The sequence below is a fragment of the Erpetoichthys calabaricus genome, chromosome 11 (assembly GCF_900747795.2).
Source record: "Erpetoichthys calabaricus chromosome 11, fErpCal1.3, whole genome shotgun sequence".
Taxonomy (NCBI): Eukaryota; Metazoa; Chordata; class Cladistia; order Polypteriformes; family Polypteridae; genus Erpetoichthys; species Erpetoichthys calabaricus.
The window spans coordinates 137,385,456-137,529,634 of NC_041404.2; the positions used below are offsets into that span (position 1 = coordinate 137,385,456).

General features: G+C 43.6%; 2 protein-coding genes across 13 annotated transcripts in view; one reads left to right on the top strand and one right to left on the bottom strand.

Annotated features, from left to right (window-relative positions):
• Positions 1-799: 799 nt before the first annotated feature.
• On the bottom strand, positions 800-108,544 carry tmc5 (transmembrane channel like 5). Of its 12 annotated transcripts, none has more exons than XM_051933937.1 (25): positions 106,784-106,994; positions 79,473-79,624; positions 78,812-78,975; positions 76,364-76,459; positions 64,648-64,773; positions 62,874-62,976; positions 62,553-62,631; positions 62,088-62,339; positions 56,920-57,089; positions 56,670-56,811; positions 51,277-51,432; positions 48,765-48,931; positions 46,102-46,180; positions 41,198-41,295; positions 40,485-40,580; positions 28,690-28,765; positions 28,460-28,593; positions 28,173-28,343; positions 24,616-24,694; positions 23,247-23,351; positions 16,053-16,292; positions 15,189-15,250; positions 9,122-9,299; positions 4,638-4,677; positions 800-1,283 (listed from the first exon to the last, which is right to left on the bottom strand). In XM_051933937.1, the coding sequence occupies exons 2-25, from the start codon at positions 79,544-79,546 to the stop codon at positions 1,177-1,179; spliced, it is 2,994 nt and encodes a 997-aa protein (XP_051789897.1). In that variant the 5' UTR covers positions 79,547-79,624; positions 106,784-106,994; the 3' UTR covers positions 800-1,176. The 12 variants fall into 12 exon arrangements, with proteins under 12 accessions (XP_051789897.1, XP_051789896.1, XP_051789898.1 ...); XM_051933936.1 differs by lacking the exons at positions 15,189-15,250; positions 106,784-106,994 and adding exons at positions 15,011-15,107; positions 108,387-108,544 and having other exon boundaries at positions 801-1,283; positions 9,122-9,361; positions 16,150-16,292; XM_051933938.1 differs by lacking the exon at positions 15,189-15,250 and adding an exon at positions 15,011-15,107 and having other exon boundaries at positions 801-1,283; positions 9,122-9,361; positions 16,150-16,289.
• Positions 108,545-123,193: 14,649 nt separating this feature from the next.
• The window catches only part of nomo (nodal modulator), a 152,360-nt gene continuing 131,374 nt past the window's right edge, over positions 123,194-144,179 (top strand). The window contains 2 exon segments of the mRNA XM_051934327.1: positions 123,194-123,344; positions 139,029-139,290. Coding sequence (XP_051790287.1) covers positions 123,329-123,344; positions 139,029-139,290 — 278 coding nt within the window. The 5' untranslated portion in view covers positions 123,194-123,328.

Genomic DNA, 144,179 nt, shown 5'->3' on the forward strand with positions numbered 1-144,179 from the left:
AGTACTAAATAAGGGACTAAAAGTAAAAAAAAAAAAAATCTTGTAAGCCTATTCTGTTGTCCAATGTTATACACAACTTTCCTGCACCCATTTGGGTCACATGAATGAGGTTAATGCCTGATAACATCAGCTGCCTCATTAAACTTAGCAGGAGACAATCCTGTTCAAATGATAAGAGCACTTTTGGGCTTCATTTTTGGCTTGCTTGGATAGGCTTCAGCTCCCCTGAGACCCTGCACTCTGGATAAAGCAGGTTTGGAAATGGATGGATGGATTTGGGATACTGCAGGCTTCATTCACACGAACAGCTGTTTGGATACCCTGGAAGGCAGGTGGTCTCCTTTGCTGACTGTCCAGGGTTTATGAGCAGGCACCTCATTGTGACTGAAATGGTTTCAGGGTGTTAGTCCAGACACACACGGCCCACTTTTTGTTTAAGACAAACATAGGACATGATGGTTGGGGACATCAGGCAGTAAATAATATTGAGTCCTGTGTTTGGATTTATATTTAACTCCTGACCTGGACATCTTCTGAGAGATGTTTGCATGGTTTCATCCCATCTGTGTGAGTTCCATGATGTTCTCTACCCACAGTAGAGAGACATGAGAGACCCTGACTGGGTGTTTCTTGGGTGAACGTGGCCAGTTCCCATAAAGTGTGCCTGTAAGCTCAGATCTTCCAGAGTCAAATAGTCAGACTTATCTTTTTTATTTAGTAATAACAGTTCACTGCTAGAGATTTAAAAAAGTAAAACATTTTCCTGCTTGAGGTGAATGAAGGCAATGCATCAGTTCCTGCTCTTATGGAATCAGATTCAAATTTATGTTAAAGTCAGCAATGAAGATATTACATTATATAAAACATAATTTTAAACAGTGTCTAAACCTGTTTTCATGACATTTGTGTTCTTTTTAAATATATTTAAATATACATTATGGAGGGCCATTCTGCTCAAAATGGAAGAACTAGTGCATGACATTCAAAGTGAAATGTTCTTTTCAAGCCTCGTGGGATAACACATAGTGGTGAACTCGGAGTCATTCAAAGATGGTCGCATAAAGTACGTGCTGATCGCTGAGAAGGTCCGTCCTGAGAGGACGTGGGAGGTCCAGTAAGGACATCCTTCCTGAAGATCAATCAGTCAGGTCCTTCCATCTTCACGAGGCTCCCTTCTCAGTAGCGTCCTTCCTCCTCCTCATCCTCGGCCTGGCGTCGTGCCCACAAAGCTTGTGCCAGTGCATCAGAGACGGGGAGTGTGCCGCCTTCCATGGAGGAGTCATCTGTAGAGAAGAAAAACAAGTTGATAACTGATGGGCTTTTCTGCTGCGCCGCCATGCCAGCATCTGAATAATGTTGAAGGTGCCTGCTAGAATTCAAGGGGGTGCACAAGTTAGGATTTGCACTGTGGATGCCGTGACGGCACACACACACTCGCCCATTCACATCTCTCTATATATAAAATCCAACGTCTGTCTGTCTGTATGTCCGTCCACTTTTCACGAGAGAACTACTTAACGGATTTAGATCGGGTTTTTTTCTGTAATATCCTTGAACGTTCTCTCGTCGTGTTAAGTATCGGAGTTCGCTTGCGGTGCTAATTTATTTGAGAGAGACGGAGCAGGCCGAAGGGGAGGGTGAGGCGGGACCTCATGAGTAGGGAGCTGGGCGGGGCCATCCTCACTCACGCGCCAGCCTCCGTTTGAGTCGTTGTACCTCTCGCCACGTGTTGGAGCGCACCTAGCGATACCGGTTTGTTCAACAGACACGATCATCTAGAGATTGTTAAAGAGTAACGTTTGACGTCTTTGAGAGAGAGATCACAGCTACGTGTGTTTTAGAAGGTACCTGCTGATTGCTTTAGATTTCATGGCCACATGCTTTTCTGTCCATGTGGGGGACGCTGTCCCATCAGAGCTTAAAACGATCAGATACAGTGCCAACGTTTTGACGTACCCACCTTCTGCTTGGCCAACCTTTTACATTTTTGGTAAAGAGATCGCAGCTACATTCTCGCCCCTGATAGCAAAACCAAAAATATTGTATAACAAGAGGCCCTTGGATATGAAAGCTATCAACAGAAATTCTTCTCTATACCAATTATTACTTTTTTATTTTTGTATCGATTTTTAAAGTTTGTCCTGTTTCACAACTACGCAGATGCAGCCGCAGGGGACAGCTAGTCTAATATATATGAAGACCTTCAAGAATCCAAAGGGCTACAGCAAAGTGGAAGATGGCAATGTGTTCAGCTTGAATGTATCGCTCTATTATATAAAAAAATCTTGGGACGAGACGAGACTTTCTCAGAGTGACACTTTCACGTCCTGCGGGACAAAGAGTAGATGACAAAGTAGAACGTCGTAAAGACACGTGCAGAGCAGGTTATTGATAACTGAAGTACAAAAATTTGAAAGGCTCCAAAAAATGATGGTAAAGATCACATTAGCGCAAACAAATGGAAATTATTACTCGCGAAAAAGGGATCGAATATATTGTGTGGACTTTAAACTTTAGGTCGGAGACTTGTAGATCGTCTAATTCGTGTTGCCATCAGGGAAAAGTTGTGTTTCTACTAATGAAGAGGCGTATCCACGAGAATTAAAAGATTTGTGTGCACAGATGCGATGTTTGCTCTGAGGATGTTGATGGAGAAGTTTAAAGAAGGCCGGAAGGAGTTGCATTGCGTCTTTGTGGACCTGAGAAAGAGTATGACAGGGTGACTAGAGAGGAGCTGTGGTATTGTATGAGGAAGTCGGGAGTGGCAGAGAAGTACGTAAGAGTGGCACAGGATATGTATGAGTGGAGTGTGACCGTGATGAGGTCTGCGGTAGGAGTGACGAAGGGGGGATTACATCAGGGATCGGCTCTGAGCCCTTTCTTATTGTCAATGGTGATGGACAGGCTGACAGACGAGATTAGACAGGAGTCCTCGTGGACTGTGATGTTTGCTGATGACATTGTGATCTGCAGGTTGAGGAGACCCTGGAGAGGTGGAGATATGAGAGGAGAGGAATGAAGGACAGTAGGACCACCAAGACAGAACACATGTGTGAATGAGAGGGAGGTCAGTGGAATGGTGAGGATGAGGGGAGTAGAGTTGGCGAAGGTGGATGAGTTTAAATACTTGAGATCAACAGTACAGAGTAATGGGGATTGTGGAAGAGAAGTGAAGAAGAGAGTGCAGGCAGAGTGGAGTGGGTGGAGAAGAGTGTCAGGAGTGATTTGTGACAGACGGGTATCAGCAAGAGTGACAGGGAAGGTCTACAGGACGGTAGTGAGACCAGCTATGTTATATGGGCTGGTGACAGTGGCACAGGAGACAGAGCTGGAGGTGGCACAGTTAAAGAAGTTAAGATTGGCATTGGGGGTGACGAGGATGGAGAGGATTATAAATGAGGACATTAGAGGGTCAGCTCAAGTTGAACGGTTAGGAGATAAAGTCAGAGAGGCAAGATTGTGTTGGTATGGACATGTACAGAGGAGAGATGAGGGGTATATTGGGAGAAGGGTGCTAAGGATAGAGCTGATGGGTAAGGGGAAAAGAGGAAGGGCTGAGAGAAGATTTATGGATGTGGTGAGAGAGGACATGCAGGTGATGGGTTTAACAGAACAAGATGACGAGTACAGAAAGATATGGAAGAAGATGATCCGCTGTGGCAACCCCTAACGGGAGCAGCTGAAAGAAGAAGAAGAAGTTGTTTGGTGAAAGTGAAATCCACACACGTCATCACGTTTGGGTCACAGAGCTGCACAGGAGATTTTAGAGACAGAAACGTTATTCAGACACTTCAAACACACAGAAGTCTCCTTAAGGAGTGAATTGAGCTCCATGTGTTTAAGTGGGGGTTTCGGAGGAGCGACCGCGTCTCCTTGGGGTGTCTTTAGCCCCCCTCTTCACAACACGAGCAGCAGAGACACAAAGTGGGTGGCGTGTAGCGCAGACCGGGTGTTTGGGGGGTTTGTTGAGCGAAGCGAGCAGGGGGCAAAGCCACCTAGTCTTGTAAATTTATAGCAGCTGCCAAAACTCTAATTAATGGTACAACCGAAAAATGTAAATCATATACAAATTTATTTAACCAATGATACAACACTTCATAAATCAATTCTCAGTCCTTGGCTATTCAATTCAAAGCATGCGCCTCAGAGGAGAACCCACCGGGCGCATCAGGGGCATGTTGTAGCACCTGGGTTCAAAGGGTTAATGGGCCTGATAATTTTGGATTCATTTCTACTATAACGTCACATACGCTTGTTATTTTAATAAATCCTCTTCATTTTTCGTCATTAAATACAGGGATGGCATTAGGATGGTTTCTATTTTGTTTTATCTGCACACTGCCATAACAGGGCCAGGCTTGAGTATCCCGCTATTAGTGGTTTAGACCTGGGAGCCATTTGACTTTCTCGGGCAGTTCGTTTACAAACCCTGTTGACATGGACAGCGCGAGCAGAATGTAAAATATAATCGGTGGGTACTGGATGTAAATTACTTGACAACAGGAATGTCATTCAAAATGGCCTTGCTATCCATGTGCACCAGTGAGCTGTCAAAGTGTTTTCACCAGGTTTAGTCTCATCATTACGTGTGACTGTTAAGGCTGTTTATGGCATATCCTCTTCTGTGTAAAACTCACCATCCACGGGATAATCCGGAGGAATGTAATTTGGCGGGGCCTGTGAACAGAAGAAGAAAGAAAGGAAATCAGATGGATGATCACAGATTATGCAGTCATTGCTGACTATCAGCAGAGATCTAAACATGAACATGCCATGTCATCTCCAAATCATTAAATGAGGTATCACACCCAAAGCCTGACTAGGTTACATATGGCACTGCCCATACTATGTGAGTACCAATGAAGAGGGCTGATGCTTAAGATATAAAATACACTTTAAGACCACATCTGGGATGACGTTTCAAGGTTTGTCCTCCACATTAAGAGAAGAACATAAAATGGTGACATGAGGATGGACTTTTGATTATGTTACTGGTAAAGCATGAGATTATTAGTCAGAAGAGAATGTTACTTGTTACCACACATGTACCAGAGAATAGAAAAGATCTTGTATGCTTGTTCTACTGAGAGATTAGAATCAAAATAAACCAAACGCTTGGGTCCATCACGAGTAAGCTGTAAATATGCAAGGACAAAAAAAAAAAACAACTTTGGCTTAATCCAAGGGCCACAGTCAAGAGCAGAGTTGGTTGACATTTCAATGCCTAAACACCATTAGTCAAAGAGAGGCCTGCACATGAGAGGAGTTAGGCCTTACACTACAACGTCCTGCTGGACCAAGTGGCACATCAAGGAAGCACAAGACTGGCATTCATTCAGGGAGTCTCTGTGTTACTCCATCATTCCATCCAAAGACCAAACTGGACCAGAGACCAACCAGCTCAGGAAGAAGAAGAGCCATCTGGCAGTCTCCTAGCAAGAAGAGCTGCTATCTATCTATTATATAGTGCCTTTCACTTCTATCTATCTATCTATCTATTATATAGTGCCTTTCATTTCTATCTATCATTATTTAGTGCCGTTCATTTCTATCTATCTATCTATTATATAGTGCCTTTCATTTCTATCTATTATATAGTGCCTTTCATTATTATATAGTGCCTTTCATTTCTATCTATTATATAGTGCCTTTCATTTCTATCTATCTATCTATTATATAATGTCTTTCATTTCTATCTTTCTGTCTATCTATCTATCATTATTTAGTGCCATTCATTTCTATCTATCTATCTATTATATAGTGCCTTTCATTTCTATCTATCTATCTATCTATCTATCTATCTATCTATCTATCTATCTATCTATCTATCTATCTATCTATCTATCTATCATTATTTAGTGCCTTTCATTTCTATCTATATCTATCTATTATATAGTGCCTTTCATTTCTATCTATCTATCTATCATTATTTAGTACTGTTCATTTCTATCTATCTATTATATAGTGCCTTTCATTTCTATCTATCTATCTATCTATCTATCTATCTATCTATCTATCTATCTATCTATCTATCTATCTATCTATCTATCTATCATTATTTAGTGCCTTTCATTTCTATCTATATCTATCTATTATATAGTGCCTTTCATTTCTATCTATCTATCTATCTATCTATCTATCTATCTATCTATCTATCTATCTATCTATCTATCTATCTATCTATCTATCTATCTATCTATCTATCTATTATATAGTGCCTTTCATTTCTATCTATCTATCTATCTATCTATTATATAGTGCCTTTCACATCTATATATATCTATCTATCTATCTATTACATAGTGCCTTTTGTATGTATCTAGGGGAAGGACTTTTAAATAATTGCTTGGTGTGATTTGCTTTCAGCGCAGTGGCAGCGCTGCTGCCTTACAGTTAGGAGACTTGGGTTCGCTTCCCGGGTCCTCCCTGTGTGGTGTTTGTATGTTCTCCCCGTGTCTGCGTGGGTTTCCTCCCACAGTCCAAATACATGCAGGTTAGGTGGACTGGCGATTCTAAATTGTCCCTGGTGTGTGCTTGGTATGTAGGTGTGTGTGTGTGTGCCCTGCGGTGGGCTGGCACCCTGCCCAGGGTTTGTTTCCTGCCTTGTGCCCTGTGTTGGCTGGGATTGGCTCCAGTGGACCCCCGTGACCCTGTAGTTAGGATATAGCAGGTTGGATAATGGATGGATGGATGGAAGGATTTGCTTTCATATTTTACATAAAATATTAAGCCATACATATTTGTAGTGATAAAGCATGTATTAAGGAAAAAAACTTCATAGTCATAAGAAAAACTTTTCTTGTAACCTCCCATATGCTCGAGAATAGCTAAGATCTTTCTATGCCTGATCTACTCAGAGAATCCCAGGTCAGGTTGAGTTTAAACTAAGAATCTGGGATCTCTACATGCATATTAATCACAGGCTGTGAGTCTGCAAGGACCAAAGATATGTTTGCTATCGTCCAGGGCTAAAAGCGAAACACTTAGTTGGTTGAAGATTCCAAGAACTCAAGTCATGCCAAGCCAGCTCTGGTCAAAGGGCACAAGGCCAGGACATGAGAGGGGACTCAGCCCCTACACCATAATGTCCAACTGGTCCAAGAGACGCACAGGAGGAGCACAAGAATGGCATAAATTCAGAGTTATAGAGAAGTCCAATGTCACCTCCATTCAGAGAGCAGTTTATCAGAATCTGGGATCTCTACATGCATATTATTCACAGGCTGTGAGTCTGCGAGGACAAAGGACATGTTTGCCATTGTCCAGATGTATAATTGAATTGTCCACTACAGTATAGCATTGCCTGAGGTTGTAGATGTAAGAGAAAGTGGGGCGTATTTAGCCACAGCAGCACTCAACCCCGATGGTAGTGTTGTGCATGAACGAGTCCTTCATTGAACAAACTCATTTTTCTAAGAACGGTGAACTTAACGTAACGTATTTGCAAGTGAAGAACTTGAACGTGAGCTGGTTCAGCTTCATGTGACATTCTGGATCTGGTTTAAGTCCAGATTAAACGTTTTGCCTTAACCTGTCATGTAGGGGTGGAGCCGAATCTGAATACGGTATTCAGATAAGCACAAAAAGTGGATTTTTATGAATATTTATTTTGTATGAATTTTTTTGCTATTTATTTATATTTGGAAAAAAATAACGTCAAATCTAATCGGCGCTGTCCATGTCTGCCTACCTGTGCTTAAGTTGCACCCCTGCTGACACGAGCATGCGGTGAAGCTCTGCTTTCGCTTTTAGGAAAACGTTGGACTTCATGAGGCCACTTTATATTTTTCCCTGTTGGACATGCAATATGTGATGCAAATTTTGACCGGCAGCATAATCAGTTAGTTCACCTACACGCTGGCTCCAAAGTCACCATTTGTGTCACACGGTTGGAAATAGGGCAGTAAATTATATGTATACTGGCATCTATTTAATTTCTTTTTTGATTGGGAGGATATTAGCATATACTGTATAGTTATACATGTTTGTTGCTGGGTGTAACTCAATAAAGTGTATTTAAATAAAAAAGTTTTCATAATTATTGTATTTTATTCATGAACACTGTAATAGCTGAATATAAGGCATGCAAAATTGAAAAAAGTCAACTCATGGGTCATTTACTCTCACTCTGAATTAGTTCAAAATTGAAATTGCGAACTAAGAATGTGAATTTATTCATTTTCAAATTGTGTGAACTGAACTTTGAGTGAGTTCTTGTGAGGTGTGAACTTGCACAACACTGCCCAATGGTCACCAAGAGGAGGACAAGAATGGCATAAATTCAGAGGCACCTCCAATCAGACATGTTTGCTATCGTCCAGGGCTATAAACAAAACACTTAGCTGGTTGAAGATTCCAAGAACACAAGTCACGCCAAGCCAGCTCTGGTCAAAGGGCACAAGGCCCGAACGTGAGAGGGGACACAGCCCCCACACTACAATGTCCCACTGATCCAAGAGACGCACCGGAGGAGCACAAGGATGGCATAAATTCAGAGTTATAGAGAAGCTCAATGTCACCTCCAATCAGACATCAGTTTACCTGAAAATCAACCTGCCTGTTGAGCTCAGAGTCCTAGCAAGGAGAGCTGCTATCCATCCAGGCTGCACTGGTAGTTTCTTGCACTCATTTTACTTTACCTCTGTTTTAGGCACATTAGGAACCTTAAGTTAATGAATGTTAAGTGTAATCCCTCTCACGCTGGAGGTTATAGATGGCGTATTTAGCTCTGGCAGTGACCATAAGTGGTGCAGCAGATTGCAGGCTCATCTTTGTAACGGGCTGCTGAATGTGAACATGTGAGGACTGGAGAGGTGATCTGGGACATGCTACACTCTACTCCTTCAAGTCTTTGTAAAGTAAAAATAGGTTCACCCGAGCACAATACAATGATAAAACTTTGGATGAAAAATTGGAATTCTCAGTCATTCTGAGCACACATTTCTGGACAGGTAAGCCGCACATGTCAGACTCTCCTAACTAAGTGCTGACGGAAGGGACAAACACTGTGATTCAGTAATGGCTGATTCTTCCACCTCTCCTTTCTTGAAAGTACTTTTTCATATTATGACAGAAGACCAAAAGACCCCAGCCACACTTGTGTGTCCCACCTGCCATTTACCTGCTGAAAACCTGGCGCTCCAGGCCAGGGCTGCTGTTGAGGCTCCTGCAATACATTTGGAAGGACGTATTCTCGTTCAGCGTCTCTAGCACTCTGCCTCTCCCCTGAAAAACTGGTGGGCTGTCTCCTGTTACTCGTCTCCTGTAGACTTGGTGCTCTTCTTAACTGAACAGGGAAGGTGCCCTCAAATGGAGTCCCGTTCTGATTGGAGCCTCTCACCTCTCTATCCTGGATGTCCTGCTGAAATTAAGGTTTTCTTGTTAATCCGAGCTGGCACTGTTCATTATCCATTTAGCCTGAAGAAGAAGAGCTTACCTGAACATCAGCATCTCCAAATATTTATATCTAATTAGGATAACTCCTAGTGTCCTCTGAAATGGGGGTGCCTGGGCTTTGAAAGTGGATCAGCCCTGGCCTGTGTTCCTCAGTGTTAATTCCTATAACATGTCAATCCTCTGTCTTATTCTACCACCAAAACCAACAGAGAGCAAAAAGCAAGGAAAAGGGAGTCGTATTTCTGCTACTACTTAACTATACCCACAATTAGACTAGGACACAAATCCATATCCTTAAACTCTTTGTCTGCACAATAGCAGCTGTCCTCTAGAAGAGACACTAAGCAGCACCAAAATATTGAAGGAAAGGTTTGTGAAGAGCAAGGACAGTCAGAATCCAGGTTGTATTTGGAATGATTTACCACACTCATTACTTTGTTTCAGTCTTGCGTATATTTAGGAACTTCAAATAATAAAATATTAATCCATAATGCATGAATAAAAGTGCAAACCTTCTCTCCTGCTTGTTTTGGTTTGTAACCTGGTGTTGAGTGCAGGTATGAGGGCTATAGTGGGGATCTGGGACATCTGATCACGTCTATGCAATAAAGAGACCAAAAGTGACAACAGGGACCCCTAGAGCCCTTCCATGATAAAGCTCTATGTATCTATTTTATAGTGCCTTTCACATCTATCTATCTATCTATCTATCTATCTATCTATCTATCTATCTATCTATCTATCTATCTATCTATCTATCTATCTATCTATCTATCTATCTATCTATCTATCTATCTATCTATCATATAGTGCCTTTCACATCTATCTATCTATCTATCTATCTATCTATCTATCTATCTATCTATCTATCTATCTATCTATCTATCTATCTATCTATCTATCTATCTATCTATCTATTACCACACATGTGCATGGGAGGCAGCTAAAGGGCTTGAATGAGGGTAATTCTGAGCCAGACCGGAATATGGCAGAGTGCACTGCATCTTTTTTCACTTTTCTGTAGGCCGTTCATGGGAAATTCCTCCTGGCCCTGATGACATCAATTCTGGTTCCGACCCCTTTGATGTCACTTCCGGGTCCGAGCCTATGGATGAAGACCTTCCTGGTTCCAGCCCCTCTGATGTCATTTCCGGGCCTGAGCCTATGGATGAAGACACTTCTGTTTCTGGCCTCTTTGAGGTCACTTCCTACACTGGCCTTTAAAAGCCGCCACCTTTCCCCTATCCCCTATGTTCTGTTTTGGACTCTGATTTGTGCACATCAGTGCTATCACTTTATTCAATTTTGCTGCCAGGAAATGATATACGGGTGGCTGCCCCACACCTTTCTATGGCTCTTTGTCGAGTTTGTGACTCTATCTATCTATCTATCTATCTATCTATCTATCTATCTATCTATCTATCTATCTATCTATCTATCTATCTATCTATCTATCTATCTATCTATCTATCTAATTCTTTCAAACGAAAAATGCAACATCTGTCCTCAAAGCTGCAGCGCCTTCATTTGGGGAACATCCAAAACCTCGCGTCAGAGCTGGAGACGCAATGGAAGGCGTGTAGGCAACTTGACAGCATACGCTACACTGAGCAGATTGAAAATTGTCTGTCAGACTTTGATAGACAGTTTCAAGACTCAGCTTTACTTGACCCAATCGCTACATTTAAGAGCTGTCCATTTAGGGAAGATGTTGAGGGGGATTCACCCGCATCAAAAATTGCAACACTGTTTCACCTAAAACTCCTCTACAGTGGAGGATGAGATTCTGACACTACAGGATGACATTCAGCTGAAGTCTGGGGCTCTTGGACAGTTTTGGAACTTACTGACAGAGGAAAAGTTCCCAAACATGAGGAAATGTGCTGCCTCCTTGACTGCATTATTCGGCTCTACTTATTTATCCGAGTCAGCCTTTTCCCACATGAAGATAATTAAAACCAAATACTGTAGTGACCATAAATGTATTGAATTGTTATTGTGCCATAAGGGTTATTCAGTTATGCAAGGTATAACAACATATATCTTATGTATAAAGTATACTCAGTATATATATATATATATATTGTGGCAGGTGGCCGGGTGTGGTCCGCAGCCGCCTGCCTATTTAAGGAGCCGCCTCCCTACAATCAAGGCTGGAGTCGGGTGAGGAGGTGGACGAGGTCAGAGGAGGCGGCAAGGAGAGGCCCTGAGTGTTTGTGAAGAGAAAGAGAGACGGCCTGTGAAGAGCCAGGATTATGAGAGACTGTGGGGGTTTGTTAGTGTGGTGCACATAAGACTTGTATATATTAGTTGTAAAATAAACGTGTGGTGATGGATTTAAATGTGTCTGCCTGCCTGTGTCCGGGACGCTTATTTCACAATATATAAAATGAAACCTCGGTTCACGACCGTAATTCGTTCCAAAACTCTGGTCGTAAACCGATTTGGTCGTGAACCGAAGCAATTTCCCCCATAGGATTGAATGTAAATACAATTAATCCGTTCCAGACCGTACGAACTGTATGTAAATATATATTTTTTTAGTTTTTAAGCACAAATATAGTTAATTATACCATAGTTTACTATTACGCTGTGCATTTTAAATGTAAAAACATTGAATAACACTGAGAAAACCTTGAACAACAGAAAACTTAACACTGCAATAGTTCACGCTACAGTGCTAGGAACCGCTCGCTAAAAACACTTTTTTTTAATGAGTTTTAAGCACAGGGAAAAAAAAAGAACATTTTAAAAATCCGTAATTTAATAAACCACAAAGAAAAGTAACATTGCAACAATGCACGCTACGAACCAATTGCTGTAAACAGAACTGAAAACAAAGACAAGCCTTCTCTACCTTATGTGTCCAGTCCTCCCTCTCTCGCTCGCTCTCTCTTTTGTGAGCCTGGAGCGCCTGTGTGTGTGTGTGTGTGTGTGTGTGTGTGAGCCTCTCTCTCACACGCGCTCCTCTGTGTGTCGCCTCTCTCTCGCGCACCTGTGTGTGTGTGTCACGCTCTCTCTCTCTTTTGCTCGCTCGCTCGCTGCACAGGAAATGCACAGGGAGAGACTGAACACGTACAAACCGAAAGAGAAACTGGCTCGTTCGTATACCGAGTGTGTGGTCGTAAACCGATTTGTACGTGTACCGAGACGTTCATCAACCGAGGTTCCACTGTATATATATATATATATATATATATATATATATAGCATTTTTAATGTAGGTAGATCATTTCGACCTGGTCATTTTAAAAGTAGCCTGCAAGCTGTAAAAGTGTGGGCACCCCTGATCTAGAGGAAGGACTTTGAAATAATTGCTTGGTGTGATTTGCTTTCATACATATATATATATATTTTTACATTTTACATTTAATATTAATACTGTACATATTTGTAGTGATAAAGCATGTATTAAGGAAAAAAACTTCATAAGTCATAAGAAAAACTTTTCTTCCATATGCTCAAGAATAGGTAAGATCTCCATGTGCCTGTTCTACTCAGAGAATCCCAGGTCAGGTCGAGTTTAAACTAAGAATCTGGGATCTCTACATGCATATTAATCACAGGTTGTGAGTCTGCAAGGACCAAAGACATGTTTGCTATCGTCCAGGGCTATAAACAAAACACTTAGCTGTTTGAAGATTCCAAGAACACAAGTCACGCCAAGCCAGCTCTGGTCAAAGGGCACAAGGCCCGAACGTGAAAGGGGATGCGGCCCCACACACTGCAACATCCCACTGATCCAAGAGACGCACCGGAGGAGCACAAGAATGACATAAATTCAGAGTTATAGAGAAGCTCAATGTCACCTCCAATCAGAGAGCAGTTTACCTGAAAATCAACCTGCCTGTTGAGCTACGACTCCTAGCAAGGAGAGCTGCTATCCATCCAGGCTGCACTGGTAGTTTCTTGCACTCATTTTACTTTACCTGTTTTAGGCACATTAGGAACCTTAAGTTAATGAATGTTAAGTGTAATCCCTCTCACGCTGGAGGTTATAGATGGCGTATTTAGCCACAGTAGCACTCAGGTCTGGCGGTCACCAAAAGTGGAGCAGCAGATTGCAGGCTCATCTTTGTAACGGGCTGGTGAATGTGAACATGTGAGGGCTGTAGTGTGGACACACTACACTCTACTCCTTCAAGTCTTTGTAAAGTAAAAATAGGTTCACCTTATCACTCTACAATGATGAAACCTTGGATGAAAAATTGGAATTCTCAGTCATTCTGACCACATATTTCTGGACATGTGGCCAACAGCTAAGCCGCACATGTAAGACTCTCCTAACTAAGTGCTGAAGGAAGGGACAAACACTTGTGATTCAGTAATGGCTGATTCTTCCACCTCTCCTTTCTTGAAAGTACTTTTTCATATTATGGCAGAAGACCAAAAGATCCCAGCCACACTTGCATGTCCCACCTGCCATTTACCTGCTGAAAACCTGACACCTCAGGCCACTGCTGCTGTTGAGGCTCCTGCAACATATTTGGAAGGACATATTCCTGTTCAGCATCTCTAGCACTCCGTCTCTCCCCTGAAATACTGGCGGGCTGTCTCATGTTGCTCATCTCCCGTAGACTTGGTGCTCTTCCTAACTGAAAAGTGGAGGTGCCCTCAGATGGAGTCCTACTCTGACTGGAGCCTCTCACTTCTCTATCCTGGATGTCCTGCTGAAATTAAGGTTTTCTTGTTAATCTGAGCTGGCACTGTTCATTACCCACTTAGCCTGAAGAAGAAGAGCTTACCTGAACATCAGCATCTCCAAATATTTATATCTAATTAGGATAACTTCTAGTGTCCTCTGAAATGGGGGTGCCTGGGCTTTGAAAGTGGATCAGCCCTAGCCTGTGTTCCAAAGTGTCATGTCCTATAACATGTCAATCCTCTGGCATTCATTCAGGGAGTCTCTGTCTTAATCCATCATTCTATCTAAAGACCATGCTGGACCAGAGACCAATCTGTTTACTAAGACAAAGAGCCATCTGGCCGTCTAGACATATGGGATGCCTGGACTCCAAGAAAGAAGAGCTGCTATCTATCCAGGTTGTCTTATTCTACCATCAAAACCAACAGAGAACAAGGGCAAAAAGCAAGGAAAAGGGAGTCGTATTTCTGCTACTACACAATTATACCGGCAACTAGACTAAGACGCAAATTAATAACCTAAACTCTTTGTGTGCACAACAGCCGCTGTCCTCTAGAAGAGACACTAAGCAGCACCAAAATATTGAAGGAAAAGGTGCGTTTTTAAATAGATGGCTAAACACGAGGAAACTGAGTACGGTTCAGATAGGCAAAGGGAGATCATTCCACTACGCTCTACTCCTTCAAGTCTATGTAAAGTACAAATGGGTTCACCTTATCACTCTACAAAGATGAAACAATTAGACAATTGGAATTCTCAGTCATTCTGACCACACATTTCTGGACATGTGGCCAACAGGTAAGCCGCACATGTAAGACTCTCCTAACTAAGTGCTGAAGGAAGGGACAAACACTTGTGATTCAGTAATGGCTGATTCTTCCACCTCTCCTTTCTTCAAAATGCTGTTTCATATCATGGCAGAAGACCAAAAGATCCCAGCCACACTTGTGTGTCCCACCTGCCATTTACCTGCTGAAAACCTGACGCCCCAGGCCAGGGCTGCTGTTGAGGCTCCTCCAATATATCTGGAAGGACATATTCATGTTCAGCGTCTCTAGCACTCCGCCTCTCCCCTGAAAAACTGGCTGGCTGTCTCCTGCTACTCATCTCCTGTAGACTTTGAGATCTTCCTAACCGAAAAGTGGAGGTGCCCTCAGATGGAGTCCTGCTCTGACTGGAGCCTCTCACCTCTCTATCCTGGATGTCCTGCTGAAATTAAGGTTTTCTTGTTAATCTGAGCTGGCACTGTTCATTATCTTAGGCATAATGGATACCTGGACTCCTAGCAAGAAGAGCTGCTATCTATCCAGGTTGTATTTGGAATGATTTGCCACACTCATTACTTTGCTTTGGTCTTAGGCACATTTCGGAAATTAGGGTTATAGAACATGAATATATAATGCATGAATAAAAGTGCAAACCTTCTCTCCTGTTTGTTTTGGTTTATAACCTGGTGTTGAGTGCAAGTATGAGGGATATAGTGGGGATTTGGGACATCCTGTTCATGTTTATGCAATAAGGAGTCCAAATATGAGAATAGGGACCCCTAGAGCCCTTCCATGATAAAACTCTAACACACATTTTAGTTTACCTCTGTTTTAGGAACATTAGGAACCATTAAGTTAATGAATGTTAAGTGTAAACCTTCTCTCGCTGGAGGTTATAGATGGCATATTTAGCCACAGTAACACTCAGCTCTGGTGGTCACCAAAAGTGGTGCAGCAGATTGCAGGCTCATCTTTGTAACGGGCTGGTGAATGTGAAGATGTGAGGGCTGGAGAGGTGATCTGGGACACACTACACTCTACTCCTTCAAGTCTCTGTAAAGTAAAAATGGGTTCACTTGAGCACATGTAAGACTCTCCTACCTTAATGCTGAAGAAAGGGACAGACGCTTGTGGTTGAGTTTTGGTTGATTCTTCCACCTCTCCTTTCTTCAAAATGCTTTTTCATATTATGACAGAAGACCAAAAGATCCCAGCCACACTTGCGTGTCCCACCTGCCATTTACCTGCTGAGAACCTGACGCCCCAGGCCAGGGCTGCTGTTGAGGCTCCTCCAATATATCTGGAAGGACATATTCATGTTCAGAGTCTCTAGCACTCCACCTCTCCCCTGAAAAACTGGCGGGCTGTCTCCTGTTACTCGTCTCCTGTAGACTTTGAGATCTTCCTAACTGAAAAGTGGAGGTACCCTTAGACGGAGTCCTGCTCTGACTGGAGCCTCTCACCTCTCTATCCTGGATGTCCTGCTGAAATTAAGGTTTTCTTGTTAATCCGAGCTAGCACTGTTCATTACCCACTTAGCCTGAAGAAGAAGAGCTTACCTGAACATCAGCGTCTCCAAATATTTATATCTAATTAGGATAACTTCTAGTGTCCTCTGAAATTGGGGTGCCTGGGCTTTGAAAGTGGATCAGCCCTGGCCTGTGTTCCTCAGTGTCATGTCCTATAACATGTCAATCCTCTGGCATTCATTCAGGGAGTCTCTGTCTTAATCCATCATTCTATCCAAAGACCATGCTGGACCAGAGACCAATCTGTGTACTAAGACAAAGAGCCATCTGGCCGTCTAGACATATGGGATGCCTGGACTCCAAGAAAGAAGAGCTGCTATCTATCCAGGTTGTCTTATTCTACCATCAAAACCAACAGAGAAGAAGGGCAAAAAGCAAGGAAAAGGGAGTCGTATTTCTGCTACTACATAATTACACCTGCAACAACACTAAGACACAAATCCATAACCTAAACTCTTTGTCTGCACAACAGCAGCTGTCCTCTAGAAGAGACACTAAGCAGCAGCAAAATATTAAATGAAAAGCAGAGTTTTCAAAAGATGGCTAAACACGAGGAAACTGAATGCAGTTCAGATAGTGTGAGAGTTGGCCGGCAGCTTATCCCGACCAATACATTCAGGCCGCTAGATGGAGTCCTCCCTGCACCATGGAGGTGCCCCGGATTCCCACAGGGCATCATGGAAAATGGAGTTCGGCTTCACAACCCTGCTGGATACTGTGGGTGCTGCCAGGCGATGCTGCAGGGAAACATAGGGATTTCTATTTTCCCCATAGCCTGGAAGTACTCCCAAGTCACGGGGACGGAAGAACTGAAGTACTTCCGGGCTGAAGAAAAATAAGAGTTTTCATCTGACCCGGAAGTGCTATTGGATCACGTGGACTGAAGGACAGGAGCGCTTCCGGTTCAAGGATTCTTTAAAGGACTGTGGGAAACCCAGTAAGCTGAGCCGGAGTTGGGAGGAAGGGTGACGGAGCTGCTCGGTGGAGAGGAGGATTTATTGTGATTTTTGTAGTGATTATTGATTATTATTGAGTATTGTGGAGGTGCTTTGTGCATACTGTTGAAGAAATTAAATTCATTTCTGATACTTTTGCCTGGTGTCTGGACGTGTTGTCTACGGGTTTGGAGGAGCGACAGCGCCCTCTAGCGTCACAATAGGCAAAGGGAGATCATTCTACAGGTTTGGACCAAGAAATAGAGAAGCATTGTCCAGTCCTGGCAGGTTTGTCAAGAGTAGGGACAGTCAGCATGAACATGAACATGCCATGTCATCCCAAAATCATTAAATTAGGCATCACCCCCAAAGCCTGACTGGGTTACATAAATACTGTCCATACTATGTGAATATAAGTGAAGAGGGCTGATGCTTAAGATATAAGATACACTTTAAGACCACATCTGGAATGATGTGTGAAGGTTTGTTCTCCACATTACAAGAAGAACATAAAATGGTGACATGAGGATGGACTTTTGATTACGTTACCGGTAACGCATGTGTTTATTAGTTAACCCTTTCAGGGCTGATGTTGAACTTCAGGGGTAGAGGACAGTAATCAGCTGTAAACTACAACAAAACTTGTGGTTACGTTATAATTTGACTTTCCTTTGCTAGAAGGAACGTTAGCTTTGTTGATCTGACCTCAGTTCCCTATGCATGCATGAGTAGTGAAAAGCAAACAGCTTCTAAAATAGCATTGACATGTACCGAGAAACCAAAGAGAATTCGCAAAGCAACGTAGTCCGTGGACAACGTTTTCCCTGTTATTGCTGAATCGGAGTCTGACTTGTCGACCTCCAAGATTGATGCAAGTGATTTGGAGATGGAGGTCAAAAACAAAAGTGAGGGACCAGCATCAGTTGATCGGTTTTCAGTTGCCTATAGCAACGTTCGCCCAGGACGACAACCACTTATGATGACAAGCGGTACAAACCAGATTGCTTCATGCTGAGACTGGCACCGCCACCCACCTGCTGCACAAAGACAGCCAGCCACTCCTGCTGCCCATCGAACCGCCCCCTCACAGCCAACAGCAGCCATAGTAGGCAGCAACAGTCATTTCATGTTGATTTATATGTGTTGTGATGTGAAATTTTGCATATTAAGTTGATAAATATTTTGCATTTATTTGTAACTTATAACACTAATGTCTGTCATTGATAAGAACAGGAATGGTCTGAAGGTTAATTAGGGCTGAGTTTGTAAATTACGACAGGGTTGGGGGAAGCGCCTCAAACCAGTCTGGCCAGTGATTCTCTGCAGGACTCGCTCAGTTAACCTCCACAGGAAAGCCAGACTGCCTAGCTGGCAAACATCAGCTCAACAGATGGTTTTGGGGGAGCAGGTGTGACGGTATTCTGTGCCCCATTGGTCTGAAGAATGGCTGTTTGGGATTGGCTTGTATCAAAAGCCATTAAGTACCACGACACCCTATTGGCTGTAGGGGTTGAACGGGGAATCTATAAATTTGCATGCTTTACCTTCCTCTCTCTCTCTCTCTCTCTCTCATACCAACTGATGCCCGCCTAAGGTAAAGTCATCCCTGATGGAGGATCGCAGGAATCATGGGAAAGAGGGGTCCTTTCATCGGATTGGCTGGCCCAGCGCTGTTTCAGCCGTGGAATGGTCAAATGGGGGAGGCAGCATGATGGATGAGGTCTCCAGGACTCTAAACAAATCCAAATCTTATTATGTGATATCGTCTACTGCTAAATTCTGCTCCGTACTTCTAAAAGCAGACCCCCGTGACCCTGTGTTCGGATTCAGCGGGTTGGAAAATGGATGGATGGATGGATGGATTTGTTCTGTTCCGTGTATTGTATTGTATTGTATTGACCCCACTTCTTTTTGACACCCACTGCATGCCCAGCCTACCTGGTAAGGGGTCTCTCTTTGAACTGCCTTTCCCGAGGTTTCTTCCATTTTTTCCCTACAAAGGTTTTGCTGTTTTCTTAGAGAGTCAATGCTGGGGGGCTGTCAAGAGGCAGGGTCTGTTAAAGCCCATCTTGTGTGATTTGGGGCTATACAAAAATAAATTGTATTGTATTGTATGAAGGAGCATCTCACACACCATGAACTGAAAAGGACAACACAATGGAGAGCACAGCTCGGCAGCCATATTGAGACAGGCATGCGGCCTGTTCTGAAGAAAGCTGACCACAAATGAGGTCTTAACTAGAGACATTTAAAGTAACTGACAAGTCGGTGTGCCGCCTGAAACTACACATCAGCATTTATCAGGTTGTATGGTTGCCAATAATTACATGTACTTTGCTTATTGTTATTATTTATGAATATTATCAATAATACATTATTAACTCCTGCCTGTCTTTTACTACACCTAATTGTCTGAGGTTATAAATGTAGAAGGGAAGGTGGGGAGAAGTTATATGGTACAATACTGTAGCAGTGCTACACTCCCAGCAGTCCCCGCAGTGGCTCTGATTGGTCATCTACTGAGGGTGCAGGGGCTGTTGGGTACAAGGAGGCCAGCGCGACATTTAAAAGAGGGCCAGTAATACCAAAAGAAAAAAAGTGTTTGGTGTTTTGTGTCTGGAGTTTCCCGTCTGTTGGCCTTCCGTTCAGATACCTGTGGATTCTTGTTTTGTCCTGGAGATCGTCTCTTGTTTTGGGTAATGGTCTGTCTGGTGTCTTCCTTCACAAGAGGGCTGTCTGAGGGTTTGTTGTTATCCTGTGAAGAAAGGAGTGCTTCTGATCCCATTCACCCGTCTTCATCTCATCAGGAAATACCAGTAGGACTACCTTTACATTTCCATTCAACGTGCTGATCTCTGGATTATCTCCCTCAGTTGCCGTTTTCCATTGACTTTACAGTGTGTGGTTTTTGTTAGTGGTTTGTTATTGTCGAATTCGTGTTTATTGTACATCGCTGAAAGGGAACAGGGGTGGGATCATTTAGCGTGTACTGTAGTTATATTTCGTGTCTTAGTGTTTAATCCATCCATCCATTCATTTTCCAACCCGCTGAATCCGAACACAGGGTCACGGGGGTCTGCTGGAGCCAATCCCAGCCAACACAGGGCACAAGGCAGGAACCAATCCCAGGCAGGGTGCCAACCCACCGCAGTAGTGTTTAATACATTCTTTAATTGTTTCATTTTTTGTCTCTGTGAGTGTGTGCGGCTCGGGCCAAAGCTGGGTGCGTCCCTGGAATCTCCACCAAAAAAATAAATAAATCACAGTCTCTTCAACGCTGTGAATCTTAGTGGCAACGGACCGTTACAATACCTTATAAACAGTGGTAAGTCTGTGAGATTTGAGGCATTCTGACAAAGGCTACATATTAATAATACAAAAGGGGAATGTAGAGTCATATATTACTCTACCAAGACAAAACAATATGTGAAAACATTGCTTTGTGTGTTTTTATAAAAAACTAAAAATATTCAGCCCTGAAAGAGTTAAAAGAGAACGTTACTCGTTATCGTCCACATACCGGAGAATAGATAAGATCAAGCACATGCATTCTGGAGGAGCTGGGGAGGTTAGATGGCAGTTGAAGGAAGCCCCACCAGGAGAAAGTCACAGTAGTCCAACCGACTGAGAACTGGGGTCTGAGCTCGGAGTTGTCCGGCATAATTAGTGAGGACTCTGAATTTTAAAATGACAGGATATTGAATGAATGAAAGTGAGGAGTCCAGAGTCATGCCAAGATTCCTGACGGTGTAATTCAGTTAGACACCAATCTTCTCAGCCATTACCACCTGATTGTCCAGAGCAGAGACATTACCAGCTTTTTTGGTGAGCTTGTCCAACTTATTAACATCGCCAACTGTAATTACAGAACCCCAGAACATCACAGTGCAGAATGTGGCACATGCCATGACAGTCTGGTAGAACATTTCCCCTTGGGATTAATAAAGTACCTATCTATCTATCTATCTATCTATCTATCTATCTATCTATCTATCTATCTATCTATCTATCTATCTATCTATCTATCTATCTATCTATCTATCTGTCTGTCTGTCTGTCTGTCTGTCTGTCTGTCTGTCTGTCTGTCTGTCTGTCTGTCTGTCTGTCTGTCTGTCTATAATAAACAATTAAATCATCACATTGAAGGTCCAGAGGCTCTTCAAACAGTAAAGCTAGCGCTGGGTTCATTTTAGTTTAACCCTGATATTCTGAATATGCATTTAATTATCATTATCATTCATGGTGGCTCTGAAATCCGTACTAACCCCTACTCTCCCTGCTGTTCTTTTTCCGGTTTTCTGTGGTGGCTATCTGTGCCACCACCACCTGATGAAAACACCGTGATGTCCCTACGCTGATGTATTGAAGCCCAGAGGTCCACATGACCGTCATCATCTAATCCAGCGTTTCTCAACCCTTAAGTATTTGTGACCCGAGTTTTCATAACAGTTTTAATTGCGCCACCCCCTAACATTTTTTTGAAAGGAGCCCACTAATACCAATTTGTTCTTTTTTAATTAATGATATATCATAGATGCATATTTTATTATACCTACTTAACTTTTATCGACATTTATCTAACTCTATATTTATTTTTCTAGTATCAGAATGTAGTTTAAGTTAATTTGGTTTGGTTTCAATAGAAGTATTTGTCATATTTTCGATTCTTGTTTTCTTTTTTTCACATCTTTGCGCCCCCCTTTTTGTTACTTCATGCCCCCCTAGAGGGGCCCGCCCCACAGTTTGAGAACCACTGATCTAATTCTTCCACGTGAAGCCTGTAAACCATGAGAACTGATTGAGATCATTGATGTTAGGTAGAATGCCTAGAGGGGGCTGGCCAGGTGGTCTCGTGGCCTTGGAGCCCCTGCAGATTTTGGTTTTTTTTTTCTCCTGCTGTCTGGAGTTTTTTTTTTTTTTTTTTCTGTCCTCCTTACTTTTATTTAATGTTAACTAGTGTTACCTAATTTTATTTCTGTATTTTGTGTTTTTCTTCATCCCTGTAAAGCACTTTGAGCGACATCTTTGTATGAAAATGTGCTATAGAAATAAATGGTTCTTTCATGCAGACAGAAAATATGAGACGGGGGCCAGGGGGAGATTGACGTCAAGGAGTCAGAAGATCGAGGCCGAGTTTCAGGAACCGGAAATCAATAAGCTCTTTCATCCGTGCCAAGCTGTGAACTCAGAATCAAAGTCTTAACCCAGGAGAATCATTTGTTAAAGAAAAGAAAACAACAACTACCTAAAGGTCAGACACTTGTGTGAGCCACCTTTTATATGGTGACTTTACACGCTGTACACCCCCTGGTGCATTCTGGGAAACCACTACCATGAAAACATAATGCTAATGCACAGAAAACGGTGGCACCCATAATAAAACAAAATGGCACTGCATAATACCAATAAACAATTTGAACTTTCTTTCAAGAAGCTTCTTGGAAAAAATAAATTCAAAAATTTTTTTCTTGGGACAAAAAAACCACTCCAATAGATGTATAGATTTTGGAAAATGTATCAAAAAAATGAAAGGAAATGCCAATTCTTGACAGCCTCGGTGTTTAGTTAGTGTATGTCGGCCTCTCGTCTACAGTATGCATGCCACGTCCACTCACTCCCATGGATCTAGGCAAAATGACAAGAAAATGTCACTAGGTGGTGGCAACAGGACACAGAGGTTCACATCGAGTAGCCTGAAACAGAGATGAGGCGTCTTTCTTCATGTTAATATCAAAGGAGTGGCCTGTCCTCCTCTTACAAATCCTGTAAGGACCCGCTCTTAAAACTGGGGACAAAAAGAAGGCCAGCAGGTCATTTTGCTTGTGGAGACAATGGCTCCCTAAAAATGGAGTGACTGGCATATCGCTGGCTCGCCAGTTACTTCATCTCCTATCAAAGATGTCTACAGCTTTCTTTCAAAGCTCCACTGTGATGAAGAAAAACGTCAGTCAAACTAGAAAAGGTCTCAACTAACCTTTGAACCCATGGCCTCCAGACTCGGGTCCTGATATAAAGATGACATTGATTGACTTTGAAGCTTTTTTAACTTTTCAAGCAGGAAGGCCTTGTCTTTCCCCTCCTGCCAAACAGAACCAAACAAAAATCTGAAACTTCAGTAATAATATTAATACTAATAATAATAATATTAAAACCTGCATCTGCTTTGAGACTCATTGAGAACATTTCTTCCATAAGACACTGAAGCTACACACCAAATTAGACGTCTCACTGACTACGTTCACATTACAGGCTGAAGTGACTCCGATCTGATTTTTCTGCTATAATGTGACTCACACCTGATGACCTCAGGGCTGTGTGGACACAGATATCCGGTCTTTTCAAATCAGATGTGAGTCACTTTCTTTCATATGTGGTCCTAGACTAGATACTTATCTGATTTGCAGTCGTGTGACATGAATGAGAACAGTCAGATCAGAATTTGTGTGCACTTTGGTGTTTGCTGATGACAGCAGTGCTGCAGTGCAACAATGGTGGAGAGTCCCAGCTGTAATTACAGTCGCGGCCCCACCATTGCTGGCTCTTTTGTCGTACCTGCACATCTCCTGGTGCGGCAGTGCCAGCAACAGTTGCAAAACCAGCAAAAGTAAGCCTTCTGGATTTTGTTCGCCATCTCCACCATTCCATGCAAAATGGATGAACCATTTGCCTTCTTCCAGAGCAAAATGAGATGCATCCGCTAACTACTATCACGTCTATTATGTCGGTTTTTAATACCCGTTTCATTGGAAGTGGGAAGTCAGCGTTTCCAAATATTTGGTTGAAGTAAACACTTCTGTCTGATTTGTGCCTCATTAACACAGTCGTTCACACAGCGCTATCCAACTTCTATCTGTGGACATGTCGTCATGATGTTTGGAGGTGCAAAACTCATGTAATGTGTTGTTATCAACTGTTATTTATTCCGACGGAGCAAATGCAACAAAGGATTTTCTGCATTCGTCCGTATTGGTTTGCCGAATATCTTGCTGGAATGCAGTGCATTTGGGGGTGCCGTCATTCTCGGCTCCGACATCCGACTTTCAAGGCAAGCAGAATGCAGCAAAATACCAAGAATTGTCTGACAGATATGCCATTTTTTTTTTGATGTTGGTGACGCAGACAAGTCGTGCACAATTGCATTGATGACTTGAAGGACAGAGCCATTCACGTTACAGTTGGGATACAGCGGGTCACTTGTAGTTGGGAATGTAAAAATGCAAATCTGATCTGAACAAAAAAAATGGGAACAGTGCAATGAGGCCTGTAATGTAAACGTAGCCTTATGGACACCCATCACCATCATCCGACCGGGTGAAAAGCATGCAGTAAAACACACAACTCACGTTAGCAATGTGATCCCGCAAAATGGCAATCAGCTTTTTCCGTCCCACCACAATCTGGTAGTAGACATAGATCAGAATCCTAGTGGGAGCGTAGGAAACATGGAGGACAGAGAAAGAGAAAAACAGACAACAAGGCAGTGAGAACAAGTGAGATGTTCTGCAATGGAAATCAGAACACAATATGGGTGTCTGCTTATCAGTGGATTTAGAAAAGGGTTGAGACCCCTTCACTGTCTACTAAATCTGATAAATATGACATTTTTGCTTATCGATCTACCCTCAATAACATACAGTCTTATGAAAAAGTTTGGGAACCCCTCTTAATTCTTTGGATTGTTTCTCATTGGCTAAGCTTTCAAAGTATCAACTTCCTTTTAATATCTGACATGCCTTATGGTGACAGTAGGATTTCAGCAGTGACATTAAGTTTATTGGATTAACAGAAAATATACAATATGCATCATAACAAAATTAGACAGGTGCATAAATGTGGGCATCCAACAGAGATATGACATCAATACTTAGTTGAGCTTCCTTTTGTCCTCTAGACGCTGTCCTCCTATAGCCTCTGATGAGTGTCTGATTCTGGATGGAGGTCTTGTTGGCCATTCTTCTTACAAAATCTCTCCGGTTCAGTTCAATTTGATGGACAGCCTGCTTCAAATCATCCCATAGATTTTCAATGATATTCAAGTCAGGGGACTGTGACGGCCATTCCAGAACATTGTACTTCTCCCTCTGCATGAATGCCTTTGTAGATTTCCAACTGTGTTTTGGGTCATTGTCTTGTTGGAATATCCAACCCCTGCGTAACTTCAACTTTGTGACTGATGCTTGAACATTATCTTGAAGAATTTGCTGATATTGGGTTGAAATCATCTGACCCTCAACTTTAACAAGGGCCCCAGTCCCTGAACTAGCCACACAGCCCCACACCATGATGGGACCTCCACCAAATGTGACAGTAGGTAGCAGGTGTTTTTCTTGGCATGCGGTGTTCTTCTTCCGCCATGCAAAGCGCTTTTTGTTCTGACCAAATAACTCAATTTGTGTCTCATCAGTCCAAAGCACTTTGTTCCCAAATGAATCTGGCTTGTCTAAATGAGTATTGGCATACAACAAGCGACTCTGTTTGTGGTGCGAGTGCAGAAAGGGCTTCTTTCTCATCACCCTGCCATACAGATGTGCACTGAATTGTAGAACGATGTACAGATACACCATCTGCACTGAGATGTTCTTGCAGGTCTTTGGAGGTGATCTGTGGGTTGTCTGTCACCATTCTCACAATCCTGCTCATATGCCACTCCAGTATTTTTCTTGGCCTGCCAGACCTGCTGGTTTAACAGCAACTGTGCCTGTGGCCTTCCATTTCCTGATTCCATTCCTTACAGTTACAGAAACTGACAGTTTAAACCTCTGAGATAGCTTTTTGTAGCCTTCCCCTAAACCAGGAGACTCAACAATCTTTGTTTTCAGATCTTTGGAGAGTTGCTTTGAGGATCCCATGCTGTCCCTCTTCAGAGGAGAGTCAAAGGGAAGGAAGCACAACTTGTAATTGACCACCTTAAATCCCTTTATATCTTATGATGGACACACCTGTCTATGAAGTTCAAGGCTTAACGAGCTCATCAACCAATCAGCATTGAGCAGTGACAGGCATTCAAATCAGCACAATGACAAGGGGACCCACATTTGTGCACAGCAAGTTTCCCAGAGGTGTCTTATTGGATTGAGGTCAGGTGAGTGAGCAGTGGGGGGGTGCAGTCAATGGTATCAATTCCTTCATCCTCTCACCACATGAGGACGGACATTGTTGGGCACCAGGAGGAACCAGCATAGGGTCTGACAATGGGGCCAAGGATTTCATCCCGATACCTAATGGCAGCTAAGGTGCCCACCATTGTCTAGCCTGTAGAGGTCTGTGCGTCTGTCCCTCCATGGATATGCCTCCCTCCCCGGACCATCACTGACCCACCACCAAACCGGTCATGTTGAACGATGTCACAGGCAGCATAACGTTCTCCACGGCTTCTCTGGACCCTTTCATGTCTGTCACGTTTGCTCAGGGTGACCCTGCTCTCATCTGTGAAAAGCACAGGGCGCCAATTCTGGTATTCTATGGCAAATGCCAATCGGGCTCCACGGTGCCCACTAGAGGACATAGTCGGGCCCTCAGGCCACCCTCATGAAGTCTGTTTCTGATTGTTTGGTCAGAGACATTCACACCAGTGGCCTACCTGCCTACCTACCACCTGCTCATCCTGTTCCTCTTTGCCCAAAGGAGCAGATACCGGTGGGTCCTGCTGATGGGTTAAGGACCTTCTACGAGGGGCCCTGTCCAGCTCTCCTGGAGTAACTGCCTGTCTGTCTCCTAGAATCTCCTCCATGCCCTTGAGACTGTGCTGGGAGACACAGCAAACCATCTGGCAATGCCACATATTGATGTGCCTGCCATCCTGGAGAAGTTGGACTACCTGCGCCACCTCTGTAGGGTCCAGGTATCGCCCACCTCATGCTACCAGTAGTGACGCTGACCGTAGCCAAATGTGAAATGAGTGACAAAACAGATGAGGAGGGAAAAATGTCAGTGGCCCCCCTCCACCTGTTAAACCATTCATTCCTGTTTTGGGGGTCGTCTCATTGTTGCCCCCCCCCCCCCCTCCAGTGCACCAAAGCAGCTGAAACTGATGAACAAGCCCCTCTGCTACTTCACTGAGCAGATCAACAGCCCAGAGGTGTCACTGATGTGATGCTATACTCTCATTCAAAAGTTTTCCTTTCATTTTTTTGAGCAGTAGATATATATATATATATATATAATTATAAAAAACAAACAACAAACCCCCAAGGATGTCCACAGGGCATGCTGGACCTTGTGAGGGCTGTCAGTGGGGAGCTGAAGGGATTCACAATGCGTACTTTTTGGGACTTCTGGTTGACCTGGAAGTGCTTCCATCAGGCTGTGCCATAGCACCAGAAGTACTAACAAGTCTGGCATAAAAGAAGCCGCTCGACCTCATCCAGGTTAGTTGGGAGTTGGGTGGAAGTGGCAAAAAACTCACCTGGGTGGTGTGGAAATGAAAGATGAGAGAAGAATTGTGTTCTGGTTGGTTGATGCCTTATTTAAGGCCTTTGTGCAAAGTATTTTGTAAAAGTGAACCTTTTATTACACTAGGACTTGTGTCTGTGAAGTTGTGTCTTGGGTTTGGGGTGCTACAACATATTTTGTAAAATAGCCTATACGTGTCATATTCGAACAGTGAAACACCAAATTTATGAGATTCATCTACTTGAAAAGACTACCAAAATTTTGAGATTCATCTATTTTTAAAGATGACTTCAGTGTCCAGTGCTGTTTCCTGCTTTGCACCCAGTGCTGCTGGGATAAGCCCCTCGCCCCTGCAGTGTGGAATCAGATTAGATGAGTCAAAGAATGTAACATCAAGTTGACTCATCAAGTGACTGCACGCCACAAAACAGCGACAGCCAGAGACGATCGAATTGACTAAGCGATTCACCCAGAAACCTCAACAGTCGATGCGTCTGCCAGTACTTACAAGACAAGGAGTGTGAGGATAAAAAAGAAGAGGACACTCTGAATGAGGTTGTTGTAGATCCACACAACCCACTGGGACCCAGGCAGTGTGATCGAATCGATCCAGTTAGCGATCACATCAAAGGGAACGTTGAGCCCTCTGAACGGCCCACAGCTACTGGAAGGCGTAATCCTGGAAAGAAGAGGAAGGTGGCGATGCTAAGCAGTAAAGTCAAAACTAAAACAAAATAAAGAATAAATCCCCACACTTTCAGACAGAAGACAGTTAGCTGGGACTTTTGAACCAACCTCCAAAAGATGACTGCAATAGTAATCAGCACTCCAACATAGGATGGGAAGAAAAGGATGAGGATGAAAATGGTCATCATTTGGGCAGCACGCCATGACCGCTGGGGTGGATGACAGTTCTGCATCAGACTAAACTGTGGGGAGAAGCAGAAAAGATAAAGGACTTGTAATGAAAGGGTGAAGCTGGCAAATCTGCACAAGTTGATGGCGCTTTGAGACCTCCTGCTCACCTTTTTCACGTAGAACATCAGGAAGAGCTTGATGATCTGGATGAGTGGCAACAGAGGCGAGAAGTAAATTCCAATCCTGTAAAGAAATTAGCATCACTTGTCACAATATATTCATTGTCCATCCAGTCGGTTGCCAGCCATATTGTTCATCATCCTTACACTAGTTGTAGAAATGCTCAGGTTCAGAGGACTTGTGGACTAATAAATCTGACCCCATGAGCTTGGAAGGACACCGCAGGGAGGGTGTCCTCCTTAAGGGCTGTTTGTACAAGGTGTGGTGAGGAGCAGACACATCACCAGCACATCATCAGCTCCTTATGGTAGACACCACCCAAACCAAAACCTTTCCCATCTTCTTCAAATCTCCATGAAGATATTTTGCACATCTTGTCAGGTACGTTATGTAGAGCTGGGATGAGACAGAGAAAAAGTCCCCAAACTTAGAGAAAGGACAGTAGGACTCGGTTTTGTCTTGATGGAGCTCTCTATAACTCTCCTTTCCCCTTTTTGTATTATTAATGTGTAACCTTTGTCAGAATGCCAGAGATCTCACAGACTTACCACTGTTCATAAGGTATTGTACCATATAACTTCTCCCCACCTTCCCTTCTACATCTACCAGTAAACACCTGATTCTCTAAAGAATTGCAAATGCAAGAATGGCAATCAGTTTCTATTCCCTCCGATATTTGGAGGAATGACAAATGATGGAGGGTGGGAGCGTCCTGGTAAAGTTTTCATTGAATTAAATCCATATATTTGTACTAAAATTAATCAACTTATTAAAACAAAAATTGAATTTGAATTGTTACATCATTTAAGTCCAAAATGTCTTTGAGTTGTTGCACTTATAAATAAAAACAATATTGGAGTGGATAGGTTTAAATGAAGTAAATTGGAAACAAAACATTCATAAAATGGTAAATCCAAAATAGTTAATCAAATATCTCTTTATAAACAACATTTAGAGTAAAGATGGTTTGCTGTCCTTGAATTAGTTCTCCCTGGTATGGAGTAGTTTACTTTTTTTTACCTTTACTTTAACGTCACACGAACGCCGAACTCTTGAAAAGGCAACATAAAGTTGTCCATGTGCAAATACAGGCTCAGATAGGTAAATGCCTACTTTGTCCATGGTTTGTCCTTGGGTACAACTCTTACTTTTAATACTGAATTACCGTCATGTGATTCAAATATGCCACACTGACTGCTGGCACAGTGGATTAGAGCAAGTTTAGTTTCCAGGTTGTGTTGTTTGGGCGCATCTATGCAGTCTCGTACAGGTTGTGTTGTTTGGGCGCCACCTACCGACTCTGGGAAGCCGCAGGGTTTGACTCTGGGGCGCTGAGGCGCTCTGGCGCATGCACCTCGGTGCGTCCTGCGTTCGCCGTCCGTGCATATATTAAACTGTCCTTTAGTAATATAGATAAACTCAGTCAATTAGGTGTAGTAAAAGACAAGCAGGAGTTAACTTACACTTCAAATAATGGATTATTGATCATATTCATAAATAATAACAATAAGCAAAATACAAGTGAACACTGGCAACCGTACAACCTGATAAATGCTGATGTGGTGTTTCAGGCGGCACACAGACTTGTTAGTTACTTTAAATGTCTCTCGTTAAGTTGTCATTTTTGGTCGGCTTTCTTCAGAACAGGCCGCAATGCGCGTCTCAATAAAAAAAAAATAGATATGTCAGGACGCTATTCGTAGACTTTAGCTCCGCCTTCAACACAATCATCCCTCCAAAGCTGGTTGTAAAACTGAGCAGGTTGGGCCTGAACACCACCCGCTGCAATTGGATCCTGGACTTCTTGACAGAGAGGCCCCAGTCAGTTCATCTCCAGCAACATCATACTGAGCACTGGAGCGCCGCAGGGCTGTGTGCTTAGTCCACTGCTCTTCACCTTGCTGACTCACGACTGCACAGCCACGCACAACACCAACCACATCATCAAGTCTGCGAATGATACGATGGTGCTGCTTAGAATTCCAAGAGCTAAACTTAAAAGAAGTGGTGAGATGGGCGGCCTTCTGCTGTTAGGCACCTAAAATCTGGAACTGCCTGCCAATAGGATTTCGCCAGGCTGATACAGTGGAGCACTTTAAAAAACTGCTAAAAACACATTACTTTAACATGGCTTTCTCATAACTTCATTTTAATTTAATCCTGATGCTCTGGATATTCAATTAATTATCATTACTATTCATGGTGGCTCCAAAATCCGTACTAAGCCCTACTTACTCTTCTGTTCTTTTTCCGGTTTTCTGGGGTTTTCTGGGGGTGATCTGCGCCACCACCACCTGATCAAAGCACCGTGATGTTCCCACATTGATGGATTAAAGGCCAGAAGTCCACATGACCGTCATCATCAAGTCCTTTCATGAAAACCCTGAATACAATGAGGACTGATCATTTATGTTAGGTGGAATGCCTAGAGGGGGCCTCGGGTCTCGTGGCCTCGGACCCTTTCAGATTTTATTTTTTTTCTCCAGCTGTCTGGAGTTTTTTTTTTGTTTTTTCTGTCCTCCCTGGCCATTGGACCTTACTCTTATTCTATGTTAATTAATGTTCTCTTATTTTAATTCTTACTTTGTCTTTTTTCTCTTTCTTCATCATGTAAAGCACTTTGAGCTACATTATTTGTATGAAAATATGCTATAGAAATAAATGTTGTTGTCGTTGTTGCTGGGACTGATAAGCAGGGATGATGAAACAGCATACAGAGATGAGGTGAAACGGCTGTCCGCATGATGTGAAGACAACAAAGTATCTCTCAATGTCGACAAGACAAAAGAGATAACGGTGAACTTCAGAAAATCACATCCTGCCCACATCCCACTCAGCATCAACGGTTTAGATGTGGTGACTGTTAGGAGTACCAAGTTCCTCGGTGTGCACATAACTGAGGAACTTACACGGACACATAACATCTCATCACTAATCAAGAAAACCCAGCAGAGACCACACTTCCTGAGGCGGCTGAAGCGAGCAAGTCTTCTCCCTTCCATCCTCGCCATACCATGTTCTACAGAGGCACCATTGAGAGTGTCCTGACCAGCTGCATCACTGTCTGGTATGGCAACTGCAACATATCCGACCGCAAGCGCCTGCAAAGGATAGTGAAGACAGCAGAGAACCTTATTGGGGTGCCTCTTCCTTCACTACAGGAGATATTTAACAAACACAGTGTCCGCAAGGCCTGCAGCATTGTGCGGGACACCTTACACCCCTCACGTGGACTTGTCAAGAGAAGGTACTGCAGCATCAAAGCAGATCTGCCAGGCTGCAGGAGAGTTTTTACCCCGAAGCTGTCAGACTCCTTAACACCAGGCTGCCCCCCGGGATCTTCCACACGGCCTCAACCACCTCGAAAAACAGAACTTTTATACATGTGAGCCACTGACCTGTAAAGACGAGTGTGTAGGTAGAGAAGAACTGAACATCTCATACTGACCTTTAAGGATTTGGACACTCTTGATATCCTTCTGCTGTGAAACATTCTGACCTGTCATTGTCTACACATGTCTTAAACAACTATTACTAATAATTTTATTTATTATCTTACATATCTATTGACTATATTTATGTATCCAGATTGCAAATACCATACATTGCATTAATGTTCATATTGCTAACTACATGTCAATATGGCTGCTACTTCTTTGTCTTGTCTTTGCACAATGTCTTCTCTTGCTTGGTTTTTAATTTTAAATTTTAATTCTATTTTGAATTTATTATTTGCATGTCATGTTGTTACACTGTGGACCCTGAGCTTCGCAATTTCGTCTCTCTGTATACTTGCATATGGTTGAGATGACAATAAAGTTCACTTTGAAATGCTTTGAAATATGGCTGCCAAGTTGTGCTTCTCAATGTGGTCTTTTTCAGTCCATGGTGTGTGAGATGCTCCTTCATCAGTTGGTGTGGTGTTGCGGGTCCACAGCTCCCATCAGGAAGGCCAGTTTTAAATAAATAATCACCGCACTTGTGGCTTAGCGAGGGGGTGTGGTTGTGTGGCTGAAGCGGGTCCTGGGGAATTTGTGATGTGGGTGTGCACAGGTGAGAAGCGGTCCACATTCGTAATTGTTCCCGGGAGCCGCTGATTGCCACAGGTGAATCACGTCCCCGTTATAAAGAGTAGCACGAGGCGGCTAGTGGGGGTCAAAAAAAAAAAAGAGAAGAAAAAGGAAGAGAAAGAAAAGAGATGGGCGGCACGGTGGCGCTGCTGCCTCGCAGTTGGGAGACCTGGGGACCTGGGTTCGCTTCCCAAGTCCTCCCTGCGTGGAGTTTGCATGTTCTCCCCGTGTCTGCGTGGGTTTCCTCCGGGCGCTCCGGTTTCCTCCCACAGTCCAAAGACATGCTGGTTAGGTGGATTGGCAATTCTAAATTGTCCCTAGTGTGTGGGTGTGTTTGTGTGTGTCCTGCAGTGGGTTGGCACCCTGCCCGGGATTGGTTCCTGCCTTGTACCCTGTGTTGGCTGGGATTGGCTCCAGCAGACCCCCGTGACCCTGTGTTCGGATTCAGCGGGATGGAAAATGGATGGATGGAAGAAAAGAGACGGAGGTTGCAGGAAGCAGTATGGAGAGAGAACCGGTGTGAGCGCGAGAGCGAGAACAAGTGTGTGCTCGCAGGCAGGCAGCAGGACAGTGAGCCCTAGCAGTGGTGTTTGGCCAACACTCGGTGGGGCAGAAGGAAGCGGTCGCTCCAGCTGAGCGAACAAGGAGCTGGAGTGACCGGGGATGAAGGACGGCTGGCTGCGTAAGGCCGAGATGGCAGCGGGAGTCGTGGAGTTTTGGGAAGGTGAGCCTCAGCGTGAGCGACCTGGCCGTTGAGGAACCCAAGTCTCGGTCCGGTAAGGTAGCCGTATGGAGCCAGGGAACGGAAGGCAACCAGACAGTAGTAAGGTCAGCTGCTGAGAGGGCGACTCTCCTGTTGAGAAGCCTGTATGGGTGAAGATAAAGGAAGACACCGGGTTTTGGATTTTAAAGGGTCTGCTTCCAGCTTTGTTTTAACCTCATTTTAATGGATTGTTGTTTTTCTATTTATTGGATTTTTTAACCTCCACTCTGCACCTGTTTTATGGATTGTTTATTTAATGACTTTTTGAGGCACTGCACTTTATTTATTTGGACACTTGTTTTGTTGATTTTAATAGAAGCACTTTGCACTATTACACCATTCCCTTGCTCCATCATTATGCCTCACTGCCGAGCTCATCGGTAACATTACTGACGGTGTCGGGTTCAAGAGCTCCCTGAAGCTGCATAGGAGCATGGAGCGAACCCGCATCGTCACATTTGGTATGAGAGAGAGAGAGGGAGGGGTAAAGCAAGCAAATGTCCAAACCCTACAGCCAATAGGGCGTCACGGTACTTAATGGCTTCAGGCAACTTTAGACCAATGGGGCACACAATAACTTTCACACCTGCTCCCCCAAAAAAACATTTGTTGAACTGATGTTTGCCAGCTAGGCAGTCTGGCTTTCCTGTGGGGGTTGACTGAGCGAGACCTGCAGAGAATCACTGGCCAAACTGGTTTGAGGCGCTTCCCTCAACCCTGTCGTAAAATTACAAAGAGACTCAGACCTAAAAGGGGGTGGGGGGGTACTTAAACATACAAATAAAGACATACAAAATATTTATCAACTTATGTGCAAAATTTCACACCACAACAAACTCTAAAACAACAGATAGCCCCGGCAGATGGCACTGATGTTTCATGAACTGGGACACCAACTGGGTGTGCATCCTCAGCCACAGTTGATGAAAACTCTCATTTGTGCTGACAGTGGCTGGAAATCTCAAAAATCTCCCACACATCAACAACGGAGAGGAGGGATGAGCGTCCAAGGTTTGTGGAACACATCTGGTTTCCTGATGGTCAAGCCGGGGTTCCTTCCATGGCTCAGGTTGGAAGTTCTTCTTTTTGTCTTCTTTGTGCTCTTATCGCTCATTGATTTTTTTTTTTATAATATTGTTATGTGTTTTAACTATTTGTCTAATCGTGTGTTTAATCTCATTTTTCATTTATTTTGTTTATTCAGTTTCTATTTGTGAGAAAATATATTCTGTCATACTCCATGAATTTTTGTGGGTGGATCCCCAAGAGGCAGGGCCACCTGTCCATCATAGTTAAGGCTCCGTCTCCAGCCCTATAAAGGCTGCTGGGAACTGAAGACCAGTGTGGTTCATTTGAACTTAATCTGCCGTTTGGTGAGGTGGTTAGCATTTTGTTTCTCTCCCTTGCTGGATTTCCTGAATTTTTGCTTCTGTCTATGGTTTTTGATTTCTGGATTTGTATTGTTTGCTGTGAGATTGTGCTGTAGGCAAATCCTTTTACCTCCTCGTTGAATAGCTTTGAGTATTTTGTTATTTTCGATCATTTGTTTATAAAGGTTATTTGTGGACTTGTCTTGTCTCCGGCCGGAGATTTCACAGTTCGCCTTCTGAGGTTTTTTTTTAAAACTCTTTGCTGTTGTTTTGAATTTAAAAGCCTGACCTCCATTCTGAGGCCTAGTCAGGCCTGAAGCCTCCAGTTTTCCTGGTGTCAGACCTGCCTTGTGGTGAGATTTATTTTGTGAACCTCACCCTGTTTGTTCACCTGACAGTGAAACCCTGATGGAGATGTTTGAAATTGGGTGGTCTCACAGGTAGTTGCATATCCCCTCATTTTCCCTACAGCCTGTGAGGCTCTTGGCCCATCATGGCTTATTGGAGGATTGGACAGATAGACAGATAGATGCAGATGTCAGTCCCTCAATGCCATGTTCTGACAGTCCCTCATTCCAACCGTGTTGACTAAGTCTCCCCACCCTCTCACCCCACTGGAACTGCTCTTCTAATATTTCAACACTATAATGATGGCAGCTCAGAACAAAACCAAGTGTTGGGTGGGAATGTTTAAGCTGACCTCTGGGCTCTGCTGTTTAAATTTTGCAAGAATTTGCCGTGACTTAACTCCACAAATATGTAACACGATAAGGTCTGCAAATATGAAACGCAATCAACAGTAAATGAGCTAAAGATTTAGTGTGCCAGCCACAAAAACACAGACTAACAGCTGGCTTTACAAATAAGACCAGAAGTGAAGAAGCAAGGAGTCATTATAGATATCAGACATTAAACACAAATCACATTGTATCGACCTTTCATTTGAGAGACATCACATCATCTCTCATATCAGAGCAAAACACAGAGAGGTTAAAACACACTTCTGACTTTGGACATCTGGATTACAGTAATACTCAACAATGATGTAACCCGGCTGAAATGAGCAACGAGAAAAGAAAGTCTGAGCATATCCGGTCAGCCTTTATCACATTAGAGGACTTTTCCAGCCATCTTCAGTCGTTGCTTTCACATCTCTTGATTATAATAAAAAAATCTTGGGTCGAGACGTGATCTTCTCGGAAAGACACTTTGACGTCCCACGAGAGTAGACTTTGCAACCTTTGGATGAGAGACCCGTGAGACGGTGACTTTTGCACGTCACGCCCTACTTACAAACAATTTAAAGCAAGATCACGGACATCTAACCTCGCAGTTGTTGGAATGCTTTTGGCAGACACAATTCATGTGCTCCCAGCTCTTAAAAATTTTATACGTTCAAGATGGCACGTCAACGACTAAGCGAAAAGACACAAAAGCGTTGGAGAGAAAAGAATGCACAAAAGAACAATAATAATCTACAGTATGTGCAAATTCAGAAAAGAAGGAAAGTAATAATCAGCCAAGAAGGAAAGTAATAATCAGCCCGGACCAAGTGGAATTGAAAACCATGTAGGTCCAATCGGGGTCAGAAATAAAAGACTTCATAAAGATGTTCAAAAACGTTGCCGCAAGATTATGAAAACAGTGGGATTCGAAAGCCTCAAAATAAACGTGGGTGCGATACACATGAAGAGCAAGTTAAAGAATATGAAAGTACTAAAATTTGAAAGTATCAAAAAAAAAAGAAGATAAAGATCGCATTAAATAGATAGATAGATAGATAGATAGATAGATAGATAGATAGATAGATAGATAGATAGATAGATAGATAGATAGATAGATAGATAGATAGATTATTGACAGGAGTCTGCTCAGCGCCCGTCGCTCTGCCACGGATGTCAAACTGTCCAGCTCCGTGCCTACAATAGAGCCTGCCTTCCTCACCAGTTTGTCCAGGCGTGAGGCTTCCCTCTTCTTTATGCTGCCTCCCCAGCACACCACCGCGTAGAAGAAGGCGCTCGCCACAACCGTCTGATAGAACATCTGCAGCATTTTATTGCAGATGTTGAAGGACGCCAGCCTTCTAAGGAAGTATAGTCGGCTCTGTCCTCTCTTGCACAGAGCATCAGTATTGGCAGTCCAGTCCAGTTTATCATCCAGCTGCACTTCCAGGTATTTATAGGTCTGCACCCTCTGCACACAGTCACCTCTGATGATCACGGGGTCCATGAGGGGCCTGGTCCTCCTAAAATCCACCACCAGCTCCTTGGTTTTGCTGGTGTTCAGGTGTAGGTGGTTTGAGTCGCACCATTTAACAAAGTCCTTGATTAGGTTCCTATACTCCTCCTCCTGCCCACTCCTGATGCAGCCCACAATAGCAGTGTCGTCAGTGAACTTTTGCACGTGTCAGGACTCCGAGTTGTATTGGAAGTCCGATGTATATCGGCTGAACAGGAACAGAGAAAGTACAGTCCCCTGTGGCGCTCCTGTGTTGCTGACCACAATGTCAGATCTGCAGTTCCCGAGATGCACATACTGAAGTCTGTCTGTGAGGCATTAGCACAAACAAACGTAAATTACACTCGGTGAAACAACGGAACAGCAAAAAGAGATCAAATATATGGACATAGGTGATATGTCAGAAGTATGTAGATATAGTAAGGCATTAAAGTTTAAGTCGCAGACTTGTAGATCGTCTAATTCGTGTTGCCATCAGGGTAAAGTAGTGTTGCCTCCCAATGAAGAGGCGTATCCATGAGAATTCAAAGATTTGTTATTTTGTGAGAGTGAAATCCACAAACATTACAGGCAAAATATCCGAGTCAACAGTAAAGTTTTCGCGATCGCATCATTCAATGCTCAAAACATAGATTTACACAATAATGGACCATACGCTATGAGAATCTGTGGTCCCGCAACAATTAAAGCAACGAGAAGTTTAATATCAAAGAAACCACAATTTGGTCAGGTGTATATTTATGATCATGGAGAAGCAATGCAACATTGAATCAAAAGAGTATGTAACAATTCCCATGAAAATAACAATCTCTTTAAATTGTATGTCTGGTTAACCAAACCCGGAGGTGGGCAAGCGAAGCGAGCAGGGGGCACAGCCCCCTAGTCTATATAATCTTCGTCAGTGGGAGGCAGTCTGCAGCATGCTGCCATGAAGCTGGTCATCTAATGTGACTTACCCAACGACTGAGACCCCCTAGTCTGCGACTGGCTAGAATAAAATCAAACAGGTTTTGTCCAGAGGGGTCGGCCTTTTGTACACAGAAGTCAGGAGCCAATGAGCATCCAGCCGGCAATACAACACATAGAGTGTGGAGACGAGGAATAAGAAGCACGTGGGGTTTAAACCTCAGAAACAGAGGAGACACCCGTCTGTCTGATGTCTCGTGTTTTATTTACTAAAGCGGAATGGAAAAAAGAAAAGAAGGGACGAGACCGCGGCTGAACACACCACAGCAATTAAACCTTCACACAACACAACGTCGGCTCCGTCAGGCTGCATGGGGGCCGTGGACCTCACAAACAGAAGGGAAGCGTCAGTCTGGTGTCTCGCATTTTACATACCATAAGAGAATAAAAAATAAATGAATAAATAAAGGGGCTGTGGCTTCTAATCCCACTACTGGCCCGGTGTGACCCTGTGTGAGCAGGTCACCTCACCTGCCTAGGCTCCAATTGGCAAACCAAAAGAAATGGAACCAGTTGTATCATAAATCATCATTAATCGCCTTGGATAAAGGCATCAGCCAAATACGTAAATGTTAAAGCACCAACTACACCATGCAGCGCGCTACTGACTGTCAGAAAAGGGGGCTGGATGATTGGCGGTCAGTAAATGTGAGATGGGCTTTGATTATTGCTCATGTAATTTGATGCGGTGCAGGGACTGCGATCAGCAAATCTGATATACACCCGACAAAAAGTCGTGTAATGTCACATCATGAGCTTTAGTTTCATCATACTGGCTGCCTGAGTTCTTTATGATTAATTTTAAAATACCTTTAATTACATGTCAGGGGTTCTCAAAGTCAGTCCTGGGGCCCCACTGTGGCTTCACGTTTTTGCGTCAACCAGATTCATAATCAGTGACAACAACTGCTCACAATTAATTAGCTGGTATTTTTATTCTCTTCTATTATTCTACATTAGGGTTAGGGTTTTTAGAACACTGTACAATGGACACTTTTTTTGGTTTTGCTTTGACTGTTTTTTTAATAAAAGCACCTGGGCACATTATCCACCATCCTCTGGCATCATCTCAGAATTGTCCTCATTTGTCAGCTCATCTCGGTCATAACTATTGTAAAGGACAGCCGGGTCCCATGCCTGGCAGGGACGCCCCTACTGTATCTGTTCCGGGGGAGCAGCCATGGACACTTCAATACCTCCCCCGGGACGCTTGGTGGCAGCCTCCATGGCGGACGATGATTCCCCAACCTGGCGCATGGCTCCATGGGAGATGGAGTCCTCCACAGCCTGGCTGAGGGCTCGGATGGCCACTAGGGGGAGCTGCATGGAGTCTGCAGCCCGGCTGGTCGAATCTTCAGCCCCACCCGGTAATGCAATTAGGACCAGGTGGTGAAGCACCTGGAACGCTTCCGGGTGGGGTATAAAAAAGGCCAGCCACCACCACTCGAGAAGCCAGGGTTGGGAGGAGGAGGACTACGCTTAAGGAGGACTGGTGGGAGAGTAGAGAAGGAATTGTTGGTGTGGAAAAGAGTGCTTATGGGACTGTGTATTGCCTGTGGGTCACGGGGAAGACGTGTGCCCACGGGTGAAGAAGAAAATAAAAGTCCTTGTGTTTTATACATGCCTCTGTGTCGTTCTGTGCCGGGTCAGGCGCCTATATAGCGCCTTTTCTACACTATCCACGGTGTTGGTTCAGCAGACTCCCATGTGGGAAGAGGAAGTCTGTAGGGGACTGGCATCATCACAAACTGCAACTTCATTTTTTCCATGTTGTACATTTCATTAGAAAGCAATTATTTCATAGTGGCCATCATGTTAGTCACTTGGCCGGTGCATAATGGCGACTGCTGTGAGTTTTATGAACACCTGAGTCTGATAAGAGCTCTTGTGTATCCTGACACATTTTGGGATGATGTCAGAGACAATATCTCGAGGAAGGAGCCCATTGAAGGATTGGGGGGGAGACCCAATCAAAGAACATCACAGGAGGGAGAGGCCTTCACAAAGCCCACCATACATAAAGACCATCCAGTACAACTCACGAAGCTGACACTTCAACACCTGTCATGAATCACTTCCCATCACCAACTTCCATTGGACTTATCACTGGCTTGGGCAGCTGAGATTATTCATATTCAGCATTGAGTCCCACCCATCACCAGGCAAATGGCGAGTAATGAATGCCCATATGGAAACAACAAGGGTTAGGGTGAACTATGGACAAGAAACTCTATTGTCAGAATAGCTGCTTTCACGCCGTGGGGCCAATCAAGAAACATTTTTAAAAGATTAGAATATCTTGATGTGAACACGGCCTCAATTGATGACTAGCCCAGCGTCCAGTAAATAAGCCATAAGAGGTCAAAATCAATTACCAGGCCAGCGTCTGTGCATAAATCAGGTCCAGAACGTTGCGGGCGATATCAAACTCTGGAACTCCTAGTCTTGGGAAGAACCTTGTTCCAATGACTCTAAGGATGGAGATCAAGAAAAGAAGAGGAACTGTGAGAGATGACAAAAATGAGTTCAGCTAAGGCAGGTTTAAAAAATACGAGAACATCAAGAAGTCAGCATCATGAGGACAGCCACCACCATCACACCTGGCCCAGTTAAACCATTTTTGGGAATGGCCAAACATTCTAAGTACATTTTTTTCCCAAAGAAGTGTAAATTTGATAGTATGCAACAAGAATTCCAATCATAGCCAGCTTTGGATGTGCGACTGCTAAGCGTGCATCACAGGCTGAATGTGTAAGAATGCAAACCAGGAGAACAACTGGCACAATACCTAAACACTTTAAAATGAATTGATAAATATAAAAGAATTGGGGAGTAATGGAGGGGCTAATAGACCGGGTCCATTTATGGCACTGAACACCGGATGAAGAACAAGGTGGTCAACTTTACAAGCACAATAAAGGAAAATGCAGCTTTTGAATGCTTCTAATAGCATAAGAGAGTATTCACCATCTTCACCTGTGAGGAAGATTCATTCTCTGTTTGCAGTAATTTGAGTTTGTGACAACAAAATAACAAAAAAAGATGACATTTTGGTATCTCCAGCAGAAGAAATAATGGTTAGACTTACTTGTGCAGAAACTCTCCGAAGAAGCAAGCAAACAGGCAGAAAAAGAAATCGATGACAACAAGTCTATAGATATCTCCGCCAACAAACGTCTCCCAGCACTGCAAAGAGAATTGAACATCAGTGAGTCGTTAAGACAACAGCTGATATGTCAAGTTTCTAAAACATTTGTCTCTTTCTTTGATCTTTTTCAGATGATCAGGGGCAACAAATGTAAGGTAGAAACACAACTCTAAGAATCGGCCTACCAGTATGTGCATGGATTGGGAGAATAGGAAGAACACGCCAACTCCATACTCGGGCACGGCTCAAACTACCGTTGTGTAATCAGACAGGTAGGGGCCAGCCTTCAATATATGACAGTCCATCAAAAACTTTACCCAGGGATACACCAGCATTCACTAATTCGGTAAATGAATAATATGGAGGTGCCAGACAAACATGCATGTCTCTGGAATGTAAATGGAAAAAAACACACATAAAAATGTGAGGAGAATGTCAGAAAATCACTGAAATTGGGAAACAAATGGGAATTGAACCCTGGTCTCCGGAGCTGTAAGCACCTGTATGCCACTCCGTTAAAGATTAGATACAACTACTACCATTGATCACAATATTCTTAGAAATCACCTTAGTCGATGGGTGGGTCTCTCTGGCAGTGTCTTAAATTGGTTTGAGTCTTACTTGACAGGTAGAAAATTCTTTGTTAGTTGTGGTAATTTAACTTCAAAGACTCCTGATATTCTATGTGGTGGTCCACAAGGATCTCTCCTGGGTCTGCTGCTCTTTGCGATCTCCATGCTTCCATGAGGTCAGATTATCTCTAGGCTTACTTAACGTGAGCTACCACAGCTCTGCTGATGACACACATCTGTATTTATCAACAGCTCCTGATGACCCCGACTCTCTTGTTTCACTGACCCCCAGTGTCTTACCTGTGTTTCTGAATGGATGAGTATTGTATATACTTGCGTATAAGTCATGTCTTGAAACAAGAAAAATCAATCATAAAATCAGACCCCGACTTATACGCCCGTTTTTTTTTTACATCTTCTTGTCTCCTCCAATCTCTCATCAGTTTCTCAGATGCATCGAATTTTGTTGCAGCAGTGCAGTTACCAATTTCTTTCGCTACTTCAAAGATGTTTACTTTAAAACCAGCTTCATATTTTCTTCTGACTAAACGCTCCATCGTAGATAAGGGATGCTCTTATGATAAAGGAGTATGAGGGTGTGAGACACAAAAAGCAGAAAACAGTGCAAACGTCGCTTCGGGATAGTTCGGGTATTACCGTGTGGTCACGTAGGCACAATAGAGACAGACAGAGAGGTTAGGAGCACACGCTGATACAGCGCATTGCCGCACCCACATAGATAAAAAAGGCTGTGCGCTCCGTGGTTACTCTTTCAGGTGGGCGGGCATTAGCATATCGTAATCTCTTGGACCAATAGCGTGAGTTTTCCACATTCGACTAATATGACCGACATTATAAAATACCAGAAATTATACGCTAAAATCAAGTCCTGACTTATCTGCAGGAGAACTTATTCACGAGTATATACGGTGTAGAAGAAGAATGTTCTCCTCAGCACCATGTATTTTGTGTGTTTAGTAAATTAGAATTTTTATAATAACTATTTTGTAACTTGCCAGTGAGAGAAGCTTGGCTTATGAACTAACAAAAATATGTTATTCCAGGGTTCAGGAGAAATAGTGTCCACATGAATAAAATCTAAGCTGTTTCTTGTTTTCCCTTTCTCAGAGTGAATGTTTCAGGGACAAGGTCACAAGGCTGCAGAAAAGTACATGTAGTTTATGCAAAGGCGTCTCTCCTGTGCTTAGCTTTGAGAACACAGATAATGCTTAGCTCAACAGACATATTGTTTAACTCTACTTAGATGATAAGGATGTTTTTCTGTCTTATTAATCATGAGATGCTGAAGTATAAAAACCCCCTCCTGGCTTTTGATCAGGGTTCAAATTGAGCTTTGCGGCAATAAGTTATGCTCTTTTGAATCTCTACTTACTGTGACTCCGAATGAATAAAAAAGAGAATTGAGAAATATTATCTGCCTGCTTTCAGTGTGCCTTTTTCGTCCACAACGGTAATCATTTCTTCAAACTAAATAAGGAGAAATCAGAAATCTTAGTGATTGGCAAAAATAGATATAATGAGGGTATTAGAAATAAACTTGATCCATTCCTTACACTCCAAATCGTAACCTTAGATGTTCACATGAGTGTTTGCTTATCATTCCAAACGGTAAACTTAAAAGAAGTGGTGAGGCGGCCTTCTGCTGTTATGCACCTAAAATCTGGAATAGGTGACCGATAGAAATTCGCCAGGCTAATATGATGGTGCATTTTAAAAAACTGCTTAAAACACATTATTTTAACATGGCTTTCTCAGAGCTTCATTTTAGTGTAACCCTGATATTCTGTATATGCATTGAATGATAATTTTTATCATGGCTCCACAATCCATACTAACCCCTACTTGTTCTTTTTCCGGTTCTCTGTGGTGGGGAGCTGTGCCACCACCACCTGATCTATGCACCGTGCAGTTCCTACATTGATGGATCGAAGGCCAGAGGTCCATCAAATTCTTCCACGTGAAGCCTAAAGACCATGAGGACTGATTGAGATGATTAGAATGCCTATTGGGGGACTGGGTGGGTGGTCATTGATGGATTGAAAGCCAGAGGTCCACATGACCACCATCATCTTATTCTTCCACAGGGAGCCTGAAAACCATGAGGACAGATGGAGATCATTGATGTTAGGGAGGCTGGATGGTCTCATGGCCTTGGAACCCCTGCAGATTTTTTTTTTTTTTTTTAGCCAGCCCACTGGAGTTTTTTGTGTTTTTTCTGTCCTCCTGGCCATTGGGCCTTACTTTATTTATTCTTTGTTAATTAGTATTGCCTAATTTCATTTTTTTTTTCTCTTGTCTTTCTTCATCTTTTTAAAGCACTTTGAGCTACATCATTTGTATGAAAACATGCTCTAGAAATAAAAATAAATGTTGTTACTGCTACTGAAATCAAGAACTGATCATCTCTTCTCTTTAGTACAAGGTATGTAAAACCTGACCGCCATGTTGGGTCAGACAGAGGCTTTCAAGTTCAGGACTCCTGTAGCCTGCAGGTTTGTTGTCTCAACCGACTCCGTCTTATTGTTGGACTGCTACCTAATTAAGTAAGTTATTATTCCACAGTGACGGAGTAAGCGTCTAATTTAGTTTAGGGTTTGTTTACCTAGCGCTTTTAGGGTTTTCATGTTCACGATGATTCTGTATCCCCTTTAATGGATGCTCTGGCTATTTAAGCTGTGGTTCACTAATTAACCCAGCGATGGACTGGTGCCTTGTTCCTGCCGTGCTCCCCTCTGCTATCTGGGGTAGGCCCTAACACGACCCTGCTCTGGACTAAGAAGGTTAGACTAGTGGTTCTCAAACTGTGGGGCGGGCTCCCCTAGGGGGGGCGCGAAGATGTGAAAAAAAGAAAACAAGAATCAAAAGTATGAAAAATACATCTATTGAAACCAAAACAAATTAACTTAAACTACATTTTGATACTAGAAAAATAAATATAGAGTTAGTGTTAGGGTTAGGTTAGGGTAGAGTATAATAAAATATGCATCTATGATATATCATTACTTAAAAAAGAACAAATTGGTATTAGTGGGCTCCTTCCAAAAAAACCTTAGGGGGGTGCGATTAAAACTGTTATGAAAACTTAGATTGCAAATACTTAAAGGTTGAGAAACGCTGGGTCAGACAATACTGGGATACAATTAAAGAAGCAGCCTCCATGTGAAAAGGTGAATTCACAGGAAAATTACCTAAGGGAGTTAAAAAAAAATAGAAATATCCCAAAATGTATTTTAAATTGATTTATCTTATAACCTGCGGTGGGCTGGTACCCTGCCCGAGGTTTGTTTCTTGCCTTGCGCCATGTGTTGGCTGGGATTGGCTCCAGCAGACCCCCGTGACCCTGTAGGTAGGATATAGCGGGTTGGGTAATGGATGGATGGATTATCTTATAACAAACCCCTTATAAAGACAAAAAAAACATTAAAAAGTGAAAAAAATTAAAAAGTGTCCAAATTCGAGCCTCCCCTAAATAAGCAGTCAGGTAAAGCCAAGTGGGCACCGCTCTGGACTATCACAAATTAAAGGGGTTTAAGAAAGCATGGAGACCCTTTCACTGTCTGCACCCTTTATTGTGTTGCAAATTTTATTTGAAATTGAGATTTGCACCCATCAACCTACACTTAATAACCCATAATGATGGAAAGTTTTGTAAATTTATTTACAAAATAGCCCAAAAGGGGCTCTAACAGGAACAAACACACAGAGATTACTTGTCTCCAACATGTTACAACTGTGACAAGAGTCCTGGGGTGACACTTGGTGACACTGCCATTTTGAACAAGTTATTCTTCTCAGTCCTGGATTGGGGTCTAGAAGTGGACGTGTGATTGCCGATGACAGACCCATAACCCCCATTTCTGACCTGGGTGGTCTTCCTCTTGTGTTCTCATCACTCCTCGAGCACTGAGGTGCACTGACGAGTCCTCACAGTGGGATTAGGTGGCCAGCTGATCCAGGACAGTTGTAATGTGGGGCTAACAGAAGTTGCGTCCCTTTAGTACAATTTACTAATTCAAAAAGCAGGCGTGTGAATATGTCTGGGTGAATATCTTAGATAGTGTGTGTCGTGTCCAAAACTGATTTCTGTTTATGATGAAAGCATTGTTGTGTTCTCAGTTTATTACACAGCACTTGTAATTGTGTCAATTGTGCTGGACTTCATGGTGGATGTGTCGGATAAAGTGAATTTAACTAAAGTGAAGTGAATACTGACGAGAGCACACACACACGCACACACACTACAGTACTCACTGGTATTCCACAGTTCACCACTTTGTCCAGCCAATAGTAACAAAGCACCCCTATGATAGACATCTTCAGAATGACATTTCTAGGAAGAAAAAAATAAATAAAAGGATGCAAAATTGAGTTAAGTTCAGACAGCAAGTCAGGAAGAATCTAAGATATTTATTATATAATAAAACACTAAGGTCTGCGTGTCCAGTCCCTCCCTCTGAGCAATCTGATTGGTCAGCTTTGGCAGCACATATCCAACGAGGAAGTGCGAGTGGGAGACGCACGAGGAGGAGAAACAGCGTAGTAGTCGCCTTCAAAGACAGCAGGTATAAAAGCGGACAGGAGGCACTTTTATATTTTTTGGGAAAATAAGCATGACAAGCAGTCCTATTTCAAATGTTTGCCACCAGAAAAGATGGAAAAGACTAAACAACTGTGGCACCCAAATCCAAATTTCACTAATAAAGGGGGCCAAGTCCCAACAGTGCCTCTTAGGGATACGTCACTAATAAAGTGCAGGCTGGGTTATTACATAAAATTTCCTCAGAGGAAAACGTTGGGGACAACACATTGCCTGTGGTCTGTGGATTTGTATACCGGACCAGCACAGAGACACACATTCAACTTTGTCCCGTCACATCATTTCCTAACCTGCTTATTCCAGACCAGGGTTGTGGGTTGGGGGCTGAAGCCAATCCCAGCCAGCAAAAGGCGCAAGGCAGGAACAAACCTGGGACAGGGTGCCAGTCAATCGCCGAGCGAACACACACCAAACACCCATGCAAGTCAGTTGACCACTGGTAGTCCACCTAACCTGCTTGTCTTTGGACAGTTGGAGGAAATGAGAAAGAAGGGAGAACCCCAGACGCAAACCCAGATGTCCTTACTGCAAGGCAGCAGCGTCACCATTGAGCCACCATGCCACCATGCCGTATATTAGGTAAAATCTTCTTCTTCTTTCGGCTGCTCCCGTTAGGGGTCGCCACAGCAGATAATCTTGTTCCATATCGCCCTGTCTGCTCCATCTTGCTCTGTCACACCCATCACCTGCATGTCCTCTCTCACCACATCCATAAACCTCCTCTTAGGCCTTTCTCTTCTCCTCTTCTCTGGCAGCTCTACCCTTAGTACCCTTCTCCCAGTATACCCAGCATCTCTCCTCTGCACATGTCCAAACCAACGTCATCTCACCTCTCTGACTTTGTCTCCCAACCATCCAACTTGAGCTGACCCTCTAATGTCCTCATTTCTAATCCTGTCCATCCTCGTCATACCCAATGCAAATCTTAGCATCTTTAACTCTGCCACCTCCAGCTCTGTCTCCTGTGCCACCGTCTCCAGGCCATATAACACAGCTGGTCTCACTACCGTCCTGTAGACCTTCACTGTCACTCTTGCTGATACCCGTCTGTCACCAATCACCCCTGACACTCTTCTCCACTTTGCCTGCACTCTCTTCTTCACTTCTCTTCCACAATCTCCATTACTCTGCACTATTGATCCCAAGTATTTAAACTCATCCACCTTCGCCAACTCTACTCCCCTCATCCTCACCATTCCACTGACCTCCCTCTCATTCACACACATGTATTCTGTCTTGGTGGTCCTACTGACCTTCATTCCTGTCCTCTCTAGAGCAGATCTCCACGTCTCCAGGGTCTCCTCCACCTGCTCCCTACTCATCACAGTCCCCGGGGACTCCTGTCTAAACTCATCTGTCAACCTGTCCATCACCATTGCAAATAAGAAAGGGCTCAGAGCCGATCCCTGATGTAATCCCACCTCCGTCACTCCCACCACAGACCTCACCACAGTCACACTTCCCTCGTACATATCCTGTACAACTCTTACGTACTTCTCTGCCACTCCCGACTTCCTCATACAATACCACAGATCCTCTCAGTCACCCTGTCATTTGCTTTCTCCAGGTCCACAAAGATGCAATGCAACTCCTTCTGACCTTCTCTAACCTTCTCCATCAACATCCTCAGAGCAAACATCTCATCTGTGGTGCTCTTTCTTGGCATGAAACCACACTGCTGCTCACTAATCATCACCTCACTTCTTAACTGAGCCTCCACTACTCTTTCTCATAACTTCATGCTGTGGCTCATCCGTTTTATCCCCTTGTAGTTACTACAGTTCTGCACATCCCCCTTATTCTTAAATATCGGCACCAGTCCACATCTTCTCCACTTCTCAGGCATCATCTCACTTTCTAAGATTCCATTAAACAATCTGGTTGAAGAAGTACTGGTGGCAGTCATTGTTGACCCGGGGCTCGACCGATCCGGTATGGAAATTTGTATTGTTGTCTACATATTGATTTGGCAAAATTTTACACCGGATGCCCTTCTTGACGTTGCCCTCCCCATTTGGGGCCGACATGAAGAACCACACTGGTTTGTGCGTCCCCTGTGGCAGGGTTATGTATATTAGATAAAATAGAAAGGTACAATGAACATGATGTAGTGTTGATGATATACAGTATAGTGTGATCGACAGGACAGCTTTGGAAACAAATATAAAAGTAGGAACTGGTCGGTGAGAGGATTACCAACAGTCACGTCACTTACACTCCGTACTTTGGAGAGTTTTAAAGAGCTCTGGACTGGCATTATACGAGATGAAAGTGAATGGGCACAAGAGAGACAAAAGCAAAGCAGAGTAGGACCCACCTCAGAATGAGTGTGTAGAGCTCGTGCCGTGGGAAGGTGAAGAACTCGATGTTCCTTAGCAAGCTGTACAGCAGGGGCACAATGAGATTGATGAGGGACACGACGATTGGCAGGAGTAGAGTGGAGGCCTCTTTGGTCAGATCACTTCTGTTGTTCCACGGGGAAGACTGTGAAATGAAGGAAGATGAACAGGAATGTCAGCTTTCATTGATCGTCACACTACAAAGTGTGCAGGACCGGTGACAATGACAGCCAATCAGGGAGGGGTAAAGTCTGGCGGCTCTTGATGTCTGCTGCATCAGCTGGTGAGTGCGCAGTGACATTAAAGTACACATTTTAGTCAAATAAAACTGTATAATAATAATAATAATAATAACAGTAGTATTCTTTTGCATCCACTGTAGATTTTGTTTCTGTTTTAATCTTTTTTGTGTTTGACCACCAAACGTCGTATCCAATGTTCATCTGTAATCAGAGATACAATATAGGTGTAATGGAGATTGATATCAAATCATACTGTATAGGTTAACCATCTTCTTCATCAATGTCTAACAATTTCTAATTTTAAAATGTTTAACCTGGCAGGGAAGCTGGAGGAGCCAGTTGTTGCTTGGGCACATTTATGTATGGAATTCAAATGAAATGCAATTGGCAATTGGACCCTTACCTAGAAGGGAGGCCAGAATGGTGGAAGGATCAGGGGAGTTCGCCTGTTCAGTAGGTGTATACAGTCACCCGATACACTAGAGGGCAGCATCCATGTGTCACTGCTCCCATTTTACAGGCCACGGGGGGCAGGCTGGGAATTGTAGTCCCATGGGACAGCCATGCTTAGTGTCGTGGATGCCACCAGGGGGACCAACCAGGATTGACCATTTGGGTTTGGCTTTTAAAGGGGCCCAATGCCTCACGTTCGCAGAGCCGGAGAACGGGAGGCAGCGGACAACAGTTGTGTGGAGGAAGAGGAGCTGGGAGGAAGACAAGAAAGATGACAGTTACATCGTCCCTGTATATACAGTGCTGTGTAAGGTATCTGAACGAAATAAAAATCATTACTTTTGAACCTATGGCTGTACGTGGCAGTTGTGTCCGTGATTTGGGGCTCAGAGACGCCCCCCATCTTTCACAGTGTTCATTATGTTGAAATGCAGAACATATGCAGGTGGAACATTTGATTTTGGGACAGTTTTATTGTGCCATCATCAAAGACACATCAACCAAACCATCCATTGCTTTTCACTACGGCTTAAAACGCAACACAAAAGCGCAGTGCATTTTAATTCATTGCACGTGTCACGCATGGGCATCAAAGGATCTCCTTATGGGCTCTGTCGAGGTATGTAATAACCCGCTGGGATGAGAGAGGACGCCGTTGCTAACATCATCATTTCCTTCTTTCCCCTAAGTGCCCATAAACTGCCCAGTCGAGGGTACTTGACTCCACCCCTTCCATAAAAGCCCCGGCTTCCCAGATGGAGGCATCATTTTGGCAAAAGCGAACTGTCAGATAGAACTTCTGTCCCCCAACTTGTGGCTTGAAGCCAAATACTTTATTTTAGTTGCCTTTTGTAGCCCGAAAAACTCCAATTTTTCCTTTTTGCACTTTCTATCACTCCTGCACCTCACCATCAAGGGGACAGCAGCTGATAAAGGCAGACTAGAAATTGCAGTCCCTTGCGGTTCATTGAAATGTGCTTTGGCAATGGTGGTTTGTCTTTCCTGTGATTATTAGGCTCTTTATTTTTTGTGGATTTCTTGGTTTTGTTAACTCTTTGCTAATGTTTACTGGATTGACATTTTGGGACTTGTTCACTTTAGGATTGCCTTTCTGGAAAATCCTTTTTGCCTTCTTTTTTGTTCTTTTGAGCTTTTTGTAGTATTTTCTACATCTTGTAATTAAATTTAATTTTGGATGGGTGGCTGCGGTGGGTTGGCACCCTGCCCAGGATTGGTTCCTGCCTTGTGCCCTGTGTTGGCTGGGATTGGCTCCAGCAGACCCCCGTGACCCTGTGTTCGGATTCAGCGGGTTGGAAAATGGATGGATGGATGGATGGATGGATAGATGGTCTTGCAGCCTTGCAGATTTTTTTTTTCTCCAGCCCTCTGGAGTTTTTTTGGTTTTGTTTTTTCTGTCCTCCCAGCCATTGGTCCTTACTTTATTCTTTGTTACTTACCATTGCCTAATCTTATTTTTGTTTCATAGAAACTTTTGTTTCTTCACTTTGAGCGACACCATTTGTATGAAAATGTGTTGTTGTTGTCACTTTACATGAATCGCATCTTGCTGTTCTTATGTGTTTCTTAATCACAACAAAAACAAAATGGTATTGTAGTAAAATTAAAATATAACAATATTAAAATGAACAAAACTTAAAGAAATAACTATTTCAGTTCTCTATGATTTAAAAACTGTAGTAAATATGGTCAGACAACACAGAAAAAAATTCTAACACTCAGAAAAAAAAATGTTTGGACCAAGTCTGGACCATAAGAGCTTCACGGTCTCACTTACATTGACGTTATAAAGGCACAGGAAGTAGACAGCAGCACTGCAACCAATGGCCAACCCGCTAGAGACAAACCAGGCCAGCAGGTGGCGCCCAAAGCGCTTGATCCGCTCGTCGAAGGTCATGCAGAGTTTCTGCTGCAGGTGTTCAGAGAGCAACTCCTGGAGGCAGAAGAAGAGAAACACAAAGACACACAACGCATCCATCAGAACAAATACAAGACCTCAAGGACATTATTTCTAGATAGATAGATAGATAGATAGATAGATAGATAGATAGATAGATAGATAGATAGATAGATAGATAGATAGATAGATAGATAGATAGATAGATAGATAGATAGATAGATAGATAGATAGATAGATAGATAGATTATTGACAGGAGTCTGCTCAGCGCCCGTCGCTCTGCCATGGATGTCAAACTGTCCAGCTCCGTGCCTACAATAGAGCCTGCCTTCCTCACCAGTTTGTCCAGGCGTGAGGTGTCCCTCTTCTTTATGCTGCCTCCCCAGCACACCACTGCGTAGAAGAGGGCGCTCGCCACAACTGTCTGATAGAACATCTGCAGCATCTTATTGCAGATGTTGAAGGACGCCAGCCTTCTAAGGTAGTATAACCGGCTCTGTCCTTTCTTGCACAGCGTATCAGTATTGGCAGTCCAGTCTAATTTATCATCCAGCTGCACTCCCAGGTATTTATAGGTCTGCACCATCTGCACACAGTCACCTTTGATGATCACTGGGTCTATGAGGGGTCTGGGCCTCCTAAAATCTACCACCAGCTCCTTGGTTTTGCTGGTGTTCAGTTGTAGGTGGTTTGAATTGCACCATTTAACAAAGTCATTGATTAGGTCCCTATACTCCTCCTCCAGCCCATTCCTGATGCAGCCCACGATAGCAGTGTCATCACATGGCAGACTACACATGACTACTGCAATGCGGTGTTCACTGGATGTTCAAACTGTTCTTTATTCAGCCTCCAGTTAATCCAAAATACTGCTGCAAGAATTATTACAAGAACAAGAAAATATGAATACATAACTCCAGTTCTTAAATCCTCACACTGGCTCCCGGTTAAGTTTAGGGCCGATTTCAAAATCCTCCTTTTAACATATAAAGCATTAAATGGCCGAGGTCTGGCTTACTTGTCTGAAATCATCATGACTTACAAACCTGAACGCACATTAAGATCTCAAAATGCCGGTCCGCTTATGATTCCAAGAATTAATAAAATAACGGTGGGAGGTCAAGCTTTTAGTTACAGGGGGCCCCTAAACTGTGGAGTGGTCTGCCTGCTACTGTAAGAGATGCCCCTTCGGTCTCAGCTTTCAAGACTCACTACTTCAGTTTAGCACACCCTGACTAGAGCTGCTGATGAACTATACAGACTGCATCTCTGTTGTTAGTCATTAGCACTAAAACATAAGTAACATGATAGTTCTAATTTGTTACTAACCCTCACCTATTCTGTTTGTCTTCTCGGTACTCAAATGTGGCACTTTATGCCACGGCCCACTTGCTAATGTGAATTTCCCATTGGGATTAATAAAGTATCTATCTATCTATCTATCTATCTATCTATCTATCTATCTATCTATCTATCTATCTATCTATCTATCTATCTATCTATCTATCTATCTATCTATCTATCTATCTATCTATCTATCTATCTATCTATCTATCTATCTATCTATCTATCTATCTATCTATCTATCTATCTAAGTTGTTTTGCCTGCCTAATGTAAAGTCATCCCTGATGGAGGATCACAGGAATCGTGGGAAAGAGGGGTCCTTTCATCGGATTAGCACTATTTCAGCTGTGGAATGGCCAAATAGGAGGCAGCTTGATGAATGAGGTCTCCAGGATTCTACACAAATCCAAATCATATTATGGGATATCATCTACTGTTAAATTCTACTCTGTACTTCTAAAATTTTTATTTTTATACTGTATTGAGGATTTGTTCTGTTCTGTGTATTGTATTGTATTGGTGCTCCTCCTTTTTGACACCCACTGCACACCCAACCTATCTGGTAAGGGGTCTCTCTTTGAACTACCTTTCCGGAGGTTTCTTCCATTTTTTTCCCTAAAAGGGGTTTTTTGGGAGTTTTTTCTTGTCTTCTTAGACAGTCAAGGCTGGGGGCTGTCAAGAGGCACGGCCTGTTAAAGCCCATTGCAGCACTTCGTTTGTGATTTTGGGCTACACAAAAATAAATTGTATTGTATTGTATTGCATGTAGTGACAGAGGCTTCTTAGGACTGGCACAAGGTGACTTTATGCAGAAGATGGGACAGGAGCCCAGGGCAGAGTTTCATATGTGGCAGGCCTGGGAAAGCTGGCATAACTGATGGAAGTTGTCCCTTTGTGTGATGTTGGCAAATTAAGTTCATTAAATCAGTCCCACCAAAGTCTGTTTGGTGCCCTGGGGTTCCTTGATGTGTTGATTGATATTCATAATCATTTTAGGTTTATCCCTTAAAATGTGACTGTTGAAAAAATGAATTACAAAATTAACTTGAAGAAGAGAGAAACAATGAGAAGGAGAAGTGAGAGAAAAGCATGATGTGGTAGCTTCATCTCAGCTTAAGAAAACTAAAGTGGGCCAGGCTGTCCAGGGTTCAGTCAGGGTTTACCCCCAGGCTCAAGTGGCTTTTCTTTATCTTGTTGCTGTTTTTTTATGTGGAGCCACCGGGGTCAAGACCACCTAATGATGAAGCTGGGGAACTGCTATGAGCTGTACTTAAAACAATGGCTTTGGCACTGAGGTGGCGTACGACTTTTTAATTTTGCGTTTTCCTGTCATGTAGGGGTGGAGCCGAATCTGAATATGGTATTGGGATAAGCACAAATAGTGGATTTTTTAGAAATATTGGGGGGCTCTGCCCCCTGCTCGCTTCACTTGCCAACCCCCGGGCGGGCACTACACGGTAGTCACTTCACAGTTGTGCCACTCGCGTATGGGGATGCGGATGTACAATTTAAACAGATTGTTATTTTCATGGGACTTGTTACTTATGCATAATAGAACTAACTATTTTACATTACAGCAAGTAATTAACCACAGTAAAAAATAGTAAAACGTAATAAATTGAAAGAAAATTATGTTTCATGTTGTGTTAGAGATTTTCATTGCGTTATACATTTTCGTTCTGTTTGGCTTTGAAATTAACACACAAATACTTTTTAAACTTACACTTTTACTGTAAAACTTCAGTAAAAACAATTTTTTGAATGAACTTTTCTTTAAAATCGCATTGAATTTTGATTCCGTGTTTGGACTTTCATCGTGACAACGCAACGTATAACTGCCCGCGAGTGAATTTCGTTTCTTTCTCTCTAATAAATAAACCAGCTTTTTCGAATGTTTGTCTCTGTGATTTGTTAATTGTCTTTGTAAAAGCTATTCTAACGGGAAACTGTAAATGTTTTAATACGAATGGCATATCAAGATCTCCTTTGGTGTCTTATGTTAGATGGACTATATTACCTTTCTTGTCGCCTGTAATTGTTCGACCGATTTGGAATACAACTAATCTTGTCCTACTGCACAGCCTGCCACTCAGACATCAATTACACAATTACATCACGATACGTCCTTCTTTACGCAGTAATTCATGCGGAGGAAGACCAGACGCTGTTAACAGTTGTAGATATTCTACGTGATATTGTAAGTTTATGTTTTCATCTTCCACACCATCACCACCAGCTGTTTCAGCAGAGTCTATAGACACGCATTTAACCAATTTGCTGTGTCACTGATCGACAATTTTCCCATTAATTTGTTTGACTTCTTCATTCCTCGGTGCTAGGATTCCCTGTGTACTCATTTTTTCTGTTGATAACCCTTTGGGATAAAGTCTTCAATAAGATCTGGACATGTCTTCTTTTATTGGGAACGTAAAGTGAGGAAAATGTAAAAATTTTTAAGAGCTGAGAGCGCAGGAACTGTGTCTGAGAAAAGCATTCACACGAATGAGAGGCGAGAGGACCACGGGCGTGGGCCGTGAACTGGAAATGGTGGAGAGGAGGGCGGGACTTGAACTAATCTCTTGGTAATAGTCTTGTCTTGTCTCAAGAGTTTCTTTTATAATAGAAAGAATTATTTCGTACAAATTTTTTTTGCCATTTATTTGTATTCGGAAAAAATAACATCAAATCAAATCGTCGCTGTCCGTGTCTGCCTGCTTGTGCTTAAGCTGCTGCCCCGCTGACACAAGCATGTGGTGAAGCTCCGCTTTTGCTTTTTGGAAAACGTTGTACTTCACGAGGCCACTTTATATTTTTCCCCATTGGATACGCAAATATGTGACGCAAATTTTGACCGGCAGCATAATCGGTTAGTTCACCTACACGCTGGTCACCATTTGTGTCACACGGTTGGAAATAGAGCGGTAATTTATTTGTATATTTCCATCCATCCATCCATCCATTTTCCAACCCGCTGAATCCGAACACAGGGTCACGGGGGTCTGCTGGAGCCAATCCCAGCCAACACAGGGCACAAGGCAGGAAACAATCCTGGGCAGGGTGCCAACCCACCGCAGGACACACACAAACACACCCACACACCAAGCACACACTAGGGCCAATTTAGAATTGCCAATCCACCTAACCTGCATGTCTTTGGACTGTGGGAGGAAACCAGAGCGCCCAGAGGAAACCCACACAGACACGGGGAGAACATGCAAACTCCACGCAGGGAGGACCTGGGAAGCGAACCCAGGTCCCCAGGTCTCCCAACTGCGAGGCTGCAGCGCTACCCACTGCGCCACCGTGCCGCCCTATATGTATATTTGCATCTACTTAATTTTTTGTTTTGACTGGGAGGATATTAGCATATATGGTTATACATGTTCGTTGCTGGGTATAACTCAATAAAGTGAATTTAAATTAAAAAAGTCTTCATAATTATTGTATTTTATTCAAGAACACTGTAATAGCCGAACATAAGGCATGTAAATTGAAAAAACTAATCTCATGGGTCATTTATTCTCACTCCTTAAAAAATACAAAATGAACTGAACTTGAACTGAAATTGTGAACTATGAAGGTGAATGTATTTATTTTTAATGTGTGAATTGAACTTTGAGGGAGTCCTTGTGAGGCGTGAACTTGCACAACACTGCATGAGTTGCTGGGAGAGCCGAGCTATTAGCCAAACAAACGAGCAACAAATGGACTGACTGGTCTCCTCTGGCTGGAGGACGCCCTGGAACGCGCCAAATGGAGGAGACATTGCAGACAAGCGGACCCTGCAATCGCGTGGGACTAATGCTAGAAATAAGGAGGTCTTCTCTAGCTGGTCAAATGCCATATGAGGAGCCTGTCTTCAGATAAAATGAGGTTTTATAGCACTGGTTTGTGGATATTTCTAGAAAAAAGAAAGCCATTTCTTACCTTGAGCTGGGTGCTCAGATTCTTTTGTCGACTTCGGACAGCCTTGTCATTGCTGACCCTGAAGTCCCAGCTGAACAGGAGACGTCCGGACCTGCTCAGCTCGCTGGCGGACATGAAATTCTTATGAAACGAACTGGCAGCGCTGTAAAAAAAAAAAAAAAAACAGAAGCAGAAGGAGAGGAGACATCAAAAGAGAGTTGAGACCACCCTGGCCAACGAGGAGAGATATCTACAATCCAGGGGGGCTCACCTGTACACCAGACTGAGGCAGCAGAGCACGAAATAGACGGAGATGGTGAAGAAGTAGGCCAGCTGCATGTCATAGGGGAGCAGGCTGCCAGTGGAGTTACTGGAGCTTCCACCAGTCACAGACTTGTTGGTGTAAAAACCGTAGAACAGGACTGACTGTGTGAAATAACCCTAAGGAGAGACAAGCTTTGGGTGTTAACTCTTGGTGGGCTGAATATTTTCTTCCAAAAATCACAGTTTTTTTGAAAAGCACACCAAGCAACGGCTTCACACATAAATCAACAAAAAACATCTGTTGCTTTACGCGTTCGCCGTCTCTCGTGGCTGTCTTCACGTGGCGCCAACAGCAGCAGTCACAGTGCCAGGAGGTCTGGTTTGTACCCCTTGTCATTGTAAGTGGCAGTCCTCCCAGACAAACCTCTTCAACACCACAATCAGCTGAGGATCAATCAGCTAATGCCGGTACCTGACCTTCACTTACGATCACCGGTATCAACATCAAGGTCTGACAAGTCCGAGTCCAATTCGGCGATAATATGCAAAAACGTCGTCCATGGAGTATATTTTGCTTTACACATTCGCTTTGATCCCTCACCAGACGTCGACGCCATTTTCGCCGTTGTTTGCTCCTCGCTACTCACGCAAGCACAGGGAATCTCGGTCAAACCAACGTAGCTAGTATTCCTTCTAGCAAACAGAGTGAGGTGAGGTTTGTCACTGTTTACAGTTGATTACCACCGTCAGCCCCTGCTGTTGATAAAAGTTGACATCCGCCCTGAAAGATTTAAGTAAACCAGGCAGAAAGTCCACAAGTGTCCTTCACCTCTCTAGAAACGTCATGGTGGGCACAATAGACCAAGATAAGTTCATGTGTCCATTCTTCAGAGGTCCCTCACTTCAAACTCCAATTAAAACTCTAGCTCTTCAGGATGTCCCCAGTCCTCCAGGGCTCTTCTCAAACTGCCGTCTTTTACTTCTCACTAACGCCGTTGTTTGTTTTCACATCTTCATGTCTGAGCTTGAGAAGAGTTGGGGTTTGGAGAGCACCATAGATGAACTGGAATAATCGAATTCCACCTCACCAAAGAATTCCCGAGGAGCACCGGAGTGAAGGTATTATGAAGCTACTGTACGTCCTGAGGTGGTGGGCAGGTAGCCTCAGAACATGGAAAGGATACCTTTGGTATTTTTTTCAAGTCAAAATTATCCCTTTGCAATCCTGGTATATACTCAAGTGGCGGAGCTACATTTCTGGAATTATGGGGGGCTCTTCGCAACCAGCAATGAGATCTGGGCATCCACTGCTATCTTCTATAATCGACCCGTCTCAAGTTGGTCATGATAGACCTGTGTGTCTCTTCTCTACTTTCTATCCAAAACTCTGGAACGTGCCATCTTTATAACCAAGGCTCTTCCTGCTTGACCCCCGTCAGTCAGGACCCTTCATGGAGATGGCTCTACTCAGCATTGACGATACCCTATGGCAGACTGGAGTTACCAACATCCCATCTGTGCTCATCCTGCTAGATTTCTCCTCTGCCTTTGACATGGTCAACCACTTGATCCTCCTTGCCCACCCTCTCTGACCTTGGCATCACTAGGACTGCCATCAGGTGGTTTAAGTCCTAATTCATGGGCAGATCCTACTGTGTGTCCTGGCATGGAGAGATGTCAAGGGTGCACCAGGTGAGCACAGGGGTACTACCATCCAACCCTAGGGTTTCACTTATAAGTGCTATGCTGATGATACACAGCCGTACATGTCATTTCCGCCAGAGGGCCACACGGTACCAACTAGAATCTCTAAATCCCACTCCATGCAAGCACCATGCAAGCATGGGAGTGCCTCAAGGATCAGTGCTGGGACCTTCTCCTTTTCTCTATACTACACCTCACTAGGCCCCATTGTCACTCATATCAGTGCTATGCTGATGACACCAAGCTGTGCATGTCATTCCCTCCAGAGGACCACATGGTATCAGCTAGAATCTCTACATTCTATGCTCTGTCCCATAAAAGTGTAGATGTCAAGAGTGCACCATTCAAGCATGGGGGTGCCCCGAGGATCAGTGCTGGGCCCTCTCTCCTTTTCTCTATACTACACCTCACTAGGCCCCATCATCCTGTTCCATAGTCACTCATTTCAGTGTTATGCTGATGACACAGAGCTGTACCTGAGCTCCAAAGGACCATGTGCTATCAGCTGGAATCTCAGCACGTCTCAGTGATATTGCAACTTGGTTGAAGGAACACCATCTCCAGCTCAACGTGGCCAAGATGGACCATCTGGGTATCCCAGCTCACCCTGTCTCCATTCAGCTTGACTCTGTGTCACTAACACCTGCCAAGTCAGTACACAACCATGACTGATGACCAGCTGTCCTTCAAGGACCAGATTTACTTTGTACAAAATCTGTAAGATCCACCTGTTTCTGATACAGCACAACTCCCGGTCCAGGCTTTTCTTTTGTCATGTCTGAAAAACGGCAGTTGTCTGCTGGCAGGAGAACTGTGTTGTGTCACCAAGCTGCTGCAGATGATTCTGGTATTCAGCCAGCATGTCACTCCTCATTTCAGTATACTGGCTTCCTATAGTGGCACGTATTAAGTTCAAATTCTCGATACTTGCCTACAGAGTGGTCAATGGGTCTGTAGCTACATATATGGAGACACTTGTGAGGTCCTCTGTTCCTTCTCAAACGCTTGGTCATAACACCTCTGCGTGCTTATAAAAACGTAACCCTCCCCTGTTCTCTTTCTCTTGTTGGTACTCAAATGTGCCACTTGGTGCCACTGCCCACCTGCCAAGTTGTTCTGCCTGCCTAAGGTAAAGTCATCTCTGATGGAGGATCACAGGAATCATCGGGTAGAGGGGTCCTTTCATAGGATTGGCTGGTTCAGCTGTGGAATGGCCAATAGGGGGAGGGAGCTTGATGGCTGAGGTCTCCAGGACTCTGAACAAATTCAAATCATATTATGGGATATCTTCTCCTGTTGAATTCTGCTCTGTTCTTGTAATATTTCTATTGTTCTATTATATTGTATTGAGGATGACTTGTGTTCTGTTCAGTGTATTGCATTGTGCTGACCCCCTTTTTTTTTTTTGACACCCACTGCACGCCCAGCCCACCTGATAAGGGGTCTCGCCTCTCTTTGAACTGCCTTTGCTAAGGTTTCTTTCATTTTTTCCCTACAAGGGTCTTTTCTTGTCTTCTTCGAGAGTCAAGGCTGGTGGGCTGTCAAAAGGCAGGGCCTGCTAAAGCCCATTACGGCACTTCTTGTATGATTTTGGGCTACTATACAAAAATAAATGGTATTGTATTGTATAAAATCCCTGTCCAGACTCTCTTCATGTGCAGCTTCTGGCTGGTGGAGCAAACTGCCCACCTCCATTCGAAACTCTGACTCTCTCAATGCGTTCAAGAAGCTTTGTTTGGTGAGTTTCTGTCTAACTGATACTGACTGTTGGCTTTTGTAACTCTGGGTAGCTTTTATTTTCTTCTGAGCCCTTCACTTGTCATGGTCAATTGTCCCCTTTGTCCTATTGCAACTGTCCCCAAACAGGCCCCAGAGAGATGTTACTCAATCATGTTGACCTCTATTTGTATGTCGCTTTGGATAAAAGCGTCTGTCAAAGCCAATAAATGTAAACTGTAAAAGTACCATGGGGTACACGTCCCACCGGAGGTTCTTGCTCGCTGATGTCTTCTCTCTTTTGTCTCTGCCCTCATTTCTTTTCTGCCTTCTCTTCACATCAGCTTTCCCCTAACTGTCCTCCATACCCATTCCCTCATTTGAGCTCTTTTGCCAGGAGCCACAACTCAGTCCAGCTTCTTCCCCATCTTTTACTCCGTCTATAGAGAGTTTATTTCAATAAAAATTCTTGTGTTAGAAAAGTGATAGAATAAAACGGAGGTGAAAACCAGCAGTTAATATACACTGTAAAAAAAAAAGTTAAATTTACAGTAAAAAAAATGGCAACTGTGGTTTCCAGAATTTTACTGTAAGAAAAGGCGATAAAACTTTTAGGTCTACAGTACATTTTAAAAAAAAAAAAAGTTATATTTACAGTAAAAAACTGGCAGCTGTGGTTGCCAGAATTTTACTGTGTTAGAAAAGTGACAGAATAAAACATGTGAATGGAGGAAAAAAACAGCAGTTAATATCCACTGTAAAAAAAAAATGTTAAATTTACGGTAAAAAAATGGCAGCTGTGGTTGCCAGAATTTTACAGTAAAAAAGAAGGCAACAATATTTTTAGGTCTACAGTACAGTTAAAAAAAAGTTATATTTACGGCGATAAACTGGCAGCTGTGTTTGCCAGAATTTTACCGTAAAAAATAAGGGGACAATACTTTTAGGTCTTCATTATAACTTTGTAGTAAATAACTGTCCAATTGAAGTGAACGTTTAATCGTTACCTGAAATCCTTGCACTGTAATAAATATGCCAATCAATAAACCCTTAGAAAATATTGCCAGGATCAAATACCAGTACACAGTTTGCATCAGCAGAGTAACAACAACCAACAGCAAATAAACACGTATCATTTAATTACATATAGTGAAAAGAATTCAATGTTTCAGGAAGTTACGTCATATTGTCTGGTGGAGAAGTAAAGTTTCCTTTTGTGGTGTTTGGTGCCCCACCAGTGTGCCAGCTTATCAAACAGAACCCACCAGAAATCAGCGTCCATCATCTCAAAGCACCTTCAGCACGCAGGGATTAAGAAGTCTGCTAACTTTATTAAGTTGAAGGTAGGCGGGTCACCAGGAACAATACGGGGAAAGGGGGCGTCCTTATGCAAATAGCGTAAATTCGGTGTTACTGAAGCAGCGCTTTACCGTTTTACATTTTACAGTTCATCTTCGCTATTTAACAGTTTTATACTTTACTTTAACATTAACAACGATTTTTTTAGTGTAACTGTAATATATCAGTAAATGGTATGTAGCATATTTTGAAGGTTGAAAAATATCGATATTTTGTAAAAAATAATGAAATTTATTGTTTAAGACGTACAGGCCATTTTCAGTAGAACATAAGGTAACTTTCTTTTTTTTCTGAAAAGGCATTAAATTTGCACCATTTATAGTATTTTTACTGTTAAATTTACGGGCATTCTTACAGTGTACATGAATATCTCGCTGTCGATCAGTAAAGGCTCACCTCTCCGGTCAGGAGCTCCAGCCCTTTAAAGGTCCCGTTGTTCACAGTGTCGCGATCAAACAGTTGAGGCACCGTGATGAAGCCGAAGTTCACCAGAAAGGAGAAAATGCTGAACATGAGCAGCCACTTGATGAACAGAAAGTAGGAGAGGATGCTGCTGCCGAACTTCCCTCCGATGTCCTTCAGGCCTCCCTGCCAGAGCTGCAGCGTGTGGTAAGCATTTGTCACAAATGTGCTGCATCGTCTGTGGAACTGTGGGAAGAAGAAAAGAGCAGGACGTCAGGCATCAAAAGAGCAAGTGTTTCTGCCGCTGTTGACGTCTTTTGGAAAGGTGCGCATGTTCAGAACCCGAGTGTCTGTGAGGTTGTGTCAGGGGTTTGGGGTGCTGCAGTGCCACCTACTGGTCACAATATCAACACTCCGGATGGATCTGGAAGTCGGCTGTCGCTCGTGGAGGTCACTTACCAGGTAAAAGTTGTCCCTGCAGTCCATGTACCAGTTTATGCGGCCTTTCTTTGACGTTTTCTCCAGCAGCACTCGCTTCCTGACAACAACAACAACAACATAAAGATCAGGTGTGTAAGGGTGGCGGTTGGGGGGGGGGGGGGGGGTGCATTCTTCATCCACAGAGACACATTTAAGGAGGGTCTCTAAACTGTAAAAGCAACACTAAAGAGGAACTGCAACGGGAAATAAACATGAATGAACCCTGACGAGTCGCCTCTGAGACATTCATTTACATTTAAGAGGGTCGCAGTCGTCACTTCGGTGAATCAGCTGACTTACCGGATTTGTTTCTTTTCATGAAGACTCACGGGGAGCTGACGGATGGCTCGAACCCGATCATAGAACGACATGGCCACCAGTTCTATAATAAGCTGTTGCTCTTCTGCTCAAAAGAATGAATTCAGTTGGGTTAGGAAATGTTGGACAAACAACTTAGTTTTTATCTGACGCCCTTCACTGAGTGCTGGTGCAGGGCAACGTCAACCACTGGAGAGCGGACACTAAATACTAAATAGAGAACTGGCACAGAGAGAGAGAGAGACAGATGTTAAAACACACAAGGAACGAGCAACTGATTACACAGAAATGGAAACCAACAATGACTGTCCATTATGGCCATTAAGGACAATGGGAGAGGTGAAAAAGTCAGCCAACTGACCACCTGCCCACTCTGGTTATTGAGATATCCATGATAGATAGATAGATAGATAGATAGATAGATAGATAGATAGATAGATAGATAGATAGATAGATAGATAGATAGATAGAAAGGAACTATATAATAAATAGATAGATGTGAAAGGCACTATACAACAGATATAGATAGATAGATAGATAGATAGATAGATAGATAGATAGATAGATAGATAGATAGATAGATAGATAGATAGATAGATAGATAGAAAGGAACTATATAATAGATAGATAGATAGATGGATAGATAGACGTGAAAGGCACTATACAACAGATAGATAGATAGATAGATAGATAGATAGATAGATAGATAGATAGATAGATAGATAGATAGATAGATAGATAGATAGATAGATAGAAAGGAACTATATAATAGATAGATAGATGTGAAAGGCACTATACAACAGATATAGATAGATAGATAGATAGATAGATAGATAGATAGATAGATAGATAGATAGATAGCAATGAAAGGCACTATATTATAGATAGATAGATAGATAGATAGATAGATAGATAGATAGATAGATAGATAGCAATGAAAGGCACTATATAATAGATAGATAGATAGATAGATAGATAGATAGATAAATAGATAGATAGCAATGAAATGCACTATATAATAGATAGATAGATAGATAGATAGATAGATAGATAGATAGATAGATAGATAGGGAGGACCCGGGAAACGAACCCACAATCTCCTTACTGCAAAGCCTCAACAGCCCCCCAAAATGTTTCAGTGTTGCGCTGATTTGCTTTGGGGTTTGGGGGAGTCCACCGCCGATGCCCACTGTGCTTCATGATAAGACCCCCCCCCCCCCATACTGTGCTGGATGAGACAGCGGGTTTGAAAAGACCCCACACCCGCCCCAATTCCCCAGCCGTGTCCCTTCATGAGTTCCCGTCTGAGGGGCCGCTGCCTTTGTGGTACGTGTCATGCCAGTGATGAAGATGTTCAGTAAGTTAAAGAAGAGCCGCACAGGCACAGGGAAAATCAAACATTTTATGAGTGGAATAGAAAAGCTTTGTGAATGTCCTAAGACGTGTACTGCCATTCCCAGAGCTCATTCTGAAATACTAAAATTTGTTTGCTTTTACGGATTTAACTTTAAAGTAGTTGAAGACGCCCTGAGACCTGCTGCCCATTAGCTAGTGTCCCCGCTGGGGCCTGGCTCAGTGCTTAGGGCCTTCAAAGTGGGTACAGCGAACCCCATTGAGGTGCCATTCTAATCGTCTACAGCTTTTGGACAAAAGCCACCGCTTGTCTGTAGAGATGTGGCAGTTTGGTGTGTTTAGTATTTCAGATGCTTTGTTTCGGCTCCACCTGGTAAATAAAAATGTTAGAAGAAAATGTCACCCTGTGCCGTCTTGTCCTGAGTGTCCTCAGCAGTGAGCCTCAGCCAGCCAAGTGCAGATGAACTCAAAGCGCCCCGGAAAAAGAGGCTGGAATTGCGCATTCGTAGTTGCCGTAAAATGCTGCTCCCTAGGAGATAAACGAGAAAACGGCGTTACATCTCAGCTATAGATAAGATAAACAGATATGAAAGGCACTATAAAATAGATTTATTGATATTTTATATGGCATTTTACAGAAAGCTCTTTAAATAAATACATACGTAAATAGACTGATATCTATCTGTATCTATATTTATATATATATATATTGTGGTGGACGGATGGAGCCCTTACCCGGCCAGGACACCCTGAGAGTATTTCCAGGACAGTTTCTCCTTCAGACCCACAGAGGGCAACCCCCTTGGTTTCCAGCAGGGCCACAGGTGGTGAACACGGGAGCTCAACCCTGCTGGGGCCTGTGGCCATCACCACCAGGGGGCGCATGGATGTGTTCAGGTGTGGCGGAAGTGTTTCCAGAAGAAGCTCGTTGGGCACTTGGACTCTTTTAAAAAGGGTCAGAAGTGAATGGCCACAGTCAGGAGGAAAAGGACAAAGTCGGAGGAGGAGTGAAGATGAAAGGACTGGCGGCGAGAGGGACAGAGTTGTGTTGGTGATTTGTGCTGACCTTTAAATAAACTGTGTGATGTATGGCAGTTGGTGTCCTGCCTCATTATGTTGGGGTTAGGAGGGCTGTATATATATATATATACATGTCTATATATTGTGATGGATGGCTGGGGTCCTTGCCCCACCGGGAGGCCTGGAGAAGCAGGGAACCGGGAGAGGGGCAATTCCTTCCCCAGGCCGCAAGAGGGTGGCCATCCTGGATGATGTGGAATTGATGGAGCTGGAAGGATCAACCCTGTGGGGATCCGTGGCCACCGCCAGGGGGACGCCTGAAGGACTATGGAGCCTTGGACTGCAGCGGTTCCGCCACACCAGGAAGCGGGCACACCCGGAGTGCTTCCAGGGGGCAGTATAAAAGGGGCCGCTTTCCTCACTCCTTTCAGGGAGCCGGAGTCGGGTGGAAGAGGATGGAGCTGGCGAGTGGAGGAGCAGAGGCAGCAGAAGACTTGGGAAAACAGAAAGGAAGAACTGAGCCGTTATTGTGGGTTAAAAGCAACAGTTTAAGGTCTGCGGGTAACAAAATTAAAGCAGATGACAGAAATAAAAGTGAACACTCTGATAGTGGATAAAGGTAACCTGATGAAAACGTCTATACATGGAGAAGTGGATAAAAAGAGCTGGAAGGCAAATCCTAAAGGCCAGTGACAGACAGATAGCTAGATGAAAGTCACTATTTAATAGAGAGAGAGATGGATGTGAAAGGCGCTATATAATAGATAGGTAGACAGCGTAGTTGGCAGGATTAGATAGATAGATAGATAGATAGATAGATAGATAGATAGATAGATAGATAGATAGATGGCGGCACAGTGGCGCAGTGGGTAGCACTGCTGCCTTGCAGTAAGGAGACCCGTCTGGGTTCGCTTCCCAGGTCCTCCCTGCGTGGAGTCTGCATGTTCTCCCCGTGTCTGTGTGGGTTTCCTCCCACAGTCCAAAGACATGCAGGTTAGGTACATTGGCGATTCAAAATTGGCCCTAGTGTGTGCTTGGTGTGTGGGTGTGTCCTGCGGTGGGTTGGCGCCCTGCCTGGGATTGGTTCCCTGCCTTGCGCCCAGTGTTGGCTGGGATTGGCTCCAGCAGACCCCGTGACCCTGTGTTCGGATTCAGCGGGGTTGGAAAATGGATGGATCTATAACTACATACATACTGTAAATAGATAAATAAATATATACTGTATAAATATCTATTATCACACACATGCAAACTCCGAGTCAGACCGGGATGTGGCAGAGTGCACTGACTTTTTTTCTCCCTTTCCTGCAGACCATTCACGGGAGATTCCACCTGGCCCTGATAACGTCACTTCCGGGTCTGAGCCTATGGAGGAAGACCTTGTCGGCTCCGGCCCCTTTGACATCACGTCCGGGCTCGAACCTATGGCTGATGACCCTTACGATCCCGACCCCTTTGACGTCACTTCCTGTCTTCCTCTTTAAAAGCCTCCACCTTCCGCCTATTACCTCAGTTCTGTTTTGGACTCCTGTATCTGCACATCAGTGCCATCATTTATTTTGCAATTTGCAGCCAGGAAACCAATTATATGGGTGGCTGCCCCAAACCTAGCTATGGCTCTGTGTGGAGTTTGTGACACTATACACACACACACACACACACCAGAAAAACTAAAATGCTTGCACATTCAAAAGAAAGAAAAGTTCAGACTCATGAGTCCGTGTCCCTGTGACGCACTCTACAGGTGTATTACTGTTGGTATGAAGGACCCCCAGTCGCGTATCTCAACACACTTTCTGCTGAATGATTCCATGTCTGAGAGTCCTCAGTGTCAGTGTGTCACAGAGAGAGGATGTGCAGCGTTGTTCATAATGGCACTCAGTTTTCTCTTCATTCTCTCCTCATCTATGAGCGCCAGCTTGTTGACCTGAAGTGATGTCACCAGCCCATCTCGCCACACACTGGCCATCACAGAGTTGTAGAAGACGTGAAGGAGGTCACTTCCCACATTCAAGGATCACAGCCTCCTTAGGAGGAAGACTCTACTCTGACCTTTCTTCTCCAGTCCAAACTGTGACCCCCAAGTTCTTGTAGCAGTGGACCACCTCCACACCCACTCCCTGAGTGGTGACGGGACACAGAGGCTCTTTGGTGTGGTAGTGATGTTGAGTTGCAGACGATTCTCAAAGTTCTCCCCCTGACTCCTCTCCTTTGTCTCATCCCCCCTTTCCAATAGCACACCCCTCATTTGGGATTTTCTGCAAGTGACGTGACCTGCTGAAGACCTGCTGATCTTATATATACATGGGGTCACCAGGGTGGGCCCTTTCACGTTGTCGCGTCTCCTTCTACAATGGAAGACTTGAAGCAAGATGGTCTGACAGAGACGGAGGTGCAGGACGGAGCAGGATGGAGCAGGCTGGTCAAACACATCGACCCCATGCAGATGACGAGCAACAGACAGCAAGAAAAGCTGATCACCAATGATTTGTGCAAAATGGCAAACAAAGATATAAAAATGTACTACAGGGTGGAGGCCATTAACGTTATCTGGACAGCTCGATAGATGGACTAATAAGAGCTGATGTGAACAGGGGCACTTATGCTGATAAAATGCCCTTAATGTGCAAAAAAAACAACCCGTCGACTTTGGCACGCAGGAACTTGAGGGCGTTTTTTAATGGCACCTGATAATCTTGAACTGTGCGGTGTGAGTCAGCGACATTAAGGTGCTACCGTGTGTTATCATTAAAAAATGGGTGACTTCACGTCATAAGCAGAAATGTGCCGAGGAACACAAGAAAATAAGCAGAAGGTGTAAGCGTAGCTGAGTCCAAACTAAAGCTGAGGCCCACTGAGTGCCAGCCTGTGCCTTTGCTGATCCAGTCCTGCAGATAAAGGGTCAGACGCTTCAGTTCATGTGTACATCAAACACCGGACTGTGATGTCAGCTTATGGTTGACAAAGCCTTCCTATATCTCAGAATGCCCGTCACCTTACACTCCTCAGATCTTCAAATGAGGGTCTGCTTAGAATTCCAAGAAGTGGTGAGGCGGGCGACCTTCTGCTGTGGGGCACCTCAAATCAGGAATAGCTGACTGATATAGAACTTCGCCAGGCTGATACGGCAGAGCACTTTAAAAAAACCCAATATTTTAACATGGCTTTCTTATCGCTTCATTTTAGTGTAACCCTGACATTCTGTATACGCACTAACCCCGACTCTCTCTGCTGTTCTTTTTCCATTTTTCTGTGGTGCCAATCTGCGCCCCCACCACCTGATTAGGGCACCATGCATTGAGGGATCGAAGGCCAGAGGTCCATCAAATTCTTCCACGTGAAGCCTAAAAACCGTGAGGACTGACTTAGATGATTAGAATGCCTAGAGGAACTCAGAACCCCTGCAGATTTTTGTTTTTTCGGTCCTTACTTTATTCTTTGTTAATTAGTATTGCCTAATTTTATATTTTTCTTTTTCTTTCTTCATCTTGTAAAGCTCCTTGAGCTCCAGCATTTGTATGAAAACCTGCTCTAGAAATAAATGTTGTCGTCGTTGTCGTTGTTGTTGGTGCCAGACAGACCAGTCTGAGTTTTTCTGTAACTGCCGTCCAAAGACGTTCATGCACAACTGTCTCTTAGAGTTGACTCGCCATAGTTCGAAAAGCAAAAAAGGCCCTGCAAACGGCTTATAGATGGCAGACGTCAGAGGAGATGGGACGTCTGTGGTAAGTCAGATGACCTCTCACTACAACTGGGATCGGCAGAGAAGCACCTCGGAATGCACAACGTGGCACACTTTGAGCACAAGACCACATCAGGGTCCACTCCTGTCAGCCAACAACAGAAATATGAAGCCACGGTGGGCACCGGCTCACCAAAACTGGACAGATGGAGGCTGGAAAAAACATCACCTGGTCTGATGAACGTCCACTTCTGCTGAGGCACACAGAACGGGAGGGTCAGAATTTGGTGCCAACAGCATGAATCCATGAATCTTTCCATAGACTGGGCTGGTGCTGGTGGTGTGTTCTTGGCACACTTTGGGCCTGTTAACACCAAGCAATCATCACTTGAATGATGCCACGGCCAATTTGAGGATCTTTGCTGTCCATGTGCATCTCTTCATGGCCACAATTTCTTCTGATGGCGACAAATGCCGTGTGACACAGTAGGTCCACAAGTTGGTAAAATGGCTGACTGTGCTTGATGGTGGATGTCCCCTCATGTTGGTGAGATGTCACAATAGAAGGGGGCATGAGGGTCGCACCTCGCTGAGCAATACAGAGGTGATACGGAAGGCTAGGGGATGGCGGGCAGGAGAAGGGGTGATGAGGACCCCTGAGGGACGAGGTGAGGCCACAAGCTGGTAGAAAGGCTGACAGTGCTAGATGGTGGACGTCACCTCATGATTGGGAGACCCAGAGGAGGGTAAACTGAAGAAACGTCAAAATAGAAGGGGACATGAGGGTCGTGCTTTGCCGAGCAATGCAGTGGTGATACAGATGGCAAGGGGATGGTGGGCAGGAGAAGGGGACCCCCGAGGGACATGGTGGGGCCAGAAGCTAGTAGAAAGGCTGAATATGCTTGACGGTGGACGGCAACTCATGTTGAGGAGACGTCACAATAGAAGGAGGCATGAGGGTTGTGCTTTGCCAAGCAATGCAGAGGTAATACAGATGGCAAGGGGATGGCGGTGGAAGAGGGGGAGCAGGGGCGATGAGGACCCCCGAGGGACATGGTTGTGCCACAAATTGGTAAAAAGGCTGACTGTGATTGACGGTGGACGTCCCACCATGTTGAGGAGACGTCACAACAGAAGGGTGCATGAGGGTCGCGCCTTGCTGAGCAATGCAGAGGTGATACGGACGGCAAGGGTATGGCGGGCAGGAGAAGGGGGAGCGGGGGTGATGAGGACCCTCGTGTGACGCGGTAGGGCCACAAGTTGGTGAAAAGGCTGAGTGTGCTTGATGTGGGACATCACCTCATGATGGGGAGACCCTGAGGAGGGTAAGCAGAGGAGACGTCACAATAGAAGGGGGCATCAGGAGATGGCATTGCTTGGTTTAGAAGGAGGCTTTCTGCCTGGGATATTTTTTATCTTTGCTTTACAGGAGTCTTGCACGCTCGTTTGTTTTATTTTTTAATGATGGATTATTTATTAATTACTTAAGTAATTTATTTTTTGTGGACACTTTTTTGTTTTTTTGTAATAAAAGCACTGATCCTCTTTGCACCTCCTCCTGTCCTAAATTTGCTCGGCTCATCCTTGGTTGCTTTATCGATGGATCCAAGGTTTAAGCTGCCAGGGATCGTTGAGCCCACCCGGACTGGCACAGGTTCACATACTTTTTTTTTCTTGCCGTTGTATCCTACAGTTCCTCAGGGAAAAAAAAAAAAAAACACGGAAAGAACTGGAAATCTGTGAGGCCGCGGCGATTCTGTTCGTTATCATCGCACACACACTCTGATAAAACTGCCACCTCATCGAATCTCAGGTCTGCCACGTCACTTTCTATATACACGCAAGTGAGTTATCAGGGGAAGCCTTCTTCTTATTTAACACGCCATGTGTGTGTGTGTGTGTGTGTGTGTGCATGTGTGTGTGTCTGGCGGCCCGAGACTTGGGAAAACAGTCGGCTTCTTATTTAACATTCTGTGTGCGTCTGAAAGAGCAAAGTGCAACAGGAGACTCGGAATAAAATAAAAAATGACATGGAAATGCGATGAGGGGAAACCCAACTGCACTTAAAGTCACCTTGGACTTGGCCGGCGGTCTGGGATTTCTTACCTGAAGGAGGAAACGTTCTTTAAAATTCAGATTTACTGGAGGGTTCAAAGGTGAAGGATGAACCGCTTCCTTTATGTAACCTTCTCTCGTATCAAAGGTTCTGTAAACACCTCTCTAAACTACTAAACAGTAGACAGCAGGACTTCAGGGGCCTTCAAAACTCCACTCGATGATGGGACTGGTGGGCTCTGGTGGGCTCTGGTGGGCTGCATGGCCCCATTCTCCCCATAATGGAGTTGTGATTCATTCTGTCTTTATATTTTAAAGAGTTTATTGGACATCAGTTAGTGGTTTGGATTCCCTTCACTTCTCTTAAACTGATTACCAAGACCCCTGAAGGGACATATTACAGATTTTTTTTTTGACCACGCTGTTCGTTTGTTCGTTGCTCATTGTGTGTTTTCAGTTTCTCCGGTCTCTACGACACACGACACGGTCCTGCCATTGCCGCGTATGTGAAGAACCTCACCGCTCAATACGTGCAGTGGTGACCTTGGCAAACATTAACTCTGGTTGGAAGTTCTTGCTCTTAAGGAACTAAAAGTATTTCAGATTTGTTTCCTGCTGAGAAAACTTAAGCCCTGTGGGTCTGGCTTGGGAACTTTCTGAGAAAAGAAAACATTTTCATTTCCCTTGTCACAGGTGGCTGGGGGTGGCGACCCGGCCAGGACGCCCCGGAGGACCGGAGGAGGGCTTACGCCTCCCCCAGACCACGTGGGGTCGACCGCCCTGGTGGCTATGGGGACCATGGGTACAGAGCTTTGAAGCTCAACCTTGTAGGGGCCCGTGGTCACCGCCAGGGGGCGCCCCAATGCCTAAGGAGCCCTGGCCCTCAGCACTACCACCACACCCGGAAGTGCTGGGGGGGAAGAGGATCGGGGACACCCAGGTGCGCAGCTGGCACTTCCGCCACACTGGGGAGTGCCGGTGGAAGATTGTCGGGAGGCACCTGGAGCACATCCGGGGGATTATAAAAGGGGCCACCTCCCTCCATTCGGGGGCTGGAGTCGGGAGAGAAGGAAGGACAAGGTCTTGGAGGAGGCAAAAGGCATTTGAGAGTTGGCCTGGACTTTAGGGGTTTGTGGTGCACAATTGTAAATAGTAGTATGTATAATAAACGTGTTGTGGGTGAGTTGAATGTGTCCGCCTGTCTGTGTCCGGGCCATCTTCCACACCCTTCTCTAACAATGGAGATGCAATCACTGATCTGCTCCACAAGGTTGGACCAAGCTGGCCGGCCCATGAGGATGACGTTTGTTGGATTTTTTCAGTGTCTTCAATACCATCCACCCATCCCTTTTAAGGGGTCTCCTCACAGATACGCAGATGGATGGGTGTTCTGGATGATGGACTGTCTGACCAGCAGGCCACAGTCTGTGAGGCCAATGAACTGTGTGAGCCACCAGAGCACCACAAGGAACAGGCCGGTCTCCTCCACTCTTCACCATGTACACCTCCAAACCAGGACCAGGACAGGTTACTTGCAGAAATTTTCAGATGATTCTGTACTTATGGGGGGTACTGATAAGGGCTTCTTGGTGCCAAGAGAATTGTCTAAAACCTAACATCTGCAAAACCAAGGAACTGGTAATTGACTTTTGTCACACCAAAGAGCCCCTATGTCTGGTCACTAGTCAGAGAGTGTAAAAGGTGGTGCACTGCTACAAGTACCTCAGGGTCCACGTCAATGACAGGTTGGACTGCTCTCATAACACAGAGGAACTGGAGAAGAAAGGGCAGAGCAGACTCTTTAGTCTTAGCAGACTCAAGTCCTTTAATTTGAGTAGTGACAATCGTTCACATCTTCAACAACTCTGATGGCCACTGTGGTGTGCTGAGCTGGTAACATTAAGGGAGGTCCACTGAATTAACAAGCTAATTAAATGAGCAGGATCAGTTATGGGATGCACTCTGGACCCCCTGAAGGTCACACCAAACAAAATTGAGTGCCCTTATGAACAATGCAATCATTGATCTTCTCCACAAAGCTGGACCAAGCTGGCCGGCCCGTGAGGATGACGTTTGTTGGATTTCTCCAGTGCCTTCAATACCACCCACCCATCTGTTAAGGGGTCTCCTCACAGATACGCAGATGGATGAGCCTATGGTGTCCTGGATGATGGACTGCCTGGCCAGCAGGCCTCAGTCTGTGAGGCCAATGAACTGTCTGAGGACCACCAGAGCACCACAAGGAACAGGCCTGTCTACTTTACTCTACACACTGCAGACTAGAAACATAACAGCAGGGCAGGTCACTTGCAGAAAGTCTCAGATGTTTCTACACTTACGGGGGGTACTGAGATACTGGAGGGGAGTCAGGTGGTCAACTTTGAGAATTGTCTGCAACCAAACATCAGCAAAACCAAAAAACTTCTTATGGACTTTCCCTGCACCAAAGAGTCTCTGGGTCTGGTCACTGTTCAGGGAGTGGATGAGGAGGTGGTGAACTGCTGCAAGAACCTGGGGGTCCACATCAAAGACAGGTTTGACTGGTCTTGGAATTCAGAATAACTGGAGAAGAAAGGTCAGGGTGGGATGTTTCTCCTTAGGAAACTGTGCTCCTTTAATGTGGGTAGTGACATCCTTGACATCTTCTACAACTCTGTGATGGGTAGTGTGGTGTACTGGGCCAGTCACATCACTTGAAGAGAGGCCCACCGAGCCAACAATCTGATTAAAAAGGGTAGGCTCAGTTAGGGGATGCACTCAGAAACCCCCCTGGAGGTAAGAAAGGATGAAAGCAAAGCTGACGGAAGTCGTGAACAATGCTGCACGCCCTCTCTCTGACGCCCTTACACTGAGGCCTTTAAGTCAACAAAGAATTTGGCAAAATGTGTCAGGAAATGCCACTGGGGCTCCTCTATACCAACAGCGATGTGTTTAAATGTTTTAGAATCTCTTTAACTTCAGTTAGAAAGTTTCATTTGTTTGATTGATTGATTAAATAGTGCCTGTCATTGTATCTATCTACCTACTATATAGTGCCTTTCATTCTAGCTATTTGTTATATAGCACCTTTCATTATATCTATTATATAGTGCTTTTCATTCATTATATTAATCTAAATTAATCTAAATTCAGTCTATCTATTATAGTGTTTTTCATTCAATCAGTCTATTTAATTATATAGTGCCTTTCACTCTATCTATCTATCTATCTATCTATCTATCTATCTATCTATCTATCTATCTATCTATCTATCTATCTATCTATTATATAGTGCCTTTCACTCTATCTATCTATCTATCTATCTATCTATCTATCTATCTATCTATCTATCTATCTATCTATCTATCTATCTATCACATAGTGCCTTTCACACTATCTATCTATCTATCTATCTATCTATCTATCTATCTATCTATCTATCTATCTATCTATCTATCTATCTATCTATCTATCTAACATATAGTGCCTTTCACACTATCTATCTATCTATTATATGGTGCCTTTCACTCTATCTATCTATCATATAGTGCTTTTCACACTATCTATCTATCTATCTACAACCCCAAATCAGAAAAAGTTGGGACAGTGTGGAAAATGTGAATAAAAAAAGAAAAAAGCAAGTTATAAATTCTCCTCAAATTTTATTTCATTGCAGACAGTAGGAACACAAAATAATTCATGTTTTGTTTTGTCAACATCATTTGATTTGTAAATAAACATCCATTCTTGCCATTCAGGCTTGCAACACATTTCAAAAAAAAAGTTGGGATGGGGGCAATTAAGGGTTAGTAATGAGGTATAATAACTAAATAATGATGTGATTTGAAACTGGTGATGTTAACAGGTGATTGCAATCATGATTCGGTACAAAAGCAGCATCGAGGAAAAGCCTACTCCTTTAGGAGCAAAAATGGGCAGAGGATCGCCAGTTTGCCACCAAGTGCGGGTAAAAATCTTTGAAATGATGAAGAAAAACGTTTCTCAAAGACAGATAGGAAGAGATTTGGGCATTTCTCCCTCTACAGTGCATGACATAGTGAAAAGAATCAGGGAATCTGGAGAAATTACCATGCGCAAAGGCCAAGGGCGCAAGCCTAAACTGAATGGCCGTGATCTCCGAGCCCTCAGACGGCACTGCATTAAAAACCGTCATTCATCAATAAATGATATAACTGCATGAGCTCAGGACTACTTCAGGGAGTCACTCTCAAGCACTACAGTATATAGTTACATTAGGAAATGCCAGCTAAAACTGTACTGTGCCAAAAGGAAGCCCTACATAAATAGTGTCCAGAAGCGCCGTCGACTTCTCTGGGCTCGGAGGCATCTGGAATGGTCCATTGTGCAGTGGAAACGTGTATTGTGGTCAGACGAATCGGTTTTTTACATCTTTTTTGGAAGAAATGGACACCGTGTGCTGCGGACCAAAGAGGAAAAGGACCATTCAGACTGTTACCAGATGCAATTTCAAAAGCCAGGATCTGTCATGGTATGGGGTTGTGTCAGTGCCTTCGGCAAAGGTAACTTGCACTTCTGCGATGGCACCATCAATGCTGAGAAGTATATCTCAGTTTTGGAGGAACAAATGCTGCCTTCAAGACGACGTCTTTACCAGGGACGCCCATGCTTATTTCAGCAAGACAATGCCAAACCACATACTGCGCGCATAACAAAGGCATGGCTGTGTAAGAAGAGGGTGCGGATGCTTGAGTGGCCTGCCTGCAGCCTTGATTTGTCTCCTATAGAGAATGTTTGGCGCATTTTGAAACGAAAAATGCGTCAACGAAGACCCTGTACTGTTGTGTACCTAAAACGTTGTTTGCAGGAAGAATGGGACAAACTAACACCTGCAACACTTAGTCACTTGATTTCTTCAATGCCTAAACGTCTTTTAAGTGTTGTTAAAAGACAGGGGAACTGTACAAAGTGGTAAATGCTGTACTGTCCCAACTTTTTTTGAAATGTGTTGCAAGCCTGAATGGCAAGAATGGATATTTATTTACAAATCAAATGATGTTGACAAAACAAAACATGAATTATTTTGTGTTCATACTGTCTGCAATGAAATAAAATTTGAGGAGAATTTATAACTTGCTTTTTTCTTTTTTTAATTCACATTTTCCACACTGTCCCAACTTTTTCTGATTTGGGGTTGTATCTATCTATCTATCGATTATATAGTGCCTTTCACTCTATCTATCATATAGTGACTTTCTATCTATCTATCTATCTATCTATCTATCTATCTATCTATCTATCTATCTATCTATCTATCTATCTATCTATCTATCTATCTATCTATCTTATAGTGCCTTTCGTTTGATTTGGGATTCCCTTCGTTTCTTTTGTCCGGCGGCCTTACTTTTCGTCCTCAGTCTCGGCCTCTCTTGCTCTCTGAAGTCACCGGCTCTCGCTCCGCCAGGGTCACTAGCAGAGTCCCACTCGTATCCTGCGTTGCCTAAATGCAAAACAAAGAAAGTGTAAAGAAGAGCCAGGAGGATTTCAGAGAGTTCAAAATGTGCAAGAATGTCAAGATGTAAAACGTACAACATAACGAATATAAGCTTTATAATAATAAATTCCTATGAAACAACCAAAATTCCAAAAAAAAAGTCAAGGCTGCATTGAAAATTCTAATTAAAAACAAGACCAAGTGATTTGTAATTTACTTTGACTTGTTTTCAAACATACACTGAATAAGGACGAGGTGTTTCATCTGCATGTTGCCTTTACTCCGAAACGGATGCCCGCCACACAAGTTGCCTTCTGGGTAGTTCAGGGTGCACTCAGGATGTGACAAGTTAAACCATCGCTTTATAAAACAAACATGTGCGGGTCTGAATGGAGCCTCCAAAAAAAGGCCTAGGATGGGAGTTGGCCAACTGATGTGCCAGTGAATAATCCAGAACTTTGACAGTAATGTTCTCCAAAGACAAATCAGTAGGATTTTGGGCATTTCACCCTCTAAAGCACACAATATAACCGAAGGATTTGTAGAATCTGAGCAAATGTCTGTGCATAAAGGACAATGTGAATGCGCGAGATCTCAAATGACTCTGACATCTTTAAAACTGTTTCACGTCTGTCATGGAGATCGTGATGTGGGCTCAGGAATACTTCAGTAAATGTTTTCCGGTCACCACTGCATCCACAGACACGGCTTTACTAAGCCAAGCCAATGGCAAACATCAACGCCGTCCAGAAGCGCCCTTCTCTGTGCTGAGTCTCATCTGAGATGGAAGGTAGCACAGTGGCGTCATGTTTTGTGGTCCAACAAGTCAACTTTTTAAATAACTTTTGTGAAAAAATAAATAAATAAAACAGCCATCATACTCTCCAGACCAAAGTAATAAAGGACCACCCGGCTGCTACCAGTGTCACATCCAAAAGCCACCATCTGTCACAGTATGGTGGGCATGTCAGTGCCCGTGACATCTGTGAAAGGTGTACAAATTTTGAAGCAATACATGCTGCCCTCCAGACGCCATCTTTTTTCCAGCAGGACGACGTCAAACTGCATTCTGGGCTGATGACAAAGGTGTGGCTACGTAACCAGACAGCACGGGTGCGAGATCGGCCCGCTTGAAGAGCACCACATGGCAACGTAGGCCCCATACAAATGGATGAATTTGGGGGGGATTCCACTTGCTAAACTTAATCAACTTAATAATTCTTTATATACAGGGTGAGTCAAAATGACATTAACACTAACGACACTGCTATGTATTGACTTCTCTATCATTTTTGTGGACAATTTATGTGCCACACACAGTATGGTCCATGTGTTGAACGTGATGGTTGAGATGTTCCTGTAAATCATCTGGCACAAATCAAGTATGTTTTTGTGAATAAATTGTTTCCACCATTCAAATGTTACCATCATTTTGACTCACCCTGTACACGTAGCGCTTTCCTTGCTACTCAGAGTGCTTTACATAGGGAGTGGGGAGCCACTTCAACCACCACCAATGGGCAGCATCCACCTGAATGACACAACGGCAGCCATTTTTGCGCGAGTACACTCACCACGCATTAGCTATTAGGTGGTGACGGGGTAAGGGATAGATAGGCAGAGACAGGGGATGCTTAAGGGGGCCAGAATGACCCGGCCGTGACGAGTAATGGAGCCAGGACATCGGGATACACCCTGCTCTTTATGAAGGACCTTTAATGACCAGGACCTCAGCACTATTTTTACAGCAGTCATAAGTGTCCCTGTTACTACAATGGCGCATTTGGATCTACACTCAGACCACAGGGTAAACACCCCCTGCTGGCCTTGCCAACCCAAGCTTTTCCTAGATGGTCTGTCCTCCTTTCCAAGCACGGGCTGGGCCCAAGAACGCTTATGTTCAGGTTAAGGTGTGGTGGGGTATGGCCGGTGCCAACTGTTTTTGGAGCATGTGGCAGTCCTAAGGTTGGACATGAGTGTAAATTACATTCAGGGTGTAAACCATCAAATGATGGGTTGTCACGGTCTTGTTGAGGCTGAAGAGCATTTCCACAACACTCCTTTTCATTTTTTTTATTTGCAATTATCCCAACTTTTCTGGATATTGGGGTTGTGAGCCATACATGTCGTAGAGTAACTGGCAGTTATGCTAACCTGGAGCTGCTGCCGCTGAAACATCCCACCCTACTTTAGAAAACACCAATCTGTTTATTCAGTTTGTCACAAGCTCTTTTCTCTGGTTACAGAATCAGTGAGGAGGCGGCAATGAAGTGCGTTTAGTCCGAGGATGGCGAGCAGGAGTTCAAAATCTGACCTCCACTGGAAATGGACAAAATGCTTTTGCTGCAGTGGACTCACTTAATCCCCCCGGCTGCTGGTCCCAGCTCTGGCCCCCTGCCAGGGACGCCATTGGTATGTGCTCCGCAGAGTCCCAGTCCTGGCGCCCAGAAGCCTGAAGCCCTTCGTCATAAGTCCTCTCTGTGCTTCCATAGGGGTTCTGCTGTGGTGGCCTTTGAGCCGAACTGAAAGAGAAGGTTGCAGTGATGAATCAGATACAAAGCGATGGCAGCAAAAGCTCCTGTCATTTGGCAGTTGGAGTTGATGAGCTCTAGAGATGGGTGCGGATGCGTTGGGACGGATGGGTAGGACATGAGTGACTGATATGGCAGCGTGTCCAAGTAGGGACACGAGTGGCAGTGTCACAGGTAATGAGGAGCAGTGCGGCTTTTCAAACAATTAAGATGAACAGAAGAGATACAAGAGTTTGGATTTCTGGAGCTTTACATCTAAGTAAAAAATAACATGCAATGATTTGTGACGATGTTCACAAGGACACGAGGTATGTGGCCCCACACTCACCCTCTGTGTCATGTCCATGGCCTTTGAGTCCGCACCACCAAATGGAGCAGTTAATCCCCAACATCACCCTGCCGACCCCAGTCCTGTCCTTAGTGGTCTGATTCAGCTTTGGTTTTCCTTTTTCTACAAGGAAATCATGCAAATGCTTAGGTGGACTCACCCGCGACCCATCTGCAGGGTTTCGGAGTCATGGTAGGCTGGGTTCAGCACCCCATCTCTGGTTTGTCGGGACATCCTGGAGGAATCTGTAGGCACTTGCAGTAGGCCCCTTGTCTCAGCTTCTCTTCAGCATTGCTAATGTCCAAGCATCACCTGTGAAGTGAACAGAAGTCACATAAAAATGATTAATGGTCACAAATCGGGACAGAACAAGATGTACAACATCACAGACATCAGGGCTACACATTGTAAGTGTTGGAAAGGATGGCATCCCAACTGGGACTGAGAAACTCCTACCCGGCGGGGACGCCATAATGAATGGACCACTGGAGTGAAACAGCAACACGGCCAGTAAAAAAACAAATAATGGATGGACTGGGGGAGGTGGGATATCGGGAATAATTCATCCTCACGTGTGAGAGAGATGGTGGCATTCTTCTGGTTGCTCCCAACTTGGACACCCGCAGAGTTGCCTGCAAATTGCAGTGTGGGAGGGCAACCCTGTTGGGGTCCTTAGGAGTGGCCGAGGGCTGCTGTGGGAACTGAAACTTCTTCTATCTATCAATCTAATCCTGCCGACTATACTAAAGATTAAAATCTATCTATTTTTAGTATAGTCGGCAGGATTAGATAGATAGATAGATAGATAGATAGATAGATAGATAGATAGATAGATAGATAGATAGATAGATAGATAGATAGATAGATAGATAGATAGATAGATCTAATGAATCCTGCCGACTATACTAAAGATTAAAATCTATCTATTTTTAGTATAGTCTGAAAGGTTTAGATAGATAGATAGATAGATAGATAGATAGATAGATAGATAGATAGATAGATAGATAGATAGATAGATAGATAGATAGATAGATAGATAGATAGATAGATCTAATGAATCCTGCTGACTATACTAAAGATTAAAATCTATTTATTTTTGGTATAGTCGGAAGGATTGAATAGATAGATAGATAGATAGATAGATAGATAGATAGATAGATAGATAGATAGATAGATAGATAGATAGATAGATAGATAGATAGATAGATAGATAGATAGATAGATAGATAGATCTAATGAATCCTGCTGACTATACTAAAGATTAAAATCTATTTATTTTTAGTATAGTCGGAAGGATTAGATAGATAGATAGATAGATAGATAGATAGATAGATAGATAGATAGATAGATAGATAGATAGATAGATAGATAGATAGATAATATCTATCTATCTCTTCCATTGTGCAATACCATGGCACCAGGGGCTGCGCTGGGAAGTGAACCTTCTTGCTTTATGCAGCCTCCATGTAGCCCAGATGCACTTGAGGGTCCACATGAATGACAAATCTATCTATTATATAGTGCATTTCATATTCATCTATCATTTAGTGCCTACAAGATGGGCAAAATTAAACAGAGTAAGCTGATCATTGGGGTTCCTGGAAGACACAGTGCTATTCTTGAAGATGGGGGTACCATGACATGGAAATGGAGGCTGGGGGATCAACTTGGCCACACAGAATACAAAAGACAAGGGCAAAAGGGCCCATAGTTGGCTTTGTTCAATGCAGAACAGGAAGTGCCAACTGGTTTTTCGTGAGATGAGAAAGAATGAGGAAAGAGAAAAAGTGGATGAGAAGGAAGACGCGAGGAATGTGAAACACCACGTGTCTTAAGGACTGACTGACCTCACTGGACGATAAAAGAAAAAAAGGAAGAGGAAGGAATGGAGAGCCCTGCCCTTAATGTTTGGAATGCACAGTCATCAAAGACATCCCCTTGAGAGATAACCAGTGCTGAAAAGAAATGGGCTGCCCACCAAAGCGTCAAGCTTGATTACTACATGCTGTACAAGAGGAGATGAAACACGGAAAATGGTTTGGGGATCAACTGTGACCCCGTAAAATGTGCAAAAAAGAAAAACAACACATCCTTATAATTTATGGAGAGATTAGTCACGTATTTTCAAATGTGAGTCCCAACACAGAAATGGACTGAAATGGCAGGATCCTGATTTACAAGGACTGTCAGCAGGGTAAGGATTATTTAACTTTGAGAATTTAGGGACGTATACCTCTCTGGGTGGGTACCCTTTAATCCCCCCCACCTGCATGTAGGTGAGGCAGTTGCAGTCTCCATCAGCAGGTTAGTTAGGGGGCTGTTAGTCTTCCGTTCTGCAGAGGCAGGAAGAGAGAAGGCGGCGTTAGACCACAGCGCCAACCCCTGGTCCGGCGGGTAATGACCATCACCAGAGCCCTTAAGCTGCCTCCCATGCACACACACGTGCGACACACTGCAGAACTCAAATTGTGTTGAGGCGCAGATCAGGCTGAGGGGATCAAACCAGTTCTAAAGCTTGGAGTGTCCCAAGAGCACAGTGGCCTCAACAATTGGGAGATGGAAGAAGTTTGGAACCAGTAGGACACTTCCGACATTTACATTTACTTATTTGATGACTTGAGGTGATTTATCCAAATCCAAATCCTATTCTGTGATATCATCTCCTGTTGATTTCTGCTCCGTACTTGTAATATTTCTATTGTTCTATTGTATTGTATTGAGGATGACTTGCGTTCTCTTCTGTGTATTGACCTCCTTTTTTGTTGACACCGACTGCACGCCCACCCTACCTGGAAAGGGGTCTCTCTTTGAATGGCCTTTCCTGAGGTTTCTTCCATTTTTTTTTATCCCCTGGGGAGTTTTATTCTTGTCTACTTCGAGAGTCAAGGCTGGGGGGGGCTGTCAAGAGGCTAGGCCTGTTAAAGCCCATTGCGGCACTTCTTGTACAAAAATAAATTGTATTGTATTTAAATTTATGGTACAATTGGTTCCATTTCTTTAGGTTTTCCAATTGGAGCCCAAGCAGGTCAAGTGACTCACTCGGAGTCACACACTGGTGTCAGTAGTGGGATTTGAACCCACAACCTGAGGGTTTGAGGCCCAGAGCCTTAACCGCTACACCACACTGCCTAGAGCTGGCCGTCTGGCAAAACTGAGTAACCACTGAATGTCAGGACCAAAACGAAGCCATGAAGTCTCTGTAGACCACCGTGATCAAATTGTGGTGAGGCAGAGATCAGGGTGAGGAAGACGCTTCCCTAGCCCTCCAAAACTCTTCAAGGACCAGTGCACCACCGTAATCCACAGTTTGTCCTTTCTCATTGACTTCAATGCATTTCTCAGAATTTGTAGAAATTCCCAAACATTTCCACCTTTTTACCGAACGCGAGGCAAAATGAATTCTGCGGGATTCACTCTTCACTAATGCCAGTCCTTAGTCTTTCTGGCTCAGACTTCTGTTAGGTATTTCTGAACACGCTACGCACGCTTCTTTTTGGTTTCGTTTCAGTCTTCTGGACTTGATTCTGTGTTTTTGTGCCGGGTCTCATTCTCCTTAGTCACATTATGACAACAAATCAGGACACAAAAAGATGGGTGGAGTAGCAGGTTTCTCTTAAATTTTTGCCTGCTTTACTTTGTTACTTCTAGTAATTATCCCTTGTGGCAAAAACAGGGGTGTGCCAGCCACGCTACCTGACACAAACAGACGCCACAGAAGGCACAAGTTTAAAGCACTCACGCTTTTTATTTTACTTTTCTACCTTGTGGGAAGCGTCTTCCCCGTCACCCACAAGCGCAAGCACAATACCACACACATTCTTCTTCTTCTTCTCTTTCTCTTTCTTTTTACTCCTCCACTCCTCCTGGCAGTAAGCTTTGTCTCCCTCCAGGTGCTTGATGACCTTCTTCCTGGTGTGGCAGAAGATCTGCCCATGAGGGATCAGTAGCTGCTGCAGCACCCCCTGGAGGTGCCCACGGATCCCAACAGGGCTGCCCCAAACTCCCATGGAGCCCTGCGGAGACCAGGGGGCTGCCATCTAGCACTCCGGGGGAGGTAACGCTCTGGCCACACTTGCTCCTCAGGTCCTCCCAGCGTGGAGGCGTCCCGGCCGTACGTCACACCCTCCAGCCTGTTCTTTGATAATAAATGTGCTATTCTGATTTGTATTTAGAGCCCCCCGAGAATTGTAAAGTATAGTGGTACTCCATGCCAACGAGACTGCCCCCACCTGGATGAATATAATTATCACATTCAGTACCTGCCCTTGGTTGCTCCATGCATGCTTTTTTAAACTGGTAAACCACCAAGAGCTTCTCCTTGGTAATGGACACCAAGCATGGGATGCCAGTTAATTGATAGGGCAGTGTTAGACTACTTACATGGGCTATTTGCTGCCCTGGCACAGCAGTTGGCAGTTCTCCTGGACTACGGTGCCAATTTGGATGCCCACAGGGCTGGCAGCAGGGAGTTGTAGTCCAGTAGCGCAGCCCTACGGTGCTCCATTGGTACCACCAGGGGGAGCTGGAGGAGCAAATCGTCCCCACTTCGTAACACCGGATGCGCTCCCAGGTCTGGCATAAAAGGAGCCACTCGATTTCATCCAGGCAAGTCGGAGTCGGGTGGCAGGGGGCAACACTCATCTGGAAAGAGAGAAAAGGAAGGAAAGAAGAAAGGTGGGGAAAGGAGGAATTGTATCTGTGCAGTCTGTTGACCATTATTTGAACTTGAGCTTATATTGGTGTCAGTGTGTCAAAGGGTTTGGGGCTTCACATCTTCCCACCCTGCTTTTTACTCCACTCGTTCTTTTCACCCTGTTCTTTCTCTCTTTCATTTCTTTTTCTTTTACATGTTATTATTCTGTTGATTCTGTTTAGCCGCTCTGTTTCAGGGTTAGGGTTCGGGGAACTGAGCCTGCTCTTTAAATGATCTTGTTGATTCGGTGGTCTGCTCTTGAAGTGATGTTACCAGTCTGGCACACCTCACCACTCAGGCCATGACAAGAGTTGTAGAATACGTGAAGGATGGCACTGCCCACCATTGAAAGAACGCCTGGTCTGCCCTTAATAATAATAATAATTCTTTGCATTTATATAGCGCTTTTCTCACTACTCAAAACGCTCAGCAATTGCAGGTTAAGGGCTTTGCTTAAGGGCCCAACAGAGCAGAGTCTCTATTGGCATTTACGGGATTCGAACCGGCAACCTTCCGATTGCCAGTGCAGATCCCTAGCCTCAGAGCCACCACTCCACCCTTCCTCCTATAACTCCTCTGCATCACGAGACCGGTTACAACGGTCACTGCTCATGTCACATCCCGTCTCCCAAGTCTCTCTGCTGAGGCGGAACGGGACATTGGACGTCCGTGTCTCTTTTTGAACATTTTTTATTTTTAGTGGGGTTCCCCCAGAAGGCCTCCAACGCTTCACCTCGTTTCATTCTTGTTCTTCTTACAAGGTCCATAAAGGCCTACTAGCTGGCACACTGCACTCTACTGTAGGCCAAGTGTCTGCGATTCTCTTGGTGTGAAGACAAACATTCTAACTTTTGTGTAAAATGTCCCCTTAAATGTGTTCTTGTTACAGAAATGATTTTAAAGTAACAGCAGGGATCCATGGGACGAACTCCGTTTGTAATCTGAAACTCTTCCACGGTCTCCACACTTACTCTCCGTTTGCGCCGTGGAAAACGCTTTTGATGAAGTTTTACTTCTTTAGCACTCTTCTTCGAAAAGATGTGGTTATAAGGAACAAACTCATTTTCAAAAAGCAGACCAGAAGGTCACACTTTTGTAGTTTATATAATATTAGAAATCCTCTTCCATCTCACCCCAAGCCATCAAGAAACAGGATTTTCTGCAATATTATCGCTCAGGGCCCCGGAGCACAAAACGGCGTAATTACTCGGTTCAGCGGCAATTGAGTTGCCAGACTCACCGGCACAAATGCATTCCTTTGTCTTTGCATAATCCGAGTGTGTTGTGCAGGAGACAAAAGGAAAAAAAAAACAAAACACCAAAGGTCTTCATCAGGGACGGCCGGGCGGCCCCCTTCTCTGTGTGAGAGTTCAGTTGTGGCTCGACACACAATCACGGGCCTTTCCAGAATGTCGCAAGTCCGGTTCTTCAAATACAACCTAGAAGGAGGTGAAACGGGAAAAGGCTGATGGTCCTTCATCACCGTCGTTAGGATTTTGTCATTTTTCCACTTGCTAGTTAAGCCGTTTCCCTTGATGGGTTTTCTACGGTCCAAGAAACCGGCCATTGAGGGTTCATTAGCTCCCCATTCTGGTCTGTGCGAGATAAGAAACTTTAGACCGCCAGACCCAAATCATGACAGCCAAAGATCTTATTACTTTGCTTGTGTTGATTTGCCCACCCAGGATGTATTCTTGAATGTTAAGTTGACTGATTAATTAAATGGGATGACCCGGGTTGGGGTCACAGTATATACTGTGTGGGGCTCCGGCCGGGACGCCCCTTCAGTAAATGTTCAGGGGGAGCAACCATGGATGGTGCAATACCTCCCCCTGGACGCTAGATGGCAACCCGGGTTGGAGCTGTGCCTCAGTTTCCCGCAGGGCTCCATGGGAATTGGAGTTTGGTGCAGCCCTGTTGGGTCTCGCAGGCACTGCCAGGGGGTCCTGCAGCTGGAGCTCCTGAGACCATATGGCCAGTGTTTTTTTGTCGCCACCCCTGGAAGTGCAGCTCGGCAATCGAGCACCTGGAGCACTTCTGGGTGGACTATGAAAGGAGCCAGCGGCCACCACTCTGGGAGCCTGAGTCGGGAGGAGTCGGAGGAGGACGAAGCAGCCTGGGAGGAGTGGTGGAGGAAGAAGAGTGTGCTGTGGTGACTTTCTTTGGGTTTATTTGGTGTGCTTTGGGACTGTGTACTGCCTGTGGGACATGAGGAAGACGTGCCCCACAGGTGAAGAAAAATACATCATTTTGGGCTGATTTTAACGTGCCTCCGTTGTCAGTCTGTGTCGGGTCAGGCGAATATATAGAGCCTTTCACAACTGTATAATGTCAAATTCCTCGACTCCACTATAGTTACAACAGCTTGACTGATGAGCTCACACTAACACAAAGGCGCAGGCCTGTCCAACTTGTCCTTCTGGAGCGTCACCTCCTCTAAATATAACTTAATAATCCCAGGTAAATAAACAATGGTGTCACTCGGAGACCTGAAATGTAATTATCGACATTCCAAGGGAAGTGGCATTGGCGTCCATCCAAATGATTTACTGTACAGCTGTACCGTAACTTCGAGAGGGGCGGCCATTTACAAATATGAGCGCCTCCTACTGGTGACTCCAGGCTGCTGCCCGGTTGTTCCCATGATGGGCCTAATCTCACATTTTCTAAGACAAGTTAGAGCTCGATGGACACAACAGAGGGTCCGTCTATAGAGGCCGACACAGGTCATTATTGGCTCTGTTCAAAGAAAGACATTTAGATATCCGTTGGGGAATCGAGAATTATGAGCCTTCTGGTCACAGCGGTTGGGCGCTCATATTACAGCATCTCACATGCCAGCCATTTCTGCAAGACAAATGGGCAGACGTTGCAGAGCCACTGCTTGTGGACCGAGAGAGTCAAGTTGAACAAGGCTGACTAGGGCTGGCACCAGCATTTGAGGCATCCTAAGCAAACCTGAAAATGGATCCCCCAAGTCTTACAGATATCCCTGTACATTGACAGGGCTTCATTATACATATATTAGACTGGAGAGTGCAGGGAAGACCCCCTTTGTGTTTTTCTAGCACGCTGATTGCCACACTGTACATTATATTAGAGAGGTAGGGGTGGGTGGGTGTCCCATGTCCTCGCCCACGTCCCCGTCCCTGTCCACATCCTTGTCCCCGTCCCTGTGGGTGTCCCCGTCCCTCTCTCCATCCCCATTCCTGTCCACGTCCTCGTCCCTGTCCCCCTTGGTGCTTGGTCAGGATCTCTAATGTTGAAAAAAAATGTCTCCCCCTGGCTTATTTACAAATTTTCTATCTTATGTCCTTTTTGTTAATTTTTGGTTCCTTAGTTATTATCATTTCTGTTAATTGTGTTATTTACGTTTATTATTTGTATCATGATGTATTTTTTATTAGTTCTGTCCATTGTTTGGTTTCTACATGTGGATGATTGTTCTGCCAGGTTCCCCTGTGCTTTGTGTGTGTGTCCAAGAGGCGGAGCCACCTGTCAGTCTCACTTGAGGGACTGCCCCCAGCTCTGTGAAGGCTCATGGGAATTGCAGTCCCCCGTATGCGCCCAGTGCTGGTGAGTTCTCACCTTTATGATGATTCTCTCTTTGGGTTTTCTTGCTTTTTCACATTTTAGGATTTTCACTCCAGTTTAATGTTTTTGGGACTTGGTTACTGCAGATTGCATTTTTGCCTCATTTACTTCTTTTGAACTTTTTTCGGAATAAATCTTGTAACTTATCAAGGATCTTTATTTTCCTTTTCATCCACTAGCTGGAGGTTTACAGTCATCCTCCCTCAGGTATGTCTCGGACGATATCTTGTGAACATTACTTATATTTTTGAACTTTTGAAGTTATGTACAATTTGTCACGGTGTAGGCCAAAGCCAGCCAGTAGAGTGGGAGCTCAGGCTGCCTTTGTGTGCACCCTCTCTGGGCATGTACATTGAAATTCTAGCCTGCTTTTCTGGCTCTTGGGAGTCCTCACACCACTTTGGGTATTTTAGGTGGGCAGTTCACCTCAGTCAAGGAGTTTATTATATATTTTCCTTAATATTATTAACCACCTCTTAACTACGCAGTGGTAGCGCTGCTGCCTCTCAGTTAGTAGTTTGCTTCCCGGGTCCTCCCTGCGTGGAGCTGGCATGTTATCCCCGTGTCTGCATGGGTTTCCTCCCACAGTCCAAAGACATGCAGGTTAGATCGATTAGCGATTCTAAATTGTTCCTAGTGTGTTCTTGGTGTGTTCTTGGTGTGTGTGTGTGCCCTGTGGTGGGCTGGCGCCCTGCCAGGGGTTTGTTCCTGCCTTGCGCCCTGTGCTGGCTGGGATTGGCTCCAGCAGACCCCCGTGACCCTGTGTTAGGATATAGCGGGTTGGATAATGACTGACTGACTGACCCCTTACCTACAGGAAAACACAACAAGTACCCCTAAATTGGCACAGGCTACCAATACATCCTGTCACCCAATAATCATCAGAACACAGAAAGCAGTTCAAGGCAGAAGAATACAACATGGCTGGTGGTATCAGACGGGTACATGAAACTCGTGCGGAGTCTGAGATGGCATGCAGCAGTAAGGAGTTGAGTTTCAGGGAGTAAAAAGCTCCGTCTGTTAGCCTTGACTACCGTATCCAGAGGAAGCCTCTCTCAAATGAGCAACTCATTACACTTTAATCAGAAGCTTGAATTACAGCTGCTGAGTTTACAGCCATCATAAATTGTACCCGGTGACTTGTGTCGGCTTTATAAAATTGAGAAAATTGTGCAAGAGAAAAATGAGTGTCGTTAGCCACACCAGACCAACAAGGCTGTGCACTTCTAACGTCTCCTTAACTGCCCTTTGCACTTCGTAAAAGTGGACAACACAACAACCCAAATTCGAGGGAACTTCTTGCCCTCAATTCAGGGCTGTCTTAACAGCATTATAGACCCCCAGGCAAAGCAGTGCACTGGGACCCCTACCTGCAGAACCACTCAGCAAGTCACAGAGCAAGTCAACTGCCCCATGTGCCCATGCGTTAAGACCTCCCTGCCCTCACCCTTCTCAGCTGCGTTGACACCCTGGCTCCATTTAAGGCCTGGTAGGCTGAAGCCAGCCTGTGGAGTTGTGGGTCAGGCTGCCTAGGGTTGGCCCTAGTTGGAGATTTTCTCGGAGGCCTACACCCCTCTTTGCTATGGTAGTGCACTCAAATCATTACAACTAGCGTCTTGGTGGGTTTTTCTCCGGGTACTGCGGTTTTCCTCCCATATCCCCAAAGATGTACAGTTCAAGCTAACTGGGAAATGTCATTTGTTCCCTGTGTATGTTGTGAGTGGACCCTGTGATGGACTAGTGTCCTGTTTAGGGTTGTTATCTGTCTTGTGCCCAGTGCTGCCAGGGCATTCTCCAGCTCTTTATGACTCTGAATATTATGATATGATTCACCTAATAAACACATCTGTCAAGATTTATCTCTCAACAGGCCAAGGTAGTGTGAGGCATTCAAAAACACAAGAGGGAAGTAGGCCAGAATCCCACCAGCCTGCCCAGAAAGTAGGTGCACCAAAAGGCAGCCCTAGCTTCCACTTGAGTGGCTGGCTTCAGCCTACACCAGGCCAAAATACACGTCACTCTCAAAAGAGTTTCTCCAAAACACACTTAAAATGCCAGACAAAGGAGGGGATCACTGTTAATCCTTGGCAACATCATAACATAACATAGCATAACAGAGCAAGACAATGAAGAAATGTTATAAAGGAAGGAATCACTGAAAGAACAGGAAAAATACAAAACAAAAACCTTTCACAATAGCAAAAATAATTCAACCAAAACCAAAAGAGTCCCAATATGAAATCCACAAGAAAATCCAAGTAACAGAAGCAAAAATAAATAGTCAAGAGCTTGAGATCAAAATCAACAAAAATGCAAGAGTCCTAAATGAACCACCTGACTTTATAAGGCTAAAGGGGCGGTCCCTTAACAATGATGGCTAGCTGGCCCCGCCTCTTAGGGCTCCACCCACAAAATACAAGAAACACAAGAGATCCTCAAAACACACACAGAAAATACATGAAAACGTAACATATAAGACAAATTAAGACGAATAGTAAATAAACAAAAAAACTAGCAAAAGTAGCCAGCATTTCCCAGGTATAGTGATAGAGCAGGTTAAGGAAAGAAAGCAAAGGTTTGGGTGTTTTTTAAAGCGGTGACCCTGTTGCTATTGCCAGCTGTCTCCACACTGCCTCCTTATCGGAGTCTCTGCTCTCGTGAGTCAAGAATTTGTTCTTTTCTTTCCCAGAATTGCAGTAAGTCCTTACAGCGTGGTATGGTAACCATGAATGCTGTCATGTCTGACTCATCCTTCTCAGTTCAAGATGGACAGTTCGTAGTGCTTAAATTATGAGTTAAAACATCAACCCTTTGATTCTCCTTTGCATTGTGCTGCACTTCTGCTCTCAGTGAAGCCTCACCAAACACCACACCAAAGCGCACGACACTCCAGTGTATCACGCAGGAGGCAGAAGGGCGAAGAAATGCTAAGCTCTGCTCATTTTGTCTGCTAGACTGGCTTCAGTCTGTTTGGATGTTTCACCAGCAGGTGGCACTGGTGTGCAAACTGGGACACACAGGAAATCTAACAAACAAACCCAGTGGTACCCCCAGGGTTCAGAGTTTGAGATCCAAAATAGTCAGTCATGTCTGTATGGTCCTAGAGAGCAACTTGGCCAAATCTGGTCCAGACTGGTAACTGATATAGGATTGTACAGGGAACAGACAGACAGACAGATGTTCTGCTTTCCAGTTTCTCCACCAGTGGGTTGCGAGTTGATATTCTTTCAAGTGGAAGAGGGTCACAGCAGGTTCCTGAGTGTGTTCTCTAATCACCAAGTGGGAACAAACCTCATGCTCAAATCACCAAGTGGGACTTCTGGTGGGTCACAAAAAAAACTTACAGTGGAAAACATGGGTGGCAGCTCCAGAAAGGCTGTGACAGAGTGTTCTGTTTTAAATACTAGGGGGGCTCTGCCCCCCTGCTCACTTCGCTCGCCAACCCCCAGGCAGGCGCTATGCACTAGTCACTTCACGGCTCTGCCGCTGGCGTATGGGGATGCAGATGTACAATTTCAGCAGATTGTTATTTTGTTAATTGTTACTTATGCATAATAGAACTAACTATTTGACATTACAGCAAGTAATTAACCACAGTAAAAAATAATAAAACGTAATAAATTGAAATTATGTTTCATGTTCTGCAGTGGGTTGGCACCCTGCCCGGGATTGGTTCCTGCCTTGTGCCCTGTGTTGGCTGGGATTGGCTCCAGCAGACCCCCGTGACCCTGTGTTCGGATTCAGCGGGTTGGAAAATGGATGGATGGATGGATGTTTCATGTTGCGTTAGAGGTATTTGTTGCGTTATATTATTTCATTCTGTTTGGATTTGAAATTAACACACAAATACTTTTTAAACTTACACTTTTACCATAAAACTTCAGTAAAATCAATTTTTTCTCAATATCACATTGAATTTTGATTCCGTGTTTGGACTTTCATCGTGACAACACAACGTATATCTGCCCGTGAGTGAATTTCGTTTCTTTCTCTCTAATAAATAAACCGACTTTTTCGAATGTTTGTCTCTGTGATTTGGTAATCGTCTTTGCAAAAGCTCTTCTAACGGGAAACTGTAAACGTTTTAATTCGAATGGCATATCCTTTGGTGTCTCATGTTAGATGGACTACATTACCTTTCTTGTTGCCTGTTAAAATGTCAGAATTGTTTGACCGATTTTCAGTACAACTAATCTTGTCCTATTGCGGTTGTTCTCAATCTGTGGGGTGGGCCCCCCTAGGGGGGTGCGAAGTAACAAAAAGGGGGATGTGAAGATGTGAAAAAAAGAAAACAAGAATCGAAAATATGAAAAATACATCTATTGAAACTAAAACAAATTAACTTAAACTACATTCTGATACTACGAAAATAAATATAGAGTTAGATAAATGTTGATAAAAGTTAAGTAGGTATAATAAAATATGCATCTATGATATATCATTAATTTAAAAAGAACAAATTAATATTAGTGGGCTCCTTTCAAAAAATACATTGGGGGGCGCGATTAAAACTGTTATGAAAACTCGGGTCGCAAAAACTTAAAGGTTGAGAAACGCTGACATATTGTATAGCTCATCACTCAGACATCAATTACGCAATTACATCACGATACATCCTTCTCTACACAGTAATTCGGTCGGTGGAAGACCAGACGGTGTTAACGGTTGTACATATTTTACTGATACTGTAAGCTGATGTTTTCATCTTCCGCATCAACACCATCAACTGTTTCAGCAGAGTCTATTGATACGCATTTAAACAATTTGCTGTGTCACTGATTGACGATGTTCGCGTTGTCACACACGTGCGATTAGGAGGCAGCTAAAGGGCTTGAGTAACTGTAATACTACGTCAGACCAGGGGGTGGCGGAGCGAGCTGACTGTCTCTCTCAGTCTCTTGCAGACCATTCCTGGGATATCCCATCAGGTTCTGGCGCCTTTGAAGACGTCACTTCCGGTTCTGGCGTGGATGACCTCATTTCCTCTTCTAGCCCTTAAAACCGCCATCTTACCTCCACTTATTGAGTTCTGTTTTGGACTCTGTCTTGTAAGCAACTCACTTTTTCAAAGGATCATATTATACGGGTGGCTGCCCTAAACCTTTGCGACTGTCTGGAGTCAATTTGTTACAGCGTTAATTCGTTTCACTTCATCGTTTCTTGGTGCTAGGATTGCCCGTGTACTCATTTTTTCTGTTGATATCCTTTTCGGGATGAAATTCTTCAATAAGATTTGGACATAATAAGTCTTCTTTTATTGGGAACGTAAAGTGAGGAAAAGGTCAAGATTTATAAGAGCTGAGAGTGCAGGAAGTGAGTCTGACAAAAGCATTCACACCAATGAGAGGTGAGAGGACCGCGGGCGTGGGCCGTGAACCAGAAATGGCGGAGAGGAGGGCGGGACTTGAAGAAATCTCATGGCAAAAGTCTCGTCTCGTCTCAGGATTTCAGATAGATAGATAGATAGATAGATAGATAGATAGATAGATAGATAGATAGATAGATAGATAGATAGATAGGAAAGGTGCTATAGATAGATAGATAGATAGATAGATAGATAGATAGATAGATAGATAGATAGATAGATAGATAGATAGGAAAGGCGCTATATATTTGATAGATAGATAGATAGATAGATAGATAGATAGATAGATAGATAGATAGATAGATAGATAGATAGATAGATAGGAAAGGCACTATATATTTGATAGACAGACAGACAGACAGACAGACAGACAGATAGATAGATAGATAGATAGATAGATAGATAGATAGATAGATAGATAGATAGATAGATAGGAAAGGCGCTATATATTTGATAGATAGATAGATAGATAGATAGATAGATAGATAGATAGATAGATAGATAGATAGATAGATAGGAAAGGCACTATACATTTGATAGACAGACAGACAGACAGACAGACAGACAGACAGACAGACAGACAGATAGATAGATAGATAGATAGATAGATAGATAGATAGATAGATAGATAGATAGATAGGAAAGGCGCTATATATTTGATAGATAGATAGGAAAGGCGCTATATATTAGATAGATAGATAGATAGATAGATAGATAGATAGATAGATAGATAGATAGATAGATAGATAGATAGATAGATAGATAGGAAAGGCACTATATATTTGATAGATAGATAGATAGATCTTTATTGTCATTGTCACTTTTACAAATGAACAATGAAACTGAGTAGTAGAGTAGAGTGTTGTACCGTGTTAGCCATAGATTGATACAGGAGAAAGCAGGGTGACATGACACCAATTAAAGGTGTCATGTCACCCTACTTTCTCCTGTAGGATTTCCTTTTATAATAGAGAGATATAGAGAGCGGAAAACAATGAACAATAATGAAAAATCAACACTGAAAACAAGCCCTTTAAACACGGGACAGCGGAGGAGGAACCCTGGATTTTCAGACTTTAGATACATTCGTCTACTTGTTGCCATGTCTAAGTAGCAGCGGGCATCGCAAATAAAAGTCTGGATTTACAAAATGTGGAGATGCTGATGTGCTTAATAACACGTCTTTGCACAAAAGGGTACAGAGAGTAAGTAGACGGCCTTCTTAATTTTGGTGATTCTACTCAAGAACAGGTCTTCTTCATCATATTAGTAATCAATTACATTTATACACGGCTTCTTTTAACCTACCCAAAGCTCTTTCTGTTGAGGGACGCTAGCCTTTTCAGGGCCAGTCAGGCATAGAAACAGCAGGCTTGATGTATTAAGATAAAGGCAAAGCACAACAAGCATAGTCATGAGGATCTCAAAAGGCCTCAAAGGAGTGCAGTTTAGTGGAGGGGATCAAGTTTAGGGTCAATAATGAATCAAAAGTCGGAGACAGCGTTCAAAGAGCACAGTCCACGTCTGAGGAACTGAAGACTGCAGAATGCAAAATGAAACTAAAAATATAAGTGTGGCCGTCAGTTCTTGCTGGGCTGTAAAAGTCCACAAGGATTTACTGCTGTGGCACAGCCTTGGGGTTTGGGAAGGCATTCGATTCCTGATTTGCTTACAGACAAGGAAGTTGGCAAGCTTTACATGTTTCTGTCACCCACTGAACACAAATTGTTTCTTAATAATTAGACAAGTGCCTAGGAAAAACAATAAGTGGTGAGCCAGAGGGCAAAATCATTCAAGAGGTGTCACCGTCACCATGGAAAGGGCAGGGCAGAGTTACACAGACAAGGACTTTGAAGGCCATAAAATGGCAGATCCTTATCTTGATCTTTTCTAGGATTTTAAATGCCAAAATTAACATTTGTTCTGTTCATAATGATTTATTTTTTGATAGTGTTTGGCTTTGTAAACCATTTTGTTTCTTAAAGCTGCAGCCATTTGGTAGAGCAGTTGCTGTCACTTGCCAGAAAATCACTTCCTGGAGGCCGAGTCACACTTTGATTTTCTGTTTTGACATTGATTTTACTTCAGCCATTTAATGGTGACATCTTTCACATCTTCTACAACTCTGTGATACTTTGTGATGGCCAGTGTGGTGTCCTGGGCTGGTAACATTAAGCGGGGGGGCCCACCGAATCAACAAGCTAATGAAAAGGGCAGCCTTAGTTACAGGACACACTCCGGACCCCCTGAAGGTCATAGAGAAGGAGAGTAATAAAGGAAAACTGAGGGCCATTATGAACAACGCTTCACATCCTCCTCTGTCACACCAACATGGAGGACTTTTAGACAGGAAATTTTTCAGCAGAAGTGGGTGAAGAAGTGCGACTAGAATATGCCTGTGTAGCGCCTCATTGGGACTGCCAAGTCAGACGTTTCCTTTAATTTTTAAATTTTCTACCTTTTAAGTCATTCTGGTATGTGTTCAGATCATAGTGCTCCTATATATATATATTTATGTATCTATCTATGTACTTATTGAAAGAACTTCTGTAAAAAGTCAAATTTCACCCTGGGGACAAATAAAGTTCTATAATATATTATATAATGCCTGTCATATCTATCCATCCATCCATCCATTATCCAACCTGCTATATGCTAACTACAGGATCACAGGGGTCTGCTGGAGCCAATCCCAGCCAATACAGGGTGCAAGGCAGGAAACAAACCCCGGGCAGGGCGCACACACACACACACACACACACACACACACACTAGGGACAAATTAGAATCGCCAGTCCACCTAACCTACATTTCTTTGGACTGTGGGAGGAAACCTATGCTGACACTGGGAGAACATGCAAACTCCACACAGGGAGGACCAGGGAAGCGAACCCAGACGGGTCTCCTAACTGCGAGGCAGCAGCGCTACCACTACGCCACTGTGCTGCCCATCATATCTATCTACCTGTTTATTATACTGTGCTTCTCATATTATATATATATACATATATATATATATATTATATAGTGCATTTCATATCTGTCTATTTATCGATTCTATAGTGCCTTGAATGCCAAACTCTCCTTCAATATGTTATATAAAGCCTTTTGTACCTGTCCTTTGACTGTATAGTGCATTTCATACCCGTTTAACCTTCAATAAATAATTATAGAGTCTTTCATAACCATCTATTGATTATAATAGTGCCTTTAGTGCCAATTTATCCTTCAATATCTTATGTAGTGCCTTTCATATCTATCTATTGCTACATAGTGCCTTTCACTCTATCTATCTATCTATCTATCTATCTATCTATCTATCTATCTATCTATCTATCTATCTATCTATCTATCTATCTATCTATCTATCTATCTATCTATCTATCATATAGCACCTTTCTCTCTCTATCTATCTATCTATCTATCTATCTATCTATCTATCTATCTATCTATCTATCTATCTATCTATCTATCTATCTATCTATCTATCTATCTATCTATCATATAGCACCTTTCACTCTGTCTATCCATCTATCTGCCCTCCACAAATATTGGCACCCCTGGTAAAAATGGGTAAAGAGTTGTAAAAATCATCTGTTGGTGAATGACCTTAATACTGAACTAAAACATAAACAAGAGAAATCCAACCTTTATTTCAAGTAAATTTATTCTGAGATAAAAATAAATCCACATCCAGAAATAATTATTTCTAACAAATTTCTTTTTCAGCGTCAGTTTAGGGTAAATCACCAAAAGATGAACCTTGTTTACTCATCTTTACCAGGGGTGCCAATGATTATGGAATGACTGGACTCTATATGGTGGAATGCCAATGCTAAAGTGGCCCCTGATGTGTGTGTGTGTGTTGTGTGTTCACCTTGTGATGGGCTGATGCCCAGGATTGTTCCTGCTTTGTGGCTGATTCCATCCAGCAGCGACCCCAAACCCTGTTCTAGATAAACAGTATTGGAAAATGGAGGGATATACATGTACAACCATTAGATCAATCGGGACAAGACAAAGCCATTCAATTCAACAAAGCTCACCAGTCCTGTCCACTTCCAAAATAACATCAAGTTTGATGGTCACTGAAGTCCTGCTGTCCACCACACTACCTGGTCACTTATTCCATGTATCTGTGGTTCACTGTGTGATGAAAAACTTTTGTGAAATTTCCTCTTAACGAGTTTCCAGCCGTGTCTCCATGCTTTCATTTTAAAGTCACCGTCTTAATCCACTGGACTAATTTTAAACACTTCAGTCAGGTCTCCTCTTAATCTCCTTTTAGTTAAACTGTGAAGGCTCAGCTCTTTGAACCTTTCCTAATAACTCATCCCCTCTAGTCGCTCCTCTCTGGACCTTCTATTGTGCTGTTATGTCCTTTTTGTAGCCTGGAGACCCAAACTGCACCCAGGATTCCAGATGAGGCCTCACCAGTGAGTTATAAAGGTTGAGCGTCACCTCTTTGAACTTGTACTCCACACATCAAGGCGCTATATAACCTGACAGTCTGTTAGCCTTCTTAATGGCTTCTCAACACTGTCTGGCAGTCGATAGCTTAGAGTCCACTGCAACTCCTAAATCCTTCTCATAAGACGTACTTTCAATTTTCAGTTCAAGAACAGCATGGATGCTGGTTTTTAGGTTACCCCTCTCCATGACAACCCCACTCCCCACTACGTCATATAACCCTAATTTGTGCAGAATTTCTAAATTTCACGAAGATGGGTTCAGCCATTTTGGTGGTCATGTGCGTGCGCGTGGGTGACGGCTTAATGGTCCAGACGATGGCACCTCTCCACCGAGGAAGGAGGTGACGCCCGGTAATAACAATCTCTCTTTTCGTCCATCTGTAGAAAGGAAGATTAACAGCTTTTCCAACTCTGATGCCACTTCTGGGGTCCGTCCGCCTGGTCCCACCACTTTCCCCAGTATACCTCATAAGCATAAGAGCCACCATCTTGGACAGTCGACCTTGCTTTACACACATTTTCTTTAAAATGATTTTTTCTGTTATATGGGGTTGACCACAAGGTGCCCCAAAACGCTGACACTGTCTGGCTTTTTCTTTTCATTGGCGTAGTTGGCAGGATTTGAAGCAGAGTGTCAGAGATGACCGAACTCCAGGACGTCTCAAGGATCATCCAGGCCATGGTCGTTGAACAAACAGAGTTTGAATTTTATTTCAAGACGAGATGAATGTTTTATTCGGGTCTAATGAGGGGATATCTGTAAGTTCTGTAAATTTTCTTTCGCATTTTACTGTCATTTTGTGATCACTGGGGATAGCAATATGAAAATCAGAGACTAAATTAGCTGATCTCTGGTCAACATGGCGGGACGGCAGCTAGCATCTGGGTAAGACGGCCCAGATGGAAGTCTGTAGGTCCAGTGTGGCCTTTCCTCCATAACCCAAAGATATCATGGATGGGTTGATGGGCAACAACGAGATTAGATCTGCCCCGCAGTGGGCTGTCAGGGTGGACTTCTGTCTTGTGGCTGATGTTGTCAGGGCATTTGGCCGAGCCCCCCCCCCCCCCCCCCCCCCCCCCCGCCTGTAAAGCAATGCATGTGCTCGAGTGAGCCAACACACTCGGGATGACTGCTCACCGAGGCCTTCAAGTGCACTCAGAGGGCACCCAGCAGACCACAACCTCAACACGTCACAGGCACAAGAGGTCAGGCCAAAGAGGACAGTTGCAAGGTAGCCATTAGTCACTGTTGTCTTGACGCCACAGCAACAAAAACAAGCCGAGGGGACTTTGAAGGCATCGCCATGCCAAATGCCTTCAGCAAACACAACGCCGTCACTTACTGTTTACCACATCGTCTCATTTATTTCACATTTAAGACGTGTTAGCAATCCAAGTGCAAATAACAAAGATGCTTCCTGTAATTTATTGCTTACACACTGAGGAAAAACCCGAAGCAGACGTCACCCGTCAAGCATCCCCGCAGATTGCTTTGCTCTATGAGCAGGTTGTACTCTGTGGTTTACACACACGCGTCACACGGACCGTCTGAGGGGTCTGGGGGTCCCCAACTCCGGTCCTGGTGGGCCGCAGTAGCTGCTGGTTTTCATTCTAACTCTTTTCCTAATCACTGGTCACCTTCAGGACCGGGACTGAAGACCCCTGGTCTAAGGTCAAGGGTCCCCCAACTCCGGTCCTGGCTGCAGGTTTTCATTCTCACCCATTTCTCAATTGGTGACCCATTTTCGCTGCTGATGAACTTCTTTTCCCTTCATTTTCACAGCCCTGTTTTTAAGGATTCAGTCCTCTCGGTTGATTCGTTTCTTCATTAAATGGCAGCCAAACAGAAATGAGACGTGAACCGAGCCGATGGATGACCGGCTAAATCAGAACCTCAAACTCCAGCCAACTTCACTCCAACCAGTTTCTGAATGAGAAGACCGATTCTTGCTGTTAATTAAAGCTGTTATTGAAGATCAGGACTTGTTGTCCCTGTGGTGGGCTGGCGCCCTGCCCGGGGATTTGTTCCTGCCTTGCGCCCTGTGCTGGCTCCAGCAGGCCCCCGTGACCCTGTGTTGGATAATGGATGGATGGATGGATGGATGGACTTGTTGTTGCTCTCATTCTGCCACAGCAGACTGTTGATTTTCAGTTTATTTCTAAGACCACCGTCAAGATGTTTTAGTGACCTGAGCAGACCAACATGACAGAGACCTCCACCAGCTGGTTATGTGGCGGCTTGTTTTGTGTCTCATTATTGTTTGGCTGCTCATTAAGAAAAAAGAAACGACTAAGGGGTTTGAGTCATGTCAATTCTGGCCAATAATTTAATTTGATGGCTTGTTGGTGCTTTAACTCTGCCAGGTCTGGTCCTTCTCATATCCTCGATTTTCTTCCCCTTTCTAAGGATATCATCCAAATGAGTTGAAGGCTAAAAATGGAGGAGCAATTCTCGGTCCTTCACTTTTTTCTCTTCACTTTCCTTCCAAGTATTTAATTAAACCCAACAGTGCACAATCAGGGCCAAGTTAAGACGAAATTGGGCCTGATGCTGCAGCACAAAAAAGGCCTATTTCTTCTCGCCATTGGTGCATGTGCATTCGACACTCACCATACAAGCGCACTCAGACCGACCAGGGAGTTTTAATTGTTTGCGACGCAACCAGCCAGCCTTTACTGAACATAAATAATAATAACGACGTAGTATCGTAACAACTCGAGATTAACATCAAACTATGTAACATCAACATCCATCCATCTATCCATTATCCAACCCGCTATATCCTAACTACAGGGTCACGGGGGCCTGCTGGAGCCAATCCCAGCCAGCACAGGGCGCAAGGCAGGAAACAAACCTCGGGCAGGGCGCCAGCCCACCACAGGGCACACACACACACGCACACCAAGGACAATTTAGAATCGCCAATGCACCTAACCTGCATGTCTTTGGACTGTGGGAGGAAACCCACACAGACACGGGGAGAACATGCAAACTCGGGTCTCCTAACTGCGAGGCAGCAGCGCTACCCACTGTGCCACCGTGCCACCCTGTAACATCAACATTCAATAGCAATTGTCTGAAAAGTGCACTTAATTGTTCTTTAACAGTATGCTGCTGCTGGAGCATGTGAATTTCCCCTTGGGATTAATAAAGTATCTATCTATCTATCTATCTATCTATCTATCTATCTATCTATCATATAGCACCTTTCACATCTATCTATCTATCTATCTATCTATCTATCATATAGCGCCTTTCACATCTATCTACCATATAGCGCCTTTCACATCTATCTATCTATCTATTATATAGCGCCTTTCACATCTAATCTATCTATCTATCATATAGTGCCTTTCACATCTATCTATCTATCTATCTATCTATCATATAGTGCCTTTCACATCTATCTATCTATCATATAGCACCTTTCACATCTATCTATCTATCATATAGCGCCTTTCACATCTATCTATCTATCTATCTATCTATCATATAGCACCTTTCACATCTATCTATCTATCTATCTATCTATCTATCTATCTATCTATCTATCTATCTATCTATCTATCTATCCATCATATAGTGCCTTTCACATCTATCTATCTATCTATCATATAGCACCTTTCACATCTATCTATCTATCAATCTATCTATCATATAGCGCCTTTCACATCTATCTATCTATCTATCATATAGCGCCTTTCACATCTATCTATCTATCTATCATATAGCGCCTTTCACATCTAATCTATCTATCTATCATATAGTGCCTTTCACATCTATCTATCTATCTATCTATCTATCTATCATATAGCGCCTTTCACATCTAATCTATCTATCTATCATATAGTGCCTTTCACATCTATCTATCTAACATATAGCGCCTTTCACATCTATCTCTCTATCATATAGTGCCTTTCACATCTATCTATGTATCTATCATATAGCGCCTTTCACATCTATCTATCTATCTACCTATCTAATGCAGAAAACCTAACAACGAAATACACAAAATTTTGCACTTCTCTTACGAAACAGAGTAAGAAAAAATGAATTTGCAGAGACATTGGGTCAAAGTGACTCAGTTCAGGCTCTTGAGGGTAAAAATTTGTCCATGATTTAAATTTCATAATAGACCAGACTCCTGTCGAGGATTTTAAAAATTCTAAACATCCATGCCGGGCCCGCGGGCCAGCTTTTAGTTTTACCTTTACAGATAACCATTTAAATAGCCATCAATTTTGACTGTACAACTAACTTTCAAGGTGAAAAATTTACTACGTAAATAATAAAGTGGCAAGAATCCCCAAGATATTGCAAAAAACGCAGCTAAATTACTAAGTAAACTGTTTCAACGTAAAACTGATAGCATTAACTTGAAATCTTCAGTTAACAATAAACACAACGACGTTATAGTTACATCACAGCACAAAGAACAATAGTAACTGTATAATAAGTAATGCTGTGTCTAGGCGTCCGACAGTCGGACTCCAAATTTCATTCTAAGAATTATTTTGAGGTTAATATAGCAAAGGAAAACTGTTCAGCTTCTGGAAAATTCTCGTCTGTTTCATCTGGGCCTATTTCAGGAATGGGCCTAATGCTGCAGCATCAATAGCACCCACCTCAATCCGGCCATGGGCACGATAAACACACACGGGTGTAAATGGTAACAAGCTCAATGGAGAAATGCTGGTCTCTTTGGCCATTCCGCTTCTTATTGCTAATTAGGAGCAAATGAAAAACCAAGAATGCAGCTGCTTAAGACTCAAATAAGCGATAAGGGTTTAAAATCTTAACGCATGAGACCACTAAAGTGAAGCAGCCACGTGTTACTGGAGCAATAAGGGCTTCTGGGTTGGAACAAAAACCTGCAGCCACTGCGGCCCTCCAGGACTGGGACTGAGGACCCCTGGTCTAAGGTTAAGGGTTCCCCAACTCCAGTCCTGGCTGCAAGTTTTCATTCTCACCCTTTCCTTAATTGGTGACCCGTATTTGCTGCTGATGAACTCCTTTACCTTTCATTTTAATTGACTTGTTTTTGAAGTTTTGTTCCTCTGAATTTCTTCATCTCTTTCCTTGAAACATGAAGTGAGGGAGCCAAAGGAAGACCCCCTAAGTCAGGGCCTCAAACTCCAACCAATTTCACTCCAACCAGCTGCTCAATGAGGCGCAGAGTCTCGTCGTCAATTAAAACTCGCTCTTTAATTCTGCCGCTTGTTGCTGACATTTAGCAGACATTTCCGAGATTATCGATGTTCTCTTTTTCGAAGAGCACCAGTAAAATGTTTTGTGGACCTGAGCAGATCGACATTCCTGAGATCTTCACCTTTCTTTATTTTGAGATACTGTCTCAGTTTGCTGGTCCTGTTTGGTCTCATTTTGTATCTCGTTATTGTTTGGCTGCTAATTAAGGAGAAAGAAACAATTGAGGGGTCTAAGTCTTCAAGAGCAAGTCGATGAAAATGAATTCATTAGGAGCAGAAACAGGTCACTCATTAAGAAAAGGGTTAGAATGAAAACCTGCAGCCGCTGGGACCCTCCAAGGACCAGAGATGGGGACCCCTGGACTAAAGGTCAGGGTATACCCACCCCACTCAATCAGGGGGCTTCATCTGTCGCTCCGCCAGTCAGCACTGCTGCATTTGAGGCTCAAAACGAAGCAATGAAGTGTCGTCACTGTTAGGGATTTCTAGTCAGGCTTCCAGACATCGTGGGGGTCAGGAGAGGAGCCATTGAATCATCAGCACAGAGGATGTGGCTAAGTAATGCAAGGCTTGGGAGGACGACAAGAGACGGCATGTGGGAGAGCTAAGAACGTGGAACTGCTTAATAACCAAAGAGTCCTAATGACGAAGGAAAGTCTGAAAATCGAGAAGGACTTAGGAGTCGTAGTGTCCTCATCACTATCGACTTACTGATGGTGTACAGAAACCATTAAGAAGGCAAACAGAATGTCAGGTTATATAGCGCCTTGATGTGTGGAGTACAAGTCACAGGAGGTGACGCTGAAGATTTATAACACACTGGTGAGGCCTCATCTGGAGTTCTGTGCGCAGTTTTGGTCTCCATATGGACACAGCAGCACAAGAGAAGGTCCAGAGAAGAGCAACTACACGGGATGAGTTATGAGAAAAGAATAAAAGAGCTGAGCCCAACACTTGTGTTAAGTTTAGGTGTGAATACACAATGGGAGGTCTAAAAATTGAAAGTATGCCCTATGAGAAGGACTTGGGAGTCATAGTGGACTCAACACTATCAACTGACAGACAGAGTTCAGAAGCTAATAGAATGTCAGGTTATATAGCGCCTTGACGTGTGGAGTACAAGTCACAGGAGGTTCTGCTGAAGCTTTATAACACACTGGTGAGGCCTCATCTGGAGTCCTGTGTGCAGTTTTGGTCTCCAGGCTACAAAAAGAACATAGCAGCACTGGAGAAGGTCCTGAGAAGAACAACTAGACTGATTCCAGGGTTACAGGGGATGAGTTATGAGGAAAGATTCAAATGCTGAGCCTAACACTTGCATGAAGATTAGGAGTGCATAATGGGAGGTCTGAAAATTGAGAGTCCACCTTATGAGATGGATTTAGGAGTCATAGTGGACTCTACACTATCAACATTCAGAAAGTGTTCAGAAGCCATTAAGAAGGCTGACTTAATGTCAGGTTATATAGCGCCTTGATGTGTGGAGTACAAGTCACAGGAGGTCCTGCTCAGGCTTTAACACACACTGGTGTGGCCTCATCTGGAGTCCTGCGCACAGTTTTGGTCTCCATATGGACACAGCAGCACAAGAGAAGGTCCAGAGAAGAGCAACTACAGGGGATGAGTTATGAGCAAAGAAAAGAATAAAAGAGCTGAGCCCAACACTTGTGTTAAGTTTAGGTGTGAATACACAGTGGGAGCTCTGAAAATTGAAAGTACGCCCTATGAGAAGGACTTAGGAGTCATAGTGGACTCGACACTATCAACTGGCAGACAGTGTTCAGAAGCTAACAGGATGTCAGCGCCTTGATGTGTGCAGTACAAGTCACAGGAGGTTCTGCTGAAGCTTTATAACACACTGGTGAGGCCTCATCTGGAGTCCTAGGTGCAGTTTTACTGTCCAGGCTACAAAAAGGACATAACAGCACAAGAAAAGGTCCAGAGAAGAGCAACTAGGCTGAGTCCAGGGGTCTACAGGGGGTGAATTATGAGGAAAGATGAAAAGAGCTGAGCTTTTACAGAGATGAAGAGGAGACCTGATTGAAGTATGCAAAATAATGAAGAGAATTAGTCCAGTGGACCGAGACTGTGACTTTAAAATGAGTTCAATGAGCACACGGGGACACAGCTGGAAACTTGTTCAAAGTAAATTTCGTGCAAACACTAGGAAGAGAACCGCAGACACCTGGAATAAGTAACGAAGTAGTGGGGTGGACAGCGGGACGTTGGGGACGTTGAAACTCGACTTGATGTTATTTTGGAAGAATGAAGTGGACTGGACCGGCGAGCTTTATTGGGCTGAATGGCCTATTGTCGTTTAGATTGTTCTAACGTTCTAGGCTTTAGGTTTGCTTGTTCTCCCCGTGACTGCGTGACTTTCCACCAGGTGCTCTGGCTTCCTCCCACAGTCCAAAGAATTGCAGGTTAGGTGGATTGGTGATGTTAATTTGTCCTGTGTATGTTTGTGCGTCTGTGTGCACTATATGATAGATAGGAAAGGCACTATATGATAGATAGATAGATAGATAGATAGATAGATAGATAGATAGATAGATAGATAGATAGATAGATAGATAGATAGATAGATAGATAGATAGGCATGAAAGGTGCTATATGATAGATAGATAGAGAGAGAGAGATAGAGTGAAAGGCACTATATAACAGATAGATAGATAGATAGATAGATAGATAGATAGATAGATAGATAGATAGATAGATAGATAGATAGATAGATAGATAGATAGATTACGACCACAAAGACATGTTAAGGTAAAACAGTTTTAGAAGCAGTACAAAGTATGGGATGTTTATCTTTTTTATTTATTTCTATTCACTAATATGGAGAAATGTAAGAAAAATCACTGTTTTTTTCATTCCAAACAGCAGAAGTCATTAAGTAAATGGATGGACGGGAGACTGGACGCTGATACGCTTTCCACCTTTTAAGAGCAGGATGATATTACACTTCTTTTTCTTGGGTTTTATTTGAAAATAAAAAACAAACAAAACCCATGGGTTTACTTCAGTTTTGCTAATATAGAGTGTGATGGTCAGTTTTCTCCCCTTGTCCTGTCACATTTGTTTCCTCAGATATGATGTTTACCGATTATGTTGACCTCGTTTGTAAGTCACTTTGGATAAATGCATCTGTTAAGCAAATAAATGTAAACATGGCACCTACAGGAAGAAGGTAACTGAAAGTGCTGAAAATCTCACCAGCGCTGTGCACAAACCTAAGAATTCGCCTGACCAGAAGAGACCCGAGGTGACCGGTCGACATTCAGGAAGAGAAGCCCACCTGCCCAGGTCAGGGTCATCGCCCACCTCAGCAGATGTGATAACACAGTAATGAACGCACTTCACCAAAGTCACTCCTGAAATATTTTTCAGTTTTATGATTTTTTTGGTTCTCAGTTAGGTTTTACTCAACTTCAATCCTTGTTAATCTTTTCTTTTTATTGGATTTGTTGAAGTGCACTGATAAGCGTGTACACCAGTGACAACACCCCAACGTAGCTCCTCAGCAGGACTCTGATGGCCAAGTCTGAAGTTTTCTTTCTTTTTAATCATTCTGGTGTGTGTGTTTAGTATTTATTTATGTAGTGAGCCAGATTTCACCCTGAGGATAATAAATAAGGTTCAATCTATTTACTGTATTCTAATAATAAAGGCAGAAATGTTCAGTGAGACCCCCACATGACAACTTTACAGGACAGTTTTGAAGAGACACAGACACCTTCCCAAAAATACACACAAGTGGGATCCAAATGATGGTACCACACACACACACACACACACACTGTTCAGGTCAGACTCCTGCACTTTTAATGGATGGCCTGTCTGTCCAAGGCACAGGCGCACAGCAAATCTTAGACGCCAGCGGGTTCTTATCTATTTATCTAATCAACAGGTGTCCAAGAAATCTTACAAGAAATGTACGAGTAAAGCTCGTCCGTGTGTAAAGACAGTGACAAGTATGTAAAAATCGAGATTCACTCTGACATTTAAACATTAGCTTGACAATCTCGTCACATTATCCTCCCAACCCGTATGTCTCAATAGTGCGTTTAAAACATCAACGCTCTCCGTAAAAGCGCTAAAGGCGCCGGGCTGATCTCCGAAGCACCGCTCGCTCTCACCTGCTGCTTCGTTCTCATCCTCTTCGGACACTCAGGTTCTGCTCGGTATCTTTACACGAAGGTTTCGATCAACGTTGCCGACAGAAAAGGAATCTGTTTTGTTCTTCGGATCCTCAGGTTTATTCGGCTTTGTGCCCCAGGTGATAGCTTAGCGGTCTGAACTCTGCCATAGCTTTCAGCGCGTTCGACATCTGACGCCACGGTTCTTGGAACCTCCTCCCGGAAGAGGGTATGGACACCTGAGACAAAGCCCGGCGGCACCTCTGCCAGAAACGCGGGGCGGGAGATACCAGCGAACGTAGTGAGAAAAGCTCGGAGGACAGAGGTGGGCACGAAGAAGGGCGGCGGGGCAGGGAGGGAGGCAGGCAGATGGACAGATGGATAGATGGATGTGAAAGGCACAACAGATAGATAGATAAATTGATAGATGTGAAAATGCATTATATAATAGATACATAGACGTGAAAGGCACTAAATGATAGACAGATTTTGAAAGAAACACATAAAAGGCAAGATAGATAAATAGATAAGATATAAAAGTCGCTATATAATAGATAGATAGATGTGAAAGGCACTATATAATAGATAGATAGATAGATAGATAGATAGATAGATAGATAGATAGATAGATAGATAGATAGATAGATAGATAGATAGATAGATCTGCAATAACTCAAATCACAAATATTATTCCAAACTAATATTTCAAACATTTTCTAGCAAAGTTAAACAAGTACTTCTTAAACTTACAATATTACCAGAAGAGGTTTTAGTTGGAAATTTGTCATATTCCAAAATAACATCTCCAACAATTAGAAAAAGTGTACATATATTAAAATTCTTTAATTTTTCTACACCAAATATCAAATGTGACCATGTTACATGTGGACTTTCCATGCTCTCTCTGTGCCTATTTTCTTCCCACACCCCAAAGATGCACATATTCTATCTAGTTATCCATCTTATATAGTGCCTTTCATATCTATCTATCTATCTATCTATCTATCTATCTATCTATCTATCTATCTATCTATCTATCTATCTATCTATCTATCTACCTACCTACCTTATATAGTGCCTTTCATATCTACCTATCTAGTCCTGCCAACTATGCCATCTATCTATTTATCTAATCCTGCCAACTATGCCATCTATCTATCTATCTATCTATCTATCTATCTATCTATCTATCTATCTATCTATCTATCTATCTATCTATCTATCTATCTATCTATCTACCTTATATAGTGCCTTTCATATCTACCTATCTAGTCCTGCCAACTATGCCATCTATCTATTTATCTAATCCTGCCAACTATGCTATCTATCTATCTATCTAGCATGGGGCAGCACAGTTCTCCGGACCTCGTACAGTACATAAGCAGTCCCAGTCCCAACTTTTCTTTCCAGGCTTTGCGTGCCCCAAACTCCCAAACCTAATGTGGGCCCTGGGTAATCCTTACCCTCCACCCCCACCACTATGATGCCCAGGCAAACACCACTACATGTAAATAATAATAATAATAATTCTTTACATTTCACAGTGGGCGTGGGGTCACTTCAGATTGTAAGATTTATTTGCTCGTCTCCCTCACAGACTCACCGTTTCTCTTTTCCTCCATCCCTCTGTTGGAAGCTCTGCCCTCCTGGCGTCTATACCAGCTCTCAGCTCATTCAGAGTGATGGCGGCACTATGGCATTTTCCAAGTTGCAGGAGGAGCGCAGGATCATCTCTGGTACCTCTTTAACCTTTCTAGTTGGCTTTCAAAACATCTATAAAGGCAGCAGAAGAAGAGCAGAGTTAGTTTTACTTTCTAATTCTTCTTCCAGTTAATATATAATTGTAGATCTGATTAACTATCCCATAACCCCCTGCAATATGCAAATGAATCTTCCCCTCAATTTTGCATTTCAGAAGCTGCAAGCAGTAAAACGCTGAAGTTGTGTAAACAAAAGGGGGGCTCATGACATCTGTAAGCACAGAAGGGCACCCTGAATTTGTGAATTTCCCCTTGGGATTAATAAAGTATCTATCTATCTATCTATCTGAAGTCACACATGGAGTGACAATGTTGAGTGCGGTGCAGACAGTAAACTACAGGCATACACTGAAGGTAAAAAGTCCAAGTACAAAATAAAGGAAAGTCACATGAGAAACTGGGTGCCCCTGTGCATCTCCCTTATACGGGCACAGGTCAGGTGGGGTGGCTCGCCCACCTGCTCCTCCACGGTTGCACACCAAGTCCCCTCTTTAGCCCCCCCGTTCCTCTCTCTTGGCCCATCCTCTCCGTGCCTCCTGGGTTTGGATTGGCCTGACACCCCACTTAAGGGTTCCTATCTGCCAAGTCTCACAAGCACTTCTAATGCCAGGGATGGCTGGTCACTCACCTGTGGACCCCTAAATCCATTAGCGTGATGGTGTCCTGTAAGAACAGAAAAGGGATTTTTGAAATGTATAAAAAACACTTCACTTTAGAGCCCGATTTTACACCAGCACACCGTGACTGACGGTGAGGAAATGACTTGTCCTTTAAGGGGCAACTTGACTAGAAGTCCCTCTAAATGCATGCCCGTGTCCTCCATGGACCCCTTCTGACACCGTATACTGTACAGTCGTGTGAAAAAGTAAGTACACCCCATGAAATGTTTTTTCTCGTTTACCATATGGAAATGTCTCAGGATTTGACCTTCATTTAAAGTGTATCTGTAGATAAAGGCATCAGGTCACATTTACATTTTATTTTCCATTGCGTAATTTGAATAAACATAAATGCAAATGTTCCCTTGATGTCCTAACTAAATTGCCCATAATGGCCTCGTCTCCACTGACGCCCTAAACATCCCATCTCTCAACAGGTGTGACGGATGGCCAGGGCCATTACTTGGCCGGGACGTGTCTGGGTGGAAGGACCGAGGGAGAGACCGTATTTAGGACATTATCTTCCCCGAGATGTGAGAGGGCAGCCCCTCCCTGGGTTGCTATAGCACCATGGATCCCCAGTGGTGCATGCTGGGAGTTGTAGTTTGGAGCAGCCCTGTTGGGCTCTGTGGGTGCCACCAGGGGGTGCTGCAGGTGCAGCTGAGCCCTTAGAGGAACCGCCTCTGCCACACTTGGCAGAGCAGCTAGAAGACAGTCAAGAAACACCTGGAGCACTTCAGGGTGGCAGTATAAAAGGAGCCGCCTCATCGCCAGTCGAAGAGCAAGAGAAGATGAAGCCTGCCAGGAGGAGTGGAGGCAAAGGATTTGGGTTTCACAGACCAAGGGATGGAGGGGTAGGATGTTGGATGGCCTGGCTTTGGATTTTTGTTTCTTATTGCTTGTTAAAGAAATGGAATTGCTGTAAGCTGGCCATCTCTGTCTCACTTGTGTGCCACCTGTTCATAAACCCCTAGGCCTTTCGGTAGGCCATAACACCCCTCCTCCTGGAATTCCAATTATATGCTGAGGATTCCCTATATTCCAATTACGCCTTGCTCCCACCTGACTCAGAAACACATGGATATGCCAAGCACGAGTGTCTGGGGACCACCTTACCTGGCTCTGGTGCTAATGTTATCTTCTACTTTCTGCTCCACAGCCAAGAAAATACACCCATGGAGGATGCCTGATGAGGCCCCGCCCCCAGAGAAAGCCCCCCCCCCTTCCGGTCACTGCCCTATTAAGCCGGCCCATTGCCAGAAGGTGACGTCAGACGTCAAACTAACACCCCCCCCCCCATGAAGGGCGGAGCTCCTGAACGCCTGCCCTTGTGATTGACAGATGCATTGTTTTTGTTTCAGCCATCCTTTTTGTTTCTACTAAGAGGGGTTACTGGGGTCTTGGCCTTTCAAGTTGTGCCCTTTCCCGGCCGCCATTACAATGAGTAGAAAAGCTCAACAAAGAACACTTCATGATGTAAGTAAGTGTTGGCGAAAGCTACTGAGCTCAGACTACCCACAGTGAATCTGTGTTTGCAGTGGGGAAGGCAATGGCATGAAAATGGCTGTAACAAGCGAGGATAAACGTGATGCCAGGGTGAACGCTGATGGGTTTAAATACACAAAGACCAAGAGTCTTAAAATGAAAATAATATCAACCGGTGACCTTCCTGTTTCGTAGTTCATCTCATACCTACACTTAGGGTGACACCTTCCATTTTTCTCTCGAAGAAATCAAATGGCGCTACATCACATTCATGCCTCTATGGCCCTGAGCTGTCATTCACAAGGAGATGTTAGTCCCAGCAACACAGTGCATCCGACATGGGAATGTTTGGTGAAATGGAAAAAGTCTGAATAGCGAATAGTTCATTTGACTATCGGTGACAGCAGATCTTTAACACAGATAACATCTTCTTCATGGCTATAAACAAAATGCCTTTGTCTCTGGAGAGAGGCTCCATATTGCATTTCAAGTGATGGGATGTGCCGAGGCCCTGCTAACAAAGCAGCTGGGAGTTCAAGGAATGGGCAGTTTGAAGTGCGTTGCTGGCTGGCAGCACAATCTGCCAAGTGTGCCTGACAATTGTTCAACTGACTGTGGTGGCAGCTCAGCCACGCTGCTCTGTGGCGGCCGGGAGATTACAAAGACTCAAATGTGACAACTTGGGAGCAACAATCTGTAAAGCAGGGGTGTGAAAGTGCGACCCTGGAAGGCCAAAGATAACTCCGCCGTTCATTTAACAGACTTATAATCGACTCGCTGAACTCTTTGAGGGCTGAATATTGTCTTCTGCGTTTTTCGGAAAGCACACAAAGCAACGGTTTCACACATAAATCAACATAAAACATCTGTTGCTTCATGCAGTGGACGCCAGTTCGCCATCTCTGGTGGCTTTCTTCACGTGGGGCAACGGTGGGGGCTGCAGTGCAATGCGGTCTGGCTTGTACCTCTTGTCATTGTACGTGGTGGTCCTCTCAGGCAAACATTGCTGTAGGTGGGCGTCAGCTGCACCACAATCAGCTGGGGATCAATCAGCTGATGCTAGTACCTGACATTCGCTTTCGATCACCGGTATCAACATTGGAGTCCGACAAGTCAGAGTCCAATTCAGCGAAAATATGCAAAACCTTGTCCAAGGAGTATTTTGCTTTACACATTTGCTTCTATCTCTCGCCAGATGTTGATTCCATTTCAGCCGTCATTTGATCCTCTCTACTCACGCAAGAGCAGAGAATCTTGGTCAAACCAACACCACTAACGTTCCTTCTAGCAAACAGAGTGGAACAAAAATATAGGATTGTGTACAGTTGATTACCGCTGTCAGCCCCTCCTATTGACAAAAGTCGACATCCGCCCTGAAAGAGTTCATTATAGTAATGGCTGCAGCAAAAGCTTGGTAAATCTATTTTATAAAAAAATCTTGGGACGAGACGTGACTTTCTGAGAGAGACGAGACGTGATTTTCTCAGAGAGACAAGACTTTTTTAGAGAGATGAGACGAGACTTTCTCAGAGAGACGGGACTTTCTCAGAGAGACGAGACTTTTTTAGAGAGACGAGATGAGACATTCTCAGAGAGACGAGACGTGACTTTCTCAGAGAGACGAGACTTTTTTAGAGAGACAAGACTTTTTTAGAGAGACGAGATGAGACTTTCTCAGAGAGACGAGACTTTCTCAGAGAGATGAGACTTTCTCAGAGAGACGAGACTTTTTTAGAGAGACGAGATGAGACATTCTCAGAGAGACGAGACGTGACTTTCTCAGAGAGACGAGACTTTTTTAGAGAGACAAGACTTTTTTAGAGAGACGAGATGAGACTTTCTCAGAGAGACGAGACAAGACTTTTTTAGAGAGATGAGATAAGACTTTCTCAGAGAGACAAGATGAGACTTTCTCAGAGAGACGAGACGAGACTTTCTCAGAGAGACGAGACGAGACTTTCTCAGAGAGACGAAACGAGACTTTTTTAGAGAGACGAGATAAGACTTTCTCAGAGAGACGAGATGAGACTTTCTCAGAGAGACGAAACGACTTTTTTAGAGAGATGAGACTTTCTCAGAGAGACAAGACGAGACATTTTTTAGAGAGACGAGACGTGACTTTCTGAGAGAGACGAGACGTGACTTTCTCAGAGAGACGAGACTTCTTTAGAGAGACGAGATGAGACATTCTCAGAGAGACGAGACGAGACGTGACTTTCTCAGAGAGACGAGACTTTTTTAGAGAGATGAGATGAGACTTTCTCAGAGAGACGAGAAGTGACTTTCTCAGAGAGACGAGACGAGACTTTTTTAGAGAGACGAGACGTGACTTTCTCAGAGAGACGAGACGACTTTCTCAGAGAGAAAGAGACAAGACGTTAGGTGCATTGGCGATCCTAAATTGTCCTTGTTGTGTGTGTGTGTGCATGCCCTGCGGTGGGCTGGTGCCCAGGGCACAAGGCAGGAAACAAACCACGGGCAGGGCGCCAACCCACAGCAGGGCACACACACACACACACCAAGCACACACTAGGGCCAATTTAGAATCTCCAATGCACCTAACCTGCATGTCTTTGGACTGTGGGAGGAAACCCACGCAGACACGGGGAGAACATGCAAACTCCACGCAGGGAAGACTCGGGAAGCGAACTGCGAGGCAGCAGCACTACCACTGCGCCACCAGAGTAAACATCAATATATTAAAAGTACACATACAGCAAAAAGTGTTATAAATAACCTATACAAAGAAATGAATAGTAGAAAAAATTCAAAATATTCCATCCCTATTAACCCCGTGTAACCCCACACAGAGTTATCATATAAATATTTTATATTTTCTCATCTCCTCCCCAGTGTCCACCTCATTTATGCTCATAATAAATAAAAGCAAAGCCCGGTCAGCCCTGATTCCCAGTGTTGTTCACAGAGTATTACTTGCTACTTATAACTTCCACTTTTAGAATTTTTCAATAGTGAGTTATAAATTGATTTTCAGTTCTCCCTCCTCTGTAGCACCCAGTGCCCCATTTTGCACACCACAGACTCTAAAATGTCTGTTTTGTGTGTAAGTTTATAATAAGTAAATTCCAGTTTGATCCTCGAGTGAATGAAATGTCTTACTTGTGTTTCTGAGTGGATGAGTCGTCATTTTCTCAAACTAAATAACGAGAAAACAGAAATTTCAGTGATTGGCAGAAATGGATATAATGAGGTTATTAGAAATAAACTTGATGCATTAGGATTAAAAGTCAAGACAGAGGTAAAGAATTTAGGGGTAACTGTTGACTGTGACCTGAATTTTAAATCCCATATTAATCAGATGACTAGGACAGCATTTTTTCACTTAAGAAATATAACAAACGTTAGACTTCTTATAACATTGCAAGATACTGAGTAATGAGTTCACGCTTTTATTTTCAGTTGGGTAGATTACTGCAATGCACTCCTCTCAGGACCACCCAAAAAAGACATCAATCAATTACAACGAATGCAGAATGGAGCTGTTAGAATCTTAACTGGGTAAAGAAAATCAGAGCAGATCACCCAAGTCTGAGCGTCACTACACTGGTAACCAGTGCCATTTTGAATTGACCTTAAAATCCTGCTTATGATGCACAAAGCCTTCAATGATCTGCTCCATCTTATATCTCAGAATGTCTGTCACCTTACACTCCAAATCGTAACCTTAGATCTTCATATGAGGGTCTGCTTAGAATTCCAAGAAGTGGTGAGGCGGCCAGGCTTCTGCTGTTAGGCACCTTAAATCTGGAAAAGCTGACCAATAGAAAATCGCCAGGCTGATACAGTGGAGCACTTTAAAAAAACGATAAAAACACAGTACTGTGACATGGCTTTCTCGTAGCTTCATTTTAGGTTAATCCTGATACTCTGTATATGCATTGAATTATCAATATCATTCATGGTGGCTCCATAATCCATATTAACCCCTACTTTCTCTGCTGTTCTTTTTCCAGTTTTCTGTGATCTGCGCCACCACCACCTGATCAGGGCACCGTGATGTCCCTCCATTGATGGGTTAACGGCCAGAAGTCCACATGACCGTCATCATCAAGTTCTTCCATGTGAACCCTGAATACCATGAGGACTAATTGTGAGGTCATTGATGTTAAGTAGAATGCCTAGAGGAGGCTGGGTGGTCTTGTGGCCTTGGACCCCCTGCAGATCTTATTTTTTTTTCTCTTTTTTTTGTTTTTTTCTGTCCTCCTGGCCATTGGACCTTACTTTTATTCTCTGTTAATTAGTGTTCCCTTATTTTAATTCTTATTTATTTTGTCTTTTTTCTCTTTCTTCATCATGTAAAGCACTTTGAGCTCCATTGCTTGTATGAAAATGTGTGAAAGAAATAAATGTTGTTGTTCGGCCTGAACAGTAACAGGACGTCTTCTGGTCCTTTCCCACACTATTTATTTTTTCTACTTTTTAAAATTGCTAATTTTGCTTCACCAAGCAAAAAGTTCAGCAAGTGTCCTGTGCCTGTTGCTCTTATCATATGCGGCTCCATCGCAGTATTAAAATCCAGTCTTAGTTTTGCACACATTTCAAAAAACTCCCAGTCTTACACATGATACAAACAGATGAAAAACGGTTTCCCTTTGCCCACAGAAATCCCATCTGTCATCCTCTGTCACTTTAATTCTTTTTAAGAAGGAGTTTGTGGCTATGATGCTGTGGCCAATCCTCCATTGGAGGTCTGCTGTCCTTTTGTTGCTCGGGGGCTTGTCCAGCTCCCTCCAGGCCGGCACCTTCCCTCCTACTACACCCTAAATGTTCCCTCCATTGCGAATCCAAGATCGTTTTCTGAGAAAGAAAATGGATCACTGTCACACAATAGTGACAAAGTTCTTTTTTGGAAAGAGACATAAATGACAGCACATTTCCTTTCTCAAACGTTATAAATGAGTTTTTGGGGATGGAGTTGAGATCGGCAGCAGGGCTGACCTGTAGATCTGTGCTGGTGGTGCTGATGGAGTCTGTGATGCTCTTTGGCCACAGAAGAGAGAAAGGCCTCGATCATCCTCACAGACTTTACACCCAAAATTGAAGCCAAAACTGAAGGCTCCATAAATGTCCGTTGCTCCCTGGTCCGTGTACTTTTTGGTATTTGAAATTTCATTTTAGAAGGAAAAATAAAAAAGCGAAAATGAAAGGAATTTGATTTTTGATTAAAGAATAAAATGAGTGAAAATAAGGTATTTTTAATTCTACAGTAACAAAGAGCAGTCATAAACTTAAAATTACACATACTTTTCTGGATTTATTTGTGATTCAATTAATGAAAGAGTAACAGCTCAAAAACAACAAAACAGATGCAGTTTCGTTGTCTGAAACCGGAAGTACTTCTTCTTCTGTGCGATTTTCTTTTTTTCATTCCACTATGTAGGCAGATCTGCAAAATGGAAGGTGACAAAGCAGTTTCTGTCCATCTCATTTTCTTGGTTGTAGACCTGGTACCAAAACTCAAACTTTGCTTCCAGGCATTCATTGGAACAGCTTGGCCACTAGTGCCACTCTGCTCCAATGTGCTAATGGTAACCCGATCTCCTGCGTGGATTTTACTCTGCTAATTGCCTTCACTATTTAGTACCTGCACAAACTCAAAGTCCATAAAACCTCAAATAATAGAAGTTGCACTATTACAAAAGGCCAGAAAATTGAAACAGAAATAACTATTTTCCCTTTCCTGTCTTCCTGCGCTACCCTTCTATTTTTTTCATTTGCCTGTGTCCTTTTTTATTTTTTTATTTTATGGTAACTGCTACTTGAATGTGTGGGCTAAACCCTCTCCAAAATCCCAGTGCTAAATCCAGCATCTCTCCTAAAACTGACCTGTGTTCTTTACCAAAGATCAGCTCACTTTTCTCCATTTTATTACAGGGAGATTCATAGGCTGTCTTTTTAAACAACTGGTCAGTCAAGTTTCGAAATATTGAAGTGTGTGCTTTTTAATTACTGCTGGCCCCAGCACAGCTGTTAGGACTTTCACACCCCTGTGCATTCCTGACTTGCTGACTGAGCTTGGAAACCTTCCAGCTGCACCATCCCCCATCCTTTGTTTTTTGGCTTGTCCTGATTCATTCAAACCAACTCCTAAACTGGTGCACTTTTTTTCCAACTCAGTCATTCTTGCACTAGTACTTTCAGACCTTTCACACACAAACACTCAAATTCCTTTCATTTCCATTGTTTTTTGTTTTAATTCCACACTTTCTTTACTCAGTACCAATATGCCATTATCCATTTCGTGCCCTCTAGTCAATAATTGCCATTCACATTCACCAGCTTCTCTGCCTTCTATCTGATTTCTTTGTCCTAAATCAAGTTTCAATGCAGCACTGGTTACCTTTCCTAACAGTGGTGAAATATCTATCGGCATAGCATGTTCTTTAACTACTGGACAGAACTCAGAATTATCTGGAGATTGTGGTGCAGTGGAGAATTATAGTGGAAGAAAATATCCTTGCTGTTTTCCCTTCCTTTCATCTCTCTCCTTTTCCTCACACTCACATTCCCACTCTTTTTCTGAGCACCCATCTGTCTCATGTAAGTCACCCACCCATGTTTTAGGGTTCCAGTAAGATCCCGTTACTATTGCCCTGACTTTCACCATAGGTGGTTTTCTCTCCTTGTTTCCCCTGCTTTCTGTGCTTTCCACTTCAGCAGTGAATGTTCTACATGCTAGCACTTCACAATTTTCACACCAACTGTTACATCTTTCAAAACTCTCACACAACATTCCACAATTTTCACTTTCAGTCACTTTGCAATTTTCTTTCTCACACTGATCTTCCTTATTACCAATAATGCAAGATAGTAAACCTCTTATAACAGCAGCTGTCTTCTTTAAACCAGATTTCTGTTTTCCTGCTTTTAATCCTTCCAGCCCCCTTCCATTTTGTGGCCTGCTCAGCTCAGCTTCTGCTTTCTCTACCTGCACTACAGGTTTGCATTTCTTAGCTTTAGCCTGCTTACCTCTGCCACTCCACTGGAAGATGGCTGACTTTAATATAAATTTAGGCATTTCTGAGTCTACAATTATAATCTAATACAATTTGCCACCTTCGTTATGGGTTGGCCTACTTTTGCCCCTGTAAGCAAACATACAGATACATACACCAAGATTCTAAACAAATAAGTGCCGTATGAATGACGCATGCATGTCCCATCACTCCCTAGCACTTTAACCACTTAAATGCCATATGAATGATGCATGCATCTTTCACCACTCCCTAGCACTTTAATTAGGGACTCACTACGACTACCATTAACAAACATACGGGTGTCCTCTTGACACACATGAAGTCTCTACACTTTGTTGGTTATATTCCATTCAGCAACCAAACAATGTTTTACTTCCACCGCATTTGTACACTGGATGCCCTAAAATTCACATACATTTACATCAACAGTATTTGCAAACGAGGTGCAAAACATGGTTACCCCAAAATCCTGCCCGACTACGCCAATTATTTTGTCTTGATAGAGTAATATATATTGCTCTACTTTCCCCTATTGTATTATTAATATGTAGCCTTAGAATGCCTAATCTCACAGACTTACCACTGTTTATAAGGTATTATTGTATATAACTTATCCCCACCTACCCTTCTATATCTATAACCTCAGGCAATTAGATGTAGTAAAAAGACAAGCAGAAGTTAAGTTACACATAAAATAATGTATTACTGATAATATTTATAAATAATAACAAAATGCAAAGTACATTTGAATATTGGCAACCATACAACCTGATTAAATGGTGATATGTAGTTCAGGCGGCACACAGACTTGCAGTTACTTAAATGTCTCTAGTTAAGGCATCATTGGTGCTCAGCTTTCTGCCACATGTCTGTTCAAAATGGCTGCTGAGCTGTGCTCTTCATTGTGTTGTCTTCATCATCACAGGTTACCAAGAGATGCTTCTTTCAGATGTTGGTTAGCAAGAGAGAGAGAATGTGGTTGAACAAGCAGATTTATAGATTCTGTGTCCAACCCCTACAGCCAATAGGACATCATGGTACTTAAAAGCTTCTGATCCAAGCCAATTCCAAACAGCCAATGGGGGAAATAGATGAAAGACTTTAGCAAAGAAACACTCCCCAAACTGGTTTAAGGCACATCCTCTCCCAACTCTGTCGTAAAATTCAAAGAGGCTCAGTCATAAATCGGGTAAACACTAAATTACATTGCTTTGCCTAAATTACAAATAAAGACATGCAAAACATTTATCAAGTTATATGTAAAATTTCACATCATAACAGTAATTGTTTTGCGTTTGTTCATTTTTCCCTTTAAAGTTGAAAATCAAATACGTGTCTCGTTTTCTTTTTTAAATGATATTTTCTGAAACTAAATTTCAAATACCAAAAAGTACACGGACCTGGTATTTGAAATTTCATTTTAGAAGCAAAAACAAAAATGAAAGGAATTTTCAGATTTTAATTTTTGATTAAAGAATAAAATCAGGGAAAATAAGGTATTTTTTAATTCTGTGGTAACAAATAGCAGTCATAAACGTAAAATTACACATATTTTTCTGGATTTATTTGTGATTCAAATAATGAAAGTGTTATAGCTCAAAAACAATAAAACAGACACATTTTCATTGTCTGAAACCAGACGTACTTCTTCTTCTGCGCGATTTTTGACGACACGTGTGAACAGTCCTCCTCCTCACAACACATTGACTGACGGCCTTGAAGTTACACTGCATGGCATCAGCAGACGACGGACCATTACGTTGTTTTTCGGAACAGTAAAAGAGTGACACTCCGGGACGAGGACATGACTGCAGAAAAACTGAGTCGCATCTTTCAGGTAAAAAATACAAGCCTTGCAAACTTTGCTTCATTGATGTGGCAGTTCTTTTATGAACGTTATTGTTGTTACTTACTACGAAACAGCTAACATTTGGTGATTTCATTTACTAACACTAAGTCTGGCAATTTTTATAGTGCTAGCATTTTGAATGGTTGCTCATTGACTTTTACCAGCTACTATGCCAGTAATCGTTTTGAGTATTAACAGCACGCACAAGTGTAACACGTTAGGAGAGCAACGTGATTTACAGAAAGCTTTCTTAACATGTGTTCAGAGCCGGCCTTAGGGCGAAGCGAACGAAGCGACCGCTTTGGGCCCACAGCTGGAGGGGGTCCACTGCGCCCAAGGTTTTTTTTTTTTTCCCTGTGATGCAACACTGCTGCGGAGGGCCCAATGGAGCAACCGACTCCTTCACTCCAACCTCTATTACTAATTTTTTTATATATATAATTCACGGGCAACATATTCCATCACCTAATTACTCCACGTGGACATCTCCACTCAGCACTCCAACCTTCGTTACGCTTCACTCAGACCCGCGTGCCTGTTGCCGCTGCCACGGCTCATCTGTGCCTCTGTCCTCAGTAGGCGGCCACTTACGTTTCAGTCAGGGCCGCTCCGCCGCACTGCATTCTCGACAGAGCATAAAAGGGGCCCTTCTCTTCGTAAAGTCATCACTTTCCTTCATATCAATATATTTCCATTTTGTTAGAAAGAACGTCTTGTAGATAGTAGTTAGGCCTTGCCGAATTTCCACAGTTTGAAATTATTGTATTCCAAATGTCTTCAGTTCCACCGCCAAAGAAATATAAATCAGGTGCTCAAAAACATAAAGAAAAAGCTGCAAAAGATGAATTCTTCGCTACCCAAAAAGGCGCTTTGCAACGCTTCCTAACGAAAACGGTTAGCTCTAGCAGCACCAGCACCACTAGCACCAGGACTGGACTTCCATTAGTCGAAGATAACAGAATAGCATTGACTGTGTCTATAACGGTATCTTCGGCGGAGAGGAGTTTTTCAAAACTCAAGCTTATCAAAAATTACTTGCAAAGCTCCATGAGCCACAAACGTCTGAATAGTCTGGCATTGATTTCAATTGAGCAAGAGAATCGCTTGATTATTCTGAACTTATTCATGAGTTTGCCAGTGCCAAGGTTCGAAAAGTGTCTTTTGTGTGAAATAGATTTCAATATCTGCTGGTAAGTTATTTTATACGGAAATCTGAATATCTCGAAAGTATGAAAACAAGCTTTAAAACCGAATTAAAATGTAAAAACAAAACAATGTGGATCTCATCTTCATAAAATAAAAAAAAAATATGAAAGTAAAAAATAAAAAAAGTGCTTGGCCTAGCTATTTACTTCCATGTGCTTCCTGGTGGAAACAGCAAAAGCTGGCTAAAATGTAGCTTTATCTGTTAATGTATCGTCACTAAAGATATTTATGCAGGCTCGCTCCGACCTCCATCACTCATACCCTTCACTCAGGGCCTTGTACGACAGTCTGCGCTGACAGCCTGCAAATTTGGCTCCTGTCAGTGTGTTACGGTTACGGTTGTCAGTGTCAAACGGAAATCGTCAAAAAGTGATGGTTGTAGATGCCGGGAAAACGCATTTCTGCAGCTCAGAATGCAGGAAATCGCTTGGCAGCCGGAGCTCTGCCCCGGACCCCCTAGCTGCAGGGGTCGGGCCCTTATCAGTTTGCTTCGGGCCCGAAATTGTCTAGTGCCGGCTCTGATGTGTTACACTTGTCAGTGAGCCAACCATTGACACATTTACACACATTCAAAATGCTAGCACTATAAAAATTGCCAGACTTAATGTTAGTAAATGAAATCACCAAATATTAGCTGTTTTGTAGTAAGTAACAACAATAACGTTCATAAAAGAACTGTCACATCAATGAAGCAAAGTTTGCAAAGCTTGTATTTTTTACCTGAAAGATGCGACTCAGTTTTTCTGCAGTCATGTCCTCGTCCCGGAGTGTCACTCTTTTACTGTTCCAAAAAACAACGTAATGGTCCATCCCCTGCTGATGCCATGCAGTGTAACTTCAAGGCCGTCGGTCGATGTGTTGTGAGGAGCAGGACTGTTCACACATGTCATCAAAATTCGCGCAGAAGAAGAAGTACCTCCGGTTTCAGACAACGAAAATGCGTCTGTTTTGTTGTTTTTGAGCTATAACACTTTCATTATTTGAATCACAAATAAATCGAGAAACATATGTGTAATTTTAAGTTTATGACTGCTATTTGTTACCACAGAATTAAAAAATACCTTATTTTCCCTCATTTTATTCTTTGACCAAAAATTAAAATCTGAACATTCCTTTCATTTTCTTTTTTCCGTTTCTGTTTCTAAAATGAAATTTCAAATACCAAAAAGTACACAGACCCTCAAAAACAACAAAACAGACACATTTTCGTTGTCTGAAACCGGACGTACTTCTTCTTTTGCACGATTTTTGATGACACATGCGAACACGAACAGTCCTCCTCACAACACATCGATCGACTGCCTTGAAGTTACACTGGCATCAGCAGAGGATGGACCATTACGTTGTTTTTTGGAACATCAAAAGGGTGACACTCCGGGACGAGGACATGACTGCAGAAAAACTGAGTCGCATCTTTCCGGTAAAAATACAAGCTTTGCAAACTTTGCTTCATTGATGTAGTAATTTTCAATGACAGGCCTTGTTTTGCCATCTTTAAAATCACGTCTGAGTACTGTTCCAATGTCACGATGATGGTCCAGTCTACACACCAGTGACCAGTGTTGGCTGCCAGTGGCGCATTACCTGACCAGATTGTTGACCTACAAAAACTTCCGGTTCAGACAAAATAAATAAAGGGCGTTTGCTTGTTCTTGTTTCTTGCATTTTTCTTGTCTGATGTGCGAAAGAACAAAAGGAAAAAAGTAATTGTTTTGCGTTTGTTCATTTTTCCCTTTAAAGTTGAAAATCAAACATGTGTCTCGTTTTCTTTTTTAAGTGTTTTCTGAAACAAAATTTCAAATACCAACAAGTACTTTGACCCCTCCCTATTATAAATGTGTCTGATTTCTAAAATCCCATTTTAAATGAATAAATCCGTAAAACGTTTACTCCTCAGTTGAGAGCATGAGAAGAGCAAGTTAAAAATTAAAGGCTCATCGTGCAACCAACATGATGTACTGAAATGTCTTTTAAAAACAAGATGGCAGGTTAATAAACTACCCCTATAAAATGTGGGTAACACTGAAAGGTCCATTTCATTAATTTCCATTACCAAAAGCGGTTAGTCAAATCAAATCCAAAATCCCCTACTCGAAAAAAGAAATAAAGTGCCAAAGTGTGGATTACTTGGGTTGTTACCGAAATCTGGTGAATATTTCACGTCAATAGGCTCATTAGAAATAGATTTACTGAGAAAAACGTTTACGTGTTCAATACTTAAGGCTGTAACACCCGACTAGTACTATCTTTAAATCTGAAATATTCTCTTTTTCAACTGAAAACACAATGAGGAAGACACAAAAAATATCGAAGATAAAATGTACAGTACATTAAAACATCGAGGATACTCAAGACTTGAACGCAGTGCTACAAGTAAATCCAGTAATTGCGTACCGAAAAGTCGAAATGCCAGCACTAAACTTGTGGCCCCCTTCGTCCTCACCTGCCACTCACCTTCTCGTCTCTCCGCCCCGGAGGCGGAGCCCTGACGTTCCCCACTCGGACTGAGAGACCTCTGGTGTGCTAGGCTGCTGCGACACTCCGCGACGTTCCCGATTTGTCATCGCTCAGCTGGATCCGCCGGATAAATGGAGCCGGGCAGCGGTGAGTGGCCGATTTGTTAAGCCGGGGTGCCGCGAACACGTCCAAACAACGAGGCTCGTCAATCAGCGGGCTGCCTTGAAACCCGGAAGCCGAGCGACCTCGCGAACTTTTTTTTTTTTTTTGGTCTTGTTTTGTTTTTTTCTGTTCATGTCGCCGTACTATGTTAGCGACTCCGAGAAATCTTCCTAACTTGTGTGCCGTGTGTTGACGATAAGCGAAAAGCGGGGGCGCGAGACGCTCCGAGCAGAAGTGAAGTTGGGGCGCGCGACCCACGGGTGGGAAGAAAGTTGGGGCGCGAGCCGCGCGCAGCCCGCCGAGTCTACGTGTGCGCGCGTGTGCAGCGAGGCGGCGGCGGTGGTGGTGGTGGGCATTAGACAGGCAGATGTCCAGGGCAGTACATGAACAAGCCAGGTTTGAAGTTCACTCACTTATTCAGTAAACGGGTGGTCGCGGAAAATTGGGAGGCTCAGCGGACGTGACGGGGGCGCCCTGCCTGCCACCTCGCGGGCTTGTTTATCCGTATTGAGGTTGACGGAAACCCGGGAGAACAAGCAAGTTACACGCGCGCAGCTGGTAGGAAAAGAACTTTGAGAGACGGTAGGGTCACCCTCTGGGAAATGCGGCTTTTTAAATCTCCGCTTCTTGTGATGACAACGTGGCAGGAGAGAAAATTATTGGATTTAGACGTGTACTGTACTTTATATGATCCGTGAACCGCGAGCGTGTGTTCTGAACCATTCAGTTTCGTAAAGGTGAGAGGAGCACAGTGGTGATGTGGCTGGCATTGCTGCCTCATGGATGCCCCGGCCTTGGGTCCAAACCCTGTGCCCTGCTGTTACCATTTGTACCATATAAAGCCATACCATATAATGTGTCTTTTTATTTATTTATTTATTGTTTAGTGTCCTTAAGTTCTCAGAAAGGCGCCTTGTATAAATAATAATAATTCATTATGTATGATTATTTCGCTTTATGCAAGTAGTCCTTGTTAGCCATTATGAATGTAGTAAGAAGTCAAGCAAAATGACCCCTTTTATTGGCTAACTAAAAAGGTTATGATACGCAAGCTTTCGAGGCCACTCATCATGCCTGAAGCTTGCATATAGTAATCGTTAGCCAATAAAACGGGTCATTTTGCTTGACTTCTCCCTTTATGTAAAGCGATTTTACAATTTGTGAGACACAACGGGTTCAGCTTCTAATGTTTTTTTTCCAATTGGCACACTGACAGGTGAAGTGACTTGCTCAGAGTCACACAGTGGTGTCAGTAGCACAACCTCGGGATTTCCAAAGTCCAACAACAACAACATTTATTTCTAGAGCACATTTTCATACAAAAAGTAGCTCAAAGTGCTTTACATAATGAAGAAAAGAAAAATAAAAGACAAAATAAGAAATTAAAATAAGGCAACATTAGTTAACATAGAAAAGGACAGCCTGACTAAGTATTTCTTAACCTTACAAATACATATTCCATAACCAAAATCTCTTTGCTTTACTTTAGTCACTGAGGTTCCTTTTTTTTTACTTTCTTGTACGGGGGGTCCTCAGGTTACGACACAGTTCCATTAATACAACAGTGATTGTAAGTCGAAACACACCGTAGCCTAAGTCACTTACCTATCCTAACACATTTCCATCCATCCATCCATGTTGCAACCCGCTGAATCTGAACACAGGGTCACGGGGGTCTGCTGGAGCCAATCTCAGCCAACACAGGGCACAAGGCAGGAACCAATCCTGGGCAGGGTGCCAACCCACCGCAGGACACACACAAACACACCCACACACCAAGCACACACTAGGGCCAATTTAGAATCGCCAATCCACCTAACCTGCATGTCTTTGGACTGTGGGAGGAGAACCGGAGCGCCCGGAGGAAACCCACGCAGACACGGGGTTGCTGCCCATCCTAACACATTTGCAAAATCAAAATCTAGAGCAGTGGTTCTCAAACTGTGGGGTGGGGCGCAAAGTAACAAAAAGGGGGGGGCGCGAAGATGTGACAAAAAGAAAACAAGAATCAAAAATATGAAAAATACATCTATTGAAACCAAAACAAATTAACTTAAGCTACATTCTGATACTAGAAAGATAAATATAGAGATAGATAAATGTTGATAAAAGTAAAGTAGGTATAATAAAATATGCATCTATGATATATTGTATCATTAATTTAAAAAGAACTAATTGGTATTAGTGGGCTCCTTTCAAAAAGATGTCAGGGGGGCGTGATTAAAACTGTTATGAAAACTCGGGTTGCAAATATTTAAAGGTTGATAAACTCTGATCTAGAACATAAAAACACAACCAAGCCACAGAAGAAGGAAAAGGACATACAGTTTGGTCCATAAATATTTGGACAGAGACCACTTTTTTCTCATTTCGTTCTGTACATTACCACAATGAATTTAAAATGAAACAACTCCGATGCAGTTGAAGTGCAGACTTTCAGCTTTAATTCAGTGGGGTGAACAAAACGATTGCATAAAAATGTGAGGCAATTAAAGCATTTTTTGAACACAATCCCTTCATTTCAGGGGCTCAAAAGTAATTGGACAAATTAAATAACTGGAAATCAAATGTTCATTTCTAATACTTGGTTGTAAACCCTTTGCTGGCAATGAGAGCCTGAAGTCTTGAACTCCTGGACATCACCAGATGTTGGGTTTCCTCCTTTTTAATGCTTGCCAGGCCTTTACTGCAGCGGCTTTCAGTTGCTGTTTGTTTGTGGGCCTTTCTGTCTGAAGTTTAGTCTTCAACAAGTGAAATGCCTGCTCAGTTGGGTTAAGATCAGGTGACTGACTTGGCCATTCCAGAATTTTCCACTTCTTTGCTTTAATAAACTCCTGGGTTGCTTTGGCTGTATGTTTTGGGTCATTGTCCATCTGTATCATGAATCGATTTGACTGCTGTATTGAGCTGGATTTGAGCAGACACTATGTCTCTGAACACATCAGAATTCATTCAGCTGCTTCTGTCCTGTGTCACATCATCAATAAACACGAGTGTCCCAGTGCCACTGGCAGCCATCACACTGCCTCCCCTCCACCGTGTTTTACAGATGATGTGCTATGCTTTGGATAATGAGCTGTTCCACGCCTTCTCCATACTTTTTTCTTGCCATCATTCTGGTTGAGGTTGATCTTGGTTTCATCTGTCCAAAGAATGTTTTTTCAGAACTGTGCTGGCTTTTTTAGATGTTCTTTAGCAAAGTCCAATCTCGCCTTTCTATTCTTGAGGCTTATGAGTGGCTTGCACCTTGCAGTGCACCCTCTGGATTTACTTTCATGCAGTCTTCTCTTTATGGTAGACTTGGATATCGATACGCCCACCGACCCCCTGGAGAGTGTTATTCACTTGGTTGGCTGTTGTGAAGGGGTTTCTCTTCACCATGAAATGATTCTGCGATCATCCACCACTGTTGTCTTCCGGTGGACGTCCAGGTCTTTTTGCGTTGCTGAGTTCACCAGTGCTTGCTTTCTTTCTCAGGATGTACCAAACTGTAGATTTTGCAATTTCTCAGATGGGTTTTTTTCTGTTTTCGCAGCTTAAGGATGGCTTCTTTCACCTGCATGGAGAGCTCCTTTGACTGCATGTTGTCTGTTCACAGCAAAATCTTCCACATGCAAGCAGCACACCTCAAATCAACTCCAGGCCTTTTATCTGCTTAATTGATAATGACATAACGACGGACTTGCCCACACCTGCCCATGAAATAGCCTTTGAGTCAATTGTCCAATTACTTTTGAGCCCCTGAAATGAAGGGATTGTGTTAAAAAAAAATGCTTTAGTTGCCTCACATTTTTATGCAATCGTTTTGTTCACCCCACTGAATTAAAGCTGAAGTCTGCACTTCAACTGCATCGGAGTTGTTTCATTTAAAATTCATTGTGGTAATGTACAGAACCAAAATTAGAAAAAAGTTGTCTCTGTCCAAATATTTATGGACCTAACTGTACTGTACACTGTACTGTAGTAACAGAAAAAGATGAGTGTAAAAAAAATCCTTAATTACTTCGCACGTGTCAATTTTTTTAAGTTTTTATGGGAGTGAGCGTTGTAAACTCGAAATGTCGTATGTCGAGACTTGTAACCCGAGGACCCCCTGTATAGGAAAGTGTTGGAATCGGCCAAAGATTTTGATGAATCTCGACGTTTTAGACCTCCCTGAGTCCGAAAATAAGATTTTTGGAATTATGTCTGTGTGTTTGAGTGCACTTTCACTCAGGTCAACCATACAAGTATTTGGTGCAAAACGTCGACTTCTATCAACTTTTGGACTATTTCCGCTAACTGGAAGTGGTACTTTTTTATTCCTGCAGCTGCAGAGTTTTGTTCAACTTTACTTTTATAATAATTGTTCAATATATTATTAACTAGCCGTCCCCCTGCAACTCCGCCCGTGTGGTAGTGAAACAGGACAAACTTTAAAAATCAATAAACAAAAAGGTAACACTAGCTAAGCCGGAGGGAAGGTACGCTCCAAACCATTCATCCATCCATTATCCAACCCGCTATATCTTAACTACAGAGTCACGGAGGTCTGCTGGAGCCAATCCCAGCCAACACAGGGTGCAAGGCATTAGACAAACTCCGGGCAGGGCACTAGCCCACAGCAGGCTCCAAAACATACACTAAAAAATGTCAGTAAATTTAACGGTAAAAATACTGAAAATGATGAAATTAAAATACCTATCTAATCCTGCCAACTATGCTATCTATCTATCTATCTATCTATCTATCTATCTATCTATCTATCTATCTATCTATCTATCTATCTCATCTATCTATCTATCTAATCCTGCCAACTATGCTAAGTCTGTCTATCTATCTGTCTGTCTATCTATCTATCTAATCCTGCCAACTACACTAAGTCTATCTGTCTGTCTATCTATCTAATCCTGCCAACTACACTGTCTATCTATCTGTCTATCTATCTATCTAATCCTGCCAACTACGCTAAGTCTATCTGTCTGTCTATCTACAGTGTCTGTCTATCTATCTATCTATCTATCTATCTAATCCTGCCAACTATGCTAAGTCTGTCTATCTATCTGTCTGTCTATCTATCTATCTAATCCTGCCAACTACACTAAGTCTATCTGTCTGTCTATCTATCTAATCCTGCCAACTACACTGTCTATCTATCTGTCTATCTATCTATCTAATCCTGCCAACTACGCTAAGTCTATCTGTCTGTCTATCTACAGTGTCTGTCTGTCTGTCTATCTATCTACTCCTGCCAACTACGCTAAGTCTATCTGTCTGTCTATCTACAGTATCTGTCTTTCTGTCTGTCTATCTATCTAATCCTGCCAACTACGCTAAGTCTATCTGTCTGTCTATCTACAGTATCTGTCTTTCTGTCTGTCTATCTATCTACTCCTGCCAACTACGCTAAGTCTATCTATCTATTATATAGCGCCTTTCACATCTATCTCTCTCTCTATTAAATAGTGACTTTCATCTATCTATCTGTCTGTCATTGGCCTTTAGGGTTTGCCTTCCAGCTCGTTTTATCCATTTCTCCATGTATAGATGTTTTCATCAGGTTAGCTTTATCCACTATCAGAGTGTTCACTTTTATTTCTGTCATCTGCTTTAAGTTTGTTACCTGCAGACCTTAAACTGTTGCTTTTATTAGAGGCATTACTGAGGAGGAGGAGGTTGGGAGTTTGCAATCCTACAGCGTGTTGCCGCACCACCCCACCCCCCCCCCAACCCCCAGGACCAGGGGAAATGTAAAATGTTTCTGCTCTGCAACAATCAGTGCTGCGTCCGAATGCTTTTGCAAGGTAACTGGGCTGGTGGGGGGGCTTGTAAGGTTACTCGATAAGGTGGGATCCCACCCTAATTGGAGGCCCTGGCAGTCACTGATTTTTACGCCTTTCATATCAAGACAATTTCAGTCTAGCAGTCATAACAAAAGAACCGGAACCCCACCTGGGTGGGTCAGCACTCTAACACTGTCCTATTAATAGAAACCGTTAAACGTGTCCAGTGATTGTGAGAGGCCCGATTGAAGAGTGAAACTCTCCGAATTCCTCTTGTGCTGTTTCTTCCCTCAGGTGATAAAACAAACATAAGACGACACTCTGTGTCTGAGAGTCAGGGTGGGCAGGGTCCTATCTCGGCAGCACTGAGAGCAAGGCAAGACCAAAGCAGTGGGCACGGTGCCCTCTCAAATACCCACTCAAATGGTGTCCCTTTGGAACTGCTACTTTGCCCAGACCCTGCACAGCTTTGGGAAGTGGGAAGAAAACCCCATCTGGAAAACACTGTGTGCCATACAGGAATCGGTTGTGTAGAAGTTAAGGCTTTGGATGTTAGACCCTGAAGTTGTGGGTTCAAATCCCAGCGCTGACACTGTGAGCCATAAGCAGGTCGCTTCACCTTCCTGTAGTCCAGCTGTCAAATAAAGAAATATAACCAGTTATATCTCACAGATGTTGTAAGTCACCTTGAATAAATGTGTCAGCCAAATAATAATAATTATGTATTAATCCAGGATGTGCACAAACATACAAACGCAAGGTCAGCTTGGACGTGTGTTCGGCGTATGAGAACCAAACCAGAGAACCCAGAAGAAGGCCCAGGCAGGCGTGGAGAGAAAGTGCAAAGTCCACATGAAGAGTGTCTGGGCGGGCACAGGATTTGAATGCGGGATGCCAGCGGCAGTAGAACTTTCCCCTATGCCAGTCTGTTGTGCACAGATACAACAAACAGACCATCAGAGTTGTACTTTGTCTTCTTTATTCCATTACGGTGTATAAAGTGCTCACAAGCACCATAGATGTACACTGCTGGTCAAACGTTCAGAACACCTCCATTTGTCCAGTTTTTCTTCAACTGTAATCCATTGAAATGCATTGAGTAACCTAAAACAGTGAGAAGTAGACTGCCAGAGGTTTACATTTAAAGGTTAGGTTAGGTTAGGAGAAACTGAAATAAAAAAGAACATTTCAGAATATAAACAAGTGGGCCTTCTTCAGGGGACGTCCAATAAGTGACAAACCTACAGATGTGCTGCAGCAGTTCAAGCAAATAAAGCTTTGCAAGTTGAAGCAAACAATTTGCACAGGTGTCCCAACTTGTGATGATTAATGAAAAAGTAGAGTTGTAGCAGACTGTGTCACTGCACTCACCCCTGTGAAGTACGACTTGGACAATATGCCAGTGATAATGGCAAGAAAACGGCAATTAACAATGAAATGGGACAGAGCATTACAAGTTAGGCCTTTCATTTAGAGAAATTGGCACAATGTACTGTATATATATATATAATAATATATATATATATATATATATAATATATATACAGTGCATCGGAAAGTATTCACAGCGCCATCACTTTTTCCACATTTTGTTATGTTACAGCCTTATTCCAAAATAGATTGAGTTAATTTTTTTCTTCAGAATTCTACACAGAACACCCCATAATGACAACGTGAAAAACGTTTACTTGAGATTTTTTCAAATTTATTAAAATAAAAAAAATTGAGAAAACACATGTACAGAAGTATTCACAGCCTTTGCCGGTGAAGCTCCAAATTGAGCTCAGGTGCATCCTGTTTCCCCTGATCATCCTTGAGATGTTTCTGCAGCTTCATTGGAGTCCACCTGTGATAAATTCAGTTGACTGGACCTGATTTGGAAAGGCACACACCTGTCTATAGAAGGTCCCACAGTTGACAGTTCATGTCAGAGCACAAACCAAGCATGAAGTCAAAGGAATTGTCTGTAGACCTTCGAGACAGGATTGTCTCGAGGCACAAATCTGGGGAAGGTTACAGAAAAATTTCTGCTGCTTTGAAGGTCCCAATGAGCACAGTGGCATCCATCATCCGTAAGTGAAGAAGTTCGAAACCACCAGGACTCTTCCTAGAACTGGCCAGCCATCTAAACTGAGCGATCAGCCGATTTTTGCTGTTAATTAAGCCTGATATTTAATTCCACAGCTTGTTGCTGCTCTCGTTCTGCCATAGCCGACATTTACAAAGCTGTTGATTTTTCTGTTGTTTTATAATAATAGAATCAAAATGTTTTGGTGACTTGAGAGATCCTGCAGTGGGCTGGCACCCTGCCCGGGGTTTGTTTCCTGCCTTGCGCCCTGTGTTGGCTCCAGCAGACCCCCGTGACCCTGTAGTGGGATGGATAATGGATGGATGGACGGACTTGAGAGATCAACCTTACTGAGACCGCCAGCTTTCTTTATTTTCAGATATTGTGTGATGGGCACAGGTTAGCTGGTCATGTGGCAGCTCGTTTTGTGTCTCATTATTGTTTGGCTGCTCATTAAGGAAAAAGAAACAACTAAGGGGGGGTGGAGTCAAGTTAATTAAAATTAATTTAAATCTAAATTAAAATTTAATTTAGTTAATTAAAACTAAAGCAAAAGAAATTAATTAGCAGCCAAAACTGGTCACTAATTAAGAAGATGATTAGAATGAAAGCCTGCACCCATTACAGCCACCAGGACCGGAGTTGGACCCTGCATACACAATCCAAAAATCAATTGGGAATGGAAAAAAAAACTCTTAATAGGAGGAAATCTGGCCGAGCCAAAGTCACAAGCAATCAGAAGACAAGTTTCTGTTATGCGGGAGACTTGCCTGTTATGAGCAAACAACTGAAGGATGCTAAGATTTGCATTGGGTGTGACGAGGATGGACGGGATTAGGAACGAGGACATTAGAGGGTCAGCTCAGGTTGGGCGGTTGGGAGACAAAGTCAGAGAGACGAGATGGCTTTGGTTTGGACCTGTGCAGCGGAGAGATGCTGGGTATTCTGGGAGAGGGTACTAAGGATAGAGCTGATGGGTAAGGGGAGAAGAGGAAGGCCTAAGCGGAGGCTTATGGATGTGCTGAGGTGACGAGTGTGACGAGGACAGGAAGATATGGAACAGGATGATCCGCTGTGGCGACCCCTAACGGGAGCAGCCCGATAGAAAAAAGGTGGCTACTTGAATTTGAATCAAATTTTGTACACATAATGATTCCTTGATTTATTTAGTTTTTTATTTGCCATCTTTTTTATTTGTTCTCTGCATGGACTTCTTAAATCATTATGTTAAACATAAAGTGAAAAAAGCGAGCTGTTCTAAAACATTTGTCCGGTAGTGTGACAGACACAGCATCAGATGGGAGAATGGAGACGTCTACTGGGTTCTGAAGACGCACCGTGTCTTTGCGGTCGTAAACAGAATTCCACCTCATTATCAGTAATCGCGCGTCACCTTTTCCAGTTTCTTGTCATCTGTACCTTCTGGGTGTGCGCTGTGACGTGCCAGTTAATGTCTGATTTTTTTTTTTTTTTCCTTTTTGCGGTTAATCTTATCAATTTCGTATTTCACTTCCTCCCTGTTTTCTTGTCAGCTTGAAGACGCGGAAATTAAAACGAGACAAATAAAGCAGGCCTGTCATTTTTTTTTTTTTTTTTTTTTTAAACAGCTCCTCTCAGAGTATTGTAATGTGCCAGTCTGACGTGTCTCTCCGTCTTATAAACGTGCAGGAAATTTCATTTGTATAACCGGCCTCTTTGGTTCTTTGTGATGGGTACTGTCAACACGTTCTCTCGTTCCCAGGGGCTCGCTTCAAGTGATCCTTTTATTTGTTGGTCATCATGAACAAATTAGGGGAAAACTTTTGGATGTGAGTGTCATGGAAAATAAAAAGTCATGTAGTAGCACCAGTTGGCCGAAGAAGAAGAAGAAGAAGAAGAGGGGAGAGATGTGTCCGGAGGCAGGAGGAGAGGAGGAAGGTTAAGAGAGTGGAAGTGAGGGTAGGAACTTTGAATGCTGGCACTATGACTGGTAAGGGGTGAGAGTTAGCAGATATGATGGAGAGAAGGAAGGTTGATATATTGTGTGTGCAGAGACTAACTGGAAGGGGAGCAAGGCCAGGTGGATCAGATTGTTCTATCATGGTGTGGATAGAAGGAGAAATGGCGTAGGAGTTATTCTGAAGAAACAGCATGTCAAGAGTAGGGCTGGGCGGTATGACCAAATTTCGATATCACGGTATTTTCAAAATTATACGGTTTCATGGTATTCAACGGTATTTTTTTCCCTATGCATTTGTGGATGTTAACCACATTTTCCACTACAATTACTGCAGTAGACTGGCTATGAATAACCTATTCCACTTTTTATTGAACAAATTTTGCAAATAACTTAAACTATAATTTTGACAGCATATTTTCAACCATCCAAAGAGGCATTTAGACTTAGTAAAATATCCAGAGGTGATTGTCAAAAGTTGTATTGCACTGAACATGTCTTAGAAAAGGAATAAAGAGTAAATATTTTTTGTAAACCAGCTACACTTTCTGTTAATATTAACAATCTCTGTCCACTGACACGTTAGCTATATAAATTATAATGGCGTTGGTTATCTCAATCCACCGCTTGCTTTATTTGTCATAGGCAGTCCTCTAGCAAACGCGTCTACAAGTGACGTCTGACTCGAGTGTCCTCTCGCTTTTTCAGTTTTACCTGAGGACGTAGAGGGTGCCAATCTTAGTTCCATACATTCATGGTACTCCGAAGTATGTTTGCAGCTAAGGTGGTGCAGCACATTGCTTGTGTTGCTGCCTCCAGTGACAACTTTAGCTCGACAGCATTTGCAGTAAACAGTTGTTTGGTCCACATCCGACCTTTGACAACAGACACGGCTCCTTATTTCAGCAAAAGTTCTTCTGTGTCATCATGTTCAACTTTATAGACTGCTACAGCTTCAGTTTCAGAATGTCCTCTGTCCATTTTCACCGCTCAATACCTCCACTAACGCATGTACTCCGGTGTATGTGTGTTTAGCGGTGCAGCAGTGAAAAAGGTCCCCCCTTAAACAGTTTCCCGCTGCGCCACGTTCTGAATGTGGTTTAGGTTATTTAACCGGTGTTGTGGTATAAGAAAAATCCATATCATACCGAAAACCATTTTGTATTTTTGTTATGAATCAGTATACCTCCCAGCACTAGTCAAGAGTGTTCTGAAGGTGAAAAGAGTGTCAGGCAGAGTGAGGATTATGAAACTGGAAACTGGAGGTGTGATGATGAATGGTGTTAGTGCGTATGCCCCGCAAGTTGGGTGTGCAATGGGTGAGAAAGAAGATTTTTGGAGTGAGTTGGATGAAGTGATGAACAGTGTACCCAAAGGACAGAAAGTGGTGATTGGAGCGGATTTCAGTGGACATGTTGGTGAAGGGAACAGAGGAGATGAGGAGGTGATGGGTAGGTATGGTGTCAAGGAGAGGAATGAAGAAGGTCAGAGGATAGTGGATTTTGCCAAAAGGATGGACATGGCTGTGGTGAATACGTATTTTAAGAAGAGGGAGGAGCACAGGGTGACGTACAAGACTGGAGGAAGATGCACACAGGTAGATGGCATCCTATGCAGAAGAGTCAATCTGAAGGAGATTGAAGACTGCAAAGTGGTGGCAGGGGAAAGTGTAGTTAAGCAGCATATGATGGTGGTCTGTAGGATGATGTTGGAGATCAAGAAGAGGAAGAGAGTGAGGGCAGAGCCAAGGATCAAATGGTGGAAGTTGAAAAAGGAAGACCGCAAGGTTGAGTTTAGGGAGAAGATGAGACAGGCACTGGGTGGCAGTGAAGAGTTACCAGACAGTTGGGAAACTACAGTAGATGTAGTAAGGGTGACAGCAAGAAGGGTGCTTGGCGTGACATCTGGACAGAGGAAGGAGGAAATACAGGAGAGTATACAGAGGAAGAGGATGGCAAAGAAGAAGTGGGAAAGTCAGAGAGATGAAGAAAGTAGACAAGAGTGCAAGGAGATAAGGCACAAGGTGAAGAGAGAGGTGGTGAAGGCTAAAGAAAAGGCGTATGATGAGTTGTATGAGAGAAGGTTTATGGATGTGGTGAGAGAGAACATGCAGGTGATGGGTGTAACAGAACAAGACACAGAGGGCAGAAAGGTATGGAAGAAGATGATCCGCTGTGGCAACCCTAACGGGAGCAGCCGAAAGAAGAAGAAGATCAGAAAAAAGCCACCAATATTTAACAAATCAAATGGATCAGAGGACAGGAGAAAGATGGATGGAGGTCAGCCTGAGGCCCGGAGAAGGGAAGCTCATGCCAGTTACGAAATAAGGGGAGCAGAGGAGTAATGCTGAATGACAAGATACAAGAAATACTGGTGGCCACAGAAAGGGCCTGCGAAGGAGCAGCTGGAAAAAGTAGTCCGGGTAAGCAGAAATGAGCTGTTCTGCTTCAAGTGAGGAAAGGCTGATAAGGAATGGTATATATATATATATATATATATATATATATATATATATATATATATATATATATATATATATATACTGTAAGTTTTGGCTGCTTCAGCACTCCGCGTCATTAGAGTTAAGCCCACCTTATTGTTTATTGCGTTAAAGCTGATTACTCTGTTTGCCTACCCTTCCACTCCTAGAGCCTTCTTTCAAGGTGAGAATCTCCGGTGCACCTTTCGCTTCGACAGCGTCAGTGGGCTTTGTCCCAACTCTTCTCTAACATTTCAGTCGTCCATATATTGGATCTCTTTTCGGTTTTACCTTTTCATCAATATCGCATTGAATTTTGATTCCGTCTTTGGACTTACATCGTGACAATGCGACGTATAACTTCCCGTGAGTGAATATCGTTTCTTTCTCTCTACAAGAAACATGTCCGACAATAGCATTCACACAAATGAGAAATGATTTCTCTCGCGGGATTTCACTTTCACCAGACAATAAATCTTTTAATTCTCGCAGATACGCCTCTTCATTGGGTAGAAACACTACTTTTCCCCGATGGCAAAACGAATTAGACGATCTATAAGACTCTGACTTAAAGTTTAAATCCAAGCAATATATTCGAACTCTTTTCACTGTTCCGTTATTTCACAGACAAACTTTCCGTTTGTTTGCGCTAATGCGATCTTTACTATCATTTTTCTTGAGACTTTCGAATTTTAGTACTTCCATTATTGCTAACCTGCTCTGCATGTGTATCACACCAACGTTTTTGAATTCTTTGCGACGTTCTACTTTGTCATCTACTCTTTGTCTTTTATTTCCTGCCCCAGGTGTGGTTAAATCTCTTGGTACAAAGTCTCGTCTCGTGGGACCTGAAAGTATCTCTCTGAAAAAGTCTCGTCTCATCCCGGGATTTTTTTTATTATAATAGAGAGACAAACAAAAAAGAACAAAAAGTAATGGCCACTCATTATAATTATGAAATACAATCCTCTTGTGAAAATTAAAACAGATCTACTACTACTACATTTTCTAATACCATTACTCCTACTGCTACTACTAGATCTACTCTGAATTAACAGTACCGGGCTGGATAGTGAATATAAATGTTAATTTTTATCTGACCCTCACGGACCCCCTGAAACCCATCTAGGGGTCCACAGACCTCAGGTTAAGAACCACTGCTCTAGAGGGCCTCTTTCTCTGGCATGATTTGGGCTCAAAGACTAATCCACACCTCGTCATCTCATAACAGCTCAAGTCTCGAGTTTGGTATTTTTTCCATCCAGCCGTTTTAGCACTCGACGTCCTCAAGAAACTGTGACACGCAGACACACACACACATCATCGAGATACCAATGTTTTGGGTATCAGGTGAGCCTAAAATGTTGAGATCTTTCGAAAACTGGACATCGAAATTTTTGACGACTGTAAAGCTTTCACTCCTCACCATAGATGAGAGGGTAAGGTGGTGGAGGGCACAAAGCAAAAGTGATTCGACCACACTGAGGGGTCTCATGGAGCGCAGACTCGAGTATCGGCACAGTTTCTTTGCAGCCTTTGTCGATTTTTGTAAAGTGTTCGACTCGGTTGATCGAGCTGCCCTGTCGGACATCTGAGACTTTGCAGGATCCCCTGAAGTTGCTGGATATCATGGCAGGCCTGTAACACTGGTACTGTGAGTGCTGTGCAGAGTGGAGGCAGAACCTCTACGTTATTCCCACTTGATTCTGGGCTCCGTCAGGGGGTGATCACATGGGCTTGGTGTTGGGTGGGGTCATGGAGTCCAGCGGCTTTGGGACCATCTGTTGGTGAAGAGAGATTCACTGATCTTGACAATGCTGTGATCTCCAATGGGGTCAATGGAGGCTCTGATCGGGGTCTTGAGAGACTGAGTGAGGAGTCTGAGGGTCTGGGCTTGCGAGGGTCCTGATAAAAACCAAAGATCCAGGCCTTTAATGGCTTCTTAGGCATGGCCATCAGCAGGGTGTCTGTCTGCGGAGAGAGTGTCGACCTCTTCGAGGGGTTTACTTACCATTCATGTGACTCTGGTGCCTCTTCATATGAAGTCAGTAGATGGATTGGGAGGGCATGAGAGGGGTCATGAGGTCACTTTACAGGGGTGTGTGGCACTCCCGATATCTGCAAAAGGACGAAGGTCCAAGTCTTTAGAGTCCTGGTGCTTCCTGTTTGCGACACATGAACGCCATCTAGTGACCTAAGATGAAGACTGGACTCCTTCATGTGTGTCACTTCAGACGGTCCTTGGGTACCACTGGTGTGACTTTGTGTTGCTCATGGAGTCCTGAATGAGGCACATGACCTGCACCGTGAGGGAGCGTCAGTTACGGCACAATTCCCTGATGGTGATCCAGCTCAATTTTGAAGACCCTAGTGACTGGACCAGGCCAAGGGGGTGCCCACGGGTGTGTGGCACATAAGGACAAAGGTCCAAGTCTTTAGAGTCCTGGTGCTTCCTTTTTTGAGTCATGGACGCTATGCAGTTGCTCACAGAGTCCCGAATGAGGCACATGACCTGCATTGTGAGGGAGCGTCAGTTACGGCACTATGGCCATGTGGCGCGATTACCCGAGGGTGATCCGGCTCAATATAGAGGACCTGAGTGGCTGGACCAGGCCAAAGGGACACCCACGTCACACCATGGAGGTCGTTTGAAAGGGGAGTGTGGCGCTCGTGATATCTCAGCAAAAGGACGAAGGTCCAAGTCTTTAGAGTCCTGGTGCTTCCTGTTTGGGAGTCATTGACGCCATCCAGTGACCTGAGATGAAGACTGGACTCCTTCAGGTGTGTCTCTTTGGAGGGTCCTTGAGTGCTGCTGGTTGCTCACGGAGTCCCAAATGACATACATGACCTGCATTGTGAGGGAGTGTCAGTTACGGCACTCTGGTCATGTGGCGCGATTCCCCGTGGGTGAATCGGCTCATGGGACCCTCATTGCTGATGACCAGAGTGGCTGCACCAGGTCAAGGGGATGCCCTCGTAACATCTGACTGTGGCAGATAGTGGGTCATTTCTGGAGGGTGGGACTGCACTGTGTGTCTGCCTGTGGGGTTGCCAACTGGGATCCTGAGCTGTTTCAACGTGTGGTGGGTACAGCAACACACTGAACCAGAGCATGCCCACCCCAACCTGACCTGACCCGACTCTATTAAATCAGAGGTGTACGTTGATGTGCCTCTCATGGTTTTTCCATACGAGTGATCAACTGAAGCACCAGTTTTCTCCTCTTTCAGCCCGATCGTCTGTCCTGCATGCTTGATAGACCAACCCTGCCATCTTTGGCGGGAACCGTTCCTGATGTTTAATGTACTTTGATCTTAGCTGGGATGCAGTTGAGTGTAAAAGCAGAATGGCCGTGTGTGCTGTGCAGGCAGTCATGTCTGTCGCCTATTGACCTTCCCCAATTTCTCTTTTTTTTTTTTTTCAGATGTGTTTCAGTGGGGCCACGGCCCGCCACTTCTCAGTAACCCACTCCTGGACCAGCTGCCCAGTTACCAGTCTCTTCGGTACCGCAGGCGACTCTCATCAGGAAGTAGTAGGCGGAAGCGGAGTGTCTCACGTCAGCGAATGGGCTCGTCCTCGAGTGGCAGATGGGCAGGCCCAGACACCGATGACCTGCTGAAGACCATTTCCCCACAGAGGCCAGTTAAGGAGTTACCCATAAGCATGTCGGACAAACGCCGAGTGTGGTGAGTCCGTCTTCTGTGTCACCCCGGCGCCATCAAGTGGCGAGTTTGAATTGAGGTCAATGTGTGTCAACACGTTGCAGGCTGAGCTTTCAGGGAGCGGAGGGATAACACGTTCTGTCTTCCAGTTTAATAAGGCACAGAGATGACGGGGGGATTACGTGTCTGGGTTTGGGAATCGCTTGTCCACACGGAAAAGGTCCGCATATAATGAACACAAATTCTTCATAGGGGTACACAGTGGAAGAAAATTATAAATCCAGACACCCCCCCACTGTAGCACCCCGATTTAAGCAATGAAACACAGGCAGGAGAAAGCGTCAGTCATTATTCTTAGTAGTGGTGACAAGTGCATTACACGTTAGCCACATGTTACAAAGTAAAAAGTGTCCTCCGCGCTCTGTTTATACAATTCATTGATTAGGTCCCAGTTCTTTAAAAGGAATTCATTACATAATCAGAAAACTTTTAACATGATTGGTTACACCCTGCTGCTAACAGGACTTCCAGATGTTGATACCTTAGATGACCACAATTTGATTGATAGTCCTGTTTGTTTAAGATGTACGTGACTTTTTGAATTTTTGTATTATTTTCATTCTTATTTTTATTTTAGATGTGTGAGCTTCTCCACATACATCTTGTTTCCCAAAAAGTAAAGAACAATGGCCTATTTTTTTATGTTCCAGCTGGGTACAAAAAAAAAAAACAGGAAACTTAGTAGTATAACAGCGGCACGATAGATAGATAGATAGATAGATAGATAGATAGATAGATAGATAGATAGATAGATAGATAGATAGATAGATAGATAGATAGATAGAGTGAAAGGCACTATATAAAAGATAGATAGATAGATGGATGGATGAAAGGCACTATATAAGAATAGATAGATAGATAGATAGAAACTTTATTAATCCCTAGGGGAAATTCACAGGTGGCGCAGTGGGTAGCACTGCTGCCTCGAAGTAAGGAGACCCGGGTTCACTTCAGTGAACAGTTCTGCATGTTCTCCCCGTGTCTGTGTGGGTTTCCTCCCACAGTCCAAAGACATGCAGGTTAGGTGCATTGGCGATCCTAAATTGTCCCTAGTGTGTGCTTGTTGTGTGTGTGTATGTGTGTGTGTGTGTGGTGTGTGTGTGTGTGTGTGTGTGTGTGTGTGTGTGTGTGTGTGTGCACCCTGCAGTGGGCTGGCGCCCTGCCCAGGGTTTGTTTCCTGCCTTGCTCCCTGTGTTGGCTGGGTTTGGCTCCAGCAGATCCCCGTGACCCTGTAGTTAGGATATAGCGGGTTGGCTAATAGTGATATTATCCATCCATGATTTTTTTTTTTGTCATCAAAAATTCTGCATGTAAAATATTATTACTACACCACAAAACAAAATGAATCTGTCAAAAAAACTTAAAAACGGCATCACGTTTCCCTTGAACGTATTCCATGATTATATTTTGATGTGTATAGGCCGTCCCCCCACGTAGAAGTGAAACAGGACAGACAGCGAGGAGGGTCCCGCCCAGCTCCCCACTCCTGACATCACGTTTTCCCTCCCCTCGGCCCGCAGCCTCTGTCTCGGATTAGCAAACTCTTAGCACACCAACAGTATCCAACATTATCCCGCTATATCCTAACACAGGGGTCTGCTGGAGCCAATCCCAGCCAACGCAGGAACAAACACATACACACCAGGGACAATTTAGGATCGCCAATGCACCTAACCTGCTTGTCTTTGGACATGCAAACTCCATGCAGGGAGGGCCCAGGAAGCAAAACTGGGTGTGTGTGTGTGTGTGCCCTGCAGTGGGCTGGCACCCTGCCCGGGATTTGTTCCTGCCTTGCGCCCTGTGTTGGCTGGGATTGGCTCCAGCAGACCCCCGTGACCCTGTAGTTAGGATATAGTGGGTTGGATAATGACTGACTGACCGACTTAGTAGTATAGAAGAATGGTGATGCCATAAATATAACATTTTCTCTTAAGGGGTTACATAAAATAACAAGAAATACATTTATCATAGTAAATAATAAAATAACAGCGTCAGCTCAGAAAGGTATGAGACTCAGACACATGCTAGGTGCACATTGGACCAGGGTGCAAATTCAACTCTTACAACACCACTCAGGCTGGCGCCTTATCTGTAGACGTTCGGTTTTCTTGTCTTTTGAACTCTTTTAGGGCGGATGTCGACACGAGGGGTTGAGGGCGGATGTCGGGTAAAGTCAACATTCGGGGCAGAAGGCGAAAAAAAACCATAAACGTTGATAAAGCTCACCATTATGTTCTAGGTAGACCCTCTTTGCAAGGAGGACTGTGTATCCAGCAGGGGGCGCTAGCTCCCTTGTTACAATAAGTTCTTTTGTAATTGCGGCGTGTTACATAACCTAAAACTATACAGATGTAATATTAAAAGGCAATACCTTAGTGATACGGCGTAAGAAACCACATAGGAGAAATAACTTGGCTTTCTTTAATGATGGCTTATGTGGCATAACAGGCGAAGCAAGCCATGACAAGAACCCAGTTTGGGAGTGGGGGCCCGATGTGTAAAGTCTGCCATTTTCGTCGCTGCGTTGGAAGGATTTTCCGGATCAGATGACGTTATCTCCTATCCGTCCGTCGGCTACAATGGGCGATGTTCCGAGGCTTTATATTCTTTCTCCATGTGCAGGACCCCCACTTAGGTGATACATGCCATTCCAAACAAGGCAAAGAGGATAGAGGTTCATGCTGAGTTTGACACACAGAAATAGCATACAACGGTCATCAGTCTGACTGCCCATTTCACAGTTGTCCCTAACTTGTCTTGTCTTCTAATGCTTGCCTAGCAGTTCTAAATGATGAGCCCCTGTGCTAAATCTATGTCCACTGTGCATGTGAGTAGAAAGAAAAGTAGATTCATAAAATTATATTTGTACAGAAGAAAGTGACATATTAAAGTGATGTTACAGACTGTTAGACCCGTTGACGTTGAATCCCTGCGTGTGCGTGAGTAGCACCGAGTATACGATGTTTAGAATGGCGTTAGCAATGGTGACGGACAGGTTGACAGACGAGATTAGACAGGAGTCCCCGTGGACTGTGATGTTTGCTGATGACATTGTGATCTGTAGCGAGAGTAGGGAGCAGGTCAAGGAGACCCTGGAGAGGTGGAGATATGAGAGGAGAGGAGAGGAGAGGAGAGGAATGAAGGTCAGTAGGACCACCAAGACAGAACACATGTGTATAAATGAGAGGGAGGTCAGTGGAATGGTGAGGATGAGGGGAGTAGAGTTGGCGAAGGTGGATGAGTTTAATTACTTGGGATCAACAGTACAGAGTAATGGGGATTGTGGAAGAGAAGTGAAGAAGATAGTGCAGGCAGGGTGGAGTTGATGGAGAAGAGTGTCAAGAGTGATTTGTGACAGACGGGTATCAGCAAGAGTGAAAGGGAAGGTCTACAGGACGGTAGTCTCTCCTCTGGCAGTTCTGAGCTGTAGTGGTGTGGGTGCCGGCTGGCACCTGGCTCACAGCTGACCCCTGCATTGCACTCTGGGATGGCACGACTGGCCCTGGTGACGCTGAATTGTAATGAGCTGGTGGAAGAAATGTCCTGTTACTGATTTGTGTTGTCTTAAAAATGGAAATTTCAGGCGATACTTTATATTTATCTGAAAATACAGTTAAATGTGACCTTTACACTCACTTTGACAGACGAAATTAAACAGGAGTCCCTGTGGACTGTGATGTTTGCCGATGACGTTGTGATCTGTAGAGAGAGGAGGGTGCAGGTCAAGGTGGAGATATGAGAGCAGAGGAGCGAAGGTCAGTAGGACCACCAAGACAGAATACTTGTGTGTGAATGAGAGGAAGTTCAGAGGAATGGTGAGGATGCAGAGAGGTGGAGGAGTTTAAATACTTGGGATCAACAGTTCAGAGTAACAGGGAGCGTGGAAGAGAAGAGAAGAAGAGAGTGCAGACAGGGTGGAGAAGAGTGTCAGGAGTGATTGGTGACAGACGGGTATCAGCGAGAGTGACGGGGAAGGTCTACAGGACGGTAGTGAGACCAGCTATGTTATATGGGCTGGAGACGGTGGCACAGGAGACAGAGCTGGAGGTGGCAGAGTTAAAGATGCTAAGATTTACATTGGGGGGTGACGAGGATGGACAGGATGAGGACATTAGAGGGTCAGCTCAGGTTGGATGGTTGGGAGACAAAGCCAGAGAGGCGAGATGTTGTTGGTTTGGACCAGTGCAGAGGAGAGATGCTGGGTATATTGGGAAAAGGATGTTAAGGATAGAGCTGATGGGTAAGAGGAGAACAGGAAGGCCTAAGAGAAGGTTTTATGAATGTGTTGAGGTGATGAGTGTGACAGAATAAGATCACGAGGACAAGAAGAGATTGAACAAGATGATCTTCTGTGGTGACCCCTAATGGGAGCAGCTAAAGAAGAAGAAATAGATTTTACTCAAACAATGTAATGTTTATAATTATATAACAAATGTTATTTAATATTAGTAAATCAATTAACTCTTTAAGGGTGGATGTCGACTTCTGTTGACCACAGGATTGAGGCCAGACGTTGACCAAAGTTAACATCCATAGGTAGAGGGTGATAATGAGCTGTAAACATCGACAAGACCCACCATTGTTTTATAGGTGTACCCTCTGTGCTGGGAGGAATATTAGACTCGTTGACTTGGCGTCAAATCCCTGCATGTGCATGAGTGGCTTAGAGTAACCAACGTCTAGAATGGCATTGACGTCTAGGGAGACTGCAGAGCGAAAATACTCGGTGGATGACTTTTTGCTTATATTAGACTTGTCAGACTTCAAATTGGGTGATCTGGAGATTCAGATCTAAAACGAAAGCGAGGGGCCGGCCTCAGCGGATCAATCCCCAGCTGATCCACTGCTGCCGT

Excerpts from the sequence above, each read along its gene's own strand:
- tmc5 (XM_051933937.1), bottom strand. The coding sequence starts at position 79,546 with ATGTCCCGACAAACCAGAGATGGGGTGCTGAACCCAGCCTACCATGAC. Across the intron at positions 62,632-62,873 it reads CATGAAAAGAAACAAATCCG|GAAGCGAGTGCTGCTGGAGA; the intron begins GTAAGTCAGCTG and ends TGTTGTTGTCAG. Across the intron at positions 16,293-23,246 it reads TGGAGGCCATGGGTTCAAAG|CAGGACATCCAGGATAGAGA; the intron begins GTTAGTTGAGAC and ends CCTTAATTTCAG.